We start from the raw sequence: 122,500 nt of genomic DNA, 5'->3' as shown, positions 1-122,500 counted from the left end.
GCAGGTGAAACACCTTTTACTTCAATCACAGAAACGTCTGTAAGAGTTTATGAGCAGCTTTAAAGGGGCTCTAAGCGATGTCACACGTTTTTAAAATTTTCTTGTCACATACAGCAAACATCTCCTCGCTATCTAGCTGCCTGTCCCCTGAACACACTGTAAAAAAAAACACGGTCTCTGTAGACAGCCCAGGCTCCACAAACGCCAACAATAACAAACAGTCTTCTAGCGTTCCAGCCAATAACCGACAAGAAGGATTTGGGGGTGGGGGTTGGGGGGGGGTTAGTGCGCGGAAGCACGGAAGGGAGGAGGAGGGGACGGGATGAGGAGGAAGAGGGAGGGAAGAGCTAGCCTCGTTTTGTTTGAAAATACTTCGAACGTCAACAAGAAGTGCCGTCACCCAACATCGCTTAGAGCACCTTTAATCATTGACAGGATCAAAAGATTGATCCTGACTCTTTTGTGATTTATTGCGACTACAAACTGCAGACGTGGGAAATCTCAAAGACTTTAAAGAGCCATGCTGAACAGAAGCATCACAATTCAGGCCGATTGCCGCTAAATGACGGCAAACCAGTTCCAAATGTGAGCTAAGTCAAACAAGTACTAAATCTGGCTAATATACTGTATGGCTGCTGGATTTGTATTAGGGGTGCTGAGATTTAGCTGCTGTTTGACACTTTAAGCCCATATTTGGAGGGTAGTCTTTGGTCTTAAGAGTGAGCCCAGTCAGTACCAAGGTTTCTACTGTATGGTACGACTCGACTCGACTCGACTCGTCTTACTTTTTTGGTACCAATAGCCTTGTTGTTTCCCCCTCAGTTTAGGCGGGATTGTCAGCTGATTGAGTCGCATACAACTGCCATGGGATTATCGTCAATGTGCCACTCACTGAATCCTTTCATTGGAAACCATACGGCGTTGTGCACAGCGTAGTGTACGGCGTAGTTTTGTGGGCTGCCATTTTTCAAAATCTGGGTCAAATGAATGAAACAATTGCGGTCGCTATTCCCGGTACCGTGGCTATTAAAAATAGTGGTGTTTGTGCAGGATGTACCCTGTTGCGCTAGTGACAGTTCTCTCAACAGACCAATCAGTGGTCTGCAGTGTTTAAACTCCACCTTACAGTATCGGCTCAGCTCACGTGGAACCTCGACTAAAAGGTAGAAGCAAAAAAATGACGAGGTAATATTAAGAACTTTTGCTAATGGAATAGCAAAAAAAGAGCCATTTGAGTCAAACTGTACCATGCAGTGGAGAAGCAGATTTTGTCTGCGCTTGCTGGAGCTGATCTACTTTTATGATTGTCTGTTTACGAAGCCTTCAGCCTTTTGAGTGGTTGCTTAGACACTGACGCTCCAATCAGCATCAGCGTCTTGCATGTTCAGGAGCTGCTTGTCCTACAGAACATCTGCATTATTTTTTCCAGACTATTTGTTTTCATACATTCTGTCTAATTTTGTAAAGTTATATTATATGAGTGCACAGTACTTTTTCACAGTTGGAACTATCTGCCAACCTGTAAAGTTTTGCAGATGAAACTTGAAGCTTTCATATGTAAAGAAAATATTTGGCGAACATCACCTTACTGCCAAAAATGATACCAAATCTCCCCAAATCAGCGTTTCAAAGCAACAAAATGAAAACTTCACATGATTATTATTGCTTTTGTAATCAAGAGTGAGAAATATCTGATGGCACAGGTTAAAGTTTTAAGTTAAAAGAAAAATTATATAAATGAATACACCTGTTTCCATGTTTTCCATTGAGCTGTGAACACAATGACATTAGCCTCAGATCATCACGTGTTCAAAGTATTCCTTTATTTCAGATGGTTTATCGAAGTAAACGTCTTATCAACTCTGTGATGTGATAACAAATCCTGATGGTCTGACATGTTGAAGCTGAACCCACTGCTCTTCCAACTCCTACAGACGTGTTTGTGTTCCTAAAAGTAAAAACTGTTTTGCACCCAAGTGAGACATTTCTTTATTCAGAATGCAGATTGATCCAATGCTGTATATATATAGAACAATGTAAACTATGGGGTTTTTATATGATGGCTCAATGGGACTGAGATGAAATAAATTTGACTAAAACACAAATGTGAATATGAACCAGAGCTCTGAGCAAATCCACTTTCTGTTCACATCTGTCCCGATCCAGAGGATCGACTTCAAGAACAACTGAAGAGAGGCAAAAAGTCCTTCAGCTGCCATTTATTTAAAATAAGAACACACCCTACATTACTGGCCAAACACACCTGATTCCATGCTTGGATATTCCTACAAGCTACAATAAACTTTGTTAAAAGAAAATGTTTAGAAATGAAATCCTTATCTTTAGTTTTCTCTGTCTGAGGTAAGAAAGTAGATTGAGGGAACTTGGGTTTGAAAAGTATCATTTTAACTCCAATCCTCCATCAAGGACAAAATAAGTCTGTTAGCTTAACTGTAGTCTATTCTTTAAAAGTGACAAATAAAATCCCAAACCCAAATTCAACATTAATTGATGAAATCAACCTCTCGGACCAGCTGAACGCAAACTGAATCTTGCTCTGACCTTCTGATGATGAGAATCATTTCTTCTGTAATGTGACTGACAGACTCTGATGGAAGAGAAAAGCAGTCATGCCAAACAGAAAGACTCCATTGAATCCATTTTGACACAATCTTGTTTGCATGATTTCTCTGACCCCCCCTTTTTAAAATGAATGACAAAATGAGATCAAAAACCAAAAGGACGTTGTTCCTTAGGAAATAAAGCTGAAATCCAGTTTCGATGCTCATCAGTAATTCTCTCTGTGGTTTTATTGTTCGACAATGTTTATCCACGACATGTTACAGATGATATGGTAAAACCCACTGATGATCATGTTATGTTTGCAAAGAAAAACAACAATAAGAAATTTTTTGATGGAAAAAAAAAAAAAAGAAATAGGAAGTGGAATGCGCTTTAACGTTTCAAATGATTTTCACCAGTTAAATCGAAAACTACGAGAATAAAGTCCTAACGTTACAAGAGAAAAACACAGCTGGTTATTGACTCATACTGTATGTTATGTAACATTTCATCTGGTGATAGGATAAAGTGCTTAGTGCAACCTGTGACTTCAGGCCAACAACATTTCACACATAAGACGTCAAGGCAGGCATTATTCTCTTCTAATCCTAATTAAATAAAAGTGTCAGTCGTTGCTCTTGCTCTGTGATTGGTGCATTTAGAAAAGGGGTGTGGCTTGAAATCACCTGAGATTGTCACTTAAATGTCTTTCGAGCTCAACCAATACTTCAGCTTTTTATAAACTGCCACACTGGAAGTTTAGTGGCCGAACAACAGCTGCCTCTACTTACTGCTAATAATCACGCACACACACACAAACACACACACACACACACACACACACACAGCCCCGCCTTGACCTCAGCTCCGTCAGTCTGCAAACACAAACTGGACTTTCCACTTTGCTGTTGATTTCAGAGATTATTCCTGAGAGGATTCGACAAATTCACCAAAACAAACACAGTCGGAGCTTTCAAACATCAATCACAGGTCTTTTTTTTTTTTTTTTTTTTTTTTACCGTGGGAACCAGATCCAAACCCTGAGGCCAAACAAATGATCACACAACCAAAAGTTTCATGTCTTTTTCTTTTCTTATTCTTTTTTTTTTTTTTTTGTCTGACAAACGTCAATGGATCCAGATTAGATTACATGTAATGAGATTATGGAAGTGGCAGTTTTAATTAGAAGCAGTTAGTGTGAAGGAGAAGAAAAACAAACTTCTGACTGGGAAACAAGACTCGAGAGAAAAGAAATGTTCTGTTATGCCAATAACTGTTATGAGAAAAGACACAACAGTGCAAGAAGAGGGAAATCCCCATGATTGGCTGACTCATAACCTCCACCTAAATAATGTAAAACATATTTCACAATGTGAAAAATGGATTCAGATTATGTGACAAAGAAAACACTCAGAAACCAGGTTGATGCAGTAAAACAAAATGAATTGTTGACAATGGGAGAAAACAAGGACTGACATCTGACAGCAGGGATTGTTGAATGTAATCAGATTTTAAATAATGGAACTACAGAAGGTTTCTGTAAACCAGCACTAACAAACTTATTACTAAATGACATTTTAGGGAAAACTTACTTTTAAAAATGTGCCTAATGTGAAAAAAAAATCTAAATTAAAGTATCCGTAAATTGTACTCATGCATTTAAAGCACAAATACACATGAGTGTTTAGAATGATAAAAGTCTACCAAATAAAACTGCAATAATTAATTTTTTAGAAAGTAGCCGTGGCTGGTGACATATCTTCACCTTTGTAGTTGATACATTGAACAAACGGTTGCTTATTTCCACATCCAGCCGTTACAGAGCAACGTGATGATTCATTAGGAGCTCTCTTTTGGCTCGGTTTTTTGTCTCCACCAACTCCTGAGGGAAACATCAGTCTCTTTAGCCGCTAAGTGCTCCACTATGTTCACCAGCTAGTCTCTATCTGTGTCTGGCTGCTCCTTGCTGCCGAGCAGGTGGTTTTTAAAGTGGATAAGAGTGCAGGCCAGAAAACCAAAACAAAGCTAGAAGAGGCCAAAAATAGCTTCGGAGAGCTGAGGGGGGGGGAGACTGTAGTCGGGTGATTAACAGAGACTGTTCATTGGAGGAGCTTTAAATGTTGAAATAATGAACTTTTTTACAATTTGCAGAATTGTGTGCTTTCAGTTTTCAGCTTTAAATTAAAGGATTACCTTCTTCCCTACACTCAAGTCTGTAAAAACAAGCAACATTCTTGACTTTATTTAGAGAAATGATTTTTAGTCAGCAACAATCGTAACTTTCTCATCTTGAACGTAAGATAAGATTGGATAACATAAACCTTGACTGACGCCAGTGGTGGAATTTGGTTGTTGCAGCAGAAATAATACAGATAAATAGAAAGTATAATAAATAAATAATAAGAGGTATATAAAACTAAAATAAGAATAGAATAAAAATACAAACCATACAGCAACATTGGTAGATTAGAATTAAAAGGTAAAGTGACAATGGTGGGAGTCTATGTTGAATCTAAGAAGTTAACTTGTAACTTCAGCTTAAAGGTTAAAAATAAAAAAAATAAAAAGTACTAAAATGTGATGCAGGGAAAGTAGAAATGATTCCAAAATAGAAATACTAAAAGTAAAGAATGAAAACGTCTTACTCTCTGACTGCTGGGAGGTCTGAGTGTTTTTATCAACTGTGACAGCAGAAACAGAAAATATGACATCAACAATAAGAGCGTTAGTCAGGTATCAGTAAAGTTCACTGGCTTTACCACTTCGTTTGTGTGTGTGTGTGTGTGTGTGTGTGTGTGTGTGTGTGTGTGTGTGTGTGTGTGTGTGTGTGTGTGTGTGTTGTGTGTGTGTGTGTGTGTGTGTGTGTTTAATGGTTGTAATGGTTTGCTTTTGGGTGGAATTTCCTGTCGGGAGGGAAAATATTAAGCAGACGAGAGGTCACACTTTCAAAACCAATTAGACATGAAGCTGTGGAGGTTTTTTTTCTTTAAATTGGAAACATGTTGGAAAGTTTCACTGTGAGAAAATCTGTCTGCTGTTAATTTGACCACGGGTAACAATATTTGTGTGTGTGTGTGTGTGTGTGTGTGTGTGTGTGTGTGTGTGTGTGTGTGTGTGAGTGACGTCGTGTTTCTACGTATGTCCCCATGTTGATAGGCCTGATTATTAATGAGCTGTGTTATGTGATATCTTTGTTGATATGTAAGTTTGTTTTCGTATGATCTTTCTGTTTTTTTTCGGTTGTCATTTTCCAGGTGAAGACGTCTGTTTAAATACCAGTGTGAACGCTGAAGACTTACCATATGTCATTTTCTGTCGCCGGGCTGGGACACTCTCGATTAAATCGATGACAAAAGATGGAGTTTGATGATGTTGTGAAGTAGTGCGGGATCATGGGAGTTGTTGTCTGCACCACCACTGCAGTCAGATTCTCCCCTTTAAGATTCCTTCAGTGTTTATCGTTCAGGAGGTTTTAACCGGAAGCAGAATCCTCCTTCTTTCCGATACAAACGGCACGGCGAACTAAAACCGGTGAAAACGGTTAAAAATGTTTTTTTTCTCCAACGCTGTTTGGCTTGTCAAAGGTCTAAAAAGTGTATTGTAAAAATGTGGCTTAAAACTGAATAAAAAGTCAATTAAAAACAGCTTCTGGCAGACATGCACAAAGTGGGTATGACGCCATCAGGCGACCAAACATAACGGACCATTACCTTGAATACAATGACAGATTTCTCTGCGTTTGGACATTGTCGGAAACATTTGGGATAATGTACACAAATCAAAAAAATATATATAACATAGGGCTAGTCAATTTTTTACTTTTAAATGCAGAAAAGCTAAATATATCTTTAAAATTACAGATGTACCTGCCACACACAGGCAGGTACATCTCTGTGTGTGTGTGTGTGTGTGTGTGTGTGTGTGTGTGTGTGTGTGTGTATGCGTGCGTGTGTTTGTCAATTTAACAAGCTGCAGCTCACAGCCTAAAGTGTGTGTTTACAGAAGTGGTGTACAGTGCGTCGTAATGTCTGCAGTTCAACCTCAACTGCGTAAGAAGATCAAGTAATGTGATCAAAAGCTCCAGAACGGCTGCTTATTGGACCTTCAGGTGAGATTGTTTAGCCAATTCACTTTGGTTTGATTTAAACCTCTTTTTTTTTTTTTTCTTTTTAAATCACGACTTGATGGATCCTTCCTGGGTGTAACCATGTGTGTGTGTGTGTGTGTGTGTGTGTGTATGTGTGTGTGTCTTTGTCAGGTATCAGTCAAAACAAGTTTCACACGGTAAGATATTAGAGGAGGATTTCACTTTAAACAATTATACTGTTTCTTTATTTTGCTCTTTCCATCTCTTGTTATTTTCCTCTTCAGCCTCCTCCTCGTTCCAGTAGATGGATGAGTTGGGAACATCTGCTCACCGTCAGCAATGAGGGCCCACATGTCAACACACACACACACATGCAGGCTGTGTGTGTGTGTGTGTGTGTGTGTGTGTGTGTCTTAACATGTTGTTTTACATATGATAACACGTGTCGTCTGCCAACCTCCAGCTGGTTCTGTTTTCACTTGACATTTACAACTTCTTTTCAATGATTTATTGTTTTGTTATGTTTTATTTATTTTTCTTTATTTTAAATGATTTTGCATTTACTACATACATTTAGCTATTTGAGTGTAGAAACGTGCAGTTTTGGAATATATAACTAGGAAGCAATGAATCAATTAAAACACAATTGATCCGTTTTTAAAATGAATTAGTCGTTGATCAGTGTTCTGACATATAACATGTTGAAGAATTGACGTAACCCTTTTATCTCCAGTGATCACAGTGAAAAAGGATTGTGTGAATTCTAAGATGTCGGAGCATCCTTGAACGCATCACACAGCTCAAAGAATGAAGGTTCATTCACTCAACTGTACTTAGGTACAGTAAGTAGTACTTTACACTAGTTGTACTTTACCAGAGTATTTCCATTTTATGCTACTTATTACACATTTTACACACCAAATACAATAATACAATAAAAAAATAAAAATGTCAGAAATGTCATAAAATAATTGTAGTAAAGTATGTCATAAAAACTCATAGTATAGTATGTCATAAATATTTTCAACATACTATGACTTTTATGACTTTTGACGACATACTATATACTATGACTTTTTATATGACTTTTTATGAGATTTTGTGACATACTATACTATGACTTTTTACAATATACTATACTCTGACTTTCTATGACATTTTTTATGACATACTATAGTATGACTTTTTTATGACATTCTATACTATGACTTTTCATGGCATTTTTTCAACATACATACTATACTATAACTTTTTAGGACATGAAAACTTTTTCGGCCTTTTTCCGACATACTATAATATGACTTTTTATCACATTTTTATGACATATTATACTATGAGATTTTATGACATACTATATTATGACTTTTTACGATATACTATACTCTGACTTTCTATGACATTTTTTATGACATACTATAGTATGACTTTTTTATGACATGCAACTTTTTATGGCATTTTTACGACATACTATAGTAAGATTTTTTGAAATTTTTTTCGACATACTATAAGTTTTTATGACATTTTTGATGGCATGCTATACTATGACTTTTATGAGTTTTTATGACATACTATACTATGACTTTTTTTTCGACATACTATACTATGACTTTTTATCACTTTTTTGTGACATACTATACTATGATTTTTTTATGACGTGACTTTACATGGCATTTATTTGACATACTATACTACAACTTTTTATGACATTTTTTCTACATACTGTAAATGACTATTATAAAATGTTTATGACATACTATATACTATGACTTTTTATGAGATTTTATGACCCTATATTATGACTTTTAACGATATACTATACTATGACTTTCTATGACATTTTTTTTGACATACTATACTATCAGTTTTTATGACATACTATAGTATGACTTTTTTATGACATGCAACCTTTTATGGCATTTTTTCGACAAACTATAACTTTTTTATGACATTTTTGATGGCATGCTATACTATGACTTTTTATGACATACTATATAAACTTTTTTGACTTTTATGACATACTGCACAATTATTTTTTATGATATACTATGACATCTTTGACAAAAATAATAAAAAGTAATCGTATAGTATGTCTTAAAAAAATCATCAAGATTTTAATTACTCTTTAAAATCCATCTGTCTGTTAAAAGTGAACTGAAAGTACTAAAAAAAATGATCACCACTTCATATTTGTACACATTTCTACCTGGAACAAATATGGTAAATCATTTGCACACCATAGAAAAAAAATAACAACAAAGGATTAGAAAAGAATTCATAATGATCTTTATTTGTTTAACAGTGTAAACATCTCTCCAGTGGCTCTCTGCTCTTTGATAAAACAGAATTATATTAAAAATCTTTATTGGAAAATAACAAAAACACACATTTACACAGCAGATTTTATCCCAAAATAATTTATTGCAGACAAACACAGAAGTCAGTCATTTTTGTTCTGATGATAAAAAAATAAATAAATGTTTCACAGCGTCTGCAGGTCAGAGGAGTGGTAGTTTCTGAGGCTGCAGCGCCACCTGCTGTCACATAAAAACCTCATCAGAACAAACCTACTGATACTGAACACAAACTCATCATTCTCTAATAACTTAACACACACATTTCAGGTTCAATAATGCTTCAGATTTTAACGCTCTGATGCTCAAACATTCATATTTAAAAAGAACAGACCGCTGGTTTTTCATGTTTTAGTCCATTAACTACTTATCATGTAAATATTTAACTAATTCAGAAATCAGTATTTAGTTTTTAATTTCCTTCAGTTCATTTCTGTGTAAATTATCTTAAGAGATAATTCAGCACAGGCAGTGTTTAGATTTGTTTGGGAAATGTGGATTAATTTGCCAATTATTTTCTGATTGATCAATCGTTAAGTTTCTAAAGTGTCAATCACAATTTTTACCGAGCACAAGATGATGTCAAAATTGTTAATTAATAAATATTTGACAATTAACAAATAAATGGACTAATCCTTTAAGCTCCAGTGAACATTGTGAAATGGATCATGCAGGTTCTCAGACGTCTGAACGTCCTCGAATGCATCAGCAGCTCACAAGAAACTGAAACTGTTTTCTGCATGAAGATAGCAGATTATCTAAAAGGCTGGATATAATATTGTTGGAAAAACTTGTAGTCTTAAAGGTTTAGACATGAAAAACTAGTGGAATTATCTTTTAAAGGACAGGTTCACATTTTTTTTCAAGTCCATCTTAATACAATACTCGCATACTCATAATTACACCGATATTTTGTTGCTGTAATCATTCCGACTCTAAGCTGGACTGTAAGGAATGATTACAAACACTCATTTACACTCAGACTCATTTACACTCGTACATGAATGTGTGAAGTTATTGAAGTATTGTACTTCTGATTCAAGGCAACGTTTATATTGTCTGGTTAAAGTAACACGTTAACACACAGTGAACCTCAGGCATGTTTGTGTGAATGCAGCCTGAGTGGATGGTTGACCTGCAGTCTCTGATGTCTCTTGATAGGACGTCAGAGATTTCCTCTGTCCCTCATGGCGTCCTGTATCTGTCTGTTGAGCTCGGCGATGATTCGGTCTTCGTGCGTGTAGACGCCGGTCCTCAGCAGAGTGTCTCTCTCCTCCAACAGGCGGCTCAGATGTTCGTCAGCGCTCTCAATGACACTCTGAGTGGGGGCGGGGCCAGACGGGGACGAGGCGGGGCCCAACCTGTCCTCCTGCTGCTTTAATCTGGCAAAGAAAATATCAAAAACTTCTCTTAACTAGATAGGAGTTAGATAATAAGCACAGAGTGCAGTATGTAGTGCACATAGATACACTGACATACAATATAAACACGTTAAAAACCTCACTGTTAACATTTATGACAAAGAACTTGAAACCTGAAGGATCTGACCTGTTGAGCTCGTTCCTGATGTCGTCCAGCTCCTTTCTGTCCTGGTGGACCGCCTCCTTCTGCTCCGTTGCCAGGTAACGCAGCCTCATGGCCTCGAGCTCCGCCTGCTGCTTCTTCAGGCGCGTCATGGCGTTTTCCTGCTCCCGCTGCAAACAAACACAGACAAAAACATGACGCTTAAAACTAAACATGTGGCGCGTTTGTTTTGGTGTGTTTACAGTGAACGAGACTTTAACTTGTTTCACTTCAGGACCGTCCCGATGTCTCCAAACGTGTTCCACGTTCACAGCTTGAGTCGTGACGTCCTGCAGCGGTCTACAGGTCAAATCTCAACTGAGAACATTTCAAAATAAACCTCTGACCTCGGTGCTGAAATGTGTGTGTTTGGATGCCAAGGGACTGTTTTTCCTAATTACACAGAGGTCGGTGATACGTTTGTCTGGTTTCACATTTTCATAAAACCTCCCTGAGAAGAATGTTGCACGACTTGGAAGAATTCACACGAACACGATGAGAAAACTTAATAAAAACGTCTAAAAAGTCGTATTTCTTTCAGCTGCTCCGGCCTCCAGCTCAGACTTCCCAAAATGACCCATAATACTAATCTGGGCTCTGTCTACTGGCTTACAGCTGGACGTTAATAAATCAGGCAAACAGTCTGCGCAGGGGAAACAAAAACATGTCTATTGTGTCAGAGCTTTGATCCATCAATCAAAAGGGATTCCAAGTTCGCAGGTTTACATCCAACAACCTGCTGGGAAACACTAAATATCCTCAGCAAATTTAAATTCATACCAATTCAGCAGTTATTTAAATATCTTTTTAACAGACCGAGCGAATAGCCGCTCTGCTAACGGGGGCAGATAAACGTGGAAAACATGGCGAGCAGCCGGCTGGAGGTGAGTTGAGCTAGAATCTGTCGGTGTGTTCTGGTGATACAGAGCAGAACGACCAGCCGGCTGATTCTGGATGGGAAAACTAACATTTTCACATTACGGCCCTGCCGACCACTTTTCACACGCCTGATCACCTCACCTCCTAACAGAAAAAAAACACACACAATCTCTCATGAAAACATCTCTCTCTCACACTCACACACACACACACACACACAGGCGGTGGTATGTTGACACAGGCTCAGCTCTCTGTGGACCATTAGCAGTCTGTATTACGGCAGTTTTAAGGCTAATTACTAGAAAAACAAACATGCTAAACATTTTCTCTAGTGCCCGCTGCCAAGGACAATCTGAGGCCCAGTCCTGAAACAATTAGACGACGAGGTGATACCGAGGCCTCGGCGGCGACGGGGGAGCGGGGTGAAGGAGAAAAGCTACTAAAACTCAGGACCGTGAAGCAGATCATTTACAGTTCTTACGTCATGAATCCTCCCAGCAGCTACAGCGGAGCACGAGCTCCGTGCAAATGCAACAAAAAGCCGCTCTCGTCACATTGCTTGTAACTAATGCAATACAAGCTGGGATTTAGCGCAGTGACGCCATTAGCACAGGTTGTTGATGTAGGCGACTTTTGCAGAGCATGTCTTGATGACAAGTGCCGGTTCAGCCAGTTTGCATAAAATCAAACATTTAAGCTTGCACACCGGATCGGAAATCAACCTTACTCTAACAGGAGGATAAAATATTTACCACAACATAAAAGTAAAACATCTGAACGATCCGAAGAAAAACCTGTTCATATTGAATTTCGTTATTTGGACTTAAACTCTGGAAACGCAACAGGATGCCATTCATTGTGAAATGAACCTTGAAAAGAAATCTGGTTCTTGCCCACCACCGTCACAAATCTAACAATAATCAAATGAAAGTGAAAAAATGAATGAAGAAGACTTTCTTCTTCACTTCAGATCGCGCAAGAAACCCGATATGTGTATCATGCAGCTCAACACAGAGGCCCTAAAATATGGTGACCAGTTCAAACAGGCCGACTGATGTTAAAGTGTAGACAAGCTGTGTGCAGCAGGGGGACTGAGGGTTCAGAGAGGGTTTGGGATAGATGACCAGAGATTGACTTCTCCTCCCCCAGGTTCCCCTCCGTCTTCCCTCCATTACTCGCCCCCACGTTCAGAGGTCAACAGTCGCGAGCAGCTGGGAGAGGACGGCTCGTACAAACACACGTGGACACTTTTCTCAGCTCAGATGTAGTTTTCTGAGCAGCTCTCCACCTGTGGGAGTTCGGGGAGAGTTTTTCACTGAGGGTTTTTGGGGACGTGATGGATAAAACACGAAAAGGAGGACGAGAGGGACTCGCATAAGAGACAAATGAGGCTCACAAAACAGCTGAAATCACAGAAAAATGTGGATAAATATATAATGTCTGCTTTGTGTAAAGGGCTGAGCGACTGAAGCTGAGCTGGCTCCACACCTGAGGGGGTTCAGGGGGAAGTTATAATTTAAATATATCAGCATTTGAAAAAGTAAAAGAACCCAGGACTGATGTAATGACTCACGGTCCTCACTGGAATATTATTATATTCTTCGTAGTGAAAATGGTGAAACAATTCCTTTAAAATGTCGCAGAGCTCAAAGAGCTTGTCTGACCAACAGCCCAAACCCCCAAACATATTTAGATTACATAATATATAAAATAAAGAAAAGCAGAAAATTGAAACCAGAAAACATTTGACATGACTTCAGCAGGAGTCAAAGTTGGATCTGAATAAACTTGAGTGCAGCGACGAGTAGGGGTACACGATATATCAATATCTGAAATATGAATTTGGCCAGCCGTCTTCTCTCCTTGACGGAGCCTGTGTGCACGGTGGGCTCGATGGTGTTTTAAGCCTCCACCGTCTCCTTACAGGCAGCTAACCCTCACTTTAACCCTAACTATAACCATTTCCACGCTGCCTGGAAGACGACATTGGGGGCTAAAAACACCAAACACCGCATGGTGGGAGGAGATGTGTGTGTGTGTGTCTGTGTGAGCGAGACACAAGTGACAGAGAGACGGAGGAGAGCAGGGAAAGGAAATGCAGAAGAACGTGTTTTAAATAGCGTTAAAAAAAAGAAGAAAGAATACCGAAACGCATTGTGCGGCGGCCGGTGTTGATAGTGAGGCGCACCGCCACACATTAGTCTACGTGTGGGAAACACCGTTATTTATTCACGTTGGACCAGTCCAATATGAAATAAACCTTGTGTTGCAAGAAAACTTGTTCAATTTGTTAGGAATCTATTTTGATGCGTTTTCCCGTAACGTTTGTAATTTTACATGTGTTTAACAATATCGAAATTAATATCGATATTGCAATATTCATAATCGATATCGCAATATCCCATTTTGTCAATATTGTGCAACCCTAGCGACGAGGCAAATAAATAACAGCGGCACATCAAGCGGTTTTACACGTTTACACTTTAAACCTGCAGCTAACGATTTTTTTTTTTATTAATCTGGCCATTATTTTTTGTGAAAAATATATAAATAGTTCCTCCTTTAAAATGGCAGAAAATAGTTACAATGCCAATCACAATTCCCTAAAGCCCAAAGTGAACATGTTTTCAAGCATTCCGAGAGAAAGAAAAGCTACAAATGCTCACAAATAAAAGCTGAAACAGGCGATTGCTTGCAATGGTTTTTCTGTCGACCGACCTATCCATTAATTAACTTTCTTGTATCTTATTATCGCCTCTAAGAGTTGTTTTAATGTGTTGTATTTTCTTTTGTTGTAAATCACTTTGAGCTATATATAACAGGATAACATGAATGCCCTGGCAGTGGCAATAAGCTTTAATTTTGTATTTGCTTTGATTACATTGTTTAAGTTGAGATTTACACTAAATATTTTATTTAACTGCTACTGTATAAACAAAATGCTGATGTTAAGTGTTTGCAGAACAAATGTTATGCACTATACACTACTTTTGAATTCATTATTGGATTTTGCGTAAAACAATGCGATTAATCGCGATTAAAACTTTGCCCTAATTTTATTATTATTTAATTTTTAACTAAAAGTCTCAGCTCCACACAAGACTCAAAACAGCATCATAGGTACAAAACAAATGAATCCATCAACAGGACTGCATGAATAATGGAAACAATGTGACATTTTTATTTTATTTGATCTTATTATTCATTGTTGAATTGCCAAAACAGATGAAAGTAAAGTCTAGATAATTGACTTTAACTAATCTAGACGAGAGCCGCTCCACACAGGGTTAAATAACTCCACAGCAGTGATATATCTCGGAGAGTTTGAAGGGTTAAGATCAGTGTGTCCAGGCTGGCCTGGCGGGCTTTTAGAGCGATAAGTACGAGATAAGAGACCCAGGAGCAGAGTTTAAGAACACGGTCTGTTTGTCTGCGATAGAAGCTGCTGGTCAGATTAAAACCACCGAGCACACTGATGTATTCCTTTAGTTTTCTTTGACTACAACTGGGTATTGTTTCGATACCAAGCCAATGCTTTTTTTAGCGCCATACTTTTAGGGATATATCAATCATGTTTTATTAATTTAGCAAAACAAGCCAAACTTTGCCTCAACACAAGCAGCTGTACAAGAACGTTGCAGAAATATAACAGTAAAGAATTTGGCAAAATGTATATTTAAATCAGGAACTATCTGATCAAATCATAAGTAAACCTACGTATTAGCAGGCATTTAACACTTGCTCGATTTAGGAATCCAAACGACAATCAATCAGAACAATTTTAGGGGGCATTAATTATGTTATGTATGGATATCGCATGAACAGTTGGCATTTATCAGGCTGAAACAAGTCAGTTTGGTGAATGCAACTCGGAAGAAAAAAAGTTGAAGAGGTTTAGGAATAGAATACGAGAACGAGGCCCTCTGACTATTTAAAGACTTTTTATTTGAAACTACAACTAATGTTGTTTTTGCAGTCTGGGTTTTTTTTTCCATCTAAACACACTGTTATTTTCATATTAATATTCCAAGGAATCCCCTCAATAGCTCCAGAAAACCTACCACCCTCCCTGACCTTCCCTGTCTGGAGCACGCCCCTCACACTGGAGCTCCAGAACATTCCAGGAATGCTCAGTGGGAACCATCAGAGAGCCTCCGCTGAGACCAGTAACACTGAAATTCCCTCTGAGGACATGTTGCATCTGCTGTTTGACAGACAGCTTTATACAAACAGACCCATGAGAGAGGTCAGCTTTAGTCACGACGGACACGGAGGGAATTGAACCCCAAACTTTGAAAGCGTGAGTGCTTTGACTGACTGAAACCAAACATTCAAACATTAAAACGAAATGTTACTGAAACGTGTCGCTGAGTGTGTTTAGGCTTTTAGCCTTGTTCACTTTTCCTTCCATCCAATTTTAATTCTGTAATAGTTAGTTAGTTAATTGTAATTTTGCTAATTTAAGATCCATTTGATTCTCAGTGCTCTCTTTGTCTCCAGATTTAAAATCTGCATATTGGGGCGGCCTCTAGCTCACCCAGTAAGAGCGTTCACCCCATGTTGGCTGAGTCCTGCAGCGGCGCAGGTTCGAATCCGACCTGCTGCCCTTTGCTGCATGTCACCCCCCATCTCTCTCTCCCCCTTTCCAGTCTATCCACTGTCAATAAAGGGAAAAGCCCCAAAAAATTAAATTATTTTTTATTGAAGTCGATCTTTAATAAGATGGAACACCAACCCTTGTTTTCTCAGTCGTCCTCCTCTATCGAGATTGTTACCTTCGCCAAGGTGTTTTTGGGTTCGGTTTGTTAGTTTGTTTGTTTGTTTGTCAGCAGTATTACGAAAAAATTACTGGCCTGATTTTTATGAAAGCAGATCCGAATCACGGGGCGAATACACAATACATTTTTCACTTGCGTTAACGTTGCGAGATAGGACACTGGGGATGCATTCATGTGGCGTCGGAATAATCGGAAAAATTAGTTCCCGACTGGGAAAATTCACACTGCGTTAACATTGTGAGATAGGGCATGCCTTGGCGGAGCAGTTAGCATGTGCTAAAAAATATTTTGTCTGGTTTTAAAACAGAAAATGTCTAAATAGATATGTTTTTTTTTTGGCAGTAAGGGTTGTTAAGTGTCTGTAACAAAACTCCACTGATCAGTGGAAGAAACACTGGTGTCTGTTTGCACTGGACCAAGTTATCTGCTGACTGATCTACAGATTAATAGAGATTTTGCATTAAAAATGGACACAAAACAAAAAGACCAACTTTCATCACTGAGGCTTTAAACAGATAAACACCTGACGTCCACTGGCTCTTATCTACCAAACATTGTTAACTACAAAGACCGCAGACTTTGGTAAACTGGACGTTTGCACCGTTGTCTCATGTTACTGCTGGATTTACAGATATAAATATTCTTTCGTTACGGCCGATAAAATTGACCAAATTTAGTTTCCCGACCTTCCACTTGGGCTGTAAAAATACCAAATTTAGCTTCCAGCCTCAGAACTTTAATCTCTTTGTCCCAATATTTTGCTTTGAAAAGAACAACTTAAGCTCCTTGTCCCAATATTTTGAATTTAAAAAGACAGAGGCTAACTCTCTGATCTAATACCTCGGAGCCGTCTGGACATTAATTCTCGCTCCACACCTCCTGAGTCGAAAAGCACATTCTTCCTCCGACAAGAATTTTTATGATCCGAGTTGAGCTAAACAGCACGCCATGCGAGGCGCTGAGAGGAGAGAATAAATAGGCGAGGAGAGGCCGAGAAAAACCAAACAAAAGCCGGCTTTAAAAACCGCCGAGCGCCATGACGGATGGTCGTGTAAACACAGGCCTGATATTTTATAAAAAGCGAGAGTGTGACATCTGAATAGTTAGCGCCTGGCTAGCTTGTTGCTCAACCCAATCCCAGGGATGATTAATGGGCGGGGGGTGACACTCAGCACCGAACCCCTTTAGAGCAGCATAAATCACACCGTGTTTTCTTTACGATGATGTGGCACTTAGAGAGGGGAGGAAGGAGGGATGGGAGGGGGGAGACGGAGAAAGAGAGTGTATAAAGAAAGAAAAGAGGAGAAGAATAAAAACAAATGACAAAAAGGAGGAAGGATAAGGAAGTTATGAACATGAAGTGAAATGAAGTGTGAGCTAGAAAAAGAGGGAGAGAGGGAACAAGGAATGACGGTTGAGGCAGAGAAAGAAAGGGGAAAAGAGAGGTAAAAAGTGGACCAAAAAAAGGTGAATACAGGGATAAGAGAGGTGGAAAAATCAGGTAAAGAAATGAAAAGATGGAAAGTAGAGAAGAAAAGCAGAAGACGAAGAGAGATAAGAGGCAGGGAGATAGGAGAAGTGGCTGAAGGGAGAGATGGGGAGGAAGAAGAGAGACATGCAAAAAGAAGAGAGAGGAAAGGAAAAGAGGGGAAGGGAAGAGAAAGACTAAAAAAAGTGTCAACTACAAAAAGGAGGAGGGAAATGGAAGTTATGACCTGAAAAAAAGTGTGAGGTGGAAAAATAGAAAAATATGAGAAAGTTAATGTCAGACAAAGTGAAACTATAAAAGAGGAGGGGAAAAAGAAGGTAAAGAAAGAATGGAAGAGATGGAATGAGACAGAGAGAGGGAAATAGAAGAGGCAGAAAACGAAGAGGAAGAGTGGTTGAAAGGGATATAGTGACGGAGGAAGAGAAGGACAGAGGGAGAGAAAAAGGGAGAGATGGGGGAGAAAAACAGAAAGAGAGGAAGAGAGATTGATGCAAAAAGAAAAGAGAAAAAACTGTTTGTCCAGTTTTCCAGCTGGTTGATGTCTGTAACAGTTATTAGTTTGTCAGATAAGGTCCGTGTGTGTTTACATTAGTCTTAGGCTGACTGAAGCCCCACTTAGTGCTGTGTGTGTGTGTGTGTGTGTGTGTGTGTGTGTGTGTGTGTGTGTGTAGGAAAAAGAAAAGGAAAGAGTGAGAAAGAAAAAGAGAGGTGTGTTTTTACACCAGAGCCAAATATTTAGCTGAGGTGAAGTAGACAATGAAATGTGTGAGAGCCATCAGTTTAGCGCGCACGCACGCACGCACGCACGCTCACACGCTCACACGCTCACACACACACACACACACACACACACACACACACACACACACACACACACACACACACACACACACACACACACACACACACACACACACACACACAGTCGTTGTTAAGTTAATGCTAAACCAACCCCAACTTTTCCTGCTGTTGCTGCTTCACATTAAAAGCTTTCCACTGGCCAACCGACAGGATGCTTTTATTGTGAAGAGATCATACGTCATGAAATGTTTGTCGGCAAGTTGTTCTTCTTAGTTAAAGGAACTTTTATTCGAGCCTCTCTCGCCTTTATGCACATCGGCCACGTACATACTGTACTTGTGTATTTGGCGTGATGACGGCGGCGCTGTTTCCTCCGCTCGCTCTGTGTCAACAGAGCTGTTAAATGTCCTAACAGTGCCAGCTCGTCTCCAGCAGCACATTAAAAACCTGCAGCGTAACACACAGAAAAACTACTATTATCTGCTGTGAAAAATAACCGCTGTCAGGACGGAGAAGCATCAGCGTGGCTCTCCACCATAAAGTTTGTCTCACAGGTGTGGCTCTTTTTTTTTGGTTTGGTTTTTGTCCTTTGCCTTGTTGAGGCGTTTTTTATCGTCCGTGCATTTATTGATTTCAGTTCTTTTTTTTTTTTTTTTACAGTTACTGTCACGTCGTTATGCACTTTCCAGAAGTAAAATGTTCTCTGTTGGTGGGTTCAACTGTCTGTCCGTGAGAAAAACTGACCTGCTTTTATTTGATCGGTTCTAACATTATCAATCGACAGAAGTCAACTGTCAATTATTTTGACAATCTGATATCATTTTGAGAATTTGCTGAATATACCAAACAATACACTGAATAATCGGGATAATAATGAGCAAATGAAGTGATCATGAAATCGATCGGTATTTGCTGTCCTAGCCCCGTTTGTCTCATTTGTGTTTGGTACTTTGGATGCTCATTTTGTAAAGAATTGCATTTAGTTTGATGTACCTATTTACAACTTCCTGCAGCTAAAACAATACTGCTCCACATAGAAACTAAGGGCCTTTGGATCCACTTACTTTTAGGTTATGAATGGACAATTTTTTTAAATGCAAACCAGATCTTTTCAAAAGGTGCAAAAACTGACCTCACAGACCCCCACGTTTTGTAGGTCTTTTAAAAGTTAACTCCCTGAATCTTTAATGAAACAGTGGTGAGTCCTTCACTGTTAAAGCCCCTCCCTCAAGACGAACGTACCTGTTTGAATCTGGCCAGCTCTTTTAAGGCGCGCCCCCACTGCTGCTTGTAGTGCAGCTTGGACTTGGTGGTGGACTCCAGCTTCCTCTCCAGCTCCACCTTAATAATCACACAGCAAAACATCATCAACTCGTTTTTTCTTGGATTTTTCTGCTTCCATGTGAGAGACAAGTTGGTAGTAATGATGTTAGAACCGAGTAGATTACCTTCTCTAGAGTCAGCAGGTTGACCTCTGACTGCAGTCTGAACTCTGGTCTGATGTTCTGTTGTTCTCTGTAGAGCTGGAACTCTTTCTCCAGCTGTTTGTACCGAAACTCACCGTCTGCAATCTGGACGACACAAACGGAGAAACAAGTTATTATTTTAATATAAAGGTAAACTCCTAGTGCGTTCCATTTACCTCGGAAATTGGAAGTGGGAGCTGGGAACGACGCCACACCCGAGTTGAATGCGTCCCATTTACAATACAAGCTTTTTCATTCTGGGGTTAGCATTAGCCAGGTTAGCCCTTGTTAGCAATACCAATGGATAACAACTCATTATTATATTTTTGTTGTGCATACAAACAGCGTAACAACATGTCCACAGATAGAAGATGGACAGGAGTGTGTGTACGACTGATTTAGTGAGACTAATAACTGTGTGTTACTACAGCTTTCCCTACTGCTGATGCACGGAGAAGCCATGTTGGATTTTGAGATTGGGGTACTGCAAGGTTGTCCGACTCCCCAACTTGGAAATTCGAGGTCAGGGTGCGTGTCTATAACGTTGACCTCCGAAATTCGGACCTCCGAGTATAAATGGAACGCACCATCACTCTGACCCAGACAAAAGTACTCTCTCTTTGTGTGTTTGTCTTTACCTGCTGCAGCAGCCGGCCTCTCTCCTCCTCCATCAGTCGGACTTTGTCTCTCTCCATCGCCACCCGGTGGTCACAGTCCTGCTGCAGCCTCCTGCTGCTCTCCTGCAGCTCCCTCTGGGTCAGATCGTGTTCAGCTCGCAGCTCCCTCTGCAGCCTCTGAGTCTGAACACACAAACAGAATCACTGTCAAAGCACGCGCTTTAAACACTGTGGTTCCTTTTACATTACATGTTATGTTACATTACATTACATGTCATTCAGCTGACGCTTTTATCTAAAGCGACTTACAATTAAGTGCTTTCAACTGTGAAGATTCAAACAAGTAGTAAGTGCAAGTACATTAGCTTTAAATAAGCAAAGCTACAAAGAGACATGAAAGTACAGCTTCAAGAATTTTTTTTTTTATTTTAACTTTTGCTGAGAAATGTACGTAATACCTTGATAATACTGTTATGAGTGTCTAATCAATATATTTATGTGCGTAGATGTATCAATTGGACACATTTAAGTTTCACTTCACCAATATGACACATTTTGATTTTTTAGAACAGATTCCATAACCCTCTTTTGTACAAGATAAACGAAAGTGTGATTTTTCCCAGGAATGTCGACACACCCAGTTCTAGGGCTGGGCGATGTGGAGAAAATCAAATATCACGATATTTTTTACCAAATACCTCGATATCGATACTGCAACAATATTGTAGTGTTGACTATCGGTGCTTTCACCAAAATATTTACACAATGAGATTTTTTATAAATAATCATCAGTAATGTGGATATAATGTCTAAGTGGGTAAAGGCAAATACTAGAACAGTTACAACAGTCTGGTAAGTTCAGAAGATGACATCACTTTACTGTAATGCAGCCTTTAAAACCAGGAAATGACAACACTAATGCCATATTACGATATCTAAAATCTAAGACAACATCTAGTCTCATATCACAATATCGATATAATATCAATATATTGCCCAGCTCTACCCAGTTCATAATACTGCAAATGCAAGGGCTTTCATCAGTGGCTAAATCACCATTGTGTTACCTCATTGGTGATAGATAGGTACTATCTATCACCAATGACAACAGACATTTTTTTTGAATGGAAATCTTCCAGATTATTACTTTTTCATTTTTGAAGCAAAAAAACTAAAAAAAACTCAACATTGACTAGTTTAAGCTGTTAAATTCTGAGGATTTGCTGTGTATATTAAAGGGTCAGAGGTGAGTCTGACCTCCAGCTCTGATTCAAGCAGCTGTTTCTCTCTTTTCTCCAGATCAGACAGAGTCTTCTGAAGCTGCTCCTCCAACAGACTATACTCCACCTCCTGTGAGCGGAAAGAGATTTGGGGAGAAGCACAAGAAAAACACAGGCAGTCATTTTTAAATTCAGATTGAAGATTGAAGTGTCCCATTCGTCTATATAAAAAAGAAATCTTGCAATATATACAGTAATGTGTAAGTGTTGTGTGTATTTGTGTACCATATACAGCAGTGTGTAAGTATTGTGTGTTTTTGTGTACCTTCTTCTTGACCAGAGATTCTCTCTCTCGGTCTCTCTTCCTCCACTCCTCTGCCAGAGCCTGCATGTGGCTCAGCTCTTTCTTCCTCAACTAAAACAAACACATTAACACACAAAATATATATTATATATATTTCAGTCGACACAGACAACATGAGGGATTAAAACGACACGTAAAACACTGGTTTATATGCGGTCAAAAACACTTTAGTTAACAATCCTAAAGGAGCGATGAGGGAACGTTTTAGCTTTTCAGAATGAAAACTACATTTTGTATAATCCCCGTCCGTAGCTTAATGTTGCAGCATGTTTACATTAAAAACTACATCTTCTGTGTTTACATTAAGTTATCTATAACATTGTATTTAATCATTATACTTTTTTGTATCTAGTCTTATCACGTTTACTTTCAGTCCTGTGTTTACCTGATCATCGAACAGATCCTCCTGCTCCTCTTTCCACAGCTCCAGCTCTAGGGCCGTGCGGTACTCCTGGGTGTCTCTGGGGGCCGTCGGAGCGGTGGGGCCCAGCGGGGCGACGCTCAGGCTGGGAGCAGCAGGGTGGGAGGACGGCTGTGTGGGGACTGCAGCTTCGTTCTGATGACACATGAGGATTAAAAAAACAGTGAAATATTACCAGAAAACTTGACACAGAGGTCTGTACACTGACTGCCACTGAAAAACTAAATGTTGACAAGTATGTAGTAGCCTATGCTGATTACTGTGTGCGTGCATGTCATTGACAAATATAGGGAGGACATTCAACTGAAGTTGCATTAAATCAGGTGTTTTAACCAAGATTATGATGTAACGTTTTTTCAACTACATTTAAGTTCCCTGTTATAGACTAACAGTATTAAAACAAGCAATATTAAAAATATCCAGTTTATTCCCATTAATTCCCGTTTATTCCCATGGACGGTTTAACTAGGACTCTGTTGTCAGTTAACGGTTAATGATCGGTTAACAACGCACGGCTATAAAATCCCTCCCAAAAAAAGAAAAATCCAAATTGGCATCCCTAAAACCAACCATTTTATTTCAACCAATCCAATATGTGCGTACACGCGCACGCGCACACGCGCACACACACACACACACACACACACACACACACACACACACACCTGTGAAGAGTCAGACACTATGACTTCTCTGGCTTTGACCAACCCCAGGTCCTCCAGTGTTGCCACATAGCTCAATTCTGCCACCTTCCTACTGGGACTGAAGGATGGAAACACAGGGGTTTAGCAGTAGTTACCATGCACCATGTCATCAGTCTGGGCGTCACTGTTTGGTTCCTACCGGTGTGTATTGAGCACAGCGATGCGGTCTTGATGAGTTTGTCTCCAGCTCTGCTCCCCGGTTGATGCCAGGACTCTGCTCCTCTCAGAGCTCAGCAGGCGAGACAGCTGAACGGAGGCTCGTCCTATCAGCTGGTCTCTGCTGGTGGAGTCTCTGTGCCAAACCTCCACAACCAGAGGAACTCTACAACGCCACACAGATACACACATGAGTCCAGACACATTAGACATTACACTGCAGGGCGTCCAGCAGCTCCATCATTAATGTTCACAGAGACAAAAACTATGTGAAAACACATTCCTATGGCACCACCTGCTGGCCAAATGTGATTTAGCACACAATAGAGAGGATATTAATATGGAAGCATCACAAATTGTCTAAAGCAGCAATGTTTCTTTTGTTTATTTCTGTGATTTTAACACATGTTTTTTGTTCACAATGTAGAATTATCAGGGGGACAAAATAGAGTTTGTCCCCTGGATGCGTGCGTCCTTTCAAATAATGCGTCAGAGACATAGCAACATCACTAAATCAGATAGCAAACTCAAGCACAGTTAATCGGAAAATCACTGGATTTTGTAGAGAGACGAACAAAAAGATTTTAAGAATTTAAGTTTCACCCTTATTTTACATAGTTTACTTTTTGGCATGTCTTAGATGTTTAATTGTCAACCTTTTTTTTTTTACTGTCAATGTTTGCATTTCTGGCATTGTGTACATTGGATTTTTGCACCTTACTAATAAGCTGTATTGTTTATATTTAGGGCTGCTCCCTCTTAGTCGATTAGTCGACTAATCGGTCGTTTTGGTCTTAGTCAACTTAGATTTCTTTAGTCGATTAGTCATGTTTTATGCTTTTTTCATGCTGAATGACTTATTTCCAAGAAACGTACGAGCACATCTCTGGTAAACACAAGAATAAAAGTGGAGCTTTTGCATGACTCTTTGCGGAAACTCAGATTTACAGATCTGTCGATTAAATCAACTAATCGATTAGTCTATACAACTGAATGAGTGTTAGTCGACTAAGAATTTCTTCAATCGAGCACAGCCCTATTTATATTTAGTTTGATTTGCACCTTATATATTTGCACTCTTTCCCACTTTGTTCTGCAACTGCTACAAAACAAGTTCCCTCTGGATAAATTAAGTTTTACCTTATCTTACTAATAAACAGAGATTAAAAAACATATACAGACAAATCTGATAAACCCTGACAAACAATTATTGTTAAGAACAAACAGTATAAAAGAAATTACGTGATCATCAATACTTGACAATCCTTCCTCACTCTACCAACAGGTCAGTACACTGCAAGCATTCGGTTACAGTACGTATGTAAAGTATTTGAATTGTGTTCCTACTGGAGGAAAGTGTCTTGCAGTTGTTGGGGCAGAGTGGCAAAGTCAAAGGCGCAGTAGGACTGAGGCAGCGACGCCTCCATGTTCCTCTGCAGCTCCACAGGAGGGTTGGTCATGATGGGAGCTGCACTGCCGAAGAACGGATACGAATACCTGAAATACAGCAAACAAACAACCATCATTAAACAATTTAGACCGCTGCACTGCACTGAATGGTTGGTTATGTAGCTGTTTTAAAATTGTATTAAAGGATATTTATAAGATGATTGCAACTTTCATTTGTATCTGCTATGATAATAGTGTATTTCAAGGCTTAACTAGACATGAAAACGAAGGCAAACTATACCCAAACTGTATGTTATAATTGCATTGCTGTGTCTTCACACTTTGTGAGTGAAATATTATCATAATGAACAGGCCCCTCTGGAGAGAGATTAAGGGATTAAGGCAAAGTCTTATACCGGAGCGTCGCAGCGATGGGGTGTGTCAGGCTGAGGTTTCCCAGGCTGCGGAGATCCAGAGAGAAGCAGTAGTGATGGGCGGAGGACGGGATGGACACTTTGGGAGCAGAGACGCTAACGGATGATGCTCCACCTTCTGCTGTAGCTTCAGTCTGACTCTGCTGCAGCACAGGAAACTCCAAATCTGCAGCTGGACACATTTACAAACACAATGTTACTCCTCCTTGGTTGGACTGAAACTTCTAGGGCTGCAACTAAGAATTATTTTTATTGTTGATTATTTTCTCGATTAATCAATAAGTCGTTCGGTCTAGTATAAAATGTCAAAATGGGGAAAAATGTTGATCAGTGTTTTCCAAAGCCCAAGATGACGTCCTCAAATGTCTTGTTATATCCACAACTCAAAGATATTCAGTTTGCTGTCACAGAGGAGAGAAGACACTAGAAACATTTTCACATTTAAGAAGCTGGAATCAGAGACGGATGAATCGATTATTAAAATAGTTGGCGATTCGAATAGTGTGAAGCTGACGTGCGGTTATTTCCAGCCTCACCTGCCAGCAGTCCTGCCTGCTCTTGACCACGTTGAAGCTCCTCCAGCAGACTCTCTGCTTCGCTCTCTGTATGAGAGGATGGAGGGGGGAGAGGAGGACGAGGGGGGAAAAGTCGGGAGGTTTTCGGACCGGAGAGGAGCTTCGAGGTCTCTGTACTGCAGGAGGATCAGAGGGAGGAGGGTTGGAGTGTGACTGAACTCCACCTCCTTCTTTCTTCCCTAAAGACTGGAGAAAGGACAAAAGAAAATATGATGACGAGTTGTTGTTTGGGGGAGTTTTTCCTTTTCTGACTAGACGGTCCAACAAAATCTGAGATTTTTTAAACTGTTGTAGCGTAAAGCACAGCTCATGATAAGGTCAAGACATGTCGGACTATATGAAGACAGAAAAGAGAAAACCGTAGATGAGGCAGAGAGAACATCAAGAGTAACAAATAGACGAGGATCCAATGCCATCGCAAAACTGGTCACGTCTTTCTGCACAATTACTATCATCACTCTCTTCATCTACTGTCATCTATATCTGTCTGACACAGCTACATGAAACAAGTCCAACGATGTTCTTTTCTTTGACGTTTTTTTATTCTTTTGATTTACCAGACATGGACGATGCAGAGTGAGGGACAGTAGAAGACGAGTAACAGCAAACGACCACATATAATCACAAATTTGCATATAACACTTTGAAAGCTTGTTTTTGAGTCCACACTAGGTGTGTGTACCTGTGGTGCGACCTCCTCCCTCCTCAGGGTAACAGCCACCCCCACAGTTGGCTGCAGGTCGGCGGGCAGAGCCGGCAGCGCCTGTTTGGTGCGTTTAGGAGGTTGGAGTATAAATGCTCCCTCCACCGTCGCTGCCTTGTTCTCCAGATCCACAGAGACAGCAGCCAGAGCTGAGAGAGAGACGTCTGTACTGCCCAGAGAGTGATTCCCACAGCACAGGTGGACCTGAAGAGGACAGGAACCTCTGATGAAACAGCCAGTAACAGGTTGTAATGAGCTGTTAATGAAAATCTTCCATGCTCACCTGTAAACTAGGTTGCTGAGAGAGGAAGGTCTGCAGGATCTGTTTGCTGCTGCGGATGCGAACAGAGGCGCGCTCCGGCTCGAAGTCGGGGCTCAGCAGGTTGTGGAAAGGCTCGCTGGTGATGTCGTTCCCCAGTAAAGAGTAGTAGAAGAAGAACCCTGACCCCTCCACTGACAATTTCATAGTGCTGGGGATCAACTGTGGGGAACAACAAGACAGCCTACTCAGCCCATTTGATGGTTCAAACTCGACTATATAATTGATAGGTCAAAGGTTTAAAATAGACAACAAATCAAACAAACGAACTCTGGTCAGCTTGAAAACGGGGGTCTCGGTTCTCTTCCAAGTGAACTAGAGTTCGGTTCACTTCAGGTGAGAACGCCATCCGACCCAAACAAAGGAACTGGACCAAAAACAGAGCATTTACTAGCCTGCAATTTCGACCTTTCACACAATTTATGGACTTATATACTGTATATGATTTAAGGGATGATAACTTTCAGATCCATAAGCTGTTCTGTGTGACATCATCATCTCTCTCTCTCAACTTCACTCCCTTTCTGTCAGCTGCTCATTGTTCGCCTTCTTCTAAAATATTAGAAACACTAAAGCAGAACCAGGAAACCCGAGACGTTATAAATGTGGTGTTGATCCATTATTTCTGAGTGTCTGCGAGTTTCGGATATTCTGTCTAATAAACAAGCAACCGGCTCGGTCGCGTGATGTTTACAGTGCTTGGTGCATCTGACAACATGCAGTGTGAAAGCAAACCGAACCAAATGAAAAATGCAACAATGCTGCGAGTCCACTGAATAATATTTGTAAAAGCGCCCTTAATGAACGTCCGTTACATTTAAGCCAAATGAGTTGCTACAAAGCTAATTAATCAGCTCCACACAACTCTCTCTGTATTTCTCAGTATGGCTATGTTCAGAATATCGTGGCGTCCGGCGACTTTCGCACGCAATAACTTGAGTGAAGATAACTTCTGAAGAGTCCATCATGTTTTTTTAATCCTCCGTGTCCTCCTTGGTTACTAGCAACTGTGTGGAGGAGGAGTGGGAGCTGTGCGCGATCACGGAAGGCTTGTATCATGTGGACTGGACACGCCGACAGTTTTGTTGTCATTACTTAGAATTCCTCATGGGGGAGACAGAAACTACACGCTAGCTTTAATGCAGTGTGAATTCGGGGGATTCGGGAACTCCGATTATTCCGACACCACACAAATGCAGCACATATTAACGAAAGTGAAAAAAAAGTGTGTATCCGCCCTGTGATTCAGATCTACTCCAAAATGTAATGGGTTCTTTCCTTGGCCCATGCTACCACCAAGTTTTATAAAAATCAGGCCAGCAGTTTTTTTGTAAGGCGTTGAAGGCACTGAACGACACCACATTGCATAATTGGAGGTTAACAATCAGATGGTCAGAGGTCAACATACTGTTCTCACCTGTTCTAGTTTGGTAGCAAAAGCCACAGTGACGGACAGGACGAACATGTCAGAGCAGTGATCTGCAGGTCCGACTTGATGGTAACCCTGATCTGGGATCAGCGAGGCCTCCAGCTTGTCTGGCAACAGGTCACTTACTGCAGGAGAACCTACAACAGCAGAGCAGCACACAAGTTACAACCAGAGAGGGACAAAGGGACAGAGAACAGAATCTAAAAAGTTAATTTACACTGAACTTCTGGTTTCTGGTTATGCAAAGCAAAGGTTCTCTTCTATCCCTGTTTTTATGTTCATTCTGTGTCTATTTATGTCATGTATATGTTCTTATTGTGAAGAACTTTGTGCGGCATTTCCTGTGTGTTATCACCGATCCAAAAGGATCTGAGTTATATGCTTTAGTTCTTCCTTTACAAACTGCACATGAGTGAGATTTGTGGGATCTGGACCTCTGCAGAGTGTTGCAGATATCACAAAGCTTACCAGACAGACAGAGCAGACAGACTGCCAACAAGAAATCAGCCACAAAAGTGTTGTTTTGAGTCTTTTAAATACAGTTTTTAGTCAGACACATTACCGCTGAACATGTTATTTCCCAGCATCACACTGATAAACAATCAGATAAACACAGAACAGCTCAAATTGCCATATATTCACTTTCATGTCCCAGTTTTAACCTTCTACTGCTGCATGTGTCAGTTAATAATTCTACATATACAAGTAACATACAAGAGATAACAGTAATGTGAAAACAGCAAGAACAGTATTGATGAACCAGCTGACCTTGTCGGGGCGGGGCCTTCTTGGCTTTGAACCTGTCAGGAGAGGGCTCGGAGGGCTTGGTGTCGTTCTCCAGCGCCATGCTGAGGAGGAGGGCTGGTTTCTGTTTGGTGTATTTACTGCTCAGCAGCGGATACCAGCGAGGCTCCTGACAGGCAAAAAATATATATTTTTACTGGTCTGGTCTCAGTGAACAACAGCTAGGTATCACTGATCGTAACACTTCAACATGTCACCCAGACAGAAGGAGAAGAGGCTCACCTGTTTGACGTCTTGCACAGATCGGAGGTCCAGGACGATGTAGCCGACGCTCTCTCTCTTTTTACTCACAGAGTCGACAGCAAAACACTGAAGCTTGATGGGAGTTCTCTGCAGTCTGGGAGGACAGAAGATGCATTCATACTTTTTATTAATTGTTCGTTTTTGGTAGTTATTATTTAATCTTCAAGGTCCCACGGCATGAATATTTCACTTTATGAGGTTTTTTAACATTAATATGCATTCCCCCAGCCTGCCTATGGTCCCCCAGTGGCTAAAAATGGTGATAGGTGTAAACCGAGCCCTGGGTATCCTGCTCTGCCTTTGAGAAAGTGAAAGCTCAGATGGGCCGATTTGGAATCTTCTCCTCATAAGGAGGAAGGTTACCTCCCATTTCTCTGCTTTGCCCGCCCAGAGAATTTGGCCCACCCATGAAAGAGAGAGACATCATGGCTTTCAAACGAGCAAAGTGGCAGTTGGTCAAGGCCACACCCCCACCCTCCACCTTACCCCCCCCTCTCTCTCCTCCTCAATAGCTACAGACACAGAAATGGCACATCAAAGGAAAGCTCATTGTGGGACTGGCTCTAGTGGCTGTAATTCTGCACCAAGGCTGAATTTCGGGAAAGAGACTTCAGATACAGTATTAGGGGACCACTAAGGTCTATATAAAAGAGACTTCAGATACAGTATTAGGGGACCACTAAGGTCTATATAAAAGAGACTTCAGATACAGTATTAGGGGACCACTAAGGTCTATATAAAAGAGACTTCAGATACAGTATTAGGGGACCACTAAGGTCTATATAAAAGAGACTTCAGATACAGTATTAGGGGACCACTAAGGTCTATATAAAAGAGACTTCAGATACAGTATTAGGGGACCACTAAGGCCTATATAAAAGAGACTTCAGATACAGTATTAGGGGACCACTAAGGCCTATATAAAAAGAGACTTCAGATACAGTATTAGGGGACCACTAAGGTCTATATAAAAGAGACTTCAGATACAGTATTATAAGGCCTATATAAAAGAGACTTCAGATACAGTATTAGGGGACCACTAAGGTCTATATAAAAGAGACTTCAGATACAGTATTAGGGGACCACTAAGGCCTATATAAAAGAGACTTCAGATACAGTATTAGGGGACCACTAAGGTCTATATAAAAGAGACTTCAGATACAGTACTAGGGGACCACTAAGGTCTATATAAAAGAGACTTCAGATACAGTATTAGGGGACCACTAAGGTCTATATAAAAGAGACTTCAGATACAGTATTAGGGGACCACTAAGGTCTATATAAAAGAGACTTCAGATACAGTACTAGGGGACCACTAAGGTCTATATAAAAGAGACTTCAGATACAGTATTAGGGGACCACTAAGGTCTATATACAAGAGACTTCAGATACAGTATTAGGGGACCACTAAGGTCTATATAAAAGAGACTTCAGATACAGTATTAGGGGACCACTGAGGTCTACATAAAAGCATCCAAAGAGCACCATGTCATGAGCCCTTTAAGGGCTTTATCTTGTTTGATATCTTTTAGTAAATTTGTATTATTTGTTTTTAACTGTAAAGCACTCTAAAATGTAGGTTTGAAAGGTGTCATAAAGTTATTATCATCATTAACAAATATAAATATAATATTTATTTCCTTGTGGGATTCTGAACATTGAGCAACACTGGTTTGTATAATAACATATCCGTGTTATAATTAGTCAATTAGAGCTGCAACAGTTAGTTGATAAATCCATTACTGAAATGTAAGGAAATTATTAAGCAATCATTTTAATACGCAATTAATCATTCAAGAAAAATGACAAATATTTGCTGGTTCCAGCTTCTTAAAATGTGAGAATTTGCTGCTTTTCCTTGTCTTAACATTACTGTAATGGACCAGTGGCTGATGATTGGTGTTTTACATTGTTTTATAGACCAATTAATTAATCGATTAATATAGAAAAAAACAGCAGAATAAATGATTATGAAAACATGTTAGTTGCAGCCCTACAGTTATTCACTACAACCTTTTCAAACTGCTGCCTAACCAAATCTAATGGTAATTCTTAAGCTGTTAACCTTCTGTGACTATGACTATAACAACAGTTGTATTGTCTGACCAGATGAGATTAAAAACACATTTGATTATTGAGAAATAATTGGCTTTTTACTTCTTAGCCAACTGAATCGCAGCTGTTCGCATCTCTTTGTTATGTCGTTTATCAAACAAGCATATAAGTAAGTAAGTAAGTAAGACCTGTGTTGGTGCAGCGTCCTGCGGTCCAGCTCCCAGGCCAGCTCAGTGCTGAAGTACGGCTGGTCTCGGTGCTCTACCGGGTCTGTGGCCAGCTGCTCGCCATCGAAGCTCGCCTGGACCACCAGACTGAGACGGGCACTCTTCGGGAAATGGCGACCTGGGGAAGGAAAGATGGGTTTACTTTCCTAAACGTTTCTCCTGTGTACAAAACAAACTTTCACCTGGTGAATTACCACCAGTTAAGATGACGAGTCACGCTCACAAGGATTTGGCTGGAACGTAGCAAAGCAAACTGCCATTGAGAGTGACTTTCTATTTGATTTGACAATGAAAACAGTAAATAACTAAGTAGAGTTAAAGAAAAGAAAGTCTACTCTTAAGTCCAACTACTCTAAATAAAATAAATGATTGTTGTTTCTCTGTGGGCCTAACAATTATATCCTATGCCTTAAATATGAGGAAAGCAACACATTTAAGCTTAATCACAATATCCAGACCCTCATATCACAATACTGATGTACAGTATAAGGCTGCAAATAACGATTAATCCGTCGATTATTTCTCCATTAATTGTTTAGTTGTTTGGTCTATAAAACGTCAGAAAATAGTTTCCCAAAGCCCAAGATGACGTCCTCAAATATTTCGTTTTGTCCACAACTCAAAGATATTCAGATTACAATCACCGAGGAGAGAAAAACTAGAAAATATTCACATTTAAGAAGCTGGAATCAGAAAATGTTTACTATTTTTTAGAAAAATAAAAAAAAATGACCGATGTCAGTGGTGGAATGTAACTAAGTACATTTACACAAGTAACGTTACTTTACTTACGTAGAAATGTAAGGTACTTGACATAACAATAGTACAACCTTGTTAGCAGGCGACTTTTAATACTTAAAGTACATTTAAGTTTATTTATTTTATTTTGTCCTGATTCTACTTACATACTTTTACTAAAGTAGCATTTCTAATGCAGGACTTTTACTTGTAACAAGGTATTTTTACAGCGTGGTATGAGTACTTTTAACGTTGCTGTAGTAAAGGATCTGAATACTTCCTCCAGCTCTCGGACAGTTGATGCCACTTCAGGTCAGGGTGGATTTAACTGCTAAAGCTAACTAGCATGACCAGCAGTAACAGGCTACTTATTAGCCAGCTGAATGCGTTACACATGACAGTCGTGTGACTGAATTCAGTATTAAAAGACATATACTATTGTCTCACGTAATGTTAATTGTATAATTGACTTTAACGTTAGAAGATAGCTGTGTGCTTACCTTCGAGGATGGACACAACGATAAGAAGTTGGTCTGTCTTCGAAGCCATATTGACATTTGTACAACTGTAACGGGAAACTGTTTATTCAAACTCCTTTTTACACTTTCGTTTAGTTCAGAAAGTTAATGTGGAAACAACATTTAAACACAGCAGAGTTTGTTTACTTGGACGCTGAGTGTCCGTTGAGTGCAGCAAACAGCCGCTTTGTTGTCAAGCTTTGGCGCCACCCATTTTGTTTTAAAACCGGAAGTGATGATAAAGACGCTAGCGTATTCAGCGCCGCCCTGCTGGTCGGAGGTGGAAGTGCAGGGCACTGCACACCACGTTACTTCTACTCTACTACAACTACAGTCCAAGTAATCATTATCATACCAAAAGGCAAAATTAGTCATCATAATAATAATGATTAATAATAATCCACTTATACTAAACTCTTATGCCTTCATTAATTAACTTGCTAAATCGCTTGATTGACAGTCATAAGTAATTCAACACTATTTAAAAGAATTTATGATACATTTTTAAATTCAAAGAAAAGAGGAGACCAATAACTCACTGCAATATATAAAGGAATAATATTGTACCCCAGTATGTCTCCTATTGTTCATTTTAAGGTCAACAAAAATACATTTTGCCTTATTGGAATCTCTCTATATTACTCCATGTAGTAATATTATGGTTGTTTTTGTAAATTAATTCTGGTTTATGTACACAACCAAATATTTAATTTTTTTTAGTGTCACTTATAAAGTGAAAACTCCACAGACAAAAGAATATATATAAACATCCTTTAATCATGATTGCCAAACATATGAATTAAGGCATATACAGTATAAAAAAGCAACAGCAGGTTCCATGTTTATACGATTGCAGTGTGTAATTAACAGGATACACCGGGTGGATGAACTGAACATTTACCAAGCAGCCTTTATAAGACAACACTGTGTCTCCCAAAAGATGACAGCATTTTGTAAACAGAGTTCATAGCATTATATTCAAGTAATAGAATGATCACTGATACTATGCAGGTAAGGTGTTGTGTTTGAGTGAGACAGAGCCGCTGATAGACAAGGTCGGGCATTGGGATTGGGAGGTTTCCAACTTGTACTAGTAAATACTTCCACCCCACATGACATGAACATTGCATTATTCTGCATTAAAGGGAAACTTTTTGTGTGGGTGTCCAATCAGTTTTGATGTTAAATCAAGCCGTTGGAAGCAATACATTTCACAGTGAGTGCTATATTGACAGAGGAAGCTGAGTTCTCACCTGCAAAATCTGTTGTTCTTCCTGCATCCAGTGACGTGACAGTGACAAAGGAAAGCCAGGAAGAACTACAGGCTATTTCAGCTTAGATTTGTCCTCCGGGTAGCCAGGGGGCGTGCTCTAGATGCTACTCAAAAACAGAACTTCCAGTTCTCTTCGCTTGTATTGCAAACTGTGAAAATGGCATCCCAAAATGAGTGCACAGTGTGTTATGGACGAGAATAGATTTTACAGTGTTTTGGCTGACTTCAGCTGTGTTTCTTCGAGCCAGAGTATGCGGCAGAAGAAATGCAGCGGGGAGAGGCCAAGGCTGTGGCCGCAGCGGGGAGGATATGGCCGACGGGGGACTCTCCAGAACCTGAGCTGCCGAAGGCAAACAACTACTGCTGGTGACTTTGTTAAAATTGCTCTCCGATGCCAACACAAACGGAATCATTCGGCTGCAATAAATGTCAGAGTGGGCAGTTTTTGTCGGATGCTGTCTTTTACTCCTCACTTGGACAGAAGTGTGTTGGAGACCTTCTTCATCAACACTGATTGGACATCCATGTAAAAGGTGGCAAGTTTTCTCTTTAAGCTTTGTTGGCGAAATGGGTAAACATGTTCTCACATTATTTTAAGATAGCTAACCCTAATGTTAGCCATGTCGTCACAATGATACAAATAAATTGAAGCCTAAATTTGCAATTTTTATTGTGTCATATATTTGTAGCAGTTGGTTTTTAATCAGGCTCCTTTCAATAATTATTTGGATGTTTGTAGCCAAATTGACACCACTTTGTTCATACTTCACTAACTCTTTAAACCATTACAACCAGCAGGCTAACATGAATGTTTTTTTCCATTGGGTAAGCACCCGAATTGGCCCAATTGTTGTTGCTAACACTTTGACAGTTTTTTGTTCTAGAGATGTGGCAGCAGTTTTGGCACCAATGATAAAACCTGACCATTCTGTCTATCAGAGGCTCTGCAGTGAGCTAGTTAGCTTGTAGAAGGCATGGGAGCAGGGGCGGAGCAAAGGATTTTGGGACTCCTGACAAAAACTACAGCCCTACTGGCATCTCATTTTACTTAAAAGACAATTCCAGTGTTTTCTATCGCTGTACTGTCAATGGTTTTCCAGCTTTCATCGTGTTCAATTATATTTTCTATTTTTCTGCCATCTTAGATAGCATTCATTTGGAGCCGTTGCTCGATACTCAAAACTGAAACTGAATTTAGCGGTTCTCAAACTGCTGTTGACTATGGCACTGCAAGCAAATGCTTTTATTTACACAACTTGTAATTTCCTAAAAACAAGACGTATACAAAGTAATTTTTTATTTTTTACTGGCAAACCCTGAAGCTTATTTTTGGTCATAAACTCACTACGTATTGTACCTGAGCAAACAAACCAAATTCTATTCAGTTTTGAGTATAGTGTCAGCCGTAGAAGTTATAATAAAAGAATGGTGAAAATGAGCAAAAACTCATTTTAACACTGGAATTGTCTTTCAGAGGTGCTGCGATTAAAAGTATAATTGGCTCAATTATGGCTTTCATGTTCAAATAAACTAGCATGCACTCACTGGCATCTGTTATCGATATTTCATTCACCTAACCCCAGGTTGTACCTCTCATTTAAGCATAATTTTTCCATTGCAAATCCCTGCTGATTGCTGATTATGTTCAAGTGATATATTAAGAAATAAGTCACTGTTTTATTCAAAACCCAACGGCACTTTTTGAAGTCAATCCTGTTCCCCTTTAATTCTATATTTTCTCTGGTGTACACTGAATTGTCATCGTTATTTGGGATAACAAACTGTTTATTTCCTGTCTACTACCAACTGTGAACATTGGTACAGCAAAACAATCTGACCACAAGGTCCATTCAGCAGCTGATCTGGAGCTTTCAGTCATATCACACCATCTTCCTCAGCAGAGGGAGTTTTTCCAGTTAGCGTGGAATCACTGATATTCAAACTGCCATCCTTCTGAGCACTTTTTGTCCCTGTTTGCATTAAAGTCAATTCTCTGAATTCACCTTGTGGTCCAACTACTATTTCATGGCATTATGGGGTATGATCGAAAGCTCCAGAACAGCTGCTAAATGGACCTTATGGTGAGCTTGTTTCGCCAAATAAAAACGTTTTCCAAATAGTTGATTTTCACCCAAACTTTTAGTTTTCCCAACACTCACCAAGTAGTTCTCGTTCCTAAAAATGACCAACCGTTAACCATAGCAGTGTCAGATGTGGAGATCAACAGTGACCTGAAAGAAAACTGAGTCCACGAGGCACAAACTGGGGCTACCATTCACTAAATGACACACTTATCCTTAGCTCTAACCACATAGGATGTGTCATATGTGCAACATACAGTACATTACGTCAGTGGAACCATAGAACGGGTGCCGACAGGACAAACTGCTGCCGTTGATCTGAACTCGGCTAATAAAGAAATAGTGGTTCTTGTCCAGCGGGTTTTCCACGCTCCGCCCACTGCTCCCCTGCATGGCTGATGGAGATCAACATAGAGTACAATAAAGCATGTTAGTGCTCCGCCATGAATCTGTACAGAATATATACACCACTGGGTTCCTACATGGCACTGGGCAGGTCGATGTGAAGGTTTACTCTCACATAAAGACAATACAATCAACATGGTTACGCTCAAGTACAGGTTAGTAATACAAATGTAGTGTCAGCACTATGGAGGGAGGAGGACCACTTCAATAATCAGAATGATAAGGATAATAAGGATAATAATAGACTTTTTAGCTTCCTAATGCTGTTTCCTCAATAGTAAAAAAAAAGAAAAGAAAAGATCAACACTATCGGGATAATGTAAGTCATCTTCAGTACATTCAGTCATATCATCATCATAATACACTACAATAAATGTGCATTTTTATAAAGGTGAACGCCACAGCTGCAGCTGGGCGGATGCGCGGCGCTCTGTGATGTTAAGTTTCATACGCGGCGCTCTGCTTCTGTCAAAATCCTGCAAAACTGAAAGCTTCAAAAGTCAGTGATCTGGACTGGTACAGATAGTTCCTGCTGATCCTGCTTCCTGTCCCTCCGTCTGCTCCTCGATGACGTGTTATAAAACAGGTGGTAAGAAATGAAAGAGGTTTTTTTAATTTTAGTTCTCTGCCTCTGAGCGAGGCGAAAGCTTATTAAACACCATGGAATTGATGTCTGATAAATTCTGCCGTTCCTCATGTGAGACTTGGTCTCTCACATGGCCCTACTTCTTCCCTTCGCTCTCTGTGGAGACAAGAGGACAAAACGCAGGCTTTTAGTCATATATTGGCCTTTTATCTCAGGAACTAGAGTCAAGACTTCAGGTGTGTTCGGACTAGAGGTGCTGCGATTGCTTACAAAATCAATCAAAAGGCACAAGAGCTGACGGTTTTGCTTTGAGCATCCGTACAAGTTGAAAATGTTTGAGGAAAAACCTCATCCAGACCTCTAAAGCAGAGGAATTCAGGGAAAACGATTCAAGATCTTTAGAATGTAGATCAGGGGTGTCAAACTCCACTTCCCTAAGGGCCACACTAGAAAATGACAATCACATCAAGGGCCAGACATATAGTTTATTGCTTTTATGTCATGTATTATTGCATGTTTCATATAGTCTTCTCACTTACAGTTTGGTCAACAAAAATGATGACGAAAATGCCAAAAACGTTTGGGAAAAGCGTCAAAAATGTCGAAATAAACGTTGTAAAAAGTGAGAAAAAGTATTTGAGCCAAAATGCATTGTGAACCTAAATGTATATAGGGGCCGGATCAAAATTAGCAAAGGGGTGGATTTGGCCCGTGGGCCTTGAGTTTGATGTGTGATGTAGATGATGTTGAAGTGTGACGATATAAATGAAGGCTACAAAAAGTTCACTGTGAAGAATGATTGCATCAAGTCTAAAGTCTCTGCAAACTGATTTTAATAGTGATCTGAAATGAACAAACACGTATTGCTGGTACGGCAAACCAGTCGCTCGTAGTAGTGAACCGTTATGCTACGATGTCAGGAAGTGTTGACATAGAATCGCGCAAAGTGGAACTTTTGTTTTCTGTCCCTTCAACCGTTTCTGCTTAAAGTCATTAAAGACTAAAAGTGGGGCAACATGCCAATGATGAGAAAGGTTCCACTTTACGTAAATATTCTGCATGGGAACACATTTCTCCAGAAATTTGACGGTCAGACGAGAAAATGACCAATCGGAGCTAAGCATGTAAATGACTGCCTGCCTCTTCGTAGCTGTATATGTATTTTAATTAATTTTGGTTTTTTTTACCAGTTATAATTCAATTAAATTTTATTTATAGTGTCAAATCATAACAGGAGTTATCTCAGGACACTTTACAGATAGAGTAGGTCTAGACCACACTCTATAATTTACAAGGACCCAACAATTCCAGTGATTCCCCCAAGAGCATGCATGAATGCATAAGTGCGACAGTGGCAAGGAAAAACTCCCTTTTAGGAAGAAACCTCAGACAGACCCAGGCTCTTGGTAGGCGGTGTCTGACGGTGCCGGTTGGGGGTGTGATGAACAGTGGCGATAATAGTCACAATAAAGATAATGACTAGAAGTAGTAGTTGTAATAGTTATAGAGCACTCACGTTCAACTTTTAAGCCCAATTTCACAACATACTGTAATGATTTCATTTGGTTCTTGATGTAAAGCACTATGGATACCTGTTGGTTGATATAAAGTGCTATATTTTTTTTTAATTGATTGCTGATAAAATTAACAAAATGCCAAACAACTAAGCTTTTCCATTTTAAAAAACATATTTTTACGTATTTTTTCAGAATTTCTTTGGTACATTTTTAAATATTAATATCTCTTGACTTTTGCACCGACGAATTCCTTGTATGTGAAAACCTACATGGCAATGATTTCAGATTTTCACATTATGTAACATTATTTTCTTGTTTATTTTGTATCTATTTACCTGCATGTTTTATGCATTTTGTAGTAGCAGTGTTGGAGGGAGCCTGCGAACAACAATTTAATTGCCAGCGTCTGCTCCACTGAGTTTGTTGTCTATAAAAACTTCAAATTTGTAACTACAACATAAATGTCATTCCTTTAAGCCTTTTAAATAAAGTGATAACACCCTCAAATGCAAGCTGATAACATAAACAGACCTACACACAAATTAATATTACAATTGTGTGTTAGAGATAATGAGATAATTACATTGTGGTTGTAGAAAAACAGTTTGTTCACAAGATAAGAAGCAAATTAATTAGTGATCTTCAGATATCAGGCCTGACGATTAGCTTCTGTAGAAAACTGCTGGTGTTCTTCATTTCTAGGCTGCTGTGTCTCTTCCACTGTCAGCATCACTCCGGTTAATCTCTTCTATTTCACACCAATTACCATTTATAGATAACTGTAGTCTCTGCAGCAGCAAGGTAATCATCACATTACGCAGTTTAACGGCCTGACAGGTTCCCTCTGCATTATTTCACACATTCAAACAAAGGCAGCGATATATAATCTCTAAATATATATAAATATAACCTCTAAAAATATATATAGAAAACACTGCAAAGTGGGTAATGATCTACGGCATGATAACTGAGGCAACAAGGCAGATTAGATATCTGATTTAATGGCTTCTCTAACTTATTCTGTCCCCAATTTGCATTTTTATAAAAGAACCAAAATAGCCAATTTATTTCATAAAATGAGTATTCAGTGGATGATCTATGAGTCTGTGATTCACACTGAGAGCACACAAAATATTGCTGCCGCAGAAACTGTTTTCCAAAGCTGATATACAAAGTGTACCTCTCTTTTTAAATTGCAGCTGTTTACTATTTTTTTTTACATAAATATTCTTCAAATCTGTTTATTTGTCTTTAAAGTGACATATAAGAATATAGATTTACCTTTTTGTTTCATAATTACCCAACTTGACAGGCTAAGAATCTTCATCTTCTTTTGTATAAAACATCCCATGGATAATTTTCTATCAAGATTGGAGTCTTGTGGAATGAAAATGTACTTTTTGATGGATTCCTCTCAGTCCTAAGTCTATGTTTTTCTTTTTTTTTTTAAATATACTTCTACACTTTTTTAATGTGAACTCTGGTATTTAACAGCACAGACTTACCAGTAGAGGAGTGTCCTGACACCTGCTGACTGGAGACTAGCGACCTGGAGCTCAAGCCTTCAACACAGAGCAGCAAGAACAGTTTTCTTTTAATTATTTTAAATATTTGAATCTATTTTGAATAGTGTTGAGGTTTGATCTGTTGATTGGGCAAAACAACTTTACTTTTAATACTTTAAAAACATTGTCCTGATTATACTTACAAACTTTTACGTCATTTTCATAGAACACTTTTACTTGTAATGGAGTATTTTTTTTTTTTTACAGTTTACATCTACTTCTATCTCAGTACTTTAATCAATTTTATTTGTCACATGAAATCTTACGAGGTATAATTCCTTTAAAATGTAATACTTCTTCCAGAACTGAGGAAAACCAGTCATGAGAAAAAGTCAAGACCAAAGGTTGGGTGAAAAAGAAAAAAAAAAGATGTTTCTTCGGTTACTGGTCATCAAGCAACAACTTACACTAACTGACCAATCATTACAGCCATATGTGATAGCTAAACATATTAATTCAAACCATTAGCATTACTACAATGGCCTTTAAGCACCTCACTGAGTAACTGATGTGAAATTAATATAATTCAGCTTCAGTTTCACATATGATGCAGTTCTTTATTAGCCGATGTCAGTTTGGCACATTTTGGGCTCAGTGTGCGGTCGTACCTTGGTAGATGTCGTATTGTCCCGACATCAGATTGTAGCTCATACCCAGGTGTGTGTGATGGTGTGTGTGGAGGTGTCGGGCGAATGACACGTGGTTCCTCTCTCGCTCCGTCTCTCTCTCCCCCTCGGGGGAACCCTTCTCGCCGGGCTGCACGCAAACACACACATGCATACACGCACGCGCACACACACACACACACACACACACACACACACACACACACACACACACACACACACACACACACACACACACACACACACACACACACACACACACACACACACACACACACACACACACACACACACACACACACACACACACACACACACTTTACTAATCGTTTCTTTTTGAAGTGTTGAGCATGTTCATGAAATATCTTCAGCCGTCAGTATGGTTCATTTACAGTAAATGTCATGTATTCACACTTGCTTGATGACATTGAAGAGCACTGAAAGAAGTAGTAATATGTATATAATTACTTCTCAATACACATATTCATTACAACATTTCTATTTACATTAGTTTATTCATTTGCAATTACCGTCTACCACAAATATATAATATTTTATATTTTTTTTATTTCTGCACTATTTTGTGTTTTATATTTTGTGTTTTTTACTTTGCATGTTTTTCTTTTCTTTTTATACATATTTAATGAGCATTTTTGGAACTTGTAATATTGTTTTCCTATTTTCATGTTGTGTTCGTTGGTTTAAAATGTGTATTTTAATTACTGGGGGTTAAAATTGTGTATTTATTGATTTGTTAATGTAACAGGTACAGTATCTGATGTGTGTTCTTTACTCCAGGAAAAGTGAATAAATCATTTTCAATAGAAATGTACTTGTCCGGAGACAAAGAGTGCAACTACAGCAGTTACAACTATTTAGCCTCTGACGTTTATGAGCAACTTCTGGTTTCCGTGTTTGCCTTTAACCTTCCTTTATTCAAATCTTTTTCTGTGTGTTCATTTGGAAACATCACCTCTGTGTTTTGTGAATGAAAGGTGTGACGCTGTGAGCTGCAGTGTGTGCATGTGGCAGCAAAGTGAGCGGTGTCTCACAGCGGGTGATTTTCCGTGGTACTGGTGGCTCTGCTGCTGCAGCAGCTCGATGGCGGAGGACGAGGACGAGTCGGCGCTCTGCTTGCTGCTCACCGCTCCTCCTCTGCCGGGTGGAGTCACCTCCGACTCCTCCCTGCCTGCCGTGTTACCGTACAGAGGGTAGTGGAAACCTGGTGGACACACACATACACACAGACGAAGAAACATACAAACACATGACATACACACGGTGACTTGATTTGGCCATCTAAAACAAGCGTTACAAAAAAAGATGAGATTGGTGTTTATCTTCTCATCCAACTCTCAGCAAGAAAGTGAATAAGCGTATTTCCCAAAATGTCAAACTATTCCTCTGAGGTGCCCAAATTATTTCAGATGAAGGGCCAACATGTGTCTGTTGAATAAACAGACACATGTTAACATAAATGTTGATGTTGAAGATTAACATAATTCTTGTAATTCTTCGTAGATAAAACTTACGTATGTAATTTAATAGGGAAGTTTACCAGCACTGTGCTTTACATTGTCGTAAAACTCAGATTATGTCTTTTTGTAGCTGCAAAAAATTTTACATTTCGTAGTCATTATGGTTAGGATTTTACAGCATTTTCAAATTAAGAGGAGAATAAGCATGAGAATGTCAAATGCTATGGCGGGCCAAAAAAAAAGGAGCTTGGGCCAAACTAGGCCTGCAGGCCCCAAATTGGGCGGCCTTGCTTTAAAGTAAACCCAAACCTTTACTTTGACTCTTACCTGGGTAATTGTGGACCAGGGTTGGGGACACCCCTCTGTAGGAGCCCCCGCCGCTTTCACACATTGCCAGGTAGGGCAGGTAGGAGGAGTGCTGGTACTGGATGTAGGGCTGCTGGGGGGTCATGGGAGGAGACACCGCCACCCGGGCACTCTGGGACTCCTCAGCCAGCCCTCCCATTGGCTCCTGGCCTTGATCATCCAACCCGTCCAGCCTGTCTGAATCCTCCACGTCGATGGCGGGCGGGAGATTGTGGACCCTGGCTTTTTTAGCATCTCCGCCCACACCTCCTCCTGAGGTCATCTTGGCCCCGGCAGGCTCCACGGTAGCTCCCCATTCCTTTCCCCTGTCTGCTTCACCCTCCTCGGCCTCCTCCCCATGTTGTAGCTCTGAGTATTTGCTGTGAGCGAGGCAGTGAGCCCAGGCCGGGCCGTCTGAGGGCTAGATCGATGGGGACAAGTGTTGGTGCTAGTTGCAGTGTTTCCCCTATAATTCTTTGTTAACAGTGGTGGGTGGGAGTCATTTTGGGTTCAGTTCAACTTCGGTCCACGTCTCTGTCCCAGTTTTTGTTTATATGGCCGGTTGCAGGGCTAAAACCAAATCGTAGCCCTTTAGCATTTTGTCTCTTTTTTTTTTTAGGCTAATTTATAACTTTCATTTGTACATTTTCTTTTTAGCAGGGGTGGAGAATTTCTTGCTGCGGTGGCCCACCGCTGCTGAATGACTATAGAGGAAACACTGTGTACTTGAGTAAACAGAACCATAGACAGACCATCTATCACTGGCTCTGGTTGTGATGTTGATGAAAGATGACGACGTTTCAACGGCAGGCGGCCATTCAGAGGTGGGATGTGAGGAGTGTGGCGTCCCTCTCAATGACACGAATGAAGACACGTCTCACACATGATCAACTGCAGAATTTAGGCCAAACTGAATGAAAAAAACAACCTCCCGGACACGGCTTTCATTCAATTCATACAACCTTTTTGTACATGACCCAGCATGGCTAGAGATAGCGGTAAAATGCATCGAGAGATGACATGGTTAAAAATCTGTACAAGCTTTCTGAAAAAGCAGCTCATATGAAAACCAACACTTATGTATTAGAAATGTTTCTTTTGTTCCTTTATGTGTTTTACATTAACAGCTAAAGTTGGAATAACACATTTCCCCCATTGATTCTAAACATTAAAAACATCCATCAAATCAAACCACACGATTTTTGATTTCAACCGAAACTACCATGTCAAAGTACAGCTACAGCACCACAGAAGCCACATGGTCTTTGTTTTTAGCACCTATTGGTTTAGCTGTACACACCGTGTGATTCATCTCTTTGTGACACGCAACAGCAGCCATTAAAGCACACCAACAACACCATCAGCGGCGGCGGCAGGTCATAGACAGAGGGAGAAACTTACACTGGAATAGGAAACATTTGAGTCCAGATCTGTCTGACTGTTTGGGTTGTGGAGCGATGAAGAAGAGGAAGAGGAAGGTGACTTGATGTCATCGCAGTCTTTCATCGAGACCTGGTGCTGCTCCACCATGCCACCGTGCACCGCCTTTACGCCCAGACTCTGTCCCCTTTCTCCCCTCTCAGTCATCTCCACGTAGGACAGGACGGGTTTGGGACAGCAACCTTTAGCGCCATCTTTACCGTGCATGGGTCCACTGGCTGAACCCCCAACCACGTGTTTATCGTCCTCACTGTCTCTCATCCCCTGTCCCCTCTCGCCCCTCTGCTTGGTGCTGTGCGTCTGGTCACAGCATTTGGAGGCCAGTAACAGTTTCTGGTCCATGTACAGTCCTCTGGAGTACTGGCCGTAGTACAGCGACTGGGCCAAGGCGGTCTGGGTCTGACTCATAGCCAGCTGGAGCTGCGATTGAGGCGGCCCGTCGCCTTTCTTTGAGTCTGAGAACTCGTGGGAGGAGCTTTTATCGTCCTCTTTCACTTCTTCCTTTCTGTCTTTCCCTTTGCCGTCGTGGCCAGAGCTTTTGTGGAACGCGACGCTGCTGCTGCTGTTTTGCCTGTCCGACTGCATGTACCCCTGCAGGTAGTAGGGCTCGTAGCTGTGGTAGTACGGGGATTGGGGGTCTTTTGATGGTGGGGCAGAGGTCGTGGGCGGCGTTTTACCAGAGTTACCATGGCTACTGTTAGAGCTCACCTCTGAAGAGGCCGAGGAGGCTGACTTGGATCTGATTCCATCCGAGCGACATTCAGAAGATCCCCCGTCGTCCCCGGCATCTGAGATGTCAGAGTAGGCGGGGCTGTTGTTCTTGCTGTCTGTTGCCAGGCAACTACCACTGGAGTCAAGCCGTGATGAACCACCTATGGAGGGACTGGGGGCGTTGTCGGTGAAGGTGTAGACCTTGTCAGCCTCAGCTCGGATACTGGCCATCCTGCTCTCCTGGCTCTCTGTGAGCCCGTTCAGTACATCCTGCTTACTGAGGTGCTCCTTCAGAAGGCTCCCAGAAATTTCCTTCACGCCCATTTTGGAACCACCGACATCTTCCATTTTGATTCCACTGCCGTCGCCATTAGGTGTCCTGGTTTGCGCATCTTTGTTGTGTTTGTCCTTCAGCCTCCGTTTCTCTTTCTTCCTGGTCTCTTTGCTGCAGGTAACCAGGGTGGCTTTGACAAGGCTCGGCTCCACAACGATGCTCAGCTTTGGTTTGATGGGTTTCAGGGGAAGGTTTTTACTGGTGAGGCCTACGGCTGCCATGGGTGAGGATTGCTGTGAGGGGGCAGTATCTGCTGTGCCGGTCGGATACGCTGTGTTGGGTATGGCAATCAGCTTTGGGGGAGCAGGGGCGGGAGCGATCGGCCGGTTGGTCCGGGACTTGGACAGCTTCTCAACCTTCCCGTTGGCCTTCTTGCCCTTGTCGCACGCACCCACCTTTTTGTCGATCAAGCCTTCGGCTTCCAGCTTGGGCATCTCAACCGTGGAGTTCCTGTCTGGGACCATGCAGTTCTCCAGAACCACGGTCATGTTGGAGATGATGGGCAGATTGCTGAGGTCATCAATCAGCCCATCTTTCAGCAGTGAGGTTCTTCTGGTCTTGGGGTTGGCTGAGGGGCTGTGGTCAGTACTGAGGAGAAGCCGTCTGTTCTTAGGAGACCCCACTGTGGTCACCTTATATAGAGGAGTGGGTTTCTTAGAGGAGCTGTTGGCGTTAGTGCTGTTTGTCTCTGAGAGGTCATATGTCATGTTGCCAATGGTGTCCTCACAGTCCGATAGTCGTTCCTCGCTCTCCCCGTCCTTCATGGGCTCCAGCTCAGGCTTCCTCTGCTCCTCCGCCTCCAGGTGTGCATGCGTCTGATGGTAGCGCAGGCCGTTGATGTGCTTGTAGCGTTTAGTGCAGTTGGGGTGGGGGCAGTCGATGAGGATGGGTGGGGGAGGTGGTGAGGAGGCACAACCTCCTCCGGGGTCCATGAACGAAGGGTCAGACTTGCCCAGCGGCGTGGATGGGGCGCTGCGGGATTTGGCTCGGATCCTCTTCCCATTCCCGTTTTTGATTTCGTCCGAGGTGACCATACTGAGGTCCAGGTCAGCCGGCGGTTTGTTCTTCCGCTTCCCGGAGGAGAGAGAGGAGGTGCTGTTGGCAGGTTTCACCTCCTCCACAGTGAAGAAAGAAGGAGGCGTTCGGCAGTTGCTGTTGATGAGGTTCAGGCTTCCTCTCCGCCCCTTGCTGTGGATGGGTGCAGCGGTTCCAGCCACACCACCTCCACGGCTCCTGTGCTGTGATAGACCCCTGATTTTGGCAGCAGGGGCCGGATCAACGCAGGGCCTCTCGGCCATGGCCATTCGCATCCGTTTGCCCCGGCCACGCCCACCTGGCAACTCAGGGTCACTGAAGGGAGACTCACAAAACCTGGACAGAGGAAGAGAAAAACAATGGATTTAAAGACAATTCCTCATAATAATCACTATAATTAATACACAATAATTAATACACTGATTATTTTTCATTCTTTCGTTAATATTGCGAGACAGGGCATGGCCTTAGCGCACATCTGCGCTCTCCGAGTTCCCTTGTATTGTTTTACAACGTATTTTATCAGCGGTTATCATATTGCATTTTATTGTTTCACATTGTATCACTTCATATTGTTTTACACTGTATCGTTTCACGTCGTAATGTATTGTGTCGAGTTCATGAAAGCTTTTTCAATCCTGATCAACTGAAAAACACATCAAACCATCAGACTGAAAACAAAGCTGTTTTTCTGGTTTTAACCTGAGAACAACCTGTTGATATCGTTACCCAAATTGCACTCTTGTTCCGTCAGACAAAAAATTTGAAAGATAACAGATTATCATTCAAGGCTCATGTGGACCACTTTACCCAGACGTCAAGGATAAACATTGATTTTGTTCTGTACAAAGCCTGCTTATTTTTTGATAACGTGAAAACCTGTACAATCCACAGTTATCTTTCTATTTGATGGAGACATTTTGTATTCACATGTCGTCCCTTTCTACTTTGAAGTCTTTTGATGCTGTTTACCAGAGAGCCCCACATTTTAATACTGAATGCTTCTCTACACTCTTACATTGTTATTTATATCTAAAACCTGTCTGCTTGGATAAGGAAAATGCGTTGCTTTAGATTTATCTACAGAGTATGGCTCCATTTTCCAAGGTGGACCCTATGTGCTGGCCTTTTAGTGCATTAATTATGTCACTACATCGCAGGACTCAATGAATATATTCTGACCTTGGAAAGACTGTTTTGGGTGTTAATCACCTTATTAATGGATGAAACTGCAGAGCACGTTGAGACTAGACTTTGTTGTCGCCCTCTGTGATTTCGAAACGATGATATCTCACATTTCTTGTGATGTTTGTAATTGCTTTTTTACATCAGTGTGTCCCTGAATGTCACTGAAGCCGCTGGAACGTCCCGCTGAAATTTAATGGATTTTCTTTGGCATTTCAAGGTTATTTGTTGCTCTCATGCCTCTATTTAAAGTCTCCCTCCTGACACGCTTTAAAGTATGTTAAAAAAAAAAAAAACTCTGCTATGATTAATATTTTATTTAACATGGTTTACCTAAAAAGTTCAAAGAAAAGCTCTGAAAATCTTTCCTTCCCTCATTGAGAAATTCTGGATCTGGCCTTGCACGTGTCCTCCACCACCACCACCACTGCTACATACAGTAACTAGTTGGACCGGTGAAAGAGCAGTGTGCATCAAGATGGTTAAAAAAAAATCTGAGAGATTTAGCCATACATGTATGAGTTTTACGCCATGTTTAGACAGGAAGCAGAAGCACCCAAAAGCCAGTGCAAAGCTCCGCAGCCGGCTTAGGAACTGCAGCAATAGTTTAGGGTCATGTCTAAACCCAGCGTCAGTCAAACCCAGACTCAGATGAGGAGTCTGCTGTGCACCAAAATCGGACGGTAAGAGTAGTTAGCATCATTTATTTAGTTTATCTTGTTTGTTAGCCTGTTAGCTTACTGGTGGCTGACAGCTACGATTATAATGTGTTGCACTGACAGTCTGCTCTGCGCTGGAGGTTTCAGTTTTTTTTTTCCAGCTTTTGCGTATTAGACAACGAAGCGATTTCGAATCTGTGATGTACCACCTATAGCTTGTCCGGAGTGTGTTTGAATTTCAGATTTTAGGGACGTTCACACAGGCATCATTCAGGAGAGGAATGTGAAAACACCTCTCTAGTGACAAACGTTGCACAGACAGAGGTCAGTATAGTCATTTTAAGGGGCATAACCATAAGAAAACTAAAATTGTATCGATTTTAATAGAGTGATCTAGTCCGGGTGATTTCCTACAATTCAAACATTGTCTACTAAAGCTGAAAAATTAAAGCTCATTAGTTGGTATTGTTTTTTATAATATGAAACTTGTTTTGCATGATTTTATCTTTTTGTTAGTTTCATGCAGAGACTGATAATGCATCATCAAAGAGGAAGCATTTTATTCCATTGAATCATATAATAAAACAGCATTTAGCCACCACTGACAGACGTCAGCAGAGTCCAAATGAAAAAGGCAATTTAGTCCCTGGCGTGTGAGATTCAGCTGTAATTGCCATGACAACAAACATTCACATACAGCAGCAATAATTAAGAGGTTTTAGCACCTCAAGGAGGGACTGTCACATTTTCCACTCAGCAGTTACAAAAAAAACACTCTTTGTATAACAGTTGGGATGGAGAGCGCTTCTGTTAAAGCTCATCATGGAACAACAGCTAACAGCCTTTTTATCATTTCAGCAACATCAGAGCACTTAAAAACAGCTAAGTGCTCTTTTCAGTTAATCAAATAAACAATCACCAGCAAATAAAAGCCAATAAGAATAACAATAAAATGGTTAAACATGATAGATCGAACAGGGCAAAAGTGAGTCTGAATAATTATATAAGGCCTGTCCTTATAATGCGTTTACAATTAGAATAAGAATTGATTTCAAACATCATTTTAGGCCTGTTTTCACCAGTCTGAGAGCCAGACGTGCACTAGATTTGATTTGATTTATTGGGATCTCCATTAGCTGGGGCCGTAGCCACAGCTATTCTTCCTGGAGTCCACCCAATACATATAGATATACATTGCCGTGCATCATTGCATTAAAAACATCCACCAAAAAACAACATTTGATACATCACTGAAAAAAAAAAAAAAAAAAAATAATAACAAGACACAACAACATTCAACACAACACAATATAACACAGGACAACACAGGACCTAGTTTAAATTAATCACAGAATGTATATGAGATTATGACATTGATCACTGATAATATGACCAAGCAAATGCACACCTAAAACCCTCAATGATACTAACAGCATTCATTAGAGTATTAGCCAATACAGACTACTGCTCGGCTAGGAGATGTTCTTTAAGTAATACTTAGAATTGAGATTTTTTATTTTCTTGAATGACATGACCAGGCGTCGCATTCCAATTAATCATGGCTCTATATACTACGGTGTGTTTCCCTTTCTTTGTTCTTACCTTAGGTAATGTGAATCTGCCCTCCGTAGCATGCCTAGTGCTGTAGTCATGTTTATCACAACTAAGACCAAGATGCTGATACAACACCGCTGTTTAGTCACTAAAATATTTCTAGTAAAGTTGAGCAAGGACGCAGTTAATCTATTCCTTACACTTAACCAGGATAGGCAATGCATTGCATCAACACTTGATCTGAATGGGCACCTTAGTAAACAGCGTGCAGCCTTATTTTGAGCAATTTCTTTATAGTTGATATGGCAGCACCTGACCAAACCCCTGAACAGTAGTCCGAATGGGATAGGACAATCGTTTTCCCATTACATTTTTATGGAGAAAATGTTAACATATCCTTGATGATGAAACCAGTTGTTGAACATAATGACATTTTACAAAGGAAACATACTGCAAAGCATCAACTCTTCATGTAGCTTTGTCGCTTGTGGCCAAAAAATAGAACAGTGTCCTAATTTTTTCACATCCGTGTTGCCCCTGTGGCGATGTGACGAGCCAATCCCAATCCAACTGGAGCAAAAATGATGTGCTGTTTTTAGAATTTAAATTTTAAGTCAAAGGCAGCTGCAACTGTGTGTACATGGGATCAAATACGCTGGCTTTGAAAAGTTATGAATCAGCTGTTATATTGATGTTTTTATCTTCTTTCCTTTAATAATAACTATTTTAACAGAGAATTGTATAATTCAGACACACAAAGTTTTATTTACATGTGAATAGTTTGGGCCTTAAAAAAAAGAAGAATGAAATGTTCCATTCCAGTGGAGGTCCCCACAGTGTTGCATGACAGGGAGAATCTTGTTGGAACCTGGATGCTGAATTTGTATTCCAGTCCTGAAAAGCTTAAGTGACCATTGATTATTATTACTCTAAAAATGTTGTTTTTTTTATCAATGACTGCTGATTTCTTCTATTTTTTACTGTTACTGTTGCTCAATGGGATCTTTGTCTCTTTCTGCACTTTCAGTTGTCATTCTCTTTAAACCATTCTACAGCGTTTTAATTCGCCATGTACAAAACTGAATAACGTTAATTTGTAAAGTGGAATTTCTACAACCTAAAAGCATCAAAGACCTTTCTAAAAATAAAGAGTAGTCCTCTAAAACATCTTACTGGACAAAATCAAGCTTTGGGGCAGCAGATTACAAACTTTTCATAGGACGTGTACACTTGCAAACTGTAATAAGCCACCAACAGGAAGCAGAAGTGCTTCCTATATTTATATTTTAACATGACCATGATCTTTTCCTAACCTGAAAAAAAACTATACAAAAATGATCATGCTTAACACTAATTAGCTGTAATCGTAAGTAAAAAGTGAATGTGAAACGTGTGCTACTAGCACGGTTAGCAGTTTTTTGGCATACATTTTTTGCAACCTAAACAAAGTTGCAACAACAAACAGATGCCGTGTCCTCAGGCTGAACCTTTCTCTTGCCTTTAAAGTTCTCTGTAAAGGAACATAGAGGAAGAGAAAGAAAAAAAGAAAGTGTGTGTAGTGTAGCATCACCTTGGAGGAGCCCAGTCGTGTTTGGTGCAATCTAACAGAGTTCCCACGTAGGTTCTCTTCCTCCACGTCACGTTCACCACCAGCACACCTGTCAATCACACAGAGGCAGAGGCAGAATGGGTTAGTACTGGATCTACCGGGACCAGAACAGGCTCCTGTATCAGTAACAGGGTGAAGACTTCAGAGCAACACAGGATACAGGACATAAAGAGGAAATATGGGTAGTTGGATTGAGATTATAACAGCCTTCAATGACAAAATTATCTTTTATGACATGAGACATGAGTTTTATCCTAAAATTTACATCTCTTTAAAACATGGACGTTGGTTTTTGTCACTAATTAATCACATACGATTTCAATCATTTATAGAGGAAAAAATACATTAAAATACATTTATTATGAGTTTTCATATCACAGAAAAAATCAAACAGTGATGCAGTTGTGTTCAAAGGCTTGATTGGTTTCTAGAAACAGAGGACAACATGCTGTATCATGTCTGACCGTCTGAAAGAAGCTTTTCACCTTTTGTTCACCTTTTTCAGACTTTCTGAGCAGCACTGCTTTTGATGCATGTATTGTAGCTCTGCAGAACTACTCATTCCTTCCTTCTCACTTGTGTCTAATAAAGAAACTAATGAAACTCTGATAGAAGACATATGCGCAGAAATGAAAAAGGAGCACACTGCAACTGCACCAAGGAAGGAAAATCAATGTGGCGACGAGCAGATTTCTGAGAGCAGCAGAGTTTAAAGAGGCTCAGATTGTCTGTTACAGCCTCTGTGAAATTGCTCAAACTGATATCAGTCAGCAACATCAGAGGAGGAAAATACAGTCTTCCGTTGCTGTCAGGTTTTTGGTTGTAAGGAAAATGTAGTCTTCATAGTGTAAACTTTAATGTGAAAATTGATGACCCTTCAGCCATCTAAACTAAAATAAATATCTCTCTCGTTCTCTTCCTCTCTCACACCCTCTCAGACTGACATTTAAAAACCATTAACCTCCGTTTTGTAATGTGCCAGTGGCAACGCAGAGCAAATCAAATCTTGGATGCATTACAGCTTCAAAACGAGGTTTGACTGCAACACACGACTTCTTGCTCTTCAATTAAGGCCGCCGCCATCACAAAACACTCTCACAGATAAATGAGAGCTGGGGAACACGGCCAAGTGTGTTGCTCAGTTTAACAAAAGGTGGACGATGATGAGGCAGATTTTTGTTTTTTAAATCTCCAATTAATGAGCTGAATGGATTTCATTAGTCAACAACTTAATAGTCCCAATATGTTTTGTAAATGCCCTCTTAAAGAGATAGTTTGGATCTTTTGACGTGGGGTTGTATGAGCTATTTCTCCATAGTCAGTGTGTTAGCTACAGTGGACGGCGGCCGGCACCCCCCCCTCAGTTTGGAGAAGCAGACAGGACTACTGACATGGAAGCTAAGCTATGTACTGCTGTGGAGGAGAGCAGCAGCTAAAAAAGCACCTACAAAAAAAATCAATATCTGTTTAAGTGGATGCTATATTTAGAATATTTTCACCGCTTTACCTTGCTGTCAAACGGCCCTTCACCACAGGAAACGGAAGTGATGACATCACGCTCTTCAAAGCCACACGACTCTTTAGACAAAACCAGTAATTTTACCTCGCAGAACACACGAGTTGCTGATCACTGCCTTGATCGGTTAATTCATTCATGTTATTGTGTACTTTGGTTCTTTAAAAGGGTTAGGAAATAACAAAACAAAAAACACACAAAAATTAACTGATCGAGGCAGAGGTAGACCAGCAACTCTTGTATTCTGCGAGGTAAAATGAAAAGGATTCTAGTGGCTTCGAAAAGAGCGCAGATAACGGCTTCAGTTTCCCAGTCGTATAGTGCTGTCTGACAGCTGTAAAAATATTCTAAATATAGCTTACACTTAAAGGTGCCCTGTCACACGTATTTCATTACTTTGTGGTAATGTCTAAAGTTCTACCATGGACTCTGGACTAATGGACATTTTTTGTGGAAAATAATGCCTTGGTTACCTTGTTTCAAGCCATTCTAGCGTGGTATAGTAAGCCTGCAGGAAGACTCAGCTCGATTTGTGCCAGTTCTCATTAATATTCAACGAGCTAAGCTGCTTGACTCTGACTGGCTAACAGCTAGCCAATGAGGACAGGCTATCAGCATCCTTTACCCAGCGCAAATGGGAGAGCTAATGAATAGTAATGAGCTCAGGCAACATGACGTCAGACTGACCAGCTTTTGTAATTGGCCTGATTTCTCTGCTTATTTCTTTTCAGTGACTAGAGCTGACAGAGGAGGTAGCAGTTCATTTTCACATTCACAACATACAGAGGTGTCAATTCCAGGTCCAGAAAGTAAAAGTCCTGCCATGTGTTTATTCCACCAATGAACTCAGCCAGCTGATTTCACTACTAATTAGTGAAATCAGTGAAATCAGCTGGCTGAGTTCATTGGTGGAATAAACACATGGCAGGACTTTTACTTTCTGGACCTGGAATTGACACCTCTGACAACATAACACAAACATATATGGACCTAACATGTTTCAAGTAGAAACGGTTTTGTGTGGCAGGGCACTTTTAAATTGATATTGATACTTTTAAGGTGGCTAAAACATCTTTAGCTGCTGCCCACGGACATTGCTTATCTTCCGTGTCGGTACTCCTGTCTGCTTCTCTAAACTGAGGGCGTGCCCCGACCGCCATCAACTGTAGCTAACACACTGACTATCCAGCTTTGATGTTTGATGAAATATATTTTCTACATTGTACGACAACCTCACATTCATATTCGGGTTCACTCACTGACTGAAATATTTAAACCCAAGATCACATTCTTCACGGCTGCAACATCTCATTAAATGGAAATAATACATACATAATACATACGGAAGTAAACATCATTGCCTGGCTGAATATGCTTTTTTTTGAGTACTCCAACTGCAAAGAAACTGGGATACTGCAGAATGCAAACATCGTATCCAGCTTTGTGCTGAATGTCTGCCATCTGCATAAGTGGCACTGGAATTGAGTCGGCAGCCCACTGTGACTAACAGCAGAGAAGAACTGTATTTTATGACAACCTTGATAAAGAAACTGCATTTTAGTTCATCTTTAAACCAAGATGTTTTCATCACAAACACGGAGGTACAGTAAGTCAACACGCACACCTGCAATGACTTAGGTTGATCAGAGACCTGGATAATGTTGGAATCATAAAGAAAGCTGCAGGTTTTTCATATTCCATGTAAATATCATATCCCCAATATGATCAAAACCAATATAACGAGTGCATGTAAATACACTGTGTGTTCTTCAGTGTTTGGCCCCTCAGACTAAACAAGTTCCAGTGAGCGTCTTTTGTTCGGCCCCACGTCTTCAGTCTTCTTCATGCTTAGACTGAGCAGTTTCACGTCTGATTCAGTGAAAAACAAAAATCAAAAACGTTCTCGTTCTTTTTTTCTACCTTGTCTGCTCTATCTGCCTCCTCACGTACTGCACATCACAAACCAGATTCATGAAAACATTCCCTCAAAGTTCACAATAATTCCTACTGTAAGCTGTGTTTTTATCCCCGCTATATGACTGCTGATTTCTTTTGTATTAATCGGTTGATTTTGCAACTGCTATTAAAACTAAGATTTAAGAAAAAGAAAGCGCAAACACTGCTAAACTGACATGCCCCACTCTCTGCATCAACTGTCCTCTATTTAAGCTCAGAGCCCATCTTAGCCACTGCTTTTTTTTTCTCAGTCATAGTTTCTGCTTTGCATTACGCTCTCAGCAGGTGTGTATGCGCTATCCGCAACAACTATTGTGCATTAATTTGCTCAAACTCTCATCTGTGCATAAGTTGCTGACACTGTAGCAGGCGCTGTGGACAAATCTACAACCCACTGTCTCCTCAGTGCCTCGCTGCCAAACATAATCGCTGACCGGAGGTGGTCAGGGTTGATGGTGGGCGTACAAAGTGCAGGACTGTGACACCAGAGACCTGGGTTCACATTCTGAGTCCCATCTTTGGTCAGCTTTAGGTAACAAAAGCTCTTTGGTTAAAGTCAGGGGAAAATTGTGGTTTCGATTAAATGTTAATAAACATGTTTTGGTACTCAAGTGATTTCTGACTTTTTATTTATTAAACCAAGACCATGATCTTTCTTTAACCTTAACCACATGTTGCCAGTGACTAAATGTAACCATACAAATGTTTAATAATGCTGTTGTCACATTAAAGTGGATATTGTATTATAAGATTGGATATTTTGGCAGAAAACTATTACATATGTTAGCAGTGAACATTTTACTGATACATTAGTTAACATTTCCTCTTTATGTTTGTAAAAAAAAACGGTCGGCATCACGTTGCCTCCAATTACTGTATATTCGGTTGCAAATAAGTTGTATATAAATGTCATGAAGCCAAAACGTTTACAGGATGCATGTTGCTGTGGTGTACTTGCCCCCTATTAAATAAGTTAGCTTTGTGCTCGGTGGTGTGTTTTAGAGCTGTTGTGTACTTGCCCCTATTAAATAAGTTGGCTTTGTGCTCGGTGGTGTGTTTTAGAAGAAAAAGGAAGGATTGGATGGGTCTGGAGTCTCCGCTGGTTGCCTGGCAACTGCTCAGAGCCCAAAAAGAAAAAAAATAATTGTCTGTCACAAAAAAAAAAACATAAAACAGTAAATTCTCATCTTTACACTTTGTTTTTTTTTTACATAATAAACTAACGGGATATAACATGTTCAATCAGTGAGATTTAAAAGGTGGTTGTAGGTGGAACCTTTTGAAAAGAGCCGGGCTAGCCGTTTCCCCCTTGGGTCCCCCCCATCTTAATGCTAAGCTAAGCTAACAAGCTGCTGGCTGTAGCTTCATATTTACAGACAGAGATGAGAGTGGTATTGATTTTATTCATCTAACTCTCCAACAGACGGTAAGTACGTATATGTCCCCCAAACTATAGTACGCACTATTCGTGAAGGACAAATAACATAAATCAGCTACATTACCGTGTTTATAACGCGTGAGTATTTTACATGTGTGTTTACAAGGCAGTAATTATTTATAATCATAGTAAGTGACTTTATCTCTGGCATCAAATCAGACAGAGAGACAGTCTTAGGAGCTCAGCTAATGGTCGGGCCAATCACCATCTGATTAGCGCTCATCAGACTCTGGTGTCCTGCAGGGCGGAGGAGGGTGTGTGTGCGTGTGTGTGTGTATTTGTGTGTGTGGAGGGGGTTGGGGGGGGTCTGAAGCTGAAATGGTGGTCTTGCCTTCTTCTTTTCCTTTCTGTCTTTCCAATTAGTATTCTGCTTAATTAACATGCAACCGGCATCTTCCCCTCGTCGTATCCCTCCGCCTTCACAAGGAGGGGTCTCTCCAGCTATCCCTCCGCCTCCTGAACAGTAGTCCCCGACGCCTCGGGATGAAAAACAAAGAGAAAAAAAAAAAGGAAAAGAAAAAAGAAGCTCTCTCATGTTTCTCTTCGTCGTTCTTCGCCTCTCTTTGACTCTTGACGTTGTCCATCGAAATGATCCCTCTTCATCTGTTTCTTTCCATCTCCATCTTTACATTCCTCTCCATCTCTCCATCCCCCGGGTGGTTTAAAAATAGACAAAAACCTCTGTTGCTATTCTGTCCATCTCCTCACTTCTTTCTCTTTCTCCTCATCTATCCTATCTGTCAGACTGAGCAATGAATCCATGTTCTCGCTCCTTTTCTCAAATGTATCTTTCTTTTATCCCTCCTCAGTCCATCCATCTTTGTCCTTGGTCTCCAGACTCTCCCCGTATACTAAATAAAATACTGTATGTCTGCATATTACTATTTGGTAGTACTATATTACATCTGTCTGTGCATAACTCCAGATGTATGATCATGTTATTTTGATATCCTATTACTGATGCTGCTGCAGTTTGTTTACTCTCACAAACCTGGAAACACGAAGCTTTGATGTTCGCATTTATTTCCTCCACCAGGGAGGCGATGTGTTCAGGCCTGCTTGTCTGCTTGTTTCTTAGGAGGAACACATTTGAGGGAAATTTGGTGGAAAGTTCTGCAACGGGCCACAGAACAAGTAATATGTTTCCTCTGTGAATCCTGTTTTTTTTTCAAAGGAGTTGTTGAGGGTAATATTGAAGATTTGTAACTATTCCCTCATGAACCATGGCTCTTAAAGGGATAGTCCTATGTTTTGATTAGTTCCTAAACCTTTTAAAACACCAAAGTCACACAATAATACAAACTAACCGATCAAGGCAGCGGTAGACCTGCAGCTAAAAAAAGAAGACGAGAAGAACAATATACCAGTTTATAAGGTTTATCGGTGTTTTAAGCCCCAAACATCGCTGCCTGGAAGGCCCTAGCATTAGGCAATGGTTATGGTTATGGTTATGGTTAAGGTTAGGGTTAGGTGCCTTAAAGTCAACGGTTGCAGCGCTGTCTGGAAGGAGACATTGGGGGCTTAAAACACTATAGAGGGTATATGAAATGGTTTTGTAACGCCAGCAGCCTTCGAATCCCTTAACCCATCTACATCTAAATACATTCACAGCTTTTTATTGGCAATAGGTGCTAAAGAGGATTATTGGCTATAATTTGAATTAATTTCTGTATCGAAGAGAGGCAGGGAGTTGAATGTTCGAATACTTAACTTTTCTCTTAACCATCTCAAACAGAAAACACTGTTCAAAAACTGCTCCAAACAGCTCTATTGTAGATCAGCTTGTAGTTCCGTGACACAACATGTGTCATTTTGCGTCACCTTGTTACACACGTTATAATGCTTGCCTAGCTGCTAGTTTGGCACACCCTCAAACCAAGCTAGTAAGAGCGGAGGCCTGAAGAGTTCAGATAGTTGTATCGCCATGTCCAGGAGACAGCGCAGAATGAAAACGTTACGTATGAAAGACTAATTTGTTAACATTTAAATAACTTACCACGCTGAAACGCCTTGCTCCGGTCTAGGTTGCGAAGCTGGTTCAGGTTGTTCTGCCTGTGTTTCGGCATCAAACTCAGGTTCTAACATGTACGGCTGAGCCGAAGCCATGGTTACCGGCTGTCTATGTGCTGAAGCGGGTTTGTTTTGTCAGGCCCCGCCCTATTCTGACTGTTTAGTAATCCCTACCTAGGTACTACTCATGTGTGACTCCCAACAAAGATGGAATAAAAGTGAGATGCCTCACTCTGTAGCTAAAACCAGACTTATCTCATAAAGTGGCGTATGTATGACACGCTAATTCGTATGCCATTTTGGCGTGTTATCAAGACGCATAATCGAGGTCTGTGTTTTGCTCTGCATAAACTCTGTTTATATTTCATTCATTTCTCCTTTAAACAATGCAGGTCACCTACTTTTTAGCGAGCCAATCAAATCTGAATGATTTGAAAGAAATCCCACTAATAACTAAACATATTTAGTGTCAATTAGAAATACGTCACATTACACATCACGTCAGATTAAAATCTGTCACATGTGCCCCATGACTGACCGTCATGGTGTGTATTTTGATTTTAAAACGTTTTTTAAACTGTGATTACTTTCATTTTCGAATCTTTTGTAGATGTCTTTTTTCTTGCTGAATGACTTCGTATTTCTAGTTGATTTATTTCCTGATTGACTAATTCCTCAGCAGCACTACATGTTTTAATTGAATTCAGCTCTGGTGTCTCATTTTAAATGTGTTTGCTTTAGTATTAAAGCTTCATTTTAATAACTTTGCCGTTTATCATTTATATTGCTTTTTTTTTTTTTTTTACCTGTTTAAGATTGTCAAGGTCTGCAAGGAAACATTTTAATTAAATTTCATTTCAGTGTTTTCACTGTGCTGACTGAAGTTCATCACCCCCGGTCGCTCCATCTCTTCTATCAGTCTCTCTTTCCTTCTCTCCTCTCTCCTCCACTCTGGCCTGTTTAGGATCACCCTTCGCCCAGGATATAGTCCCCTGTGTTGTGTTTGTTTTTTTCTACTTCTTCTCCTCTTTTTTAGTTTTGCCTGGGCGGAGTGAGAAACTGAAAGTTAATTTATACTGAGCCGGGAAACAAACGTGTCTCCGCCAAACTCAACACTCCACTTCAGAGGCCCCACGGCTGGCAAAGCGAGATGGGCAACGAGAGATTGGATTATTCATTAGCAGCCTGCAGTAAGGTATTACACCTCCGCTGAGAGGCTGCAGTGCTAAGCGGTGTCCTCGTTAACGGCCTATCAAAGTGCGATGGCGTCGAAATTGGCGGATGAATCATCAGGCAGGCTGATACACCGCCCGGTACTCCCATGGTATCATTTTGTAGTGTTGGACGGGTTTCTGGTTCTACTTTTCTTCTTGTTTTGGACTCGTGATTATGTGCAGCTCAACGCCAAAACTGCTCCAATGAGGTTTATTAAAATAAAACTCGACTATGATAATTTTAATTTGGAATGAAAAAGCTAAGAAGCATCTATTTGTTCTTCTGGCATATGTTTTACAGACCCACATAGGAACGACACCCAATTTCATTTGGCCAAACAGGATAAATCCATGATCTTCTTAGGGGGGCAAACTGCGTTGAAATGTCCAGCTTTATTTTGTTTGTTTTTTTAAGATTTTTTTGGGGGGCTTTTCTGCCTTTAATTTTTGACAGGACAGCTAGGTGAGAAAGGGGAGAGAGAGGGGAAAGACATGCAGGAAATCGTCACAGGTCAGATTCCAACCCTGGACCTCCGCTTTGAGGCATAAACCTCTCAGTATAGGTGCGCCTGCTCTACCCACTGAACCAACCCGGCCACGAAATAAGCTTTTTAAATCCACATTTTCTCAACAAAAAAGGTAATATTGAAAGGTGATAGTACAGTAGATACACAACGTAAAACTGCCTCTGCTGAGTACTTTGGGCAATCGGCATGACAACGTTGTTACTGCCTTCCAAAACTGTTAAAAAATGATTGATGTGTTTTCTGATCTGCCACCTCTATACTTAAGGTTTGGTAAGGTTTAGGTGCAAGAACTACTTGTTTAAGGTTGGGAAAAGAAGGTTTGGCGGGGTTAAAAGCAACCATCACTTTTGGTGGGAGACAGGATTCAAACAGTGGTCCTGAGAGTCAAAGTGTCGTTTTGCTGACACTATCATTCACATTGGCAGCGTCACAGAGCACTGTGTCAGTCAAACACACATGGCACAACATGTCATATAGACTAGGGATGTAACGATGTATCACAGCTCGCGATAATATTCCATATTTAAGTCACATTATCACAATGAACCAACTTCATCCACTGATTAACACCTTGAGATGTGGATACAAGCTGTAACCAATCAACCAACCAACCAACCGACCAATCGACCAATCGACCAAGATGTTGTTTTTCTGGTCAGTCAGTCTCATTTTGGAAGCACAAAACAGGCCAGTAAACCTGAAAAGCAACACCTAAGGAGGCAGAAATATTTACTAAGCTCTGAGTCCAGACCTATAGTCCAGACAGACGGTTCCCGTGGAGCTGTCAGAAATTTGGATGCTTTCCTTCCACAGCTTCTAAAAATGAAGAGTCTCCAATTACAGCGTCCCCTTGTTAAATGTATTCATGCAAACTACACGTTCTTTATTTTTAATGAGGAGGAACAAAACACGCCATTTGCTGGAAACTCGCACCTGAATTTTCACACCTCACTTCCACTCAGCCTGCGTTCAGTAAAAATAGATTGTTAGATCGTCAGCCTTTCAGCCTGTTTAGAGACACAGATTAAATGACGACCACTAATCCTCAAATGTCAAAACAACACGTCGAGGCAAAAAGAGTCATTTTGTCGAAGTCAAGTCAAGCTTGCGGATCAGAAAAGCTGCTGATGCATTTCCACCATCTTGGCTTTCGCTGAGGCTCGTCTAAATTTCATTTTCTCGAGTTTGGCATGTAAGACTCTCCACTTCCTCATCAGCACAGACTAGGAAGTATTAAGGTTTCCCCCAGAAAAGCTGTTAGCCCTGTGGCAGTGTATTTTTTTGTTGGACTAGGGCTCTGCCAGGGCCAGTCACAGACTGATGGCAGCATTAATGTAAAGCCTGTGACAACAGAATCATGGAAAAAATCGCGAGAATTTAAAAAATCTATAACACAGATTCCATAGAGGCTCTACTAGTCAGTGCTAAAAGCTAACTGGAGATTTAAAAATACAGTATGACTACATCTAAGTTTCCAACTGAGCCGCCCCACCGTAACTGTAGTTTAAAACGTCTTAAAAATACATAAAAAAATAATTCCGGGTGGCTTAGGCCTGGTGGGGGGCAACTTAGGCCCAGCGAAAAAAACAAAATTTATCATAAAAAAGAAGTGGCTATCTCAGTCTTTCAACATAAATACCACTAAAAATATACAGTAGGTATTTTTTATTGTAATTTGGGTGAACGAGCCCTTTAAACTTGCTACCAACAGAGCGTTCACTAGTGAAGGCCCACCGTTTACTTTTCAGAAACACTCCTTACCCTCCTCAGTCTCGTGCCACACGATGCCCTCCAGGTTGACACTGGTCCCGGGCTGGCAGGGCCCCAGACAGGCCGAGTCGCCCTCCAGTGCTCCGGAGACACCTCCATCCTGGGTGTTGGTGCCTATAGACCGCGTCCTCACCGCCAGCTGCTTGGGGTTGGAGGTGGGCAGGGCCGGAGGGGAGAAGGAAGGGACTAAGGGCAGAGAGGATCCGGGGGCCCCGGGGTGGCCTGGAGCAGGGGGAGCTGGCACCATAAACATGGGGTCCACCTGGAGGGAAAACAAGGAGGTTCATTAAAAATCTAAATGCATGCTTATATGTCACTTTACTTCAATTCCACTTTATTTTTGGAATTAATCCATCAGTTCAATTCACCTATGTTTCATTAAATGAAATGAAATGGAATTGAGGTCCATGGCTGTGCTGAATACTTGTCCAGGAAAAAAGTGGAGGAGGAAGAAAGGAGCGAGATAGTCAAAAATACTGTACAAAGATTATTAATGTCATTTTAATATGACTGATGTGAATCCAAGTGACATCTGATTATTTGAATGTTGGATCCCACTGTATGATGGAAGGACGAGACATTTTCTCCAAATGTCATACCATTCATTATTCCACCCATAGTCTGCAGTTACTAACTTCCTAATACTGATTGGCAGCTAATCATCTCTCAACTATATTCAGACATAAAAAATATTTTTTTTCACCCCATCAATATCAATTCATCTGCATTTCTCCATCATGACTGGTGGAGTCTGTAAGAGGAAAAGATTTCACCCTTGTTGTTTCCAACCAACACATACATTACAGAAGCTGCACATTATAATTAGGTGCCACTTCTGCACAGAGCAATTTGGCAAAAGTCTGCAACAGTATAATAAGGCAACATTACGGGAGCTCATCCAGTGTGACTACAACACAAAAATGGTTTCTGTGTTGATACAGGAAATGGGATTATGTTTGTCTTTTGTGGAGCATCAGTTTCTCTTAAAAAGCAGTATGCAGATTATTGATTTTTGTGGTCTAAAGCTTTAAAGAATTCAAAAACAATGACGTTGTGCACATCCATGTAGTTGCTGGTGCAAGACAAAAAAGTAGCAAAACAGCTTAATGCTCCAGAAAAATATGTTAATAGGGTAAATAAGGCACACGACGTTTTGGACCCACAATTTGGCCTTCATCAGGTGAGGAAGGCCAAATTTTGGGGACTTTACCTTCTTTGAACTAAAGCTTTGTAGAGGCATTAAAGGGAAACCTGGGCATTATTCTCATATTTTTGTCCTTTGTGTCAGTTAATCATTGACCATTTTACTCTCCACCTCCAGGAGTCTCTTGACACCTTTCCAAAAAAACTGCAATGTAACAGAATCCATGTCATACAACAGCTACAAGGCTTTCCAATGTTTACTTTTTCAACTGGACTAAACGTTGTCCAGATCATTTCTCTTTTGTTTTTCACAAAGCTGTAGGCAGCTTGCGCTCCTCGCCACAGTCAAGGTCTTTCTTGCTGGAGTCTGCGTTACTCACACATATCAATACCAATAGTCATAGAGAAAACATATAAAATACTATGACAAATAAGGCTGGCTGCGCACTGGCTGCATGGCGTGAGCGTGTCAGCTGCGTGGCGTGTCCGTTTTTATTTTTATTTAGAGCTTGCACACTGCCTGCGTGACACGTACGTCTCAGGCGCGGCTACGTCACGTAACACGCAAGCGTGTCATTTTGACACAAATGTAGCTCAGCGCAAATTCTTTCAGGAAGACCTAACAAGTAATCAGTCCCTCTTAAGCGAATCAGGGCTGGAGGTGTTCACCTTCTGATAATCCAATCAGGATCGGCCAAGGATCCCATAGGGCCAATCACAGCGTTACATCACTGTTTTAAAAGCTGCTTCTCTCCCTGTGCTATCAGCTGTCATTTCAGGAAGACGTCGTCCCTCCTCCTCCCCTTCCGCCTCCCATCCTAGTGGTTTCTCCGGCTGTCGCTCCGATGCCTTCTCGGTCTAGTTCCGGCTTTCTCCGCCACCACCGGTGTCTGGATTCCATCGGGGGGTTACATCTTGGTTCCCTACCCCTACATTAAATTTATTAATATATTAAATGTATTAATAACGATGGAGTTCAATCTCCAAAACATTGTACACTACATGCTGTTGTACATTAAACCTTTTGCATATCTGCAAACAAGTCTCTCCTGATTGAAATACTAATAAATGACATTTTGATGTTTGAAAGTCTCTAGGTTTTGACATAAATGCAGATATAAATGTAATTTAAATAAAATAATAATAAATAATTATTGATTTTCAAATATTGTACCTGTCAATACAGAACAAAATATTCTGTAGCCTATTTTGCCGTCAATACTGCCAACGTTGTCTTTGCTGTAGTCAAACCAGTATATATTTATGTTTAACATGAAGGATACTACTGCCTGAGTGCAGTAAATCAGTGGGAAACATCCATGTGTACAGACAAGGCTAGCAGCAGCAGCAGCACCGCGTCAGACACGTTTCTGGTGTGTAAAGACAGAAAAATCCACGCAGCCGCAACGCAACAGAAACGCCACGCTCACGCCCCGCATCCAGCGTGTAGCCGGCCTTAGTCTTTTTTTTTATCCATTTCTGTGCTAAATGACTTATCAGCAAATCTATGGTAAAAACAAGATTCACAGTGGTGCTTTTGCACGATGGTCTGTGGAGAAACTCATTTTTTACAGATCTGTTGATTAAATCAACTAATCGATTAGGCGACAAAATCATATGAGCGTAACTCTGATTCTCCACTGGGCACGTCTGTGCTGCATTCCAGCTGCGCTGCAGTTATGTTCTGTCCTCCACCACGCGCCATACCACACCAAGAGCGCCTCAGAAGCGGCGCGTCTTGCAGATTATATTAGCTCTACAAGTACTTTACAGAACAATCGCGTTTCTATTAAGCTAGTATCTACCTTCTACTCCAGGCACTCCTGTAGGTAAACTCCATGCCTGGTCTTTTCTGGTGTTATCCTTAAAGGACAATTCAAGCGCAAAATGAACCTAGGGGTTAAAAACAGATGTGTACCGAGTCGACCGTTCTCTGGGATATGTTTTCATACTAATTGAATGTGTCTCTAGCTTGAAACAAGATAGCCCAAACCGCTGATTAGCTTATAACGCTAGTCGTCGGGGCAGAGGGTAAAGTAAAAAGAAATTGCAAATTCTACACCACTAACAAGGCTCAAAATAGCACCATACTTCCACGGTAGCATAATGAGGGTCCTTACATGTAAACCAAAGCATTGAGAATTTTGTAAGTGTACAGACAGTTTATTAAAAAGATAGATTATAAATATATAACATAACATAACATTCACGTATACAAGCAGGCGCCATCTTGGGAAAACAGTCACGACCAGTCAAACGACGAACGCGTGTTTGAGCTATGTTACACGGCGCAGCTGGTTGATTATGCATGATTATGATTATGATTATGGTTATGCACGCCACGCGCCCGGAACGCGTTGCAGATGTGCCTGGTGGAAAATAGGGGGTTAGTCGACTGCAAATTTCTTTAGTCGTGGACAGCACTTGTGTGTAGATTGAAGTAAGAGCTGATAGGATTACCAGTGGCAGTCCCAATACACCCAAAGATAAGTAGATTGGATCCAACATGAGGTCTGTAAAGACTTCGAACTGACGATACAGACACTGTGTACAGACACTCACTGCAGACGGGTGAAAGGACTCTGCTTTGAGTCTCCACAGTTTCATTAAAACAAAGAACACGGTGTTTCAGTTTTCAAAGTGTGCGTGTGATCTTAACCACTGTCATCACCATGGTTACACGTACTCAAATACTAAGTCATCAGCGCCTATAAAAGCCTCACTCTTATCTCCACCACTTACTATGGTCCCAATTACAACAGCTCTGGGAATTAATTATACTGAGAGAGCAGCAGCAATCTGAGATGAAGGGGTTTTTTTCTCGCCATTTTGACTCAATAAAGTTTACAGACTGGACAGATATCTCACTGCACGATATTCTTGAGTGATTTCCCAGTTTCAAAAATCTCGCACTCTGCTCTTGCTCAGCAACCCAATGTATTGATGATACTAACGTTTCGAACCCTCTGGACCTTCGTCGAGAGTATTTACCACAATGCTTACAGTGATCTTAAATAGGTAATGCTCCGCCGATTCTGCGTACACAGGTGTGGGACAGTTACTCATCCGTGGGAGTGTCTCTCTATAATCCAAATGTGTCACCTTGTGCAATATATCAATTTCATCACATTGCAAGGAACAGAAAAACAGAAACAGATAAAGGGAGTAATTAGTGGCTTCGGGGCTCTGTTTCAAAGAGAAAAAAGCCTGCGTCTGTAAAAACAGCAGCGCTTTGTCAAGTCCAACACAGAGGTCTTCTGTGTTGAATTGTGCTTCCGTTGTGTTATTATGACGATCAATCAGTTACTTTCAAAAGGTCACTCTTAAATCTGACAAGAAATTGTTTTTTTCTCACTTCTTTGGAGAGGAAAAAAAAAAAAAAAGACTCAGTGGTGCTTTGTGCTTTTCTTTAAAATCCCTCTGCTATTTTTCTTCTACAGCAGCTTAATAAACTGCAGAGGTTACTGCCGAGGTTACAGTGCAGCTCCAGCACTGTGGACTGAATATCAGCGAATATACAATTCAAATTATCTCAGATTGGATCCCTACTCAACTGTAATGCTTGCAACAACGTTTAATTAAATTTTCTCCATGATTATCTTATTGATCTGCTGTGCGGTGGTTTTTCGAAATGTGACAAATGATTTGTTTGAAATTATTCGGTGTGGTATTTCCCTGTGTCCCTATTAACTTACAGCTACAGTGTATTTGTGACTTGCACAACAATCACATTTCCATCCTCTGGTCCCTGCGGGGCTCAATATGTAGCGGGAGCTCACCAATACTTCATGGTTCAGGGTTTAGTTTCTATTCTAGGGCATCCCATAACAGAGTCTGTACTCCCAGGTATAAAAAGCTTTGTTTCAGCTGCACTGCATTTACTGTATGTTAAAACCCTGATAAACAATGCAAATTTATCACGCAAAAGAGCAATAAAATAAAAGACAGATGATCCTCTGTGCTTCCTGAAACCGTCTGTTAACTCCCACACAGCTGCTGACGAAGACCACCCAGGACTTCATCTACCAAATCACAAAGCAAATTAACTACAAAAGAAGAGCCCTGATCCCCAGTGATTTCTGTTCTGTCGTTGACGCCTTTTCCTCCATCAGACACCCAGAATATCGCAATCCACACAGCAGCTATAGTCGCACAGCGAAATAACAATAAAAACACAAGCCTGCTCCCTTGTGTGTTAAATGGTTCTAACAAATCATCTTTACTCACTGTTTCTTAATTAAAAAAATCCTCCAATACACAGAGAAAAAACACAGCAACATAACAGAGAACGGCAGGCAGCTTTAGCGTTAAAGACATAGGCCGGCCTGTGAATGCTGTGGGAGATGTGTGACGATGTAAACATGATGATGTTCATAATGCTCAAGGGAAGAGTTTGACAGTTTGAAGGGAAACATGCTTATTTGCTTTCTTGCAGATAAATTAATGCCACTCTTAAATGGTAATTACTGTTTTTTTCACCCTGGACCCGATTTTCCTATATTTTTGTGTCTAAGTGACTGATGGGAACAACAATCTTTGACATTGGTCCAGTATTAAGTGAGATCGCTGCAGTTGGCAGCGGCGAAACAGAAAGGTCGACCTCTTTAGAAATCCTTTCCATAATGTTGTCAGACACTTAGAATATTAATCTAAGCCTGTCAGCGGCAAAACGAGCACTTTTGTGAAGGTAAATACAAGCTGGACAATCCCCCATTAACTAACACTGTAGCTTGTTTCGCCGCTGCCAACTTCAGCGATCTCGCTTAATACTGGACCAATGTCAAAGATTGTTGTTCCCATCAGTCACTTAGACACAAAAACATAGGAAAATAAGGTTGAAAAAAACGGTAGTTATCCTGTAATGTCTGTACAGTGAACACAAACGGTGCTTTCTTCTAACTATGAAGACGATCTTTCCCCCGACAGTAACCAATCGATCGATCAGAAAATGCTCACATGATTCATTTTGGCTTGTTCTTTTGTTTGGGTATGAGGAGTTCATGTGGTGAATCCCAGAGTTATTGGTGATATTTACAGTAGTGCTGTCAAACGATTAAAATATTTAATCGCGATTAATCGTATTAATGTCGTAGTTAACTCGCAATTAATCGCACATTTTTATCTATTCTAAATGTCCCTTGATTTGTTTTTGTCCCATTATTTTTTCTCATTTTAATGCTCTTGTCAACATGGAAAAGTGGATTGGCATACTTTGTGTTTTTGTCGCCTGGCTTTGACGAGGGGGCGGAGAATTGGCATCAGCTGTGTGCTCGGCCATCAAGTGGTATTTCAGACTGGACGTGCTGCGATGATAGCTCAGTTCACAACGACAAAACACACAGATCACTTTAGTCTTGTCAATGGAACCATTTGGCAACTTTTTAAAAGTAAATTTACCATTCAAAATCGTATTGGCATTCATTCCGCCGTCTCGCACTCGCCATCCACTCAAAACGTAACGTTAACCTACTACTCTTTAGCCGGCTCGCAAGCCCAAACAAGTGTGTGCGGCGTGCCTGTTGTTTAGTTTCCGGTCTAGATCTGGTGTGGTGTTGTAGTTTTTCTAACGTTACTAGTTGTTGCAACAGCATGTGAAAAAAACTACAAAGTTTGCTAGGCCAAAAAGAACGTTAATCTCACGATAAAAATAAATGTACGCCGTTAAAATGGGTTTGTGTTAACACCGTTAATAACGCGTTTAAATGACAGCACTAATTTACAGTATCAGTCTTTCACTTCTTGTTTGGTGTTTTGTTCACCCAGGAACTTATGCTGATTAAAACTCTGCATCACTGTTCTCGCCTCAAGCTTCTGAGATCATCGATTTCAGTTGTGTCTCCAATATCTTGTTTTGTGAGCCCTTGTGGCTGGGCAACAAAGAAAGAAAGAAACAGAAACTCAAGTACTGCTTTCATTAAACCACACAGAGCACGGAACACACAAAGACCCAAATAACACTAAAATATGCATGGACCCTGGAGCTGTGCACAAACAGAATCTGTCTTCCTCACTTTGTTTCAGATAATATCCTCCCCCATCCTGAGTCAGTTACAGAATCACCAGACAAACTACCAAACCTCTGTGTTATTCCACAAAAAAAAGGTGTTTTAGTGGATTTCTTATTTCCAGTTCTCTCTTGCAAAAATCAGATATAAATGTCCCAAAACTGTTTGCATTATCTTGGGATAACAAAGTTGTTTTGTTGTGATAATATGATCAATATCTCAAGGGAACAAAACGGTTTTTCCTCACAATAACAAGGTAATTATCTCAGAAAAACAAATATTGTTAACCATATTGTTAACACATTGTTATCCAAAGATAATGACATTTTCTTGAGATGATGGGAAGCCATTAATTAGCCATTAAGTTAGCATATAATTAGCTGTTCACAATATTTTATGGCATTATAGGTAACTTTACAAACCACTGTGTAAGAGCTGGTCCGGGATCAGAGTCTAGTTTAACAATAGCAGCTCTGCTTTGTAATTATTTGGGGTTTTGTCCAAGATGACTGTGTCAACTTATCAGGTGGTCCCAAGCAGCAACCTCCAGAATGGGCAAGTGCCAAAAGCTGCAGTTATAATGGTTTTCAATGACAGTGAAGCTTTTTGCTTGCTGCTTTTGCAGTGCTGAGCGCCTTGCGTTTTTGTCGGTTGCAAAACACCAGGCGCATTGCACTGCCTTTTTTGTTGGAGCCTAGAATTTAAAACAAGAGCTGCTTGCTGCACCTTTTTTGAGGTAACCACTGCAAATGACTTTGGGAAAATGGGAAAAAACGCAAATGACATCGGGCGCTTTATAATCTCGCATTGCCAGACCTACCTCCACAGCGCTCAGGAGGAAGGTCTTGGTAGTCCACACAACATTCCCGGGATGAGACAAAAACATGCTCTGGTGTATTGGCATTTCTTTAAACCAATCACAATTGTCTCAGGAGGCAACTTGTTTTGGTGGAACATGTGTACGTTCAAAGGTTGTTTTAGTCGTGCAACAGAAAACTCAGATTGGACAGATAGTCTAGCTAGCTGTCTGGATTTACCCTGCAGAGATCTGAGGAGCAGTTAACCATAGTCCTCAGAAATCCACCAGAGTTTAGAATTACAACACAAAGAAAGTGGAAGGTGACGGACAACCGGCTGACAGAGGGACATCAATTTCCGGCCACACCTAAACAATCCCGGAAGTGAAACGTCGTGGATATACTAGGCGCTTTTCTGCTCTGAGTTGAATATTTTCAACTTCAGGCATTCAGACGATCTGCAAAAACCTGTGGCCCTGTGCAACGCAAAAGCATCAAGCAAAAAGCTTGACTATCATCGAAAACATGTACAGAAAGGCGCCATAGGCTGAAAAACGTCACTCCTCTTTGTCCTGCGGTTACTACAAACATGTCTAAAGTCGCCACGACTCCTCATCCTTTCCATGGACTTCTCTCTTTTGTTGAGCTGTGACATTTAAGCCGTGATAGTCTGGTAAATAATGTTCATTCAAGGCGGCCAAAAACAGAAATGTTAAGTAAACAACAATATTAGATGGGTTTTTCAATCTATCTCTGTCTAGACAAAATGAGCCACAGTACATCAGGTTATGTTCCAAGGCTGGATTTGTAGTTATTTAAGATATTAAAAAAGTCTATGTGATTTTTTGAATGAGGTTTTTTTTTTTTACTTACAGAACCTGGAAGTTCCAGATTCACGTTGGGTCACTATTAGCCATGACAGTTGTGCTTTTAGCAGAATTGTCAACCTCTGGGTAAAAAATGAGAAGCTATCTATGTCTATGATGGACAAAAGCACTTTCCCATTTGCGGGGAACAAGAGTCTGTAACAGGGAAAAGGGAGGGAAGATAGAAAAATACAAATAAAAAGGAGGAGAAAAGGAAGAAAAAAGGAGAAAAATAGACAAGGAGAGGAATTGACTCATTGCTTGAAAATGTACTTCAAGTGACAAATCTACCACTGTTATTAGTGAGGGTTTAACTGCAACCACGACCACTCTCAGGTTCAAGGCTGCCTCAGACATTTAGATAAACCTTTAAGAAACAAAAAATCTGTTTCCACAACACTTAAATCTAGGTAAAAGCTGTGGGTTTTACTTCGGTCCACTTCCTCTCTCCGGCAAAGGACGGAGCCGGAGAGAGGAAAACACATCGCAGAAAAATCTTTGAAGATTTGACTTCAACGTTTCCTTCGACTCACCAGAGCTTTGTGTTGATGTTGAATCACAAACGGCAGATACAGAGCTGGATTTACCCAAATTAATCAGGAGAAGGAGGGTATCGGGGGAGGGGGGGGGTACCAGGGGAGCCAGCTGAGTTTTCCATTAATTCTGCCTCTAAAATCTATAATTAAACAAAGACATTTTTTTTTTATCTTTGGGTTTTATGCTTTAATGCTTTTTATGCAAAAAAATCCTGTTGTATGTGTTCTAAAATGCCAATGAAGAATTTTAATGAAACCAATGATCCAATTATCCATCCATCTATCTTTTCATCCACCATCCATCTTTTTATCCATCCATCCATCCATCTATCTTTTGATCCATCCACCCTCTCTTCCAGCTCTGTTAATGGATTGCAGGAGTGTTTATAGAAGCCGCAAAACTGAACCGTGTTGACTTGTTTGTTGAGAAATTGCAGTCTGCATTTATCTCTTTTTCTTCTTTCTACTCATCCTCTCCTCTTTTTCCACCCATGCGCCATCCTCTACTCCTCCTTCTCCTTCGTTTACCATTTTCTCTTCTTCCTTTTATTCACCACTCTGCTCGTCTTTCCTTTCCTCCACCTCTCACTCCATCGTGCTTCTTAATCCACCTCCTCTGCTTCTTTTGCCTCTTTTCCTCCATGCTATCCTTCCCCCTCACCCTTTCTTCCTTCTTGTCCTCATCCCCTCCTATTAAATCCCCCAGTAAGCAGCCACACTGACAGTTTTTTTTTTCCCAGAACGAAATCATCCCTGTCTTTATTGTCAGGCTGCTGAAAGAGGATGTATTGTAGTGTGTGTTTGTGTGTGTGTGTGTGTTTTGTTGAGTGTGTGTTTGTGTGGCACTTGTTTTGTGTGTTTTTTTGCGAATGGTAGCCATTTTTTTCCCCCATTTCGTCTCTCCAGCCTTTCTCATCTCTCTGCTGTCTTTTTCCCCTCCTACAGTATCACTATAAGAGCACACACACACGCACGCACACAAGCACGCACACACACACACGCATGCCACTTACCTTCCTATTGAATGACAAGCTCTAATGGCATGACATTACTCACTGCCATAATAACTCCTGCTGCTGCAAAACTAACAACCACTTTCTTTCCTTGACCAACACCAGCGTCGCACAATCAACCATTAACAAAAATTATGTTCCCCCCCAATTCTGCATAAATGAATCTCCCAGAGTTGTGAGTGTTACATAACGATATAATTATAAAGCATCTGAACTGAGACAGGCTTTCAATCCGGCAGCTGATGTAACACCAGAGACTGTTCTGATATACAAGAGACCCAATCAGGTTACTACAGGGAAATCTGTAAGATGGCAGAGTGAACTGGTCAATCACAATAACTGCCACTGACATCATACTTACAAAATTCAGTACAAGTAAAGAGCAAATGCTTATTGGGACCTATTATCTTTAATATCACAACAACCCCAGATGTGACTGTTAGCTCCCAGATGTTGGACTGCTAATCCTGTCTCCTAGAAATTGTGTTAAATGTGTTTTGAAGGAAATGTAATGCCTCCCAAATTATGTTTTCTATCAACACAATGAGGACATGTTAATTAAACATATTTGCCAAGTTGCAAAATGTTAATTAAACTATATATTTTATAAATATTTAGACACTTGGTTTAGGTTAAGGAAACGTTATGGTCTTGGTTAAATATTGAAATATTCTAAAGTAATTTGAGAGAAAGCACAGGTTTATTTTATTAACATTTAAGAAAAACTTTACTAATCTTAAAGGTCCAAAATGTAATATAGTTACTGTAATAAATCCAAAAATGACCCCAATGCGTCATCAGATATTAAGGAAACATGCTAAGTTGAAATACTGTCTGTTCTGACAACAATGCTAATGCCAGCATTTTCTCCTTTTGAAATTTTCGTTCCGTGATGGAATGTCTGTATTGTGTTTTGGCCTGTGTGTTGGTATCAACTGCCTAGTTTGACAGCCAAGCCACTGTTGCCAGATATACCTGTAAAAACGTAAACCCAGCGTGCTACAGCTGTAACGTTAGTACAGCCATGAAAGCAGCAAACAAACAAACGGGATCAATGGAGAGACGATTCTACCCCACCCTAAAAAAAAACACAGCATGTTTCTAACAGTTGCGTGACAAGTGATGTAACAAACCCCAAGTAAATATTGGAGATGTATATTAAAGATGGAGACAGCTTAGAGCCCAAAAGGACACCGAGTTGGCTTATTTCCTCCTGAACAGGTAAGCATTAGCTTCATGCTAATTTATCACGACTACAAGGGACGGGCATTTAATGTAATTTCAACATTCGTGTGCTCACATTGAATTAAATAGCTACAGTACCAGAGTTGGTTATTCGCAAAAACAATTGAGACACAGCTAGTAAAGTGATCCCGACTGGTCCTGGCTAACGATACCATGCTAACCCTGCTAACTGCTAGCTAACGTTACCGGAGGACCAGGCAAGCGGGCCACGGCTGTTTACAACGTGTAGCCTGTTCAGCGGCAGTAGCCGACAACAGTAAATTAATTTAAGCCAAGAGAGGGGGGCTGTAAATCAGAAAGAGAGGACCGTGAGTTTGCAGTGTGTTTAGCGGTTTTCACCGTAATTCTAAGCCGAGGAAGTGTGTCTGTCCGTCAGGTGGAGAGGACAGCGAGGTTATTGTGTTTTTAGCAGTTCCTACTGTAATTCTAAACCAAAAAAGTGTGCCTGTCAGTTGGTTACAGAGCTCCGAGTGAGCATTGGCTTTTATGACTGTCAATATAGCTGGCATCTAACGTTAGCTACTCCGCTGTGCTGTGAAGTAACGTCTGGCTATGTGAGACAAGCGTCTAGCAACATTGTTGTGGATGCTGCGGTCTCAGATATTCAATTTATTTTTATTTAGTTTATAGTGTCAAATCATAACAGAAGTTATATCAGGACACTTTACATATAAATTAGGTCTAGACCACACTCATCAAATCACCTCAAATACTGTAAGTAACAGCTTAGCCTTGATAAAGTATGATTGCCAGGCCTTTTAAATTATATGTACACATTTTTTATATGTATAATTTATTTGACGTGATTATCTTATCCATAAATCTAAATCCGTTTTCCCATAAAAACAGAAAACCGAGACTGTTCTGAAACTATGTTTACAAAAAAACTGGTGTCTAATCATAACACACAAACCTGGAGTTTTTAACATAATATTTCTGGTAAAAGGAAAAAACTTGCTCAAAATGTAGTGCAGCTACACCTTGAACAAACAGATGTTTGTAGCCTATTATGATGCTCAACATCTGGAGAAACATTATTAGACCTGAGAAAGGGGAGGTTGCATGTACAAACTCTCCTTTGTGCTGTGAAGAACGCTTCAACAACACATACTAGCAGCTTTTAGCCACAACTGGACCACATTTCCTCAGTTATTTTTCACCACACTGATCGACTCAGATGAAAGATTCTTTAATCGGATTTTAGATGAGAGAACTAGAACCCCCCTGTGTGTAGAAAGGAACAAGATGTTAGGAAAGCTACAGTTAAATAAAATATGAAAGGCAGCAGAGAGGAAGATACGAGGTGATTCTTAGAACGACAGACGCTGGCTGTTTTCTGTATTTCAGTGTTTCCTTCAGAAGTGGAGGCTGTGGTGAATGAACGCAGAGCCGAGCGTGTGGGCGTAACGTCGTACCATGAAGCCCTTGCACACTGGCTGGCATTGATACCTAATGGACTCTCAGCCTCCACATGGCCTGTTGTACTGCTCTGAAAACACACTTCTCTTCTGTGCCTCCATTAGAGAACAATACTGTCAGCGCTGACGTTTAATCCTCGTACACTTGTTCTTCTTCTATTGTATTTGAGCTTCTGTCTAATTACCAAGTCGAATGTTTCTACCAATTAATCAAAATGCCAATATATTGAGCAATTAGCATTGTTGTCAATGATGCAGATGATTGATCACATATTTATTGTGGGACTAATCATTTTGACGGGTTACACTACACCTCGCGCTTTAAGCTTTTCTAATAACTAAAAAATATAATCATTTTTGACATTTATTTTTCCATAACATTTGCAAAGCTTCACTGTGGCATGCAGAAATAACAGGAATGGGAGTTACAATTATATTTCATGGCAATCTGAACATTGTTTTTTATATTACATAGATATATATCCCACTGGCCTTTTTTACCATGATGGTGCTGCTAGAGGAAAGTTCAGGGCGCCACCAAAATCATTCGGGATCTCACTCGGGGGACCATGAATATCAACAACAATTTTATTAGGAATCTAGTCCGTAGTTGTATATTATATATAAAGACCGTATATACTTACCACAAATCGACTGGGCTAACATGACTTTCATTTGGCTGCAATCTGGCGCAAACACTGCAGTTTCATTTTGTTTCCAGTATATTGAAAGCTGTAGGCCTCTAGCTTTACAGCATTAAACTGATAGTAAAAGTAAATAACACCAGAGCAGTAACAGAGTCTCCTGTTTGTGCTGGTCCACAAAGCCATGCTGAGCATGGTGGTCCTGATCTGGGTTTGTTCAGGTTTGACGAGTGAATTAAAACCTGTGACAGACAACTGGCAGACAAATCTCTGCCCCATTATCTGGAGAGACTCTGGACACATTCAGATAGAACACGTTGCACAATGGAAATTGGTGGATGGACACCAATACATGCAAATTTGCCAGGGACTGATGCTAAGGCAATTTGTGCAAGCTGAAAATGTTTCAACTTGAGAGGAAAAATGTGTACTTATCGTGGTGCTTCATGAATCTACTTTAAAGATAATTTTATTTTGCAGCCAGGGGGGTCTAGGCACTCTCCGTTGACTTGCGAGCTGGAAAAACCAAACTCTGGTCAGGCCAATCACATCGTGTATAGAGTATGTGGGCGGGGCTTATGGCTGCTGCTGCTGGGAACAACGGTCTTCTGGAAGACTTGGAGTTCAGCTTTTCTTTGATAAAAGAACAAAGAACGGCACAGAAATCAGTCTTAAAAAAGGAAGATGTGTTCGGAGTTTTGCCGACCGGATACGGCAAAAGTTCGCTACCTTCTTCGTTGCTCTGCCTGGTTGTAGCGCTATCCTACTGCGTGCAGAGGGAATTTGAAAGACAACCGTTTATCCCGCCCCTCAGATTGAGCCCTGTCAATAGTGAGTTCCCAGACCCTAATCTTGATGTGGGTCTGGCGTTGTCAGGCTAACACAGTGGCCCTGTCGCCTAAAAATTACATTCCCATTCGACAGAGCTGTATTCTCAATAACATATCTAATATCTAAGTCTGCCCAAGTCCTAAACCAAAACTATGATCTTTTTCTAAACTTAACCAAAATTGGACTGCAATTTCGCCAAGGAAATACCAAGAAATAGGTTGCAGCAGTTCGTCTTTCGACTACACTTGCAAAATCCGCGATGGGACTGAGCTGTGAGCTCGAATAGCTTCAGCGACATTTTATAGTGCAATATCGCTGTCAATCAAAAAGAGATGCATTCTTTTGACAGACCCTCCAATCATCACGCAGAAGCCCGGAGTCCAGGCCAGCCCACTGCTCCATTGACCCACAGAGACGCTGAGCATCCGTGGGCGGGACATAATCGCAGCATTTAGCCAATGAATGTCTAGTTTCGAAGCACTTAAAAAAAACTGTTCAAAGCAGCCCCATTGAAGTCAATGGACGCTAGTCTTCAACGGGGAAATGCACTGTGACGCTACGGGAATGTATGAGAAGGAAATCGAGTCAGTCGACCTGCTATATTTAGCAGATTCTGAACAAACTCATCTTCGAGATGAACGTGTTCTAATGCATTTTTAGTAAATAAAATGTTAGCACTATAGTACATATTTGACCATTCATTTTTTGACAGTTTAGGGGAAGCTGAGCATTCCTTACAGTCTTAAAGAAATCGCCTCTGCTGCAGATCCCCATCAAAGTTCTCTTCAGGATGGTGAGAGGAACTGAGGCATACTGAGATGTTAAAGAAAAAAGAAAAAAAAAAAAAAACTATCAAGGTCACCTGCTCATTTTGAAAAACTTCTGAAACTTCAGGTTTCTTTTAAAATTCACCAGTGGTCTGATTTCCATGTTTCAAACCAATAATCTCCTGTCAATCACAGCACAATGGAGCCGACACACAAGACCAAAGCAAAACTCCTCCACCAGCAACAGTCTGTGCTGTAACTAGGGGTGTCAATCACAGGTTTTATCACAATACGATATTATATTGATTCTTTGGACAACGATATGATATTGGCAGATATCTTAAAGTCTGTCACGATACGATTTTGATTCGATTCAATATATGGGCCTGCGATTGATATGAGACGATACATATTCCCATTTAACACAGTTACAGAAAAAAGCAACAAAAACATGATTTGACAATTTTATTACCAAGCTCTTCCAGACACTTAAATTAAAAACAAACTATTCTTTATAAAGCAACACTATGTAACTTTCAGCCCTACAGGTTGTCTCTTGGAACTACAACTCGCGCTACCCGACGCGAGTGGTAGAGGTAACTTTCCTCCTTATGATGTCATAAACCTTCCTCCTTATGATGTTTTAAAGGGACAGATTCCAGATTGGCCCATCTGAGCTTTCATTTTCTCAAAGGCAGAGCAGGATACCCAGGGCTCGGTTTACACCTATCGCCATTTCTAGCCACTGGGGGACCATAGGCAGGCTGGGGGAACTCATATTAATGTTAAAAAACCTCATGAAGTGAAATTTTCATGCCATGGGAACTTGAAAAAAAAGAGATAATATAAAATAGGAATCTAAATTAAGGGGCATGTATGCATGTATGTATGTACAGTGCATACGGAAAGTATTCACAGCGCTTCACTTTTTCAACATTTTGTTATGTTATAGCCTTATTCCAAAATGGATTCAATATTTTTTTATACCTCAAAATTCTACACATAATACCCCATAATGACAACTTAAAAAAAGTTTGTTTGAGATTTTTGCAAATTTATTAAAAATAAAATAACGAAGAAATCACTTGTACATAAGTATTCACAGCCTTTGCGATCAAGGTCAAAATTGAGCTTGGGTGCATTCTGTTTCCACTGATCATCCTTGAGATGTTTCTACAGCTTAATTGGAGTCCAACTGTGGTAAATTCAGTTGATTGGACATGATTTGGAAAGGCCCACACCTGTCTATATAAGGGACCACAGTTAACAGTGCATGTCAGACCACAAAACAAGCATGAAGTCAAAGGAATTGTCTGTAGACCTCTGAGACAGGATTGTCTCGATGGACAGATCTGGGGAAGGGTACAAAAAAATGTCTGCTGCTTTAAAACGTCCCAATGAGCACAGAGGCCTCCATCGTCCGTGAATGGAAGAAGTTTGGAACCACCAAGACTCTTCCTAGAGCTGGCCGTCCCTCTAAACTGAGTGATCGGGGGAGAATGGCTTTATATAGGGAGATGACCAATAACTCGATGGTCACTCTGACAGAGCTCCAGTGTTCCTCAGTGGAGAGAGGAGAACCTTCCAGAAGGACGACTATTGCTGCGGCACTCCACGAATCAGGCCTGTATGGTAGAGTGGCAAGACAGAAGCCACTCCTTAGTAAAAGGCACATGGCAACCCGCTTAGAGTTTGCCAAAAGGCACCCGAAAGACTCTCAGACCATCAGAAACAAAAATCTCTGGTCTGATGAGACAAAGATTGAACTTTTTGGCGTGAATGCCAAGCGTTATTTTTGGAGGACACCAGGCACCGCTCATCACCTGGCCAATACCATCCCTACAGTGAAGCATGGTGGTGGCAGCATCATGCTGTGGGGATGTTTTTCAGCGGCAGGAACTGGGAGACTAGTCAGGATTGAGGGAAAGATGAATGCAGCAATGTACAGAGACATCCTGGAAGAAAACCTGCTCCAGAGCGCTTTTGACCTCAGACTGGGGCGACGGTTCATCTTGCAACAGGACAACGACCCTAAGCACACAGCTAAGATATCAAAGGAGTGGCTTCAGGAAAACTCTGTGAATGTCCTAGAGTGGCCCAGCCACAGCCCAGACTTGAATTCCATTGAACATCTCTGGAGGGATCTGAAAATGGCTGTGCACCGACGCTCCCCATCCAACCTGATGGAACTCGAGACTTTCTGTAAAGAGGAATGGGTGTAACTGGCCAGAGAGAGGTGTGCTAAGCTTGTGGCTCCATATTCCAAAAGACTTGAGGCTGTAATTACTGCCAAAGGTGCCACAACAAAGTAATGATTAAAGGCTTTGAATACTTATGTTCATATTATATTTTCGTTCTTTATTTCTAATAAATTTGCAAACATTTAAAAAAAAAAAAACTTTTTTCATGTTGTCATTATGGGGTATTGTGTGTAGAATTTTGACAAAAAGTAATTTAATCCATTTTGCAATAAGGCTTTAACATGATGAAATGTGGAAAAAGTGAAGCGCTGTGAATACTTTCCGTATGCACTTTATGTATGTATATGTTTCAATATTTTCACTTTGCATCGATGATATTTGATCCTGGCTCTTTGAATCGATATAAATCGATCGAGATCGATGTATAGCAACACTGACATTAAAGCTGGATTTTACACTGAGCTTTAAATTGACGCTTTCCTTCTTTAGCAAGAGGAAGCAAATGAAGGAAAAAGATTTCCCAACAAGGTCAAATACAAGAAAAATGTCTTCAAGGATTAAAAAATGGTCTTCAGTCGCTCTGGAATAAGCATGACCCTGAATACATCCTGCTTGCTCATTTGTGAGTCAAGTCAGAAGCAGCATTAATTCTGGTTTTGAATTCAAAACAGGATTCTCCCAAAAGCTCATGGTAAGCAGCACCTTTTGAGACAAGTTCCCATCAATAACTGAGCTGAAAAGTTCATCTCTCTTCCAACAATATTCTAATCAATGTACAAATCTCAGGTAAAATTGATGATTGAGACACCTCTTGTTTCTAATACTGAAGTTATTCAGCCAGATACATACAACAGCGCGTGTTTTTTCGCTGTTTCATTTCTGCCCGGCTGTGTGAACGGCTTCACACACGCTTCTGGGATTAGCCGCGACGTGGCTCGTGGATTATTAAGCATTGACTTTTGAAAAAGCCAAATCCTGATGAACAACATGATGTTGGGCACAGCGTTCAGATTCTGCAACATGCAACTAGTTTGTAGTTTCCTCCCTCAACAGAGAGAGTTTTTATTGGTAAACCGTGAATCACTAATCAATTAGCAGACTGACAGAAAATTAATCGGCAACCTTTGACAATTATATGATTGTATGATTGTGCTTTTCCATGTGAAATTGGCAAACTCCGAATTTTGTCATTGTTTTGATTGAGAGAACCCCAGTGGCAGAGAATGACATATTGTATGTTTAAATATCAATGTTCTAGTCTGGCACGATCACATATTGAACGATTCTTTAGTCACCGCTTTAGTTGACCGCTGTGATTGACATTTGTCATTGTTTTACACAGAGAGGTACAGACCCTTTTAAAAATGCTCACTCCTTGTTAAATTCTGTGGGTATGACTCACAGCTTAACAGCTGTAAATGTAAGTCTTTGCACATGACAGATCTGACTTCTCAGCAGACATGAGTCAGATCCCCGGCTGGTTTGTCCCCCGCTAAGAAATCCACATGAAGAGTCAGGAGTCAGACATTTTGTGCCTTGAGAAAAAGTGTTGAGTGTTTTTGGCAAGACTGTCTGCACGACGCTGACTGACGTTCGCTCCAGGCAAAATTCAGTAAAAATGAAAGGATAAACAACAGCAAAGTGCTGATGACTATCAGGTGCAGCCTGAACACGTGTGGGGTGAGTTTGAATCCCGCTGAGGGCAGCTGACCTTTTGTCTGATGATAAGACGCTACAGAAAAAGAACGCTTCACTATTAACTCCTGTCATCACCAGAAGATAAACAACTGCTAATAAACATAAAGATTTATGGTTGCATTTTATTTTTCTCTTTAAAACGCCTATTTTCATGTCATACTACGTCTTAAAGGGATACATTTTTTGTGCATGCATTGTTTTAGTCCGGTGCAACACCGGCAGCGGCGCCGCTAGTTAGCTTAGCGTAGTGAATGGAATCCTATGTTGCCGGTTAGCATGTATTGAGTAAAAGTGAGCCAACAAAAGACAAAAAAAAACAACCTAATTACTTGCACTGAGACAAAAAATGCATTGGCCCACCTATCTACAGCCAGGGTAGAATTGATAAGAACTATCTCAACAAACGGTGGCGTATTCCTTTAAGTGCTTATTAAATCATTTTGAATAAAGAATTTACCGGATAAAGAATATTTTGAACCAAAAGAACAAAACAAAAAAAAATACTTAATTCACAACATCCCTGTCTTTGTCACACTGTAAATCTATGTTGAATTAAGAGGCGTGATAAACATTAATTTTTTTCTCTCTTCTTTTTAGCATCATTAACACGTAAGTGTAATGTGGCGAACGTGAGAAAGGTGAATTATCAATGAAACTCTGTGATGAAAGTATACCCTGAAAGATTTGGGGAAGCTGAATTTTAACATAAAATCAACAACTTTAAATAATAATTTTAAATTTGCAGCATAAAGAACTTATCTGTGTTTCCGAGCATGTTTTTGTTCTTTATCTTTAATGTGTTCACGAATATGAATCTCATGTTTTGAGTACTACGCAGAGATTAAAGCTTGCCTTCCTCAGCTGTGAAATTGGGAGAAGCTTTGGCTCAAAATAATTTTTGTTACATCACTGCTCAGCAAGCGTCACTCCAGGCTGTTGTTCACCGACATGACTTGACATGAGCTTACAAACACAGAGACAAAACCATTTTAATTACCTGATAAATTGCCTCATTGTCAAGTACATCTTGATGCTCATACTTTTGGGTTTCTACCAAAGTAAAAATTTGAATGCAGGATTTACTTGTAACCAGGGGTCTCATTTATAAAACTGTGCGGCGAGTTTGCGTCAGAAGTGGCGTACAGACGAAACATAGGATGTGAGTACGCACAGAAATATTGTGATTTATAAAACTGTTCCCACGTATGTCCTACGCCAGATTCCCTTTATAAATCACAATTGACTCTAAATGTGGCGCAGCTTTGGCAGCTTCATAATTGCCCTTAAATAGTTAAATAGTCAGTAAAACGCCCCAAATTACAGACAGATCTCATAAAGTGGCGTATGTATGACACGCCAATTCGTATGCCATTTTGGCATGTTATCAAGACGCATAATTGCTTTTTAGCGTGTTTATCAACGCCGTTTGGCTGCCATTGATCAACATTACGTGTGAATGTTCGCCATAGCGAGTAGTATGAAGGAGGTTGGTTGTGGTGGTGGATGGGTAAAACACAGGACTTTTACCCAGGAGAGCTGGGAGTGCGTCGTGCATGTGGCGATTTTTCTTTTTTGTTAAATGTTTAAATGGTTTTTTTTACACGCGTGTGACGTTCTCGCGATAGTACGGCACGTTTCGCGTTAACACGCATCGTGGCAACGCCAGGTGGTGTGTATGTTTGTTTGTATACAGCATAGAAATACACGTAGATAGCTCAAAATACGTACAGATAACACGCCATTTGGCTTTAGGAAAGTGGCGTGTATGTTTACACAAAGTCATGATGCCATGTTGCCAAATTAATATTCAACATCATGATGGCACTGCTGGCGCTGCAGGAGGACTACGCCAATTGAAGAATCAGGAGAGAAAAAGACTTCAGGGACCATGATGATTATCTATGTACTGAATTGGGTCCAGTAGAGAGGGCAACGCGCCGGGACCGTGCCATCCCAAATACAGGTCCCCGTCACTATGGGGGCAACCGGCTGTTTCCAGAAGGAAGTGGCAGACAGCTAAGTGTTTTTTTTATAAATCTTATATATAATCTTCAACTTTATCACTAAGGCTTGTTTGGATATAATATAAAGTTCTGTTAAATCTTATCATATAGGTCTGGTATATCGATGCTGTCCCTGAGTGCCGTAATGCGTGCCGTTTTGGAGGGTATTATTACAAAAGACAAAAAAAAAAGGGTCAGGGTCATTAACATACCGAACAGCATTCATGAGGAGCTTTGCATTGACTATTTATGGTTAAAAATGGCCGTGTACAGGGTGGGATAAGAGGCTGATTCACGTACGCACACTTGTGGGTAATCTGTGATTTATAAAGGGAGCATTGCTTACATGTGTGCGTACGCACGGTTTTAGAAATCAGATTTGTTTTGGCGTACGCCATTTTTGGCTTATGGGCGTCAATACACTTTTAGAAAAGGATCCTACACACAGTTTTATAAATGACACCCCAGGGCTGTTGTCAAGTCCACCTTTGTCGAGTCCAAGACAAGTTCAAGACTGGGACTAGTCGAGACCGAGTCAAGACCGAGTCCAAAGATGTTCAAGTCCAAAAAAAGTTTGTTCCCATTCTGGAACTTATTACTTGTCCTGAAGAATTCCTAGTACAAAGTGCTCGCTGACATTGTGTCTGTGGCCAAAATGAAAATGATACCTGATGATTGAGGTATATGATGCAGCCAGGCGACGAGTCTCGATGCTCGTTCTAGATGCATTTTGAGTTAAACTAATATCGGTTTTCTGAACAAGCGCGCTTCATCAATGGATTTGTTTTGAAGGAGGAAGTTATTTTAGAACAAAAGCATATAGTGTTGCACTCGGTCAAGACCAACTACAATATTTGGCGAGGCCAATGGCCGAGTCCGAGACAAGTCCGAAGCCAAATACCAACAAGTCCAAGAAGAGTCTGAGACAACAGAAAAGCGTCTCGAGTCCGGACTCGAGTACTACAGCCCTGCTTGTAACTAGGGCTGCACGATATGAGGAAAATGTGCAATATCTGATACCGTTGTTGAATATCGCAATTACGATATTACTTGCGATAAATAAACAGATATTAAAGTGCACTCAGTTCTGCATTTCTGCTGCTTTCAATAGTCTGCTAAAATACAACAAATTGCATGTTGAATTTAAAACAAATGAAAGGAAATCATTTCCAGCATTATTTTATTGAACAAACTGAACATTGAAATTAACATAAAAGGCACCACTAAAAAAAGAATGACAGTTTTTTACTGATATTCTCTTTCAACTAACACAAAAAAATCTCTTGAGTGTCTATCTGGATATGTCACAGCCTATCGCGATGTGTTAATTGCGCCACTTAATATTGCGATGACGATAAACAAACGATATAGTGTGCAGCCCTACTTGTAACAGAGTATTTCTACACTGTTGTATTGCTACTTTTAGTACTTCTTCCTCCTCTGTATTCTGGTGAGATGAATGATAACAGCTGTGATGCTGCTATAACACTACGAGCACCTCTCCTCATCACTCTCCGTCCTGATGCTCGCTCACTTGGGATCAGCTGTTTACATGCGACATCACACCCTGGTCGCAACTCTCCCTGAATAAACTAAACACTGTCATAGTCGCCATGGAAACCCAGCCTGTGCAAAACCTGTTAAAATCCCCATCAGGTAAAAACGGGACGACTCGAGAGGCTGGTTTCACAACATCTCAACGCAGCCGTCAGGCGAGCTCACCGCGGTTACAGTAAACGGGATAGGATGTTAAAACCAGTCAAGAGTCCTGAGGAATAACCGGATATTCACGTGCATGTCGACGCTCTTGTGAAGTGATCAGAATTTATGATAAACCAATCGGATCCAACAGAAGCAGGATTTGGTTTTGTTGATTCATCCTCATCCCGCCTGCAGGGATCCACGCTGACAGACAGGAAGTGATAGCAGAGCAGCCGCTGTCATTCACAGAACAACCCAAGTGCATCTTATTGTCATGCAGATGGCAGTCTGAGTTTCAGCAGCACAAGAACTCCGTTTTATTTCTGCCAACGAGGCTGCATCAGATTTTAAACGGAAGCTTGATAATTTCAGTCGTTTTTTAAAGATCTTTACATCTTTTCTTTGTATATTTTTAGCCATGATAGCATTAGCAGCACAACTCATGATGCGGGTCAGTCATCCCACCACTTTGGCCCCCGACTGAAATATCTCAACAACCATTGGTGGGATTGTAATGACATTTGGTTCAGACATTCATGGTTCCCAGAGGTTGAAGCCTACTGACTTTGGTGATCCTCTGACTTTTCCTCTAGCACCATCATGAGGTGTACTTTTGTGGTTTTAAGTGAATTGTCTCAGCAGCTTATTGAATGAAACATGAAATGTGACTCATCATTCATCTTCCCCTCAGGATGAACTGTAATAACTTTGGTGAAGCTCGGACTTTTCATCTAGCGCCATCATCAGGTCAACATTTTGATTTGTCCAATAAGTTTTGGTTTATTACCAAATACCTGCATAACTAATGACATTCCCATCAGCCTCAGCTGGACTTCGTGTTTACTGCTAATTAATTACCACATGTTAGAATACTAACACGCTAAACTAAAATGGTGAACATGGTGAACATTATATATTCAGTATGTCAGTATGCTAACATTTAACTCTAAGCATTGCTGTGCCTAATGTGACAAGGGGACCTTCCCATATTACTAGCAGTTGTCCCTAAGACAAAACCAGACTTAGAGTAGTATTATAGCCAAATAAAACATTAAATACTGATCATTAGGAAACAGAATTTTGGTGTTGCCCACAGACGGGCACTGTTATGTCTGTAGCTTACATGAATTATGGATGTTATAGTTTTTTTTTAAGCCATACATTAGTGCCGCAAATTGATAAACAACTATGCTTAGAAGTGACGCATAGCAATGACGTTGTTAGATTAAAACATTTATGGAGGGAAATTAAACCATCTATTGCTGACATGGAGCCGGGTGTCCCGGGACAGCCAAAACACATTATTGCAGGTACCAGGAGGAGTGGGGAGTGAAATACCTGTGGACCATTACTGCTTACAAGATCCCAAAAAAGCATCTGCAGGTCAGAATTTGGCATTTTGCAAGGAGGGGAAGCAGAAAATAGACTTAAAGATTAAACAATACATTACACAGCCTGTGTAGACAGCTGTAGGACTAAAATATAAGCAGATCTATTCCATCAGATGTGCATGAGACAGACTGAAGAATGTGGCTGAAACGCCATTTGTGTTAGAGCTGGGCAATATGGAGAAAATCAAATATCCCCATATTTTTGACCAAATACCTCGATATATATCGATATTGTGGTGATATTGTAGGGCTGACAATTGGTGCTTTCACAAAATATGCACACAATGAGATTTTTGATAACTAATCATCAGTTGTGTTGATATAATAACTATGTGGGTAAAGGTAAATAATGGAACAGCTAGAACAGTCTGGTGTGTTCAGAAAATTACATCACTGTACTGTAATGCAGCCTTTAAAACCAGGAAAAGACAACACTTATGCCATATTACGATATCTAAAATCTAAGACGATATCTAGTCTCATCATCACGACATCGATATAATATTGATATATTGCCCAGCCCTAATTTGTGTAGACACAAAAAAGGCTGTAAGACATCACTTTTAACTGAGGACACAAGGACCTCTACCTTATCTGTAAAATATATTTCATATTTGGTTCTGTGTAGTAACTAGAATGTCAATTGTAAGCGTTGTGTAACAATTCAGCGCTTCTGTTCCTGTCAGCAGGGGTGTAACTATTTAATCCAATTTCCATTCAATTTAAATTAAATGCATCATCAAATCTCACATTCTTGAGCTGATTGAGTTGAATCTTACACAAAGGTGTTACAGCTCTAAAACTGTAAAAATGGAAACAAAAATGGAAGTGTTTTGAATAATGAAAACACATCCAGCTGCTCACACCAAGGTGCGAAATGAGAAGTGACGTTTACGAACTTCAGCCTCGATCAACAGCAACTCAGCAACTCAGATTGTACGTGGAAAGGAAGAGGAGTGCAGACATGAGCATGTCAGAGCAGGTGCACAGCAGTCTGGATTGCGTTTAACTAAAAAGAAATGTGATAATGAAATGTTTTTTCAGCCGCCATACACTTTTGCGGCCGAAGCAAAGACCACGATGACAGTGTAGCGAGCAGTGCGTTCAACCAATCAGCTGTAGGAAGGGTTCATGTTGATGCCTGGAGGGACTATGGAGAGAGAACTGCCAATCATTGACCAGACAGTTGACTTAAATAGGCTCCTTTCCCAAGGAGATATTATTTAAACATTTCCTGACAACAACAAACCTGAGCTGATCTAACTTATAACCTGTTCATTAGTCAAACCTGAACTGTTTTTTCCATGACAGGTGGAAAATGTCTGCCATCAGGAGGGTCTATAAGAAGACAACAAAATTTTGGCCAAGTTATGCAAGCACTCTCTTTGACAAAAAATTAATGAACAATGAATAGTCCGTCTTTTATTTAAAAATAATTAGCCTACAGGACGAGTCTTTCATTTTTCCAAAACCCTTAAAATGCAATTTAACTCTAAGTAGTATGTATCTGTCTTGTTGCTTGTATCTCCCATGATTCAAATGTTGGTACTGATACCAAAATGATATAGCCAGGGAACCAACCAAATCTGCGAGCCTGTGTTTTATTTGCTCTGGCAGATGCGTCTGCCAGATCAAATAAAACTCACACTGCTTAGCTTCCGTGTCGGTACTCGTCAGCTTCTCTAAAATGGGGGCGTGCCGACAGCCATCTAGGTAATACACTGACTATGGCTAAGTACCTCATACAAGCCCACTTCAAAAGATTTAAATTATCCCTTTAATGTCAAATTTAATGTCAGATTTTAGTGTTTCAAGGTGTAACCAGCTCCACTGCAACCATCACAGGACACTAAACTCTTCAGTGCAGCCCAGATTACTGTTGACAGAGAATGAATTACAGTCACTACAGAGCTCAGGTGGAGTGTGTATGTGCATGTGCGTGTGTGTGTGTGTGTGTGTGTGTGTGTGTGTGTGTGTGTGTGTGTGTGTGTGTGTGTGTGTGTGTGTGTGTTTCACAGCCGAATGGGAATCCTTCAGATCAACAAATAAACAAAGCAGCCGGGGCAGGCCAGCGTTCCTCCTGTCAGCAGCATCTGCCAGCAGCAGGGAGGATGCTTTGGTTTTTCCTGCCTCATCTAATCCTGCGTTCACACAAAGAAAACAACAACAAGAAAACTCCTTCCAGACATCCTTCATAGGTTTCCTTTTTTTTTTTTTTTTTTTCCCCTATCTCTTTTAGACTCTTCCAGCCTATCACTGCTGTCACGTCCATTTCCTCCCTCTCTATCAAACATCTCTTTACCCACTTCACCTCTCCACCCATCTTCCTCCATCTTTGTCTTTCATGCGGATGACTTATTAAACCCCCAAAAATGATTTCACAAGTGGCAACATCCCTGTAAGACCCTTAAAAACGACTCAAAAATGGAGCTCAGAGTGGTTTGTTAAACCTCAGCAGTGCGACCTGTCAACCTGCAGTAATTATGTCTTATTTAAAAATATTTTGACCCGCACTCTAACACCTGATCCATTTTGACATGATGGGGATTTTCCCAAATTAAATAAGCAAACAAAGCCTGTGCAGATGTAACAAAAAAAAGAGCATTTACAGAAGAGGAGCATTTTTATTCCCTCAAGCCTTTGTTGAGTCGCTGCTGCACATGTAAATAGTTGCTCTCTCCTTTAATCTCCAGCAAAAACAAGGAGTACTAGATTAAATGGTACTGAAAGGAGGAGGAGGATTAGGATGGATATGGAGGACACACTGCTGCGGCTGCCTCCCTTCTCCTCCTTCTCTCTTAATCTCCCCTCCAAAAGAAAAAAAAAAAAAAAAAAGACCCCCCAAAAAAAATCCCATCCCTGTACATCAGCATTGGTAAATATCAGCAGACATACAGGGAGACTGGGAACAATGACACCAGCTGGGCAACAACAATAGGAAATAAATATCATGTGGCAGGGAGGCAGGCGGTCATCTCCTCCACCTCCACCTCAATCTCCATCCATTTCAACATTCCTGCTGTGTGTCTGCTGCTGTACGGGCGTCTTTGTGGCCTTCACACCTGCATCTGACTGACTGTGTGTGCTCTGAATATCAAAACTATTTCTATCCTTTTTATTTTAATGGTTTCCGCCTTTAAAATGTGAACATGATGTTTAACATAAAGATGAAGCAGCTGCAGGTGTGAGGTGACATCTGATGTGTTTGTTTTTGTGTTGTTGATTTTTTTTTTTTATTATTATTGGCCTCCAGACAATAAAAGGTGCTTTACCTTCTCGGCTCCTCTGTGTTTCTTGGCCGCCGGCGTGTCGTCATGCTGCCGCCTGACAACAATAGCGCTGCCGCCGCTTTTAACTCCACAATCCAGCGCAGTTTTATTGGCAGCGCCGCCGCCGTTACTCCCGCTATTATTGTTATTGTTTACGTTGTTAATGTTGCTATTATCTCCCATGATCCTAGGTTCATGCGCGGCGCAGTGGCAGTGTCCGGGGCCGTCGCGGCACAGATGATGCTCGGGCAGGGCGGACGACGGGAGGAAGAGGGAGGGAGGAGGAGGAGACGAGCCATCGCCGGGCTTCTCCTTCCTCGTCCGGACAGGAGGAGCGGCGGAGTCCCTGTCTCTCTCCCTCTTCCAGCCACGGATCACGTTTTTCCCCTTCCTCTCCTCCTTGCCTTTGGCGCATGTCGCAGGTGAGGCCGTGGTCACTTCGGAGACACCGTTGTTGCTGCTCTCGCTCCTGACGCCGCCCGCGTCTCTGCTGACCGCTGAAATCATCTCCGGACCTTCTCCACCTCCACCAACGCTGCGTCCTTGAGCCTCCCGACGCTGCTGCTGCTGCTGCTGCTGTTTACCAACCCCGACGCACACCGCAACGGCGGCTGAGAGATCCGCCGCCTCCGGTTCCTCTCGTCCCTCCCGGCCGGCTCGGCTGCGTTTAAGCGCGGATCTCCTCGGCTCCGACCCGCCGCTGCCGCCGCCGCCGCCACCGCCGACAGGTCCCCGGGTCTGGAGCGAGGGCAGGGCCGCGTGTCTGTCGGCTGAGCCAGCGGCGCTGGAGGAGGAGGAGGAGGTGATGGAGATGGAGATGGAGGAGGCGGTGGAGGAGGAGGAGGAGGAGGAGGAGGAGGAGGAGGAGGAGGAGGAGGAGGAGGCGGTGTGGTTGGGTGACAGCTCCCTGCAGTCCGTCACCAGCCCTCCATTCTCCCCAGCTCTCAGGAAACTGTTCATCTCCTCCTTTCCTTGTGTCCTTTGTCGATCTTCATAATAATCAGCATTCAAGTCATTGTCATCCCGCCGCAGTGTGGCAAACAGCACCGAGCTATAGGTGGACACATGCAGGTCTGTTATAGGCTGCCGGATCAGGCCTGGTCCATTACAAACTACAACACAGGATGAATGACAGCTGGGGACTTCTGACAGAGACAAGAGGTGCTTGGTATTATGTAGCACCAGTTCCCATCTGAAATAAAAATAAAGAAATGTTTTTCAAAACATAATAATGAAACACTAAAACTAAAGAAATCCCATCGCAGATACACTGCAATATCTGTTTTCAAATAAGACAATATTCTTATTGTTTATTTTCTGTAATAATATTTTAGAGAGTGAATCCAATGTTTTACGTCATTTCTATAGCTTGACAAATATCTCAGAAGGCACAAATTTGATTTTGAAAGAAAAAGAATCGGATTCCTGTCAGAGTAGTAGGCCTGCAGGGGTTGGCCACAAGGGGGCGCTGCAGCGTTTGCTTCATTGTTAAATCATCCACTCAGGTGTAACTGATTGCATGTCCACTAAATGTAATGAACTGATGCATCTAATCCGCTGCTCCTTTCTGGATCTTTGAAATTGCCCTGATTGGTCACAGGGGGAGCTATAACATATGGTTACTGGTTATTTTTCAATATCAAACAATGAGGACAACATTTTTAGTAGTCTCCAACATTCCTATAATCACCTACTGTGAGCAGTATCAGTAGGCTACTCTTAATTTTAGTAAAACAATAATAATCCACTAGAAATTATATTACCGGTGCTCAGGCTATTCTATATTTATTCTATATAACACTTTTATAAATTACTATAGGAAATAATGCTGTTGTAAGCCTGATGAATGTTGATAAAGGATCCTTAAACATACATTCAAGAGCTAAGTGTGCAGTCATTATTTCTGAGGGTATTGTGCTTATTTTGAAATTGCTTACCTCTGATTATTGAAATGTTTCAGATGATAAAGATGACGAATAAAAACATTAATAGAATAGGTCCAAACATTTAAAATTAAGTTTATCTGAACATCCTTTCAAAATAATGTATAAGAATCAGTGGCATTTTTAGGTGAAAAAAATGGTGCAGCAACAACTACCAGGAAATTACACAATTTAACATTATGCACTATTTCACATTTCCTACAAAGTATAACACAGGTGATGATTTGACTGAGAGCAGTTAATGTGGTGTATTCTATAGCAATGGTGTAATGCTGTGTGATGAGGAATCCGCCGACACTGTTTCTTGATTATAAACGTTTATTTACATCAAAAGAATTCAGCATCAATTTACAAGCTCTGCAGAGCTCGGAGAGGACCGTTTTCCCAATTCTCCAGTGGTCCTCTGAATTTCTGCTGTTAGCACATGGTATATCTATTCTTCATAACTTAGGGTGGGATCAATAATTGACCAATGGCTACAAGCCAACTGGCCTTCTTTCTCTCCATTGGTAACACTTTCCAGATGTTTCCAGAGAGGTGTCCTCTGAAAGTAGGCTAAAGTTCATCACTTCTAGCTACATATAGATAGTTCAGATATGGCCTAAATACAAGTTATAGAATGATCAGATAAAATAGGATGACAATACACCTCATTAAATTTAGCTATTTTTTTTCATTTGTCCCTTTCATGTTTGGTAATCCTCTCAGAAACATGTTTAAGGTTTCCTATAGCCTGTTCTTATCCATATAGTTCTTAACTAACTAACCTGGTTAAATAAAGGTTAAATAAAAAAATAAAAAAAAAATTTTTAACGTTACCATCCCGAATCCGAATAAAACAGGGAAGCAAATAAAAAGCTAGCTAGCGTTAGCAGTTAGCCATTTTGTCCTGGAGAACCACTCAAAGTCAAATTTGAGAAATGTATCAGAGGCTTGGTTTATAACATATCCCGTGGCTAGGAGGAACCAAGGTGTTTTTTACATTTTTCTTTAAAATATATACTTTATAATGTGTGCTGTACAAGATAATCCGCATTGTTCACCGTGACCGCAGTTTAGCCTACTATCTTCTTTAAAAACAACGTCTGACAGCTACCAGCCAATGACGAAAACTCAGCTTTGAGCATGTAAGCACTTGACATTGGAAGCATCAAAGCACATTTACATTGTATAATAATGATAAATAACAGTTAAAATATTATTTTATTATTAATTTCTAAATGACTTAGTACCACTAAAACCACACTTTTTTTCCTGCTGCCAGCAGATGGCGCTTTGCCCCATATGACAGATGAGATAGAATTGTATTATCCCACAGGGACATACATGTGCAGCAGTTGCAGTACAAAGTAGGAAAGGGAGAACATATAAAATATTAAAATAACAATAAGGTCCAAATCCAAAATATACACAATGTCAAAAAACATGTATACCAGTTTAAGTGTCTTTATTGTCATATCCACAACAATTACAGTGAAGCAGTTATTGGTGAACAACGCTATATATAAAGAACCAGAAGTAGTAATAAATATATTATAAGGAGATGTAAACAGTATGTCAATATGGATCATAAAATATTAATATTGTGGGTTGCATAACCTGAAGTATAGGTAAACCTGTAGACACGTCTAAGATAATATGTGGATTAATCTTCTCTGATCTTCACAGAATAGAAACTAAAACCTTCTCAGACAGACAGATTAAAGAGTGAAAAAGCAGAATAAACTGACTTAACTGAATTTAAAGTGTATACATCCACAAATTATTAATGTTACTGCTGTTGGTGTGAAGAAGATGTAATCAAAGAAATTCTGCCTTTCTCTGTGGCTGTGTGGTTGTGACGAAGGAATAATGTTTTGCAAACCTGAGCAGTCAACACAGACAGGAATTCATTATCAGAGTCACCTAAGGGAATATATATGATAAATGAGGAGTGATAGTGATGCAATAAATACACCAAGAGCCCACATTCAGTACAAAGACATTTGGAATATTAAACTCTTAACATCCTGGAGAAATTACATTGACTACACACACAGTAGCTGTGGTATTGCAGCTGTAGGGGGGAGACATTTGTTGCGAATGAATTAGATGCAGGAATTTATTGGAAGTTATTGGTTTGGCAGAAGCTCTTGACAGTTCATTTCTGAAATGTCCAATGTGGGGTTTTGAAGGCAGACGTATATATATCAATATTTAAAATCTCAGAGCCAGTATTTTGTGCCAGCATTCAGAAGTGTTTTTGGCTTGGAACTCATTTATTCTATCTCCCAAAGGACACATACCTCTGCCATCTGCTCTTATTAGAATTTATACACTAAGAAAAGTACATTTTAGCCCAAATTGGTTCTCCATCAGGTACAAAGGGATCAAATTGACTAAGGTGTGTGTCATTGGAAAAACATTTTCAGTTACAGCGACAAACGTGGTCAAAACATATATGCACACCTTCAAGCATAATTTAAAGGTCTAATGTGTAGGAATTTCTCCCATCTAGCATTGAGATCATATATCGCAATCAACTCTCTCGCACCACGTATTACAGCTACGGTAGCCTTCACGCTTCAAAAAGCAGGTCTCTTGCTTTTTTCAATATCCTTTTTCTTGTTCTGGGCGAAGAAGAAGAAGACTCCTGTTCCTGAAATTTGGATTTTGGATTTTGAATTTATGGGGTCCTCCATGTTTCCTTCTTCAAAGTTGCCGGGGCCGGGAAGCTACGATACCCATTAGCAGCATTAGCAACGCCTGTGAGTTTATCATGTGACAGCGGAAACGCGAATGCCGGAGCAGTATATCCTGTATGTCTCTTACCGTCTAACGTATTATTATCTACCCCGAATGCAATTTCAAGCCAAAAGGAATACTTGGAATTGATAGTGGAGGTAAATATTCATGAAAAAAGACAAGTTTGTGAACGGGCAACATCATTTTTTTCATAATGAACAACTAAACACGTTACACACTGGACCTTTAAGATATTATCATAATATCACAAACCAGCATTTTATTTAAACACATCCTTCACCTATCTCTGTATTGGACCGTGGTGGATGAAGTATATCAGATCCTTTACTTTACTGTCTCACAGTTTACTGTTTTAAGTAAGGGCCTGAATTCAAAACATTACTTAAGTTAAAGTACTAAAAGTATTATCAGTCCCTCCAGAAAAACGCGATTATGCGATCGCATAATTCAATGCATAATCAGCCAAAGTCTGCATATTATTGCATTTTTTCAAATATGTCGCACTTTCGCCGCATAAATTGCCGATTTCCACGCAAAATATGCGGGGCTTGCATGATTTCATAATACCCGCATTTTCGTTGCAAAAAAGTCACATATATCTTGAAAAGAAAGTTGAAAAATGTTGCGTGTTCTTCACACAAGAGCAGCCATTTTCCCCTGCTGCCATGGGAACGTTATGAAGTGATGTAATTACGCGATGTGAACGTCATCAAAAAGCAGTGTTTTTTTTTCTCTTTTCATCAAACCACAGTTTTTGCAAGTTCCCGCAATTTTTGCAAGTTCCCACAATTTCCATAAATATCCGGCATATTCCATTGCATTTTTTAAGAAAACGTGCCGCATAATCAAGGTTTTTTGCCCGCAATAATAACAACAAAACTCCACATATTTCTGGAAGGACTGTATTATCAGCAAAATGTACTCATTGTGCAGAATGACTCTTTTAAAAGTGTTAAAAATAAAATTATATTGTTATAGAATATTATATTAACATAAGTTGTTGTTATTAATAAATACATGTAAGAGCATTTTTTGAACCTTATAGATGGATTTTAGATACTTCTACTGGCTAGATTCATAATATATAATGCATCATAGCATATAAGCATATCGTATTTTATATCTTTATTTCAAAAGTAACTAACTAAAGTTAGTTCATATTTTCCTCTGAGATGGAGTATAAAGTATAAAGTGGCAGAGAATGGACATTCAAGTAAAGTACAAGCATGTCAAAATTGTACTTAAGTACATTACTTGAGTAAATGTACTTAGTTACATTCCACCACTGGTATTGGACGCACAGAGATTAAAGCATCTGTTGTGGATATATTCCATTCTGTAAAAACTCTGAACAAAGCCTCTCTCATCTGTGTTAATTTCTATCATAACTTGTAACACTGTTTCCCTTCTTAAAGCTGTATCTGTGTGAACCAACCTTGAACTAGTCCTTTCCTGTGGAGCTTCTTTCTTATCTATCTACTCTCACGTCATTGAAGTGAATGGAGCGATTGTTAGAACATGTATATATCCTCGTGTTTCTTATTAAACCTTTAGAACAGGAGTCTTCAATGTATTTTAGGCCAGGAACCCCTAAGCTGAAAGAGAGACGGAGCAGGAACACCCTACCGCATATACTGTATACAATTAAGTTGCATATTAAACTAGGCAATATGGATGAAATAAACATGGATATTATTCATGCATCATGTTTCAATGTTAAACATGCATCTGGAAGGCACAGTGACTCCTTAAGCTTAACTGTATGGCTACCATAAGCTTATCTTCAATGTGTAAACAATTTTCTTTTTTACAAATAGGCCAATCGATCTTTGCTATTCAAATTTTCCATTCATATTCATTTATATTTTCAGACTTATTTTAATTTTTGAAATAAGAAACTTTCAAAAAAAAGTGCAGTCATTGACCAGAGTCCCTGATAAGAGATTTGGAGCAGTAAGAGGAGGAAGAGGGTTCACTGAAATGTCTACAGTACAGTATATGACTATCGTGACACCAAACAAACAGAGTCAATGTACAGACAGTCACAGACAGTTTTATGATGTTTATTTTGCAGGGGTCGAGAAAGACCCCTCCAGTATATATTTGAGGGAAAAAAAGTGGAGCACAGACACACAGAATATTCCCAAACAACGTAACATGGACTCCTGACTGCTCAGAAAAGCTGTGTTAAAGTGTCAGCCAGTGATTCTGTCGCTGCGATGGAGAACTTCAGCGCAGACTCGTTTCGATTGAAAAGGAAGAGCATGATGTCCAAACCTTCCCGTGCTCCGGCCAACACAACCGCAAATGACCGGTAAGAAAACATGAAGGGTTTACTTGCAAAATGAGACATATCCGTTTAAATTTATTTTCCTAAATTGTGTACTTTTGGCTCGATGGTGTTTTAAGCCCCCAACGTCTCCTTCCAGGCAGCGCTGCGACCGTTGACTTCAAGCCACCTAACCCTAACCTTAACCCTAACCCTAACCCTAACCATAACCATTGCCTAATCCTAGTGCCTTCCAGGCAGCACTGCCTGAAAGTCTCCATTTTGGATGTTTAGTGTTTGGCACAACACTTCCAGAAATTCCCTGTTAAGTTTCTTTAGGTGGAGCTGTCTTCTTTCCATCCATGCTAAATACTTGCTTCTTCTTCTTCTGTTACCTTTAAACAAGTGTTTTGTTTCTGGAAATTACATTTTTTTTTTTAAACAGAGACTGTTCTCACGATTGAAGACTAGATCATGTCTTTCCAACAGCAGATGTTCTTTTTTAATAGAGTTATACAGCGTAAGCATGTTACTGTAAGAGAGTGTTGCAGAGTGTGTTGTTTGTAACCTTCTGTCAATTCAGCATTGCATGCATATCATTATCAGAGTCAATAAAAAGTTATCAGAATCGAAACAGCAGGACTTGAGATATCGTCCTTCTTCCTGTCAATAACTGACGCCTGCATTACCCACAGTGTAACAGTTCGGTCAAAGGTTTTGTTGGTGTTGTAGTAGCAGCTAATGTAGCCTGTTCCTGTAGCTAATTCCGCCTGCTGCCAAAAAAGAAATAAATTCAGTAGACAGCGTCTATCAAAGTCTTTCCACAGAAGTGATTGCAGAAACATCTGTCCTGTTAGAGCAGAGCTTCCCAAGCTTCTTCTCCCAGGCTCCCCTTCTTCAGCTAAAAATATTGAATGAATTTCCAATATTGTCTGAAATTACATAAAGGGGGTACTAGGGATGTAATATTGCATTTCCATTTCCAACTTGAGGAGCATATTTTTTTTAAGCATATATCCTGTCAGACAAACGGTACTGACAGCAAATCCTGAGCTGCAGTTCATCCAGTTTGTGTTTGTGTTTCAAAGGTCTCTGTTTACACACCACCACAGCATACAGGTGACTCAACACTGTTCCCTGTCTCACTGTGTGTCACTACATCTATCTATAAATTGCAGGAACGTCTGTCCGTCTGTGTGTATGTGGGTGTTATGCGCATATCTCTCGAACCGTTAGTCCGATGGATTTCAAACTTGACAGGTGTCTTGCCACGGGCACGAGTGAGTGCAGTGCCAAGTTTGACGTTGTTTGGATAAGACATGCAAAAGATATTGTTAAATATATAGGTAAAAGAAGCACACATTGGCTTTTGCCGTTCTAGCCACTCCCCCTTTGCTCACTGAGTGAGCAGTGAGCAGGACCAGAGACAGAGAGCAGCGGAGCTTTGGCAGCTAAAATTTGACATACACCTTAGGCCCACAAAAATATGCAAAGTAGCACTACGTTAATGATCAAACGACACGAGACAACGTCTCTCTCTCTCTCTCTCTCTCTCTCTCTCTCTCCCTCTCTCAATGCACACACACACACAAATGGTCCGGTTCTTGTGGTTGATGAACGCAGACGTGTTGATTAGCTCTCATAACGGGCCGGATGCGATATTACAAATCCCTCTATAGCCACGCCAAGACCCGCCCTTCAATAGCATTTATTGGCCAGGCGTCCATGCTTAAACAAGGTAACGTAACCCCATTTGTTCAGGTCCTATCCCCTGACCAATTGGCTATCCTAACCTTAACCACGCAAGGTCCAATAGCGCACTGCCATGTGTCCATGACGCTAATGTCTGATTACTCCACATTGTCATTGTGATATTTTGTGATTACATTCTGAATCCACTGTGTTCTCTGTCAGGTAAATATAGTAGTACAATGTCTTCCTTTGATGTAGATGTAGCCTACACTGTAATTCAGTAGTAGGCTATACAGTGGAGTTGCATTGTGCTTTGGGGTCCTTCTATAAGTCATTTTGGGGTACAATTTGGTTTTTAGGAATTCAACAAGCAGCAATAACACAGGCCAAGCAATCGGCTCGTTCCAAACAGGCACATTTTCAATGGGTACTGCACTAGTCTTAATATAAATCAACACAAGCAACTTAAGTAAATTACATTTCAACTTTATTTCCAGAGTAGATTATCCTGGTGTAGCATTTGGAATTTCAAGGAAAAATATAATATAAACACCAATGGGATATAACTGTAAGTACTACAACAAGATATTCATTAGTATTAACGTAATCAGACTTTGGAGCACAGATTAATAGTCTGCAAAGTACTAAATGAATGAATCCTGAATTTTCCCTTTGGGGCTTAAACAAGGTTTGTCTTATCTTCATCTTAAAGTAGCTTTATGTAACTTTTGGTTTGTGTTGATTCTAGTGGCCACTTTGGACAAAAGCGTTAGTGTTTTTACCACGGCTCTGTAATAAACTGTATTGCCCACTATATATTACTTTGTTAGCATTACCGGGAGGTCATATAGTTGCGATGAATGTTTTGCTCGGACAGAAAATCATTCATTTACAATAAAAGAATAAGTTATAGATGCATCGTTGCATTTCAAGTGTTGCATGTAACTTAGCCTATTTTGGATGTCTCGTGAGCTAAACCGGGTATCACTGTCACTGTTACGAGCCAAAGCATTAAGAGATTGTTGTAGCAACCAACGTAGTAATAACTTAGATTCATATATCGCAATTCATGAAACCCACGGACGGGAAAAGAAAATAGTAGGCCAACACAAACACGGAGTAAAAGGAATAAAACGTCTGTGCAAAATGGATGGGGGACGTAATTTAATGTTGGCTACTGACGTACAACCACATCGGGCAATCTCAAGTTATTTTACAATCCATCTGTTGGGTAAAAGCACGCTTTTCTGGTGTTCAGCCAAAATCTGTGACCCATCAGAATGTGTACCTGCCGCAAATCATTCTGTGACTTTACGGGAAAAATCGGACCCGGGCAGAAGCCTTACTAAAAATGGTTACACTTTACTTGAAGGTATCTTCTTAAGAGTGACATGACACTGTCATGAACATGTCATAAACATTATAAACAAGTCATAAACGTTTATGACATAACGCTTCTTTTAGTAAGTGTCATTCAGTTTTTGTCATGACAAGTTAGGGTTAGGGTTAGGGTTCATGTGTCATGACTGTGTCATGTCACTCTTATGCAGATACCTTAAAGTGTTACCCTAAAAACTATATAACAATAGCATTCTTTTCACTGTTAGTCTCGTTTGCTGTTACAGGTCATTTAAGACCATTGCATGAAAAAATGACAAAGCTTCAGAAACATTAAAAAGTTACATATAGTCACTTTAAATAACAGTGTAAAGAACATAGAGACAAATTAAAATGAGAAACTGTAACATGTGTGGAATGAAAATAAAATATTCGCTTTGAAACAATGAAGGAAATGAGAAACCTGAAAAAAAGATGAATCAGGAAAGTTGAAAGTGAACAAATAGATTTGACAAAAAACTTAACACTGTTTGGTGTGTGTGTGTGTGTGTGTGTTTCTGTGTCTGTGTGTGCGTGCCAGTTTGCAGAGAAATTGACCCAGCGACAAAACAAATATTTGATAAAAGAAAGTGATCTGTCAGTAACACAGATCGAGTTTTATCTGGTTGAGAGTATAGGCTTGGTCTAAAGGTGAAGGTTAAATTTAGATTTAGGATCGATGAATAGTTTTTAAAAGCTGCACACAGTGACTGTTCCCAAACTGTTGTTTAACAAGAAAAAATGCAGCACAGTTTCCCAGTGCCTCCAGTGTTTATGCTAAGCTATAGGCTAACCACTTTCTGACTCCAGCTCTGTACTGAAAGCACAGACAAGAGATTTCTAGATTTTCCCATTTCACTCTCAGAAAGAAAGTGATTTCCCAAAATGTTGAACTATTCCTTTAATGTTAGGCTCATGTCAATGTGTGTGTGTGTCTCATTTACATTTATAGTATTTCTGTATATCCTAAAGGGACACTGAAAGACAAAGAACACAGACAGAAACTTCATAACATGTTTGTTGACTGTCATTGCGGCCAAGTGACCCTCAGCTATATCAAACACACATAGGGCCTACACACACACACACACACACACACACACACACACACACACACACACACACACACACACACTTTGATTCATTTTTATGCCTTTAGTTTTTTTCACACATACAGAAGCATGTTTTACAGTATAAACGTACCAGAAATTACTTACAGTGTCAAATATGATATCTGATGTTAAATTAAATCACCAGATTCTCCCTGCAATACAAATTCCATGCTCATCGTATTCTTTACCATGAAAAAAGCATTGGTTCACTGCACTGCTGTCACTGTAAAGTGATGCAACATGTATTCTATCTACCTGACCTCTTGTCCTGCATTACACCAGTCTAAACAGTAAAAATAATTACACAATAAAACGTTTATGATAACAAATGGAACAGATCAGATGTCATCCTGTTTGTGCAGGTAGAAAAGAGAAGAACGTTTTGTTCCTATGTAAACTGAGCCAGAAAGAGCTGCCCGGGAAACCACCGTACCATGTTGCCACTGACACCAAATATCTCATATTGTTCTACTGTGTACATTTTATGTGACAGAAGAAAAGAAAATATTAAGATGTTAAACTGTACAGTAATGTAGAAGAGAGCAAAAATGTAACTTTACTCTAAAATGTCACTGATCACAGGTTTAAATGTTCCCTCACACACACACACACACACACACACACACACACACACACACACACCCACACACACACACACCCCACCACCTCCTGCCGTCTGATTGGCTGTGACATGTGAAACCAGGACGCCCAGCAGACACTCCCACAGGCAGGTGAGGTAGCAGAGGATCAGGCTGCAGGGTCAGTTCACCTCTCTGTGTTCAGGACAGACAGACAGAAGACAGGCAGACAGGACAGACGGGTGTTTGGTCTGTGTAAAAGTTTAAAAGGTGTTGAGCGGGATGACAGAACAGTGTGTGAACCAGCAGGAAGACGCCAGGAGGCGTAACAGAGGAACTGCAAAGCATGAGGACAGAGATCTGTGAGTTTGTGAATGCAAACAGTCAAAGGAAAGATATAAAGCAATATATTGGTAATAATAATACTTGTTGTTGTTGTTGTTGTTGTTGTTGTTGTTGTTGTTGTTGTTGTAGCCTAACAGTAGTTTTTGCATTATGGCATCTGTTGTACAATGAGTTCAAGTAGTAGTTGTTATAGCAGTAATAGTACCTCTATAAGTGCTGGAACAACTAGTCAGTTAATCAATTGGTTTATTGAGAAGGAACTAAACATGTTTTTCTGGGTTGAGCTTCTCAAATGGGCTGCTTTTTTTTTCTTTCTTATCAAAGATAATAATCCTGATCTGTTTACATTCTGTTGACAATTAACAGAAATAAGTTAGAGAAATGTCAAAGATATGCTTGAGGTCATTTAGAAACAGAGTCTTCTCCGTTACAGAGTTTGTCCACAAGAGAGCACTGACAGGTTGATTTTGTGACAAAGTCACACTCAATATAATCTTCAAGAATCAAATTTAACGAACTGTTATCAGAAATGTTTGCATGATTGTCTAAAGTTGGGACTTACAACTCCGTGCTGCATGGATTGTGTGTTCAGGTGCGTGATATCACATTTTTACTAACTTGTAACTGCATCTTTTAACAATTTATCAAGATCAACATGATGATTTTTGTATTTTTTTTAATGCCTTATTGATTATTTATTGGCTGTGCTTTGTTGCTTCGTATTGTTTGGATGTACTGAAAAGTGGATATCGTTGCTGTATTACTGTACTAATGTCTTGCTGCTTCCTGTTGCTCTGCATGTTCAGTTCAGTTTATTTACAAAACAGTTAAAATACAAGTACAATCACGAAACCTAATGGAGATGTGTGAAATGGGACTCCCTGATAAGCTATCTGAAGCTTGAGAATAGGGGCCCAGACCGGAGCAGATACAGTAGTATTTAAAATGTGTCTTAATGAACACGTTGTCTAGATTTGAAAAGTTTGTGTGTTAAAGGAGCTCTAAGCGATGTTGGGTGACGGCACTTCTTGTTGACGTTCAATGTATTTTCAAACAAAATGAGGCTAGCTCGCCCCTATCTCCTCGTCATCCCGTCCCCTCTCCCTCCCTTCCGTGCTTCCGCGCACTAAACCCCCAAACTCCACCCCCAAATCCTTCTTGTCCGTTATTGGCTGGAACGCTAGAAGACGCTGGAAGACTTGCTAACAAGACTTGTTATGTTTGGTGGTGCAGGTTGGCACAATTTGTTTTTGTTGGCGTTTGTGGAGCCTGGGCTGTGGGGACAGGCAGCTCGCAGATCGTGGGGAGATGTTTGCTGTATGTGACAAAAAAATTTGAAGCCTAAAAAACGCGTGACATCGCTTAGAGCACCTTTAAACAGTCACATTTACAACCTACAAAACACCTGAGACTAAACAAAGACCCTAAGAACTAACTACCCTAACCCTAATAACTATGAAATGATCCCAAGACATTTATTCCAACAGTGTAAACATTGGTATATAGTAATAGAGACATATGGCAAGTGGAAATTACAGTAAAATTTAAACTGGTTTCAGAATAGATAAACTAGTTTAGAAGTCCCAAGCTGTCCCAAGGGTATTCAAGCTTTAACATATTTTAGTAGTAACTGCTAAAACATAATATTATCTGGCAAAAACATTGCTTCTGTCTTGAGAATGCTTAATTTGTTCCTGATAATAGCCAGCTGGCGAACTCTGGCACATTTACAGAAATGCTGCCACAGAAATGTTAAAGGAACACGCTGACTTATTGGGAATTTAGCTTATTCACCGTAACCCCCAGAGTTAGACAAGTCCATACATACCCTTCTCATCTCCGTGCATACTGTAACGCTGCCTGATGCCCCCAGCGGCAGCAGCCCATCACAAAACATGCAGGTGAATGGTTCCAGAAATCCTACTGCTCCGAATTGTGACAAAAGTGACAAAATAACGCCAACATGTTCCTATTTACATGTTGTGATTTGTAGAGTCACAGCGTGTACAAAAAACAACGTAACATGAGACACAGCCACCTTCTAACCGTAAACAAGCCGGGAACTATATTCTCAGACAGGCTTGCTGCAAAGTAAATCAAGCTACCGAAGTACTATATTCTTCCGCCTGAGAATATAGTTCCCGGTTTGTTTACGGTTAGAAGATATCTGTGTCTCATGTTACATTGTTTTTTGTACACGCTGTGACTCTACAAATCACAATATGCTATTTTGTCACTTATTCGGAGCAGTAGGATGTCTGTAACCATTCACCTGCATGTTCTGTGCTGGAGCCGTCAGGCAGCCTTACAACACACGGAGATGAGAAAGGTATGTATCGACTTGTCTAACTCTTGGGGTTACGGTGAATAAGCTAAACTCCCAATAAGTCGGTGTGTTCCTTTAATGTGCGTTGTCCTTACAAATAAATAAATGGATGAAAATAAACTGTTATAGACGTATTTCAACCATGGTAAACCGTTGCTGTATTGTGGGGTGTAAGAGCGCAACACATAAATCGCCATGGGAAAAAGCACTAACTTTCCACATTCATCTTTCTGTTGCTATCCCTCTGCTGATAGCAAAAATTCATACTACAAAACTGCTGTATTAACTAAGCGAGTTGTGTGAAGCTAGATCTAACGTGACTTTGCTTACAGATTGGCGTGAAATCGTGCTCTCACAACAACCACGCTGTTATCTTAAAAAAGGCCAACATCACGCTAAGGTTGCTTTGAAAACATCTGTTTCGCTTGAAGGGCAAGGGGTAGTAGCAACAGGACAACAGTACAGAGACTGACAGTTCCGATGGAAGGGCTAACGTTAATGTTATGAGAGCATTCAAATACGGGACAGCGGGAAAAGAGCTCAAATACGTGAGAAACACGGAAAAAACGGGAGGGTTGACAGCTACTAACTACACTTTGGAGACACATAGCTAGTTAAAAGTATTACATGCGTAAATGGTCGTCGGTGTTCCAATCTTTGTTGGGGAGTTCATAGGGATCCAAACCTTTAATAGTGCCAATTTTGTCCACATACCGGTTTAAAGTATCCCGGTAAATTCCACATCCTTTTCTGGATTTTAACATCTTTTTTATCTTTTCTTTCTCCCAACTCTGCTTCTTCTCCTCGTTCGAATTGCTGTATGTTTACATTCGCAAGGCCATCAACATGGCCGCCACGTCCCAGAATGCAACACGGCGCCCAAGCCCTATTAGGAAAGTCTTGTCTCTAAAGTTTATAACAATTGAATTTCTAGCGGAAAATGGATACTACAGTTGCGCTTTCTGTCTTCAGTGAAAGCATACAACCGTTAGTTTGTTAGGAAGTACCATAGTAACATATCTATTTTTTGTATACAGTATGGTTACCTAGCAACCGAGGCTTGAAGACACCAAGTGGTAAACAGTTGTTTGATATCCAGTAAGAACTGCTAGGTGATTGGTTAGAACACTGAGCTTTGGTCTGGGAGTCTGGAGTTTGATTCCCTGGTGAGGTGATCTTAGTTTTTACATTTTGGAGTTGATAATTTGCATGCAATTGCGCAAGTCAGGGCCTGCGAAGGGGGTAGGAGAACTCCTGCTCTGGTTGGGTTGGTTAGGCTTAGGCAAGAGGAGTGGGATTGGTTATGGTTAGGGTATGAAAGTCAGGGCGATAATATTCCAAAAAGGTGTAATACATGAGTAGTATGGATAACTGTGTGTAAATGTATGCCAAGGTACTGTAAATTCACAGGGGTGCAAATAGCATACATTGATATTTGTACCAGACGGGGTATTAATAGAACACATTACTGTGTGCACCGGCGGGGTACGAATAGCATTCATTTCTGATTTCACCAGGGTACGAATAGCACTTCGAATTGCACCAGGGTACAAATAGTATACACTACTAATTGTACCAGGGGTGCAAATAGCCTCACCCCTTTTATTTAGTCAGATATGTCGTTAAATGGATTTAAACCCAGACTAAAGTGTACATTTATTCCACCATAACCTACCTCTCTCTCTCTCTCTCTCTCTCTCTCTCTCTCTCTCTCTCTCTCTCTCTCTCTCTGTAGCTGCTCCTGCTGGCTGCCTGTTGCTGCTAAATCAAATATCTTGGATGTTTTTTTGTTGTGTTGTCTGAATGTTATTTTCTTGCTGTCTGCAGTTCCGATGTAGACAACATGGAGGAGCGTCAGAGATTTGAGAGGATGGTCAACGAGCAGCAGGCCAATGATCCTGAGCAACAGGAGCTGTCAGGCAGGAGGAAACCAGCTTTAGTCAGGTAAACCGCAGTGTAACTGTTCTTTGTTTCAGTTCATTATAATGTTGGTTGTTGATTTAATTTATGTAATTTTACTTGGTGACCTTTAATAAACATTGTTATATAAATGTATTAGAGTACAAAGGGTCACAGAGCAGCAGACATTAATATAAGCTATAATATTATGATATAATTCCACTGTGTGTGTGTGTGTGTGTGGTTTTGGTTTGTCTGCAGATCAAAGACCTTCGACCACTCTCTGCTGACTCAGGTCCAGCCAGAATTAGACTCCAAGATAGAGAGGAAGAAGTCTCACTACAGCCAGGTGAGTGTTCATTAAGTCAACTCTGATACATATTTTATAACACCTATAAACATTACAGCACGGGGACAAATCTCAGACAGTGAGTGATATCACATATCATTTGACCCTTTACTTTCGTTAATGTTAACGCAACTGGTGATCAAATCCTACATTGCGTTGAATAGCGTCACATTTTTTACTAATATATCAAAGCAAAAGAAGAAATCAACCATACCTTGTATCATATAGCCTATATATACCCTTAGAATAAATCTACAGACACAAATAGACAACGTTACGTAAAATAAATGTATTTTGGATGTTTTCTTTCCACTAGAAAACAAAATGGCCCAAATCTCAAAATTTTCCAGAGCAAAATGATGAAAAACAATGTTTTTTTGCCTGTAGGGGTTATTTTCTAATGCCACAAAATGTCGAACTAAATATCGACTGCTTGAGTCCAGGAACATTATTAACATTACAATCAATATTTACATTGTTTAACAATGTGCAAACTTCACTGTGCATTATGGATTGTGTGTGTGTGCGTGCCTGCGTGCTTGTGTTGTGTTGTGTTTCAGCTTTCGAAGGGCAACTGCCAGTACCATAAAATATTTAAGGAGATCAGCAAAGAGGAACAGCTGAGACAGAGTAAGTCTTTAATGATCACAACTTTCCGCTCCACCTTAAATACTGGATAAGGGATTAGATCATAGCTGAACATTTTATATCTGCAGAGATTTCTGGTCAACACTAGGTGATGATTTAAAGCATAGGTTAACTATCTTAAAACAATACTGACATATTTACTTTTGACAAATCAGGTGGAAAGCTTCCAAAGCTGCAGTCTTTTAAGTACTAAATTCCCGCTTTGTGTCACTGTCCCTCAGCACGGAAACACCGTGGAAGCACAAAGAGAGATACTAAAAACACTGTTACTTTGGAATATGTCCACTTGATTTATCTAATAGCTTTAGCTCAACTTTATTATGTATTTTGTGCACGGACATTTACTGAAAACATTTACTTTGGAAAGGGATCTTGTCACAGCCAGTATGAACATGACTAATAATCACAGTGACCAAAAACTTTGAGTGTTACATGTTGCCATGAAAGTATGGGTTTTAAGATATCCTTTAATGCTTATAACAGAATTACAGGACTAAATGTAATAAAAAGTGAAAGTAAATAATTTAAGTTAATTTAATCTGTTTGAATAACTTATCTTTTTAATATACAAATGTGTCTTTTTTTCAGATCCCAACACTGTCTTTTTCCCCATTAAACTATCATTTAAAAAAAATAAAGTGTTCCCTTCAGTAACCTGATGTTATTCACCTGTTTGTCAGGTTACACCTGTGCTCTGCAGAAAGACATCCTCTACCAGGGACGAATGTTTGTCTCTGACCACTGGATCTGTTTCCACTCCAAGGTGTTTGGCAAAGACATAAAGGTACAGTGAACTGAGATTACTGTTTCTCTTAAGAACTGTCTTCTTTATGTCGAAAATGCAGTTTTCCATACTCAATGTCAGTTTGTGGTGAACACAGTGCTTTGTGCTAGATCTTGTTGCAAGGAATAGTCAGCAGTTACACAAACTCCTGGGCAGTTAAGTGCTTGAGTTTCAATTTTTTTTCCCTCATCGTGTTTTAAAACTTTCTTGTGGCAGCAACAGAGGCAGTGATGTTTCCTGTTTACTGTACGGGACTCTCACACCGCCTCAAAACGAGCTGACAAGTCGGATCGCCGGTTACATGATTGGCCACTGCAGAGTGACGTCGGGGTTGTGTTTCTCTAAAAGTTAAATCTGTCTCAACTTTTCACAGCAAGCAGCTACGTTTTTTTTTACATAGCCTACTACGCACTAGCCCCGTTCAAAATGAAGGAGAATAAAAAAAGGAGAACCACCATCCTTACCGGCCTAAATCATTATTTTGAGAAAGTTTCTTATTATAATGACTTACAGGATCTTTTTTTCATTCACTACATTTTAAATCCACTGCACTCCTGAGGTTATTGTACCAAAAAATGCCTTTTGTTAAAGTCAGCAGTCATTTCAGCACCACTGTTAAATAGACAGCTCCTCTGCTTTTAGGCGCTGATACTTGTTTTCACATTTCAGCACTTTGTCAGAGCGCTATCCTTTGTTCTGATAGCTTTCTCTTCAACCTCTCTACCTTCCCAATATAAAAGCCTAAAAGAGAGTCCTGGCCAACATGGCAGCACAGTTTACATAATTTATAGCAACTGTTATGTTTGAATGAGATGTTATAGGAAATAGTATTTCCCTGCTTTCAGTCTCTGTTCATACTGTGAAACTAAATCATCTCACAGGATTCCATTTCTTTGACTGATGAGGTTTCAATGACAGTGTGACCACTTCTTCCCACAGGATGAGTGCTTCTGTAGCAACAGCATGTAAAAAGTAGTCCCTGCTGGGCTGACTGTTCATGATGCTGTTTGTCCATCCCAGATCGCCATCCCAGTGATGTCCGTCACCAACATCAAGAAAACCAAAACTGCCATCTTGCTGCCAAACGCTCTGGTGATCGCCACCGCTAATGACAGGGTGAGAAGGAAGACTCGTAGTCTCACCTCAGCATCATTTTACGGCTCACACATGCATTCCTCCTTTCACATCTAAAGTATTTTGTCCAACATAACAACACAACCAACCAGCAGGGCTTATCTAATGATCTGTGTTTGTGTCTGCTTTTAACAGGTCCAATAGTTTTGCTCAGTCAACAGTGTCAGCTTCAAATATCTGTCACACAGTAAAACGTTTGTGTTTTCTGTTGCAGTATGTTTTTGTGTCCTTCATGTCCAGAGACAACACCTACAAGTTCTTGATGTCCATCTGTCTTCACCTGGAGGTACAGACTGCCCACATGCAGTCATATCTTTTTCTGTTAGACAGTTGTTGCCAGGTAGAAACCCACAAAATGCAATTAAAGACACTATTTTCATGTTTTTTATTGATTTTAAAATATATTTCTGTGACCTTTTTTGTGTTGTCAAACACAAACATGTAAACTCAGAGATACATGATGATGAAATCGGAATCACATGAGCTTTTATTAGTTTTTTAAAAAGTCTTTTTTGAAGAATTCAAGAACTTATTGTCATTATACACGCACAACGAAATAGCAATTGCATTAGCCTCTACTGGTGTATTGTATTGTATGTTGTTTTAGTCGTGCAACAGAAAACTCAGATTGGACAGATAGTTCAGCTAGCTGTCTGAATTTACTCTGCAAAGATCTGAGGAGCAATTATCCATAGTCCTCATAAATCTACCAATTTAAAATGCCAACACAAAGGAAGCCCAAGGCAACTGATATCTGGCCTAAATGGAGAGGGGGTTGTAGCCAATTCTGTGGTCTGTCCTGGGACCAGTGGTCTCTGGCAGGGACCAGTGGTCACAACCACTAGGGGCGCTAGAGACACTGGTTGCGACCAGTGGCACAGTGGTCATGACCAGCTTCCTACTGGCACAAAGGGCACTAAAATTACTGGTCCTGACCACCTCCTCTGTGATCTGTTCTGTTGTTTTGACCAGTTGAGTGATCTGTGGAGTGTTTATTTTTAATACAACTTTTCACGTTTCTCAAAGTGTGAGCAGAGTCACCTAATGTGAGAAGCCATAATAGTTTGTCAATCCAATGCTATTGATCACTATTATTAATAAAAATCATAATAACAATGATTAAATTATTATTATTAGTCGTAGTTGTATGAGTATTACTATCGACTATGCAGGTCCATGTCTTGCTGACTGGTTTAAACTTTACCAATGTGTTGCATTTTAAAAGCTTGTCACATTACCCTTTGCATCAAATATTGATCTAGAAACTAAAGTCAAATACATGTAGTGGAGGAAAAAATGTAGAGTTGACTGACAAAGCAACATCAAATGAAATACAAAAATGTAAAAGTTCAATTAAAAATTCAACTTAAGTAGCCTACAGTACAGTAACAAAAGTAACAGTCGAATCATCTTGACTGATCCAGCACCTGATCACCTGATCGTTCAAAGGATTTTTTCTGGATAAAATCTGGAAAACCCTCAAATCTTGCCAGGATGTCAATTGTGGACTGCATAATAGAAAACATTTAAGTTCATGACAACATAGGAAAAAATAAACAAGGAAGAGGACAGATTATAAACATAAAATTATGGGTTGGAATTATATAGGACTTTTCTGGGCACTGAAAGTGCTTTAAAGAAACAATTATTCTCTTTTGCTCTCTATCTTTTTACATATATATATATATATATATATATATATATATATATATATATATATATATATATATATATAAAAAAAGATGCTATTTTCTGATTGGCCAATGGGTCCTGATAGGGCCTCTTGTGGCTTTCTTCTTCTTCTTCTTCTTCTTCTTCTTCTTCTTCTTCTTCTTATTATTATTATTATTATTATTATTATTATTATTATACATTTGGGGCTTATATTCAATGACATTTCAGTTAGGCTATAGTCAAAGACACACAAGATGGCTCAAATCTAAAAAGAGTCTGATCACGTATATCTCGACGAATAACAATAAAAACAATAAAAGTCAAAGATTACTTACACAGATCGTTGGAATGGGCCTGGGAATCCAAGGAATCCAAGCAACGTATATCCTAGACCATATTTTCCCCCCTTTGTGGTTTTATAATGAGCATATGGCGTAATAATCATCTTTTTAAGGCTGCTAAAATTGACGACACTTTCAAACAGTATGGGCCTTTCAACATGTAAAGATTTTTTCCTAAATAACATCTTTCTCAGTTTCACTGACTTGGTTAGTAAATTCAACATCACTAAGTCCATTTTTTTCAGATATCTTCAGGTTCGTCATTTCATTCAAACACACATCTCATAATTTTCTCAATTGCCTGAGCACTCTGACCTGGAGGATATACTGCAGACACCTCTAACCTTAAGAGGCCAAATCTCTAATATATAATTAAATTATGTTCAGTTAAGTTCAGTTAAGTCACTTTATTATCCCAAATGGGAAACTTGATATGCAGTCAGAAGTGAAAGATAAAAAGAAACACATTCATGCCACATATAAATAGGCAACAATACAAGACATGAGTACAAAAAAGATTTCCTGTGTAATACACACAACAGAATTTATCACCACTGGAACAATCTCTAAAAACAAAACAAGTACTACATTACATGTGCAAATTAAGCTGAGTTATTGCACATACAAAAGGACAAAGGAGTTTTTACCCCTACTGGTCTTAAACCGAGGTACTCTAAATCTGCGACCTGATGGGAGTATTACAAACTCAGAGGGAAGGGGGTGGTTTGTACAGTCTAATATAGACCAGGCCTCGCGAAGAACTTGCTGGTCAAAGATAACCATCAAGGGGGACTGTGAAAACACCTTACCAGCCTCCTTTACAATATGGCTGAGGTGGTTTTTGTCTCTGATATTAAGGTTACCATACCAAGCAATCATGGCAAACATAAGAACTGATTCAATAAAAGATTTATAAAATAAGGACATCATTTTCCTATCTACATTAAGTGTTTAACTTCTGAGGAAGTACAAACGTTCCTGTCCCTTCTTACAGACTGCATCACTATTCACATCAAACTTCAGGTTTTTATCAATGACAGTTCCCAGATATATGTACTGTTCAACAAACTCAATTTCAGTTCCCTTAATGAAAGTCTTAGATGGTGGGCAGAATACTTTCCTAAAATCAATGACCATATCCTTGGTTTTTGTGGAGTTTAATTGGAGAAAGGCCTCATCACACCATTGGACAAACTCATCCACAACTGGCCCATGCTCGGATTCATCTTTACGGAGCAGGCTAATGATGACCGTATCATCAGCAAACTTCAGAATGTGCCTGTTCTCATGCTGACTTCTACAGTCATTGGTGTAAAGAATGTACAGCAACGGGGACAGGACACAGCCCTGAGGAGAGCCAGTGGAAGAGGAGCGCTGTTCTGACAGAAAGCCATTAACCCTAACCCTCTGAGATCTACATGTTAAAAAATCTGCAATCCAGCCGACAAAATTTACATAGAATTAAAATAGGTATGCAGTTTCAAGCTAAAATATGTGTTTGAATAGTATTAAAAGTTGATGAAAAATCCATAAATAAAAGTCTGGCATGAGTGCCAGGACCTTCCAGGTGCTTATACAGAAAGTTAAGTAAAGTGATTGAGGCATCTTCTACCCCCATCCCTGCCCTATATGCAAACTGCATGGGGTCTAAAGCCTCCTCCACCATAGTTATCACTTCCATTTTGACCAGCCTTTCAAATGACTTCATGACCAGTGAAGTCAATGCCACTGGTCTGAGGTCATATAGCACGTTAGGTGTTCCGCTTTTAGCCACCGGAACAACATTGGACTCCTTCCATAACTTTGGGACCCTTCACTGCTCCAGAGATATCCTAAATGTATTACAGAACACATCACAAAGCTGTTCTGAACAGTGCTTTAGCAATCTTCCTGTAATAGAATCAGGCCCCATGCTCTTATTTGTCTTAACTCTCTGAAACTCTACCTTAACATCATGGGCATCAAACATCTGGCTCGGCTTTGTGGAAGAGGAATACTCTTTGCATATGTCTCTAAGTTGCTCTGTGAAGTCATGAGTCTCAAATCTCACTTTACAGTATATCCATAGATCCTATCAAAGCAAAATGGGTAGAAGAGTTAGGGACAAATATATCAGATGCTATATGGGACAGAGCTCTAAGCTGGGTGAATGCGACCTCTTCTTGTGCACGTTTGAATTTGATTCAGTTTAAAGTTCTTCACCGTATGCACTACAGTAAGGTTAAACTGGCCAAAATATACTCTGACATGGATGACATCTGTGAAAGATGTAGAATGGACAGAGCAGATTTACTTCATTTACTTACTACTTTGTTTTGGTCATGTTCCAGGTTGAGAGAGTTCTGGGCTTCAATATTTAAGGTCTTAAATGAAGCCTTTGATTTAGATCTACAACCTAGCCCTACAATGGCCGTGTTTGGGGTACAAGGGGTTGATGTTGTAAGGTTCAATTGGAAGGAAAGTGTTGCTGCTTTTGTCACCTTAATAGCACGACGGAGAATACTACAAAAACATCTACACCACCAAAAGCCTCCACATGGCTTTCTGATATTATGATGTTTCTAAAAATAGAAAAAATCAAATACTTTCTTAGAGGATTAACAGAACATTTTACAAAAACTGGGACCCTTTACTGGCTCACTTTGAAAGACTTACTACACGTCCCTCTTAATGACTGCTAAGATTTGTGAAGCACACTGATTACACTATTTGCTATCATGAGTAATAGAAGAAAGGTGTTTTTATTATTTTTTATTTTTTGTTTCTTTAGCTTTCCTTTCCTCAAGGGTTTGTTGTGGGTGGGATGGGGTTAATTGAAAGCGGTCTTGTTATAATTGACATTGTAATGTTGCACTGTATCTTCTCTAAAGCAATAAAAATACTTGTAAAAAAAAAAAAAGAATGAGCATACGGCATATGATCAATATGATCACACCTGGCATCAAAATTGGAAATGGCTTCTTATTGGCCAGGAACTGAATCACCAACCGTTTACTTCATTTCATTAGTTTAAAGGCAGTGGCCATGTAGCCATGGCATGATCGAAAAACCAATTGAAAATGAATCTTCAATTCTCAATGGAAGACACGGACCTGCATAGTCGATAGTACTACTCATACAACTACGACTAATAATAATAATTTAATCATTGTTATTATGATTTTTATTAATAATAGTGATCAATAGCATTGGATAGACAAACTATTATGGCTTCTCACATTAGGCGACTCTGCTCACACTTTGAGAAACGTGAAAAGTTGTATTAAAAATAAACACTCCACAGATCACTCAACTGGTCAAAACAACAGAACAGATCACAGAGGAGGTGGCCAGGACCAGTAATTTTAGTGCCCTTTGTGCCAGTAAGAAGCTGGTCATGACCACTGTGCCACTGGTCGCAACCAGTGTCTCTAGCGCCCCTAGTGGTTGTGACCACTGGTCCCTGCCAGAGACCACTGGTCCCAGGACAGACCACAGAATCGGCTACAACCCCCTCTCCATTTAGGCCAGATATCAGTTGCCTTGGGCTTCCTTTGTGTTGGCATTTTAAACTGGTAGATTTATGAGGACTATGGCTAATTGCTCCTCAGATCTTTGCAGAGTAAATTCAGACAGCTAGCTGAACTATCTGACAATACTAAAGCCGCTTCACAGACCACAGGGACCACAGGGAAGACCACTGAGGAGCTCCTACTGGAGACCAGTGTCTGTAGCGCCCCTAGTGGTTGTGACCACTGGTCCCTGCCAGAGACCATGGTCCTGGGACAGACCACAGAATCGGCTACAACCCCCGCTGCCTAAATTAATGAAATCCGACGGTCAGCAATGGAGCAATACCGGAGGTCGAACGTCGTGGATATAGACTAGGCAAAACAGACAACCTGAGGAGCCAGATAGTTTGTTATCACAGAACCACCTGAGAAGCCGTCATTGGAAACTGTTTGTAAAAGGGCAAGGCACTTTCAAAAAATACCTGGCAGGTGATTGGATGAACCATCTGTCTATTGCGTCTACAATTGTTTGTGTCACACACATAAACCACGGCCGTAGCTGCCAGTAGCTCCTCGCCAGACGCTGATTGGTTTGGTAGGCTGGATGTTCAGACACAAACGCATTTACGTGAAGCCAGACAAGACGGATCTTCATGTGATAAGTCATCCAGTTATTAATGCGTTATCTCGTGATATTGCGAGAATCCAGCTGCCGTGCAAGGTAACAAAACAGATGCACTTGACTTAACTTGACTAAAAGGTTTTAACCCCCTAAAATCAGGACATTTAATTTACCCTAATATCTTCAAGGTTGTTAAAACCATCTTTAAAAAGCTATTTAGCATTCCTCTCTGTCACGCCAACACTTGTACTAGTTACTCATTTTCTTAAAAAAAACAAAGATTGCCGACATGAGCAATGTGAAATTTACTGTTTGTGGTTTGGAATATCACTGCAGATCTGAAAGTCAAATTGCAAGGACTTAGTATGTTTGTGATATCAACCAGCTGTTTTTAAATGAAAACGTACTCTATTGTATAACAGAATACTACATCTGATTGTACATGTGTACAGGAGAAGAGTCCGTGCAGCAGTCCCGTCCCCTCCTCAGCAAAGAACAGCTTCAGGGGTCAAAGGTCACCTCAGTCGCCTCACTTCCCTCTGGTAAGTCCAACACAAGCACAACAGTGTGCAGCACCAGCTACAACATGATAGATGTAGTAGTACTTCATAGTAATATATATGTATATGTATATAGACACACACTACTGTAACTGCACATTTATAATGTTCTTCCCAGTGAATCGGAAACATAACAAAAATGGAGGAAGTTATGGAAACACTCACATAATAGCTGAGACAAAGGTGACAGAATAAAAACAAAGAGGAGCAGTGGTTTTTTTTCAACGAAGCTAAGAAGAATGTTCATATTTTTCTCGAGCAGTCCACTCAGTTTACAGGAGGTGAAGAGTTATGGGAACTGTAGTTGTAAAATGCTAACAAAATACTTGATTTATGGAGGAATGTATGTTAAAATTTGGACCTAAAACTGCATTTCAGAAGCACACCCTCTGTAGGAAAATCCATTGAGGTGAGCTAGCAGATGGGGAAAAGAGGAGAAATGCAAGAACTGCAAACTATTCATACTCCATATAGGTATATTTGTCTTAGACAACCAACAAAACTGTATCCAAGGGTAACTGGATGGCATTCTTTGAATGCTCAGCTTTTCTTTTTTTTTTTTTTTTTTTTTTTTTTTTTAGACATTCACCTATCTATTTATCCCTCCTGCTGACATATATGTAAGAGGACTGAAAATTGTTTTTCTGGTGCTCAATAAGTGACTCACCCACTAGGATACATGTTGTGTGTGTTTGTGTGTCCGTGGATTCCTGCAGAGTTTTCCAGGTGATTTCTGTGATCTGGACGTAGCAGTGAGTAAGAAGAGACAGGAGATGGAGGAGAGCAGCAGCTCGGACTCCCAGACCCCCGACTACGACAAGATAGCAGGTATCTCTAACCGACCAACCAATCAGCAGCAGCGTAGCAGTCAAATATTACAACTCCTATTTTTGAAGATCCACAAATATGACTTGTGAAACTCCTCTCTCGCTGTGAACAGCTTTTACTAAATTAACAAACAGCAGCAGAAACAGGGGCTCAGACATCTGCTGCTTCGGATGCTGCTTAATCTTCCCGTCTTTATTCTTTATTTAATTCAGTTTTCTTCCTTTCTTCCTTCAGTATTTCACTTCCATCTCTCCCTGTATCCTCCCTCCACTGATTGTGCTCACATAAGAAACATACAGTGTTGTCCAGTTTCAAAGTTTAACTCTGTGAAGGGGCTGTTGACATCGCCAGACCAAATCACAAATGCGAGTTAGTGTTGAACCTTTCAGTTCTTTTTTGATCAAAGGGAACGTTATCAGTGGCGGTAGGCCAAGATGCTTTTGGACACAGCAGGATGGACCTACAACCAATCAGAGCAATGAAACGTGACGTAGCGCTGAGCAGCGGACGGATGTCTTTTTATTGCAGTAGGAATAGTGCTTCTAATTTCACTGTAAAGAAATTAGTTCTCTCAGGTCCAATACAGTGGCTGGTGTCAGATGAGTTTTAATTGCTGCGCTGGAGACTGAAGTTCACAAGAAGCTGTAGAATTCTCTCTAACCAGACTGAGTCTCTGACCAGAGTTTTATACGCGGTTACAGAAAGCAACAGAGTAGCAAAAGCTGTGAAGACATTCAACTCACAAGTCTGTCTGAGCAGATTTGCATAGGCTCAATACTGTCTTCTCCAACTAATCAAAAGGTGTGACTCTCTTTTGGGCCAACCTGGGCAAAAGGTCTCACTCAGTGATCAAGGTGAAATGCTTCCTCTAACACTAAGCTAGAGAAAAGGCAGATAGACTTTAAATCTAAAGGTAGTTGATTAGGTAAAATAGTTCAAGCACAGTCGAAATATCACACAGAAGAGTAGGAGTTTGATCAATGAACAGGAAAGAGAATATTAGGATAAGAATAAACTAAAACTCTTAGGTCATCATTTTCTTCTACACTGTACAATGATAATGAAGGCTTTCTATCTTTATCTTCAGTAGACTCGACTACTGTAACTGTCTTTACAGGTCTCCCTAAAAAATCAATTAGACAGCTGCAGAAGATTCAGAACGCTGCTGCTCGAGTGCTCGCTAAGACCTAGAAAGTGGATCACATCGCACCAGTTCTGTGGTCTTTAGCCTGACTTCCAGTCTCTGAACGAATGGATTTCAAAACACTACTGTTGCACTGAACAGTTTAGATCTGCTGCTACATTATGAACCACCCAGACCTCACAGGTCTGCTTTCTGTATAAACTTGGCGAAGCAGCGTTCTCAGTTCTATTAAATCAAGGCCGAAGACTTGTTTTTGATGCTACCTTATTCTCAATTTCTTACACTGCGCCGAAACTTTTATTATTGTATTTCATACCTGTCTTATTCTATTTTTATATTCAGAAACACTTTACTTGAAGGTATCTACATAAGATAAGATAAGAGTGACGCAGTCATGACACATGAACCCTAACCCTAACTCTAACCATAACTTGTCATGACAAAAACCAAATGACACTTACTAAAAGAAGCATTATGTCATAAACGTTTACGACTTGTTTATAATGTTTATGACACGTTCATGACAGTGTCATGTCACTCTTATGTAGATACCTTCAAGTAAAGTGTAACCTTATATTCTCTTTAACAAATGTTATAATTGTTTTTACCTGCTTTTTAATATTTTATGTAAAGCACTTTAAATTGCCTTGCTGAAATGTGCTATACAAATAAAGCTGTCTTGCCTATCTTCTAGCTATCTGCCATAGCATATAAAACATGAACTCGCAGATTTGTCTGGTTCCCAGGCAAACTATTTACTTTCCCCCCCCCCTGCTTTTTATTTCATTCATAGCTGCCGTAGGCATTGAGGATCATTCATTACACCTGAGAAAAGCTCAAGTGAAGACATGAAGCATAGAGGAATGTAATGTGGCACCTGGACATGACCCACTGTTTAACAATGGGGAGGAAAAAGAAAAAAAGAAGGCCATGGGGTCTTATTACGCTGTGGAGTTAATGTACCAGCAAAACCAAAACAAAGCCAGAGTCATGCTCAAGGACATAGGCAGGTTTCCCTGTGACAGGTTTTCCCATTCACACTGCTGCCTGTCTCTCCAACGCTGCAGAGTTCCCCGTTCCTCAGTTCCTGGATGTGTTGAAGCACAAAGACAGTGCGGCCTCAACTGATCATCCAGACCAAAAAGTGAAGACCCAGCAGCAGAACAAGCAGCAGAACCAGCAGCAGAACCAGCAGAGCTCAGAAAAAAAGCAACACGACACACGCCACGCTGGTAGGAATGCTGTCCTGTCTGCAGTACCTGCACGAGCCCGTATAATATGTCTGTAATCCTCCAACTTTATATAAGTCAGCGCTGCAACGATTAGTCGACTAATCGTTTAGTCGACGGGACAGAAAAATAATCACAAACTATTTTGATAATCTGTTAATAGATTAATTTTTCATGAACAAAACAGGACATTAAAAGACGTTCCCTTGGACTTTGAGAAACTGGGAGGGACTATTTTCCCTTCACAATTTTTTGACATTTTATTGACCAAAGAGAGAATTGAGAAAATGATCAGCTAATTAATCAAGAATGAAAAAAATTGTTTGTTGCAGCACTAAACTAGAAGTTTTTATCTAACATTCCTCCAAAATGTCCTGATCTGACAGTCCAGGCATCATTATTTTGAGATGATAAAGTTAATTTCCCTCTCTGATGACTCTTTTGTTGTTATTAAGATAAGAGATAGAACTATTTATCCCAAGGGAAGTTGTTGTTGCTGCACAAAGTAGGAAAAACCTCAAATAAAACAAGCTATAAACGATACAGATTATCAATTAGGTGAAAAAACAAATGTACACAATGCCTTCAAATGTATTGTAATTGTTGACAAATGACAATCCGATTTTTTCTTCTTCAAAATTGTTTCTGTTGTCAGGCTCAGGGCTGGTGATTGACAGCCGGACTCTGAAACCAGTTTCTCTCAACACTCTGCTGTTCATCTACCTGTTATTGTGAGTCCAAGAATCCAAGGATTCATCCTATTCATTTATCTGTCCACTTGTTCATCCAACTGTGTAATTATTCAGCCATGAAATTATTCAATTAAACATTTTGCAAATTCAGCCTCCATTTGTTTTTTGAACTATTTTTACTCATACGTTCACTCACTTTTCTCACTTATCTAAAGTTTCTTTTTATCTGTAGAGCAATCCTTTCTCCATTGATTGATTGTGTGTGTGTGTGTGTTTGTTTCCTCAGAGTGTGTGTCCTGGTCTTGTCTTCCTGTTACCTGGCCTTTAAGATCATCTCGTTGGAGCAGAGACTGACGACGCTCGGCTCCGTCGCCGAGTTCACCCACCACGAGTGAGTTCACAAGCAAAAAGTCCTGGAAAACATGAGATTATACAAATTGAATTGAAAGAGTTCGAGAAAATATAATTTATGTTCCTAATTGTTGAAACACCTTAGTTACCCATCAGTCTCTTAGCTTGAAAAATAGCTGGAAATGTAGGAGAAATGTAGATCATCCAAGGTTGGGACCAATTCATCACTTATATACGATATTTTTTATTTTACAAGGGGGGAAACGGAAGTGTCACAGCAGCAAAAGAAACAGTAGGAATATATGCATACATGTATAATTAACCTTACAAACAAATAGGTTACTATACACATCATGATGTCACGCTAGCATCTGGGAAATGGTGTTAGTTAAAGACAGCTTAAAAACAGAAATATTAAATAAACAAAAATATAAGGTTGTTATTTTTAAAGTACTGTCTTATCTAAACATATGAAGTGAGCCACAGTACATACTGTTGAGAAAGAGGCTGTGGTTACGCTTGTCTAAATGCGACTTTTGGGATCACATACACAATGTTATAAACCAGATCCTGGTTACTGTAAAGTATAACATGATATGATTTTGCTCTTTATCTTTATTATTTAATGAATTTTATATTTATTTTCCCCAGAAATGATTTTCTGCGGGGAAGTGACGTTAACACGGAGCTTTTCTCTGAACTACTGACCATCAACCTGATGAAGCTGGAGAAGGTCGGTCAGTCCGTATTTCTGTGTCCTCCAGGTTAAATTTAAGAGAAAAATTCTTGAATTTGTTCCCATTAACATCAGTAAATTATAACAAATCGTGTTGATAATTTATATTTCCAAACATCAACAGTTAAAGCTTAAGTGCGTAACTTTTTGATATCAATAAACGTCTGTTACGTTCAAGTCGTTGCCAAATGAGTTGCTACAAAGCTAATTAAGACTATCAGCTCCACAAACCTCTCTCTGGATTTCTCAGTATGACTGTGTTCAGAAGATTGTGTCGTCCGGTGACTTTCCCGCGCAGAAACTCGAGTGAAGCTAATTACCTCTTCTTAAGAGTCCATCATGTTTTTTTAATCCTCCGTGTGCTCCTAGGCTACGAGCAACTGCGTGTGCCATCACGTAAGGCTTGTGTCATGTGAACGCGTCCATTTGTTGTCATTACTTAGTGTTCCTCATGGGGGGATTTTGAGAGGAGTATATTTTGAACCAATAGGCTTTTTTTTGATCAGTTTACAAAAAAGCTCGGAAGACTGGGAATAAGATTAAAATATCTTAGAACTTATTGTATACTTTCTGTATTCAGTTGAATTAATTCTCTATAACCATAAATATTGGTTGGATTTTACCATAGTCCCATTGTTTTTTTTATTTGTGTACATAGTAATCTTTTTTTCATATGAAAATATCATCAAAAAGTTTAGGGAAAAAAATCAATTAATGATGAATGTTTCAGGCCCTAACTATCCATTAAGCTGATGCAGTTAAAGTGTCCTTTGTTAAACTTGGCCACAAAAAGACTTTAAACTCAACTAGTACAAATTTGACAGCGGGTAAACTTGTGGTAGGGATGTTTTCCCCTTATCAACATGTGACACCACACTTGGTGTCAGAAACAGAAACAATGTTAGCTTGCAGCTTGCATCTGTTGCCGTTAATCAAACATTTATAGTCAGTGATCTGTTCATAGAGAAGCGTCAATGTTATCTGTAAGAAGAGCTCGTCCTCGGTCATCAATCATTCTCTACTCGGTGTGTCTGACCTACATTAAAATTTCAGGCTGACAGTCATCTCTTTACAAACAAACAGCAGCAACTGACAGCCATGTTTAAAATTGTGTTAATAAAGTGCAGTATCATCAGCAAAAAGGGATCCAGACTCAAAATTGGATCAGTTTGTAACTGACTCGTCCACTTTGAAATCCACTGAACCTGGTTGCAAATATTATATATTGAAAAATAGGAGTCTAATTAATTGGAAATGTGATTATGTATATGTATTTAGAGGACTCAAATGCAGACAGACACCATACGACAAGTAGGTAGGATGAAAGGAAATGTATTAGGGGAAAGGGTGAGGAACAGGCTTACCAGCTGGCAACATGGGGTTAGCATTAGCCAGGTTAGCCATTGTTAGCAATACCATGTACCAAATGTTTTTTTGTGCATATAAACAGCGTAACAACATATCCACTGATAGAAGTTGGACAGTACTGTGTGTACGACTTATTTAGCGAAACACAAATAAGATAGTAGTGCTAAAAACTGTATGTTACAATAGTTGTCACTACTGTTGATGCATGGGATAGCCATGTTGGATTTTGAGCTCGGGGTACTGCGTAGTTGTCCGAGTTCCGAGTTCGGAAATCTGAGATCAGGGGGCGTGTTTCCAACTTTGACCATGGAAAATCTGACTTCCGAGTACAAATGGAACGTACTATTAGATTCATATTTGGGGTCAGATGGCTAGGAAGCAAAGAGCATTATTTAGAACCTGTCCGGGAGCAGGTTGAGATGGGTAATTGGGGAATGGGCAACAGGTGATCAGGTAGATGTAAGACTCAGGAGACTGGTGGGAAAGTCTGAGGACATATGGTTTGTGGATGGTGAATGACAAGTCATCAGCAGGGTCACACGGAATCTGCGGACGCAGAATTCTGCAGCATTTTCCGCAGATTTCCCGCAGATTTTAAACAGATTAAAAAGATAAAATAAAACTAGAAAATAGAATAGTTAACACATCTCTACCCCAAGCAGAAAATACAGTTTGCTATATTTTGCAGATTTTCATTCTGTATAAAAAACAACTAACAACAATTTTTTTTAAAAAGAAGAAACAAAATCCCAGATTCTGTTTGGGTCTGGTCATCAGATATATTTATGTGCATTTAATTTCATGTAATGAAGCAACAGTAAAAATAACACACATCTGTTCTTTCAGGTACAGAAGAACCTGCAGAGACTGCTGGATGAAGCTGCCTGAATGTACTGGAAACCAGTATATTGTGCTGTAAACAGTTCTGTACATATACTATAAATATGTTGCTTACTATGGTAGATAAACAGGCAATACTGAGATGTATTAATATATTAACATAAAGGGC

The 122,500-nt window shown here is 40.2% G+C and overlaps 3 protein-coding genes across 5 annotated transcripts in view; 1 reads left to right on the top strand and 2 right to left on the bottom strand.

Moving 5' to 3' along the window:
* Positions 1 to 8,909: 8,909 nt before the first annotated feature.
* cep120 (centrosomal protein 120) lies at positions 8,910 to 33,102 on the bottom strand. Its single transcript, XM_028577785.1, is given in 21 exon segments — positions 8,910 to 10,382; positions 10,549 to 10,694; positions 19,753 to 19,851; positions 19,959 to 20,081; positions 20,615 to 20,776; positions 21,851 to 21,943; positions 22,139 to 22,228; positions 22,563 to 22,733; positions 23,264 to 23,360; positions 23,442 to 23,624; positions 24,806 to 24,955; positions 25,264 to 25,453; positions 25,818 to 25,899; positions 25,902 to 26,042; positions 26,539 to 26,763; positions 26,843 to 27,040; positions 28,296 to 28,444; positions 29,076 to 29,220; positions 29,334 to 29,448; positions 31,598 to 31,754; positions 32,875 to 33,102. Coding segments are annotated over 21 exon segments (2,982 nt in total). The 5' UTR covers positions 32,924 to 33,102; the 3' UTR covers positions 8,910 to 10,165.
* A 547-nt stretch (positions 33,103 to 33,649) lies between these two features.
* Positions 33,650 to 65,935, bottom strand: znf608 (zinc finger protein 608). The gene is made up of 12 exons (XM_028579194.1): positions 65,873 to 65,935; positions 61,718 to 61,988; positions 52,803 to 52,873; positions 52,257 to 52,356; positions 51,257 to 51,344; positions 44,166 to 46,624; positions 43,495 to 43,619; positions 42,751 to 43,189; positions 41,998 to 42,167; positions 40,928 to 41,075; positions 40,260 to 40,316; positions 33,650 to 37,393 (listed from the first exon to the last, which is right to left on the bottom strand). The coding sequence occupies exons 1-12, from the start codon at positions 65,933 to 65,935 to the stop codon at positions 37,374 to 37,376; spliced, it is 4,011 nt and encodes a 1,336-aa protein (XP_028434995.1). The 3' UTR covers positions 33,650 to 37,373.
* A 35,211-nt stretch (positions 65,936 to 101,146) lies between these two features.
* Positions 101,147 to 122,500, top strand: part of gramd2b (GRAM domain containing 2B) — a 22,788-nt gene continuing 1,434 nt past the window's right edge. The window contains exons 1-14 of one of the 3 annotated variants that reach the window (XM_028579093.1): positions 101,147 to 101,332; positions 105,469 to 105,585; positions 105,802 to 105,889; positions 106,450 to 106,519; positions 107,218 to 107,321; positions 108,342 to 108,437; positions 108,670 to 108,741; positions 115,036 to 115,125; positions 115,860 to 115,971; positions 118,183 to 118,347; positions 119,000 to 119,075; positions 119,323 to 119,427; positions 120,039 to 120,120; positions 122,338 to 122,500. The exon at positions 122,338 to 122,500 is cut by the window's right edge and continues 1,434 nt beyond it. In XM_028579093.1, the coding sequence (XP_028434894.1) occupies positions 101,253 to 101,332; positions 105,469 to 105,585; positions 105,802 to 105,889; positions 106,450 to 106,519; positions 107,218 to 107,321; positions 108,342 to 108,437; positions 108,670 to 108,741; positions 115,036 to 115,125; positions 115,860 to 115,971; positions 118,183 to 118,347; positions 119,000 to 119,075; positions 119,323 to 119,427; positions 120,039 to 120,120; positions 122,338 to 122,379 (1,299 nt within the window). In that variant the 5' untranslated portion in view covers positions 101,147 to 101,252 and the 3' untranslated portion in view covers positions 122,380 to 122,500. Of the gene's footprint in view, positions 101,384 to 105,468; positions 105,586 to 105,801; positions 105,890 to 106,449; positions 106,520 to 107,217; positions 107,322 to 108,341; positions 108,438 to 108,669; positions 108,742 to 115,035; positions 115,126 to 115,859; positions 115,972 to 118,182; positions 118,348 to 118,999; positions 119,076 to 119,322; positions 119,428 to 120,038; positions 120,125 to 122,337 lie in introns of all 3 variants that reach the window. The other 2 variants (XM_028579094.1, XM_028579095.1) reach the window with 2 other exon arrangements.

This window comes from Perca flavescens, chromosome 5 (genome assembly GCF_004354835.1).
Source record: "Perca flavescens isolate YP-PL-M2 chromosome 5, PFLA_1.0, whole genome shotgun sequence".
NCBI lineage: Eukaryota > Metazoa > Chordata > Actinopteri > Perciformes > Percidae > Perca > Perca flavescens.
Note: the sequence above shows the minus strand (reverse complement) of the source record. Positions and strands in the feature narration are given on the sequence as shown.

What these genes read in the sequence shown, in the direction of transcription:
- znf608 (XM_028579194.1), bottom strand. Translation starts at nt 65,935, where the DNA reads ATGAGTAACTGTCCCACACCTGTGTACGCAGAATCGGCGGAGCATTAC. An exon ending in GTGGCACGAGACTGAGGAGG is followed by an intron (nt 52,874 to 61,717) that starts GTAAGGAGTGTT and finishes TTTTGTCTAAAG; the next exon opens with AGTCGTGTGGCTTTGAAGAG. An exon ending in ACAATACGACATCTACCAAG is followed by an intron (nt 40,317 to 40,927) that starts GTACGACCGCAC and finishes TCTGTGTTGAAG; the next exon opens with GCTTGAGCTCCAGGTCGCTA.